Source organism: Canis lupus, chromosome 24 (genome assembly GCF_003254725.2).
Source record: "Canis lupus dingo isolate Sandy chromosome 24, ASM325472v2, whole genome shotgun sequence".
Taxonomy (NCBI): Eukaryota; Metazoa; Chordata; class Mammalia; order Carnivora; family Canidae; genus Canis; species Canis lupus.
The window spans coordinates 46,779,251-46,917,141 of NC_064266.1; the positions used below are offsets into that span (position 1 = coordinate 46,779,251).

At 58.8% G+C, this 137,891-nt stretch overlaps 4 protein-coding genes and 1 long non-coding RNA gene across 14 annotated transcripts; 2 read left to right on the forward strand and 3 right to left on the reverse strand.

Moving 5' to 3' along the window:
• Positions 1-390: 390 nt before the first annotated feature.
• On the reverse strand, positions 391-49,796 carry DIDO1 (death inducer-obliterator 1). 8 transcript variants are annotated; one of them, XM_049100328.1, is made up of 18 exons: positions 49,616-49,795; positions 32,983-33,136; positions 32,575-32,704; positions 32,357-32,473; positions 30,663-31,500; positions 29,666-29,987; positions 27,380-27,592; positions 26,198-26,408; positions 17,422-17,875; positions 17,172-17,331; positions 16,078-16,194; positions 15,852-15,956; positions 15,503-15,638; positions 14,711-15,236; positions 14,155-14,308; positions 13,230-13,319; positions 12,162-12,357; positions 391-4,952 (listed from the first exon to the last, which is right to left on the reverse strand). In XM_049100328.1, the coding sequence occupies exons 4-18, from the start codon at positions 32,397-32,399 to the stop codon at positions 1,879-1,881; spliced, it is 6,639 nt and encodes a 2,212-aa protein (XP_048956285.1). In that variant the 5' UTR covers positions 32,400-32,473; positions 32,575-32,704; positions 32,983-33,136; positions 49,616-49,795; the 3' UTR covers positions 391-1,878. The 8 variants fall into 8 exon arrangements, with proteins under 8 accessions (XP_048956285.1, XP_025326426.1, XP_025326425.1 ...); XM_025470641.3 differs by lacking the exon at positions 32,575-32,704; XM_025470640.3 differs by lacking the exons at positions 32,575-32,704; positions 49,616-49,795 and adding an exon at positions 44,325-44,418.
• Positions 49,797-49,956: 160 nt separating this feature from the next.
• GID8 (GID complex subunit 8 homolog) lies at positions 49,957-60,714 on the forward strand. Of its 2 annotated transcripts, XM_025470654.3 has the most exons (6): positions 49,957-50,090; positions 50,325-50,534; positions 52,656-52,785; positions 53,775-53,971; positions 54,506-54,703; positions 55,372-60,714. In XM_025470654.3, the coding sequence occupies exons 3-6, from the start codon at positions 52,668-52,670 to the stop codon at positions 55,543-55,545; spliced, it is 687 nt and encodes a 228-aa protein (XP_025326439.1). In that variant the 5' UTR covers positions 49,957-50,090; positions 50,325-50,534; positions 52,656-52,667; the 3' UTR covers positions 55,546-60,714. The 2 variants fall into 2 exon arrangements, with proteins under 2 accessions (XP_025326439.1, XP_025326438.1); XM_025470653.3 differs by lacking the exon at positions 49,957-50,090 and having other exon boundaries at positions 50,239-50,480.
• Positions 60,715-61,651: 937 nt separating this feature from the next.
• On the forward strand, positions 61,652-75,107 carry SLC17A9 (solute carrier family 17 member 9). Of its 2 annotated transcripts, XM_025470655.3 has the most exons (13): positions 61,653-61,850; positions 66,604-66,801; positions 67,177-67,316; positions 68,728-68,827; positions 69,979-70,109; positions 70,510-70,606; positions 70,755-70,851; positions 71,416-71,503; positions 72,214-72,248; positions 72,608-72,723; positions 73,387-73,442; positions 73,588-73,617; positions 74,042-75,107. In XM_025470655.3, the coding sequence occupies exons 1-13, from the start codon at positions 61,789-61,791 to the stop codon at positions 74,203-74,205; spliced, it is 1,314 nt and encodes a 437-aa protein (XP_025326440.1). In that variant the 5' UTR covers positions 61,653-61,788; the 3' UTR covers positions 74,206-75,107. The 2 variants fall into 2 exon arrangements, with proteins under 2 accessions (XP_025326441.1, XP_025326440.1); XM_025470656.3 differs by lacking the exon at positions 70,755-70,851 and having other exon boundaries at positions 61,652-61,850; positions 69,979-70,089.
• A 24,287-nt stretch (positions 75,108-99,394) lies between these two features.
• BHLHE23 (basic helix-loop-helix family member e23) lies at positions 99,395-101,313 on the reverse strand. The gene has a single exon (XM_049100598.1). The coding sequence runs from the start codon at positions 101,311-101,313 to the stop codon at positions 100,645-100,647; it is 669 nt and encodes a 222-aa protein (XP_048956555.1). The 3' UTR covers positions 99,395-100,644.
• A 21,475-nt stretch (positions 101,314-122,788) lies between these two features.
• Positions 122,789-125,691, reverse strand: LOC125753548 (uncharacterized). The gene is made up of 3 exons (XR_007405637.1): positions 125,508-125,691; positions 124,493-124,644; positions 122,789-123,319 (listed from the first exon to the last, which is right to left on the reverse strand). It is a non-coding gene; the product is annotated as an uncharacterized LOC125753548 (long non-coding RNA).
• Positions 125,692-137,891: the final 12,200 nt, after the last annotated feature.

Sequence of the window (137,891 nt, forward strand, 5' to 3'; positions counted from 1 at the left end):
CACCGGGGAGTCAGGGATGCACATGCCGAGGAGGTGACGCCCTGGCACAGGGGTCACCAGGTGGAGGTTGCTTATGGGCAGCAGGGATTAGCTGCAGTTCACAGGCAGGGCCCCCGCCACGCGTGTAGGCACCCGAAGGGACCGCGACGGCCGCCGCCCGGCCCAGGCCCCCGCTCTGCTTAGCAGTGCTCCCCGAGCAGCCCGCCACGGCAGCACCGGGCACTGGCTGCGTCTAGCCATGCGGAGCAGAGTGGTCTGGGGGTCGTCAGCATAGAACATCTGCCGAGGGAGGGCGCAGGGGTGCGGGTGGGGGAGCACATCAGCCGCCAGGGCAGCCCGTCCAGCCCCAAAGTCCCAACAGGGAAAAGTGACCGTACATGAGGGACAGAAAACCTTCTGTAGACATTTATTCTACTTCAAGTAACAAAACCTATGGAGTTGCGTGTTTTAATGTACAGTGATATCATACTTTGCAATATAAAATACAATTTACAGAAATTTCTATCAAGTAAACCTAAAGAAACACACTTGATTTTTACATTTGTGTATTTAAATTAGAAAAATTTGTAATACATGTAAAAAACCCTTCACATCATAGTAGATGTTGGAACTTGACACCACGTCAATGCAACTGAACCTACTGACACTTGGTCTGGAACCACTGAGTCATTGAGTTCTCTGTGTCTTTATCATTTGAACATTTGTGCTAGAAAGTGAAAAATCTGTAGTGATGTACAATGGAATAGACTCCAAAGAATGAATGAAATTCTCTAACTTTACACTTGCAAAAGTAAGTTTATGAAAATATAAAAAATTATCAAAGTGTATTTGTACAGTCAAATAAATTAGCAAGGTTTTCTCTATTTCCCGCTTCGGAAGTACTTGAAAATACGCGACAAGGAGCAGGACACTGTTTTGGTCAACAGCCTCCTGGCTTATTGTTCTCGAGCTAGAGCTACTGTCACCGTTTTCCATCTTAAACTTCACACAAATAACTGTTCCATTTTCAACGACAAACTTTAAAATGCATCACCGGACAGTGTAATAGTCTGGTGGAAAAGCTGGTGCTTTCCCTGGGCCACAGGACGGGCTGCTCGGATGGTCAAGTTTCACAAACAAAATGCTCCTAATTATTCAAATCAAAGCCACCCCCCACCCCCCCCTGTTTTAAAGTACACTTAATTGGCTTCTTTTCTCACTCTCTTTAGGCTGGTAAAGGATACACCTTTTTCAATAAATTGCTATTTAAAAAACGCAACAATTTCTACTCAGATGTTGCTTTTAATCCTATTTGAGAAAAAAAATGTAGAAGGTGTTATACAAAAACAGAGCAAAACTAAGAAATGTTTTGTTTCCTGGTCGAAATTTGTAATTCAAATTTCTTTATGACAAAAGAAAAACGCATTTGCGAGCTCTGTCTTTCTCAGCCTCCCAGGGAGGAGCAGAAGGCCCCCTCCCCAGGCCTGCGTGCTCCCGCAGAGCCTGTGACAGCAGCTTTTAGAAACAGAGATACAGATGAGATGTCAGTAACGGTATGGCTCTAAGGTCCACTGAAATTCCCTTAAAATTTACTATAGTCAAGTTATTGGAAAAGATAACTTTATAATCTGAAAAAGCAATATGCTTCCGTACACTTTCCCATTTCAGTAATTTTAAATGGAAATACTGAGTTCTTAGTTTTTTTTTAAAAGCATCAGAATTGTAAAGATGTGAAATTTTATAAGAAACCACTATACACAAAATTACAGTAATTTTTGATGTGCAGAATATTCTATCCTGCATCTCAGTCCATAGCTCTTTGCAAACGGCGTGCTCGCAGCTCCGGCGCCAGCTCCTCCGGAGGGGAGGGCGGCCCCCGGGGCTCGGGCAGCGCGGCCGCTAGGTCGCAGCGGGGGTCGCAGCGCGAGGGGCCTCAGCTTTGGGGTCGCGGGCGCCCTCCTTGCTTTTGCTGCGGTCCTTGCGCTCCCGGCCGTGCTCCCGGGTCCGGTCCCGGCCGCGCTCCCTGCTGCGAGACCGCTCCCGCTCCCGCCTGCGCTCCCGCTCGCGGTTCCTGCTGCGCTCCCGGCTCCGGCCCCACTCGGCCGCCCGCTCCGGCTCCCGCCCGCGGTCCCTGTCTGCGCCGCGCTCCCGGCTCCGGTCCCATTCGCGGCCGGGGTCCTTGTCGCGGTGCCGGCCCCGTTCGTGGCTCCTTTCCCAGTCCCGCTCCCGGCTCCAGCGCCGCCCTCGCTCCCGCCGGCGCTCCTCCAGGGCCCGGCCCGGCCGGCTCTCCGGCAGCGCGGCCTCGGGCTCATCCAGGGGCTTCTCTTTGGGGCCGGCTTCGAACCGCTCCCTCGGCCGCCCCTCGAAGGCCTGGCCCCGGTACTCGTGGCCCTTGCTCTCGCGGAAATCGGCCTCGGGGCCCTGTGTGGGCGCCTCGTCCCAGCGCTCCGGCCTGTGCGGCGGCGGGTGGCCGGGCGGGTGGCTGGGCAGCTCCAGCAGCGGCCTGGGCGCCGGCTTCAGCCCCGGCGCCGGCGGGCCCTGGAAGTGGAAGCGGGGCGGCGTGGGCTCGCTCTTCTCGGGAAAGGGCACAGACCCTCTCGGTCCGCCAAACGGAAGGGGTGCTGGCGCCCGGGGGTTGGCAAATCTCGGGGGTGAGCTTACCCTCTGCTCCTCGAACTGCTGAGGCTGCATCCCCCTGGGTCCTGGCATGAAATTTGGTGCTTGGCCTCTGGGTCCTTCAAACTGACTGGGATGCGGCCCCCTTGGGCCCACGAAGTGGCCAGGGGGGGGGCCTCTCTGACCACCAAACTGAGAAGGTGGGGGACCCCCTCGGGGCCCCTTAAACTGTGACAGCAGAGGCCTTCTCTGGCCTCCGAACTGGAAGGGCGCCGTGCCTCTACTTCCCATGAACTGGGCTTGTTCGGGTCCTTCAAGCTGAGGGGGAGGCCCGGGCAGGTCATCGTACGGGTTGTCCTGGAATTCCCTTTTCTCCCCGTGGGGGTCCTTTCGGTCTTCAAACTGGGGTGGTGCTGCTCCTCTGGGCCCCCCCAGGTGGGAGGGGGAGGGACCCCTGCTGTCCCCGTAGGGGGGTGGCCCGTGTGGCCCTGAGAACAGGGAAGGGATGGGTCCCTTCTGGGCCCCGAATCTAGCCGGCGGAGGCCCTCGGGGCCCATCGCTATTAGAGACGATATTCTCTTCTGGAAACGGAGGGACTGGCCCCCTTGGTCCTTGGAAATTGGGGCCATGAAGCCCCGACGTGCCGAAAGTGCGCGGTGCTGGCTCACGCTGGGCCTGAGACGGGGGCGGAGGGCCCCCTCCTCTCTGTCCAGCGGAGGGGAACGTGGCGGCCCCCTCACCGGGTCTGCACTGCGGCTCTCCGTCAGGTTCAGCTGCCGGGTGGTCACTTTTTTCAGCAAAGTGAGCATTTCTCGGATCCTCGTACTGGGACGAGCCAACCGATTTCTCCTGAGAGGTACACGCCGGACCTGAGAACGGAGAGGCGAAACTCTGCCCGTCGTTCTGCAGAGGGAAGCCGGGCTGGAAGGCGGCGCTGGGGGGCGTGGGCAGCAGCACCTTGCGGGCAGGCCTGGCCGTGCCGCCCGGGCCCGCCGAGGGAGCGCTGTCTGTGGGCGGCGGCGGCAGCGCGGGGCTCGAGGAGCGCTCGGAGCGCTCGGGCCTGGGGCCGTCGGGCTTGGCCGTCGGGGCGGCCTCCGCTCCCTCGTCCCGGGCTGCGGGCGGCCTCGCGCCGGCCTCGCTCTCGCAGTGCTCCGCCAGCCGCCGGGCCTGCCGGGGGTCCCGACTCTGCCGCGGGTCGCAGCCGGGGCCCGCCGCGGGAGGGGCGCCGGGGAGCGCAGCGGGGCGGCCCGCGGTCTGCTGCTCGGGCGGCGGGAACAGCTCGGCCTGGGGCAGGGAGGCCTTCGGGGGCGGCGACATGAGCGCCTCGGCCACGGAGAAGTGCGCCATGGAGGCCCCGACGGCCGCCCTCTGCTGCCGCAGCGCCGCCTCCTGCTCCTCCACCTGCCGCTTCTGCTCCTCAATCTGCTTGTTGAGCTCCTCGATCATCTTCTGCTGCTCCACCAGGGAGGGGGCGGCGGGCTCCCCGGGCCGCTCCGCGGAGCCGCCCTTCCCGTCCGCACACATTCTGTTGGGCAGGTCGTCGATGGCCACTTTGGCTTCCTCTAAAATGGTCTCATCCTCGGGGTCATAGGCCACCTCCTCCCGCTCGGCGGCGTCGGGGGCCTTCTCGGCGTCGGGGCGCCTCCCGCGCTCCAGCTGAGTGTCGAAGGCTCTCTCAGGACCGTACTCTTCTTCGGGGTCGTACGGTCTGTCGTCTTCCTCGTCCTCCAAAGCTCTGTCTTTTGAGAACTGACCAAACTGCTGGACAATTGGATCGAGCAGAGGCGCTGCGGGCAGCCCGCCATCGGCCTTGGCCTTGGCCTCTGGGTGGGAGGCCGGGACAGTCTCCACGGGCTCCCTGGCAGGGGGGTCAAATGACTTCTTCTTCCCGAAGAGCGTCTGCAGGATGTGCTCCAGGGGGGAGGCTGTTTTCGAGGTGGAGGAATTGGCAGAGGGGGCAGCCGCTGGGGCAGGTGCGGCCGCGGGCGGGGGCGGGGGCGGGGGCGGGACGGGGCCCGCGGCTCCCGGTTTGAGTGAGGACAGGATCTTCAACACTGACGATGACGATGACGCAGGCGCACTGGGTGGCTCCGGCAGCGGGGGTGGCGGTGGGGGAGACCCCGGGGGGGTGGTGGTGACAGTCGTGTCCCCGGAGCCCACCTGGGACTTGGGGGGCTTCCTCTCAGACTGCGGGGCCGCAGGCACTTTGGGGTAGGCTGAAACCTCCATTTCTTCCTGGGTCTGAAGTCGGCTCCGCTTCTCCTCTACCTTATCTAATTCTCCGGCATTGGAGGGACGTTTTATTCTCTGACAGATCACTAACCCCAGGATTATGTTGGGACGTGGTGACTCAAGACCTGAAAAACAAAATATGTGTGCACATTTAAAAATCTAACTTCAGTCTTTGTTTTTCAGACGCAAACCCTGTTGAGGGCGGGCGTGGGCGCGGGTGGACAGGGAGACGGATGAAACTCACGGGCAAAGTAAAACCAAGTGTGTGAAGCTGACTGCGAAGGCCCGCGGATGCAGCCACCCGCGCCGGCCCCTGCGTCCCGACCACGGCCCTGACCACGGCCTGGCGCCCAGCTCCGGTGCCAGAGGGCAGCTGTACGCGGCGAAGGCCGCTATGCCAACGTCCGCACCAGGAGGGTTTTTCAGCCGCATCTTAGCTCTGTTCTGATTCGCCTCTTGCTGCACAGCCCTCTGTCCTTAACTTAGGAGCTGCAGTCCATAAATTCAGCTAGAGGTCACTCAGGGGGCAGTTGTACAACGTGGTTGTGATGCTCACCTCCACACACGCCGTTAGCTAAGTTCGCTAGCGGCCGGTGTCCAGGTTACAGTGAATGAAGGGCTGTGCTGACTGAAATGGCTAAAATAGGTGTTCTTTTGGGTTTAGGAGGACATTTAGTTAATTAACATTAACTTAACCAGAGCTAAGTGATGCTCATGGTCTTTGTAAACAGGACACGGCGCCGAAACACAAGTGCCAGGGGCTCAGAAAACTGGCAGCGGACAACACGTGGGGGTTCTGGGCACAGGGTAGTTCTTAAAGAGAGCAATTTCTTAAACAAAAAAAGATCATTCCATTCTAAACCGTATATTTTAGCAGGCATGTTAATATTTCAGTATCAACTGTCCACCTCACACTCATAATAATCCTAACATCAAAAAAGAAACAAACAAAAAAAACCCAAGTCACAGAACAATAATTTTAGGGAGAAATGATACACAAACAAAAAATCATGTCAGTAGTGTAAGATAAAGTCAAATTGTACAGATTCGACTGATCAGTAGCACGTAGATATTTATGCTGAATGTATATACATCCCTTACTTACTGAAAATCAGTACAGTTTTCCCCAGTCTTTTTGGTTATAAAGATGATCACAAGTCACTTCAAATACTGTTTTTGGACACCATTACAGAATTCTAAAATGTCTGTTCATCTCCCCAAATTCCAAGAGAGGGGTTGACAGGCGAGCACAAGAGGGTGGTAGATGGCCCATCCGGCCCCAAGAAGGAAAATCAGGTGTGCCACAGTGAGCTGGGGAGACCGCGTCTCTGGGCACAGCACAGTGCTACCCTCCCTCCCAACCGCGTGGAAAGGCCTCCTGCGTCCTAGGCTCCTGTGCCAGAGCAGAGATGTCCACTGAAGACATCCACTCCTAACACACCAGGACCTCACCACCGCCTTCGTCAGAGACACGGCTTCCAGAATGTTCTCTCCCTGCCCGCCCCCCCCCCCCCCCCAGCAGTGTATCCAGGAGAGGAGGAGGCTGGCAGAGGAGGGAGTGGGGACTGGAAGGTCAGGCAACCCACACGGGGCATCACATCCAAACGTTCCTGCTCAGCAGACCTGGAGGGTAATCCATCAAGTTCGTTTCCTAAGTAACACAACTCGAGGATATTTTAACTTAGAATGGCACCTCTCCCACTGTAACGGCGATTTATCCGACATTCGACTGCTTGCTCCATCCAGTTTGGGGAGGATCCGCTGCTGCAGCGGCTCTCATGGCCACTCCGGACCAGGCGCCTGCTGCCTGCACTCCACAGGGGGCCCCACGGAGCCCCGCTAGCCTGGCTCTCCCTGAAGAACCTGACATCTGAGCCAAAGTGAAGGAATGTGCTCAGCCACGTGGGTGGGCGGGCATGAGCGAGGGCTGGGAGCCTTGGGAGGGAAGTCACCACGACTGTCCTCCACGCAACTACTCAACGCAGAGGGCCGTGGCTTAGGGTCAAGTCTCAGGTCGGCAAGCGTGGCGGGGAAGTCCCTGTGCTGACGCCAGGGAGACCTGGTCTCAGCTTCTGGTGAAGTGTGCCCTTGCAACTCCAACTCCCCGAGGGTTCAACGTGCTGACCCCTAACCTTGGTGGCCCCACTCTGCAGAGTCCAACCTTTCTGCCCTATTCATCACAGGCAAGATGGTGCTTAAATGACTCAGGATTTACGGCTGTTTGGGCTGTTTGGAGAACGCGAGCTCTCTGGACACTGGCAGCAACTCCCAACCACCTCATCTGCACAGACCTGTGATTGGAACCAAGCTCCAGACTTGCATCCGTGTGACTTTTTAATTTTGCCAAGACTTTAAACTGGGTGGTCACAAAAACCCATCCGTCTGCCTGTGTGTTCATGATACGGTTCGTGAATATCTGACGTGTAACTGGCCCCTCAGCAGTTACCTCAGGCCCCTCAGTAGTGCACGTCTGCAGAACAGCAGAACTCGCTCATCTGCCTTGGGCTTTAGGATCCAGCTTCACTGAGGGGAGGGTGTACCCCGGGTTCAACCATGGCCTATGTGGCCACAGGGCAGGTGGCAGGCAGGGGGCCGGTGGGCAGGACCAAACAGGTGCCCACATCTGGGGAGACTCCAGGCCAGGGCCGCGTGCGGGCCTGCCCGCTGCCAGCGCTCCCCTGGAGAGAGGGTGCTCGAGGGTAGAGCAGCGGCGGCCGCGGAGACGGGGGGCTCCAGCCCAGGGCACAGGGCTGCTTCTCTGCTTTGGCCAAGTTCCTCCCTTTGTCCATTGTTAGAAGCAGAGATGCTTCCTACCCACCGCCCATTGAGGACTGCTGTTAGGTTTCTAATTTGTAGAGAGAGAACACGCAGGAGGGTGGGTGGGAGGCTACCCCGGGAGCTGCTGCTGAATGTACCTGCCTCCACTTCCAGGAGCCATCACTGGGAACAAGGGTGTCGGCACCCACCCCGTCTGGAATGCCGGAGCACGCGAGTCTTCGGGGCATGCCGCGTGGGTCAAACCAGCCTGTTCAGCTGTAGGTGGGCATCCCTGAATTTCCTCGGGGGATGGGTGTCTAGCTCTAGGCTCCATGGCTAGAGTCAGACCCGTGCAGAGAAAGTGGACAAACCCAGGGACCCGGGACATCTGCAGAGTCGTGGGCCAACTGACCTTCTGACACAAGATACAGAACTAGGATCTGTATCCCGGCGTGTTAGCCACGGGGGTGCCAGGGAGGGTGAAGGCTGCAGGCGAGGCCCTGGGCCGCCCCCAGCACCTCAGGCCTCACAGCAGGCCAACTCAGTTTTAAACCATCTGAAAGCTGACCCCTTAACCCCGAAACTACCAGAATATGCATTTACCTCTAAATCTATCTGGCACTCTGTTCATTTTTTAAAATGAAAACTCTCATATGGTCTGAATCCATCAAAACAAAATTTTCACTCCTGCCAAACAAACTGTGTGGGAGTTAGCAGGCCAGAGTTCTGAGGGAGGACGTGCCTAGGAGGGGGCGTGGCAAATACAGGGGAGACACTATACCGCCCCCAACCCTCCTCCTCCACCACACTCGCACACACTCACTCGCACACACCTCTCCCTAAGACCCGTACACAGCCACCGGGCTTGGCGCACGTTGCGGGTAAAAGGAGAGGGTGGTCGGTCTTCGTCCGGGCGCCCCCAGAGCAGCACCGGGCCGCACTCCCACAGGGGGCTTGTGTTCTTATAAAAAGCAAAGGCAGAGGCTTTCGTCCTCCATCACAGGACCTGAGACAGGTACCAAGAGCTACCAAATGGTTCAAATTCAAACAAACAGTGACTGGTTTCCATGAAATATTTTTATTGATTTCGAAGGAGAAAGAGCGGTACATGGAATTCAATACCGTGCTTGACTTTGAGGACAATGTGTGCACAGCCACTGATTCACTCACACACACGCAGGAAAACGGAGGAGCGCTTACCTGACAGTACTGCACCTCATAGAAGTTTCCAGCTAGTTTAGAAAGCAGAAGGGAGTACAGAGACGGCACCGCGGGATTTACAGGTTCCAGGAAAACCGCCCTCTGCACTCAGCACGGGGGAGACGGTGCCCCCAGGTGCCCCCGCACTGTGCACCTCCTGGAAGCCCGGCGCCACTTAACGGGCACTTCCGGCGAGAGCCTGCGCCCCACCGAGTCACTTGGGAGTGACGGGGAGCCCCGGCCTGGGTCCGTGCCTGTCAGGGTCACAGGGGGACTATACGAGATGAACGTCCAATGTCAGCTCAGCTTGAGGCCGCTTCCACTAACGCCCCGAGTGGGAAAGACAGTCAGCTGGGCCTGAGACTCGGGCTTCCAGGTGTCTGCTGAAACTGCTGTCAGGTCATTGAGAATGACACTATATGACACAAGACAACCTGGCATTTCTAATGGACAAATGCTACAGATGTGCACAAACACGTCCTCAGAGAAGCTGAGCGTGCTGAGTGTGTTCTGACAAGCTGTGTGGACCCGTGGCGTGTGGGCCAAGGAGGGGCCATGTGTGGACACACGCTCCCTGTGGGTGGTCAGGAGTGCGATGCTGGGAAAATACGCAGCACTGGCCAAGGGGCAGGTGTACACAGAGTCCCTGGGTCAGGACACAGCTTAGGCACCTTCTGTGTCCTGCTTCTCAAGTGTGACTGGCAAGAGTTTGGGGAGAATCCCATGGTGACAACATCTACTGGGCCCCTGAGTCCAGGGCGTGAGGGCACCTGTAGCTTTTCTATGGGTATGAAATGACTTTCCACAAACCAGCTTCAGGTAGAGCCGGTCACACTCTTCCACAACACCCTCCGTACCCCCCGCCTCACCTCCTCTTCACTCTCTCCTCCTGCTTACATAGCGGGTCCCTCCCAGAGCCCCGTGTCCACCGAGGCATGGGTTTTGGACTATGCAGACTGAGCACAACAGGCATGGCCAGCTGCAGACCCTGGCACAACCAATTACTGGGTGTGTGACCTCAGGCAATTGTCAACGGGGCAGTGCAGGTCACTCCCTGGGAGAATGGGACGGATGCTCCCCGCAGCGGGGCTGCGGTGGGAGTCAAGGGTGCCCCGTCAGGCTGTGGACCGCCGTACTTGCCGGATGGCACATACTCAAGTCCGCTGGCTGTTTTGCGGAGGGATGCCCTGCCACCCTCTGACCAGGCCGGTGCTTTCAAGGGACGCCACGCAGAGACGAACCCTGGGAGGACAGGGACCTCTGAGACGGGAGAGTGTCCCCATGCCCAGACTTCCAGATGTGTGCACACACGACACACACACGCAACCAGGACACGCATCCAGCCTTCCAACCACCCACACACACACGACACACAGGAAACCAGGACACACGAACATCTGGGTCTAGAGGGTGCCATGCTATGGATACGTGAAGCAGGCCAGAGAGATCACCTGGCCAGGGCTTGAGGCTGCTTAGCGGGGAGATGTAGAGAATGTACACAGATATTGATGGCAATAACGATTATCAGGGGAATAAAAGAATATATGCTAAAGAGAGTTAGATGGAGAAGCCCCTTATATTAAAAAAAAAAAAAATCTTTTAAAACTGTAGGATCAGTTTCACGGATCACTACGTTTCCGAAACCCTTCCTCTTCCTGTCCCATATTTACTGTGGATGGAAGTCTATGGGTCGTTCGGGTGCCCCTTCAGGTGGGGTCGGAGCTTCAGGGGTGCAGCTGGCCGATCACCGAGCGGGTCTCAGTGGTCAGTGCCCATCGCACTTAGCCGATCAGGCAAGTACCCCCCACCCCACTGCCCTCCATGTCCCTGCGTCACCTCAGAAGCGTCCTGTGCGACCCCTGCCTCTCTACCAGCTGAGCTGCCCCCACTGCGGCTCCTGCCTACGCACCAGGCCCAGCTCCTCGCAGCCTTGCCCAGGTGGGATCTCCACACAGGCCTCCAGCCTACTCCCCTGACAGCTAAGTCTCTGAGAAGCTCACCCCCTGGACCTTGCAGCTGGGGCAGCGGGAGGAGCTTTAGCCTGGCTTAAGGCAAGCGGCGAATCCCACCTGCAGCTCCGTGAAGGCCTACGTCTGTGTTACCAGGGAACCCTACACTCATGCTTAGGCTACATCCTCCACTCGAGCTTCTATACTGGTGACTGACCGGAGGCTCTTCATGGGGCCTGAGAGGCCAGCTTCTTCGTCTTCACCCTCAGGAACTCGGGACAGTCATCCAGGGAGCGGGCCAGCACGCTTCACGTAGCTGCTCGCCTTCCAAGAACCTCCAGCAAGGTTCTTTCTGCCACCATGGGGGGTGGCATCTCTTCACCCCAAGGATACGGAGAGGTCCCCTCAAGTTCTTGGCTTTTAAAATATATTTGGCAATAAGGTAACTTACTGTAGCGTGCCAGCAGGTATCTCCCCCTCACAATTACAGACACCAAGCCGTACCACCGTGGGCCTTAGGTGCTAGGAGCACGCTCGTCAGGACCCAGGACATGCGTGTGGGTGCTGTACTCTGGCCGGAGCAGCCCTGCTGGGCCCAGCTAGGTTTAGATGCGGTTGCGTACAGCACGTGGCTGTGGCAGGAGCACTTGCCGGGACTGGTGACAGGGCCAAGGACAAGTGTAGGTAGCACCAGCAATGGCCCGGCATTCAGCCACTGCTCAAGAGCGTTCACCGTGCGTCAGACATGGCATGTTTTGGGTTTATCCATCCTCTGGGGAGTTCATGGCGAAGGTGACACTTCAACATGAGCATCCTCTGCCAAGTGTGTAACTCAGTCATGTGGACTTCTTCTCAGGGGTTAACAAGAGTTGGACCCTCACAACCATGTCCCCTTGGAATCACCCTCAACCCTGGACAAGTCTGAGCTGTTTAAGACTAATCTGTTAAGTTCTCCTCTAACAGTACCACTTTCTAAGGAATGAACAAACCCAGAATAGCTTTCCTCAATCTCCTAGGAAGGAGCGGAGCCCCCCTGGCATTTCCTCACTCCTGAGCTGTGTGGTAAGCACAGGCATCCCCGCAAGCCCACCTCGAGGATTACCTTCCTCTCTGGCTCTTCTCCGGCCTCCAGTGACCTGAGGCCACGAGAGGCTGGCTGCATGCTGTGGGTTTTCCTCTCTTCACAGCACTTTTCTAAGACAATTCATGCCAAGAGAAAGGGTATTTCTAGTGCCACCTGGTGCCCCAGAAGCCGAGGTCTGCAGCTCACTCGGCTCCGTGTGCACTCCCTTCATTCTGCTGCTAGAAGGCCATGGTCTGGGGGAGGTAGCAGATCTGTCTGACAAGCTCAGCAGGACGTGGGGTTGGCAGGAAAGGGACATGTGGGGTCAGGTGTGTCTAGTCACCACTCAGAAAGTTGGCGCTTACCTGGTCCCTCAAAGGGCAAGAGTTTGGATGGAATGGGGTCCTTAGCACTCAGTGGGATGAGGTACAGGTCCTTGACGTGCCTGCTGTTATTAGCTACAACGCCAAAGCGGCCGCGGCTGCTAAAATAGGAGTAGAGAGAAATATAGGCCACCTCCTCTTCCTCAGTCGCAGGGTGGAAGCGGATCAGACACAGCTCCTGCAGCACAAACAGAGGACGAGAGAGCGTTGGCCTGGGCCGGTCGGAGAAGGCGCCTGTGCTTCTAAACCTCAAAGATCATCTGAAATGAGCCGAGTGCTTCTCTGGCCCGGTCCCCACAGTCCTGCCGCCCAGCACATCAGGATGATGCAGGTGGGGGGCTGCAGGAGCTCCAGTATCCGGCTGCTGGACTCAACCCAGTTTCAGCAGGAATCTCCTAAAGACCACCTGTGCTTCTAGCCCACTGTCTCCAAAGCAGCCCCACTCGTAGTGTCCTCGGACCGATACATCATCCGCTGCAGTGCAGGTTTAGGGCAGCGTGGGCGTGCACTGTGGGGACGGTGGTCCCGATCACCTGGCTGCACGATCTACACCAGAGCCAATGCGGCTCCATCATGGGAAGGTTCCATGAGACCAGAGGTTCTGAGCCCCGTGTGGGCTTGAGGAAAACCGCAGCCCTCCCCACGCATACACACCCAGCTGCGGCCGCAGCTCAGGGGCTCAGAGCCCCCAGGTCCACCCAGGGCCCAGGCCTCCTGGAAGCCAGTCGCCAGGCCTCCTGGAAGCCAGTTGCCTTCCGGCACCTGTGGGTTCCCTCAGTCACAGAAATAATGAGGAGACATTCTGTTTCTCGCTAACCTTGAACTGCACACACATTAACATAAATCATAATAAAACTGCCATCACCGTGTTACCCAAACACACAGTTATCCTGCTATAAATGTAATTTTAAACATTTACCCAGTACTACTTAACTAACTTATAGGCTGACGTTTCAAGTACTAACCCATCAAGATGAAAAGTGAAAGGAAGAGTTGCATTTACACAAACTCCTTCCTCCACAGGCGCAGAGATTAGACTATGGCAGGTACCTTAGACACAGAAGATTTGAGTTTGCCGACATAATCCCAAACTGTTCTGGGTGCGATCCTTCCACCAATGTGAATCGTGTCCGGCAGGTCCTAAACAAAACGTACTTTGAGTAAACGACCAGTATAGCCGCAGCACTTTAGACTGACGTAGTAACTTCAAGGCACCAAACTACCCGAGAGTCAAGAAGAGCACAACTCTTCCACAGAACATGGTTAACACCAGCACTAAACGTTCCTCGGTTAGCATCCAGGATTAGGAGTTACCAAGCATGAGCGTGACATGATGGCCTTCTGCCAAACTGAGAACGTTTCTAGGTTATGTGTCACGAGCACGTCCATACAGTAAGGACTGAGACATGATCCAGAAGTGACTTATTTCTGCTCGCTAAGGTTGCACTAAATATTAGTGCTATTCACACTGACTTTGGAAAAGCAAAGAGCTGCTGCATGTCCACACGTGCTGCCACGCCTCCAGCTGGGAGTGGCTCACACACTGTCTCAACACCCTTGCTAGACAGAGGGAGGAGGAAAACCATCTCGCTTTTTCATAAACGTTGGGACACCCAACTTCTCATTCGACTTTCCACCAGTGTCCAAACTGCTTAACCTGATGGTTTATGAGAGCAGGCTCCACTGGGTCCTATGCATGCTGACCCTCTGCTGGAAGACTGCCATACATGTGACCCCAGCATCAGGTCGGAACAGCTAAGGAAGACACGTGCACACAAGTGCACGCACACTCGCTCTCACTCTCGGTTCTAACCTCACTGAGATAGTCACAGCAGGAAGACACATGTGCACACAAGTGCGCACAGACACACACACTCGCTCTCTCGGTTCTAACGTCACTGAGATAGTCACAGCAGGAAGACACATGCACACAAGTGCACGCACACACACACTTGCTCTCACTCTCGGTTCTAACCTCACTGAGATAGTCACAGCACCCAGAGACAGGATACGCCTTAGTGACAAATTTCGCTACACTCTGCATGTTAATAAATCCTTTCCAAATGGTGCTGAGTCGAGACAAAAAGAGGGTTGTATCTCCTTCTGGAGGGGACCTTGACTCGGAGAGGCTGTAAAACAAAACCAGAGAAAATTAATTTTTCTCTCTGCTCAATTTCCAAAGTATGAAGATTTTATGGAATTACAAAGGCAGAGTAAATTCCTGCAAATTTTAGTAGCTTCTTCAAATTAGCCACTGTAACCATGATGCTCTAGACATCCTGGTCCAGAAAAAATTAACTGAATAGGCAACAAACCCGAATGACCGTAAGGCCACATTTCAGTTTTCAAGATCTGTAGATTTAGAATAACCATGCTAAAGCCAGGCTTCTCACACCTACACAAATTATCAGAGCGAAGTTGTATTCTTGGTGGATCTGAGCTGAACTTAGGGGATCTCTCCCCTTTGTTACTCCTGTTAACCCGCAGGAAATGAAGTCACGGCTTGTTCACACTACACATGCAGAACGCACCTGATGCGTGGTGGTGGTGGCACAGGCAGGAGGTATCTGGGCTCAGGGGATGAGGACGGCTTAGCTAGTATGGACTTGGGCACCGTCACCGAGGTCACTGCAGGTTTCAGGACATCTTGTCGGGGTTCCACTGTGTGAGCACCATCTTGGCGGGCTGCCGCAGGGGCCGTGACTGTGCACGACCCACTTGACGCAGTCCTGGGGTCTCGGCCGGATACCGTGACAGTGGTGAGCACTGTGCCCCCACAGGTGGCTGGGCCGGAGGGGCCTTCCAGGCTGGAGGGTTCTGGGTGGCTGTCTCCTGGTGGCACCGGGAAATACTTTCTCTCCAAGTGCGCATGAGAAGCACTTTCCAGGTCTGGCTCAGAGGCATTTTCAGGCAGAGTTTCTGATATCATTTCATCAGCGGAGCTAAGAACTGGCTCAGAGGGAGAGGCCTCATACTTGGATTTTGGCTCTTCCTTCTTAGAAGCCGACAGCTTTTGTTTTTTTGGAGCCGGCTCATCTTCTGATGATGGAACCTGACCTGAAGAACATGACGAAGGCCTTCCTGAGAAATCCCACATATTCAAGAGCACAGCTTGCCCCCAAGTAGATAATTTCTTGTAATAATAATAATAAAAGCACATTCTAAAGATAGAGTTTAACTCCATTAATTTCAGAAAACCACTCTGGTCTTTCAATTTGCTAGGCTTGGGTTCAGTACAATTGCCACTAGGAGGATCAGTCATTTCAACAAAAGGAAGCTAAGCCTCAGCTCCAAAGTTTCATGCCCCCAATTACAAATCTCACCTGTACAAATTTTACAGTTCAGATCAAAAAGATGTGCCCGGTGCTGACTCGTGGTGTCTTTCAACATGCTGCTGAAGACGTCGAGGAGGGGCGCGGTGCTCTTCTCCGGGACGGCTCGCACCGACTCCTGCTGTTCCTGCAAGGTGAAGAGGGAAGGGCTGAGCGGGTCACACTTCCCTCCATCTGTGTAGTAACAGCACAGCAGCAGCTCTGCTAGGAAGAGCCGCTGCACACCGTGCTTGCTTGTTAGCAGCTCAGGGTCTGGCCCAACAACTCAGAGACCTAAGCCCCCTGGCAACAGATTACTTTTACTCAATTCCTGTTCTCTCTGGAAATCCCTAAGGCTTACATCTGAGTCAGACACAGGTGGAGAATCCTCCATGTCAGGCACGGGTTCCTGCTTAGTGGTGGTCTTTTTATTTTCACTGTGCAGCTTATTTCTAGACTCCATCACCTGAGATGAAAAGAACAGAGAGCCTTAAACCTTCTCATTCAGACGGCTTCACTCCTGCCTCACCCCTGGAGACCTAGAAGGGCCCAGTGGCCAGCGCCCCGGCCCCTCCCTTGGCACTCACAGGCTTTGTCGGCCGCTCCCTCCACGTGGACAGCTCTTTAGACACCAGTTCTTCTGGCTTCATTCTCACAAGCTTTGCCAAAGAGATTTCCTCACGCAGAACACGATGGAAGAGCCCCTAAAAATAAACACCTTTCATTCACTTTTTCAAAAACATTTCAGCATCTAAGATGCTAGATGGAATAGGAGGGAAACAGCAGCATGAGAAGCCTCTGCCGGAGGCCCTGAGGCCCAGGACAAGGCTCGGCAGGGGCCTGATCTCACCCGTATCCCCTACCGCCCGGGGGGGGGGCGGGGGGTGTGGGTAAAGGCCAGGCCACCCCCGCTGCAGAGCCAGCGGGTCCGGACAACACTGGCACGAGGGTCAGTAGTTGCCCTCATAGGCCATGCTGTGCCGACTCCGCTAAAAAGACCTGAGAAAAAAGCAGAGAGCTAGGAATAAAGGTAGGAAGAAATCACTTCTGCCACAAGACTGCTGCAGTGAGACGGGAAGTCAGGGTGTAGGACTCTGCTTCTAAGCATGTCTAAGGGTTCAAAAGGCAAATGGAGAGAAGGCCTGAAGATGGCGCGCCCCGGAAGGGAGGAGGCGGGGGAACCACACCAGGCCAAGTAGCTAATGCTTTCCCAGCTAACTCCCATTTCAACCCCACTGAAAGAGCACTGCCCGACAGCTGCTAGGATTCAGGGTCCCCTCCCCATGCAAGCACAGCACCTGCCCAAATGGTGAGCACTACAGGGCGACATGTTTAAGACCACTTATGGTTGCTCTAGGGAAGCCCGAATCGGTAGGCTCAAATGATGGGGATCCATAACAAGGCAGAAAAGGTTGTCTGAAGCTCAAATATGGAGCTAGCCATAAACTAAGGTTAAGAATTGGAACACTACTCTGGAGCTGCTGTGAGGAACGTAACTTCACAGCCACGTTTAGAAGAGCTGCAGCTGGTGAGACCAGGCCGGACTTGAGAGCGCCCGGGGAAGCGGGGCAGCGGCCCTCTGGCTCGCGCTGCAAGGACAGGAGTGTCCAGATGACCGCGGTGAGGCATGGCCGGAGACCCTGAGAGCTGGCGCACCCTGCTCTGGGCCACCTGCACACACCTGGTTTTTGGGGTCCTTGAGGTTGAACATGATGCTGCGGTATTTGCTCTTGTAGCGGTTGTCCGTGACTTGGAAGAGGTTAAACATCTCCTTCTCAATGTGGAGGGCAATTTTGCCTACTTCACTTTCCGTCATGATCAAGTCGTCACTGTCATTGACTCTAGAAGGAACAAGAATGGACTGCGTGAACTGCTGCAGCCACAGTCTACTCAACCACTTTCACAATAAGAAATCAAGGAGAATAGCCCACCTTTTCCACAATATCTCCTTCAAGGAGCGTCTTATATTTTGCCGAATTTGAGAATTTGGCTGAGACAGGGTGGGGTTCGAGGACCCCAGGCGTCCCGGGGCTGGAGAAGCCAAGGACACAGAGGCGGTTGCAGGCTTCCTGACGGCCCCCACCAACGAGGCTGAGCTGGGTAGCTTTTTGGAAGCAGCCCCAGGTGCCAGCCCTGCCTGCTTGGCAGCAGGAGTGCCTGCCGAGGGGGTGGCCGAGAGCCAGGGCCGCTTGGGTCCAGGGCCCTTGAAGCCCGAGGGTGACTTTTTGATGGCCACTTTGGCTGCTGCTGCGTTTGCAAAGGGCGGAGACTTCTTTGGAAGGAGATTTCTGGGCGAAGGTTGTCTGCCGCTTGCCGATGGGCCTGCAGGAGGCATTTTCTTGGGTGCTGTGGTCCTCTCTTCCGCCCGCCTATCCTCCTTTGTGGCTGCAAAGGAGATGCGCACATGCTTAGTGAGGCTGGGGGCAGTTGCATGGTTGCGTGACTGTGGGACAGCAACTTAAAATAACTATCAAATCGAGGAAAGAAGTGTGACAATTAAGGGCTGCCAGCCATACAGATGAGCACGAGCACATATTGTTTCAGAAAAATATGCTTTGCTGTACTTCGTTACGTTAAGCCTTTTATTTTAAGTAACAAACCCAAGTTGCCATAGGCTTAATTACAATCATTGGCAAAGGTTGAAAACTGAAAGGCAAATTGTGCATTAACAAAAAAAACTGATGTAGAAAAGCACTTTCATGAAGAGGTCAAGTGTAATTTTTTGTAAACACGAATTCAGAAAATCCCAGGACAGGTCAGACAGACATTCTCTTCCAATGGAAATTCCACTCTCCGGGCTTTGGGAGGGTGGCCCACGGGCCTGCAGCTGCATGCAGGTGCTCACCATGGCCTGGACCAAAGTCGAGTGGAAATGACAACGCTGGTACAAGAGGGAAAGTGGCTGTGTGACAATGTCCCCACAGGCAGCCCTCTGCTTGTACCCGTTACTGGGGGAAGAGAATAAATGAGCACTTTTGGTCTAACCAAGGATGCAGTCAAAACTGCTCAACTTGCACAAGACTCTATGATGCCGGTACTTTCTCTTCACAAAGAGAGAATATAAAGGATTGATTATAACCGTACTGTATTGGACCATGAGAATCAAGGTCTCAGGTGAGCAAGGAAGAGGGTTCCGGGCCAGTGCCGTGGCCCCTCGGTCCCACGGCCAGCCGGCCCTCCAAGGACAGTGATGGCTGGTCAGGAAGTGGTGACCCTAGCAAGGCCAGAGGTGCTGCACACAGCGCACAATGATGGGTCTGGAGGAGCCAAATGGTCACAACAGTGGGCCCGGAAAGCGAGCCAGGGCAGCACACTGGAACGCCACCTAGGGCGGTAGTCAAGCCACCGAAGGACCCTCGGATGCATTGTCTCCCCAGGTCCGGGGTCCTCTCGAACCTCGCAGTCAGCCTTCCACATGTGCTCCAGCACCTTTCGGTTTTACCCAGGGATTAAAAACCATCCACTCGGCAGTCAGTGTTCTAACGAACAAGGGTGAAAATTCTCAATCTGAAGGATTGCCCACAGAGAAGCCTGAGCAGGGGATGGCACTCCCAAGACCACTGTGGGTGCCTGGCTGTCTTCGTGGAGGGCCAGGGCAACGCTCCCACAGACCCCCTTCCTCCAGCAGCCGGGAAAGCCCTGGCATCTCAAGGTTTTCCCAGGTTTTAAGATAAACAAGGCTTGACCATTTTATGAAGCTTGTAACAACGGCATTACTGCAAGGACCCAACTTAGGGCAGGGCTTAACCTGCTTCACTACCAGGCAGGAGTTCCGCCCTTCAATCCTGTATGGTTACCTCACACAGCTCTCCAGCCTCATGCCTCCTGTCTGCCCCTGCCCGGGGTGGCCTGTCCACCAGAGCCCGGCGCTTGCCGGTAGCCTCAGGCCTAAGCTGCCTGGCCACCTCCCCTGCCCACTGTCCCAGGGCAGCTGGCTCATGCCACATCCACCCTGCTGTGCCCTGGGGAACTGGATTTCATTTAAAGGAAGCACACTCCACACAGCGAGAATGCCTCCTGAAGCGAGAGGTAACCTCGACCCTCCTCGGAGCACCGCATCACGTCAGGTGCAGAGGCCTCGGGCAGTACCCCACCTCAACATTCAGCTCACATTTGGCTGCAAGGTCCACCTTGCCCAGAGGACTGCTAGTTTGGGGTTAAGTCAAACAGATGGAGGTACTTTTTCTTATGGGAAGCGGGAGTGAGGAAAGGGCAGCACAGCAAGGACACAGGGCCAGATGGCAAGGCCCAGGGCACACGGGCCTTGAGCAGAGGGAGGCATCTGCCCGCCAGCAGCCGTGAAGGAAGCAGCAGCCAGCGTGAAAAGTTGAGGCCCAGAACGGGTCAGTCCCTGCCCTTCAGCAAGACGAAACTCTGTGGAGCAGACTTTAAGAGCATGCTCAAAATAAGCTGGCCTAAGGCACTTCCAGAAACCCCAGGAAGGCTGGTCACGTACAGGACACCCGTGTCTTTGACACTTGATATTTAAGTGGCTGCAGGTGAAAAACTTAACTCTAAGAACACTCACTGCAAGATGTCCCGGTCAGAGCCTAAGATCAGCAGCACCGCCTGTCTAAGCAGGGTTTCCCCACTCATTCAGCAGAACTCCAAAGCAAGGTTATATTTAGGACATTCTCAATACATGTGATTAAAGTGACCTATTATCCAAAAACGGTTTAATGGTAAATAGGCAATCTGTTTCAAAAACTCGGGATGGCTTTTCTTAAAAATCATGCTATTTCATAGAACCAGTTGTTACTCGTTACAGTAACTTTCATTATCCCCTGTGCTTTGGGGAAGCATATGACAGGTATAATCAGAGAAGTAAATTCTTAGTACAATGTTCTGAAACTGATGGTCTCCACCAGCAAGTTGGACATGACCCTCTTTCTTCTACCAGGAAATGTTTAAAATGTGCCAGTATTTTGCAAGTGCCTATCTGGTAAGTGCTGGAGACACAGCTGCAGTTGGTCCCCTTGCAAGCTAGACTTGTGTGAGCTCCTGCCAGAGACAGACCCCATGTAGTGCTGCAATGTCCTCATGGTGACAGGAACACTAGTATTTTTGAGCAGAGCTAAAACTGTTTGAGGATTCATCTGAATTCACGGTGTATCGTGCCGTGTATGAATTTACAGAAGGGCAAAGAATAACCGCGTGACCAACCAGAAAGTGCTGTTCTAGGAGAGCGCTCGAGGTGGTTTCAGGAGCCCGAGGACTCCCCCAAGCACTGCAGGGCCGCGGGCAGCAAGGGCGAGGTGCCCACGCGGGCCAGGACCTGCTCGTGGGGAAGGGCAGGGGCGCCGGGGCACCAGGCCCTGGTGGCTGCGGGAGGAGGCGAGTCTGCGGAGCCCTGCAGAGCCCTGCGGAGCCCCAGCCCTCCCCCGGCCCGGCCGCCCACAGCGGCCGCGCTCCTCGGCCACCTTCCCGCCGGGCGGAGGCTGCGGCGCCGCAGCATCGCCGGCCACTGGGTGGCACTGGCGGGCCTGGGCGGGCGGGCTCGGGCGGAGGCGGCGGCCCAGGTGAGGCTCGGCTCCGGCCCCGGCAGCCCCGGGCGGCCTGAGCCCTCAGAGCGGCGGCGGGGGCTCTACGCCTTTTGTGCTCTTGTCCAGCCCCGACTGGTACCAGTTTTCCTTAAAAATCCCCAGATGGAAGTTACCCTCCTCTCAGGCAGGCCCAGCGCCCGAGCGACTGGCTGGAAAAGCCAAAAAAAGAACAGTGAGCTTCTGGCGGGAGGACCGTTCAGGTAGGGGTGCGTTCCAGGGTGCAGGGGGGGGCCTCAAAGGTCCCGCTGAGACCACACGTGACACCCCCCCCCAGACTGACACCCAGCCCCTGCTTCCCACTGCCGGCGACCTCCGCGTGCCCCCCACTCCTGCCGGGTCCCCAGTGCGTTGGGCGGCAAGCGCAGGGCGCACCCCAGGGCTCTACCACAGGAAGGGCAAGGCCAGGGCCCCGAGGGCCCCTGCAGGCCGCAGTGCCGTGCTCAGCTCAGGGGGACGCGTGCACAACCGGGTTTCCCACTCCAGCTCTGTCTGCCCGTCAAGACTTCTCCTGCTGTGAAAAGTCAAATTAACAGTAGCAAGAGAAAATCATTTTGCTTTTTGTGCCTGTTTGTTTTAAAGTGAAATTTTTTTTGGAAGCACAATAAAGTACCAATTTGCTTTCGTATCAGGAAATATGTATTCCCAAATTAACACTCAAGAAAGCATAAGCTACATCCCTGATGCTCTTCAGCTAGACATCATCTTTGGAATGTCTTTATGTAGATCGCAGCCAAACCATCACGGCGTGGCTCCACAAAGATGTTCTAGGCTTTTTTTTTCTTACTGGTGTCCAATATTTGAGTGACTTACACTGTTACTCTCCACTTGTAAAAGACCAAGTATACACCTGGAAACAAGTTTCACACGTTATATCTTGAAAATAAACCCCAAACCTGATTCAGGTTGAATGGGTGATCTATAAAAAAGAACCGGTCAGATCATCCCTCAATATGAACCAAACAAAATGGGATCAAAGCCTTGTGTGTGGAGGGGGTGGGGGGTGGGGACAGGTGCCTCACTCTTCCTGACTACAGGAATGGAACTGGGTGAGCAGCCCACTGCCAGGGCAGGACGGGATCCTGGACTTGACACTCACTTGGGAGTAGAACTGCTGCTTTCCTGAGATCCCTCAAACTGGTTAACAGGCACAACCAGTTTTAATAGGGTGAGCTTTTAACCAGTATCATTTGTACCTTAATTGTTTACTAGTTCACCCAACACAGGGGGGTGGGGGAACGTTAGGAGAGCCCACTGACCCTCCCGTCAGTCCCTTGTCCCAAAGGGCCCCATTCCGCAGAAAACCCCAAGGCTGCTGGCCCTGTGCAGACCAGAGTTGGGGCTCTGCAGCAGTTACCTTTGCGTGCTTCTAGCTCAACTTCTCCAGGTTCTTGCCACTAGAGGAGGGCCCAGCCTTCACTTCAGCACTTCTTTGGTTTACAGAAGCAAAGAATATAGCTATTTGCACGGGGACGCATCATACACTTAGAATCAGGACTTGATGCAAATGCCCCTGAAACTCCTGTGCCGTATCGGAGGGCTCACAGCGGCATCGTTGAGGGAACCATGGACTCTAGAACACTGATGCCACCAAAGGGACGTCCCTGTAGTTTCCCACTTTAGGCACCAGTCGACCCACAGCTCCCCAAGGTCATACGAAGTTCAACGGAGGGCAGGTGGAGTGAAGCCAATCCTGCTGGAAAGTTCCAGTGGCTGCCGTACAACTAAGGAGGCAGCACTGGGTGCTACTTGTAGCTTTAACTCCAATGTTCAAGTTCATGTACACGTGAAACCTTTCCTTGACCTCATTTTCTCAAGGTAGCTGTTTCTTAAGCTTGTAAATAGTAAAAGTCTGAAATACCAAAAGAATACCACTGAGAACCAAGGGAATTCCAGACATTAGGGATAGCATAGAGTTGTCAAGCTAAATCCCTTATCAGTCCAAGTTTTCGATTTTCCTCTTACTAGGGGGAGAACCTTGGTTCAGATGTACCAGGTATGATTTGTCCCCAACCACATTTTATTGCCAATGACAATCCTGGAATAGATGGATTAAAAATGGCTCACGTAACTGATAAAACTCACGACTACCCACTCTCAAGGATTTACATTTCTATGATATATTCTTGGGCCCTAATATCCCCTGAATATTTATTATAGGAAACTGGTTTCTGCTCAGGGTTTCTGAAGCGTGCCTCTGGAGCCCACACCACTAGTTATCCTCGCGACAATCCGTGTTCTCCTTGCTCCATTTCACAAGCAGGTGGACCATCTGTGTGGTGTGCCCGTGAACTTAATAGGGGAAATGTTTCTATCTGCATCAGGTTGCTTTAACAAATCTGAGTCTCGGTGTACAGAGGTGGTTATGGTTTTCCATTCTATTCTCAAAGCTAGATGAAACTGTAGAAATCACATATCCAGTCAAAATCTGTTCAGAATCCCAGTGTTTTAAGTCCCTTAATAAGCCATTTGGGGGTCCCAGATACCAGGAATTGTGCCTATGAATATTAGAATTCCACATCCAAATGCCAATCAATCAGGGACATTTTAGAAAAGTTTTCAGCCCTCTTCATGCTTTGACAACGGGAGGTTGACCCAATAGTGAAAAAGAACAGAAAAAAATAGTTATCAAAACAGGAATGTCATGATTTAGGGAAGCAGTGAAGCAGCAGTCACTTCTCTATGTGAAAAGGAACCATACAGAAATCCTCAGAAAGTTAAAAACTAGGGAGAATGATACGTGAACCTCATCACCTGGAGAACGCAAAGCATCTCTGCTGATCCTTCCGTGGGGAGAAGCAGAAAGGCTGCCAAATCCCTGCCTGTTTGATGGGAGGTCCCCTCACACCCTGTTCACAGGACAGCTCTCCCTACCCACAACCCAGGGTCAGTAGCAGGAGCCTGGGGGTGGGGGTGGGGAACGGAATGGCCCAAGACACCTCCTGGGCAGTGGCACTCCCACTATGGGCTGAATGGGGATCTCCCCACAGACCTGATATGCACCAAAGTCAAAACGTGGGAACGGTTCCTCCTAACACCTGTCCCAACACCAGCTGTATCCCAAACCTAGCCCAACCCAGAGGAGCATGCGCTGCAGCCAGCCAGAAAGGCAGGAGGGGATCCTTGTGGCACGTAGGGTTCTGCTGCATGTGTGTGTGCTGCCTGACATCCCCACTGTGAGGTGATGGTTCGGGGGAGAGGCAGAGACACAACTGCTACTCACCGAGGCTGAAGTCGGGTATTTTACCAGTGACCGGAAGATGACACTTCTGGGATAACAAAAAAGGATCAGAAGCAACTAGCTTAAAAATATGTCCCTTATGCATGCTATAATTGTGGATATCCATCAGCTTTAATTCTGAGATGTACATGTGCTGAAAAGGGCCATCAGACACACTTCTCTGTCCCACCTGCAGCAGGTCAAGCTAGTGAGCTGATGTGCAGAAAAAGCAGCAGAGGTGAGGAGGAGCAGAAGCAAGCCTCCTTCTGGGCCTCCCTACCCTGAGTGCTCCCCTCGTCTTCCCCCACCCTCACCCTCCGTGTTCACACTGGGAGCACCCTGGGAGCCTCGAAGCAGCTTTCCAAGTCTGGATGGTAGGGATGGGAGCTGTACTGAAGCCAGCCACCCAGGGCTTCTGGGCTTCCTGACCCCGCTTCCTTTTATTGTTATGTGCCTATGACCAACTCAGAGCTCCGGAGCACCATATTCCAAAGCGACTGCTCCCTCAGTGTTCACTGGTCCATGATGCTTACTTCCAGGTATGTGCATGACCTCCGTAAACGTGCTACTTCATTTAAGATTTGAAATATGTTGTTAGCATGGAATTACCTCAAACCACCTAAGGTGTATCAGGGACTTATTTAAATACAGCAATCAATTAACCTGTGATTGAGCAGCTCACCCCTAACCTCCCCCACCCCTACCCACCTAGAACTGCCTTGCAATTTACTTAAGACTCCATTCCACAAGCCTCGGGACACTTACATTCTTAAAGTGAGCAGCTACACACTTTCCCAACCCCATCAGCTGTAGCATGGACCCGTGGGAGCATCCAGCTGCAGGAATAAGCAGCACACACTTATAGTCTGGGAATTTAAAGCTACTTAATTTTTTGGTACTTTCGTAAAAGGTACAAACAACATAAAACACATATAAATTAAAACTGAATGAAAACAAGGATGCCTGGGCGCTGAGGCTCAACGGCTGAGCGTCTGCCTCCAGCTCAGGTCGTGATCCTGCATGGGCTCCCTCCCGGGAGCCTGCTTCTCCCTCTGCCTCTCTCACGAATAAATATTAAAAGAAAAGAAAATCTTAATAATAGACTAAGATGTGCCCTATGGATCAATTTAAATTTTCAAAACTTATTTTAGGAGTGCTTGGCTGAGAAGCCAGAATGGAGAGAAAAGACCAGGGCCTCGTGCAGCTATCGGAACCAGCAGGGGTGGAGGTGGGGATGGTCTGACCCGACAGTACAGGCCTCCAGGAGAGAGAGTCAGGTCCTGGGTGCTGCTGGCACTCTCCCTTCAGTGAGGGCACTGCTCCAAGGGCCAGAAGGTCAAACTCACTTACCTTGGAGCATATGCAGCAGTGGTAAACAGCCTTTGGCACTTGAATATGTGTGTGTGTGTGTGTGTGTGTGCGTGTGTGTAGTATTTGCGTCACACACGAAAAAAATTCCTGTTGGATCAAAAATAATTTAACTCCTGAAAATCACACTTGAGTATCAGGTGCAACAGTACCTGCAGAAGTGGATTCCCACGAGAGGAAGGGGAGCCCTCCCAGTGCAGAGAACAGACAAGGTGGACAGACTCCTAAGCCAGCAGGGCTGAGACAGGCCAGAGTCTGGGTGCCAGGAGCGCACCTACCCAGCACAACCTCGCCGAAGACCAGAGATACTTACCGGAGCCCGACAGTGAAAATTAAAGAGATTAAACACATTAGGTGCCAGGTGAGACATTTAGCAATGAGGTTTGTACAGCGTTTTGAGGTGTGTATGGACAGGTAGGGCCGACAGACTGAGGAGGTTCACAGGGCTCGGGCATCTGCTTCCGTCTTTACAGCTGCAGCACTAACCATGGCTAAAGCTCCTGGTCCTGGACAGGCCCATGTGACAGCTGTCCAGAAAGACCAAGAGGGTTCCAGACACTACCCCTAGGTGATACATACATTTATACAACAGTGGTGGCCAGAGGGCAGCAGTCTGTTCTGGCTTTACTGCATTGTAATTGTGGTCGCTCGCCCAGGACGGCGTGCCTTCACTGGTCGCTTCCTTCGCGAGGACCTCGCTCCTCGTTGGGGCCATCGTCGCCCTCTTCACGGTGTTTTCTTTCTTGTCTGGAGCTGGTCTTTTGTGCAGAGAAGAGATTCTAATGCCTGCCTGGATAACCAGCAAAACCCTAATCATTAACGAGGTCAGAGAGGAGCCTTTGCTCATCGTGTTTTGCAACAAAGGTCATGATATGCTCTACAGTTGGGGTCTTTCGAAGCCCCTCACCACCCTCACCGGGGGCTCTGCATCTGCTGAGCAGCAGGGCTGGGCTACACTAGCACATCTGAGCAATCTGAAGGTCCCCATGGAGGGACAGACACAAACGAGGACCTGGGTGACAGTGTACTGGGTGAACACTGTGGACACTGGGAGACCAGAGGAAAGCGGTGTCCCGCCTCCTCTGCCAGGTGCCTGGCATGGTCACCATGGTACTCTGCACAGCAGCAAGTACTGCTCTGGGGTTCCCCAAACTCACAATCACTGGTCTGAAAAACTATACCACCTAAAGGCCAAACAAGTGTTGAAAAACATTGAGAGAATTCCCCCAAAGGCACTACTTATGCCTTGTTCATCACAGATATAATGGGGGCCACAATACACCATGCTGACCTGAGCCACTCCTGGCGAGGGCTTAGAGGAGGGAATCACTCCTGTGATTCCTAAGCACCCAGGACTCTTCTCGAATCACACACAGCACAGGAGAGAGACAATTCCAAGAGCTAGGTCTTGAAACAAGACACACCCACTTCCCACCTCCAACTGCTGGAGTCTAAATGCCACACAGATTCCAACAAACCCCAGCTCTTCTCCCAAGACTGCCAGGTCCCGGATGGAAGGCTCAGTTCCCTCCTGCACCTGCATCACTGCGGTCAGTGCTAATGACTCCCTCTGCGAGAGGGAGAATATATGCTTGTGTGTAACAGACACGGAAATCGTGAAGGCTGGAGGATGAGTCAGCTGATCCCACTGGCACTCCGCCTGTGCCCGATGTCCCCCAAGCATCACAAACCCATCAACTGTGCCTGCCTGCAACACGCAGACACTTAACCATTTCAAATGGGTGGTCTCGATCAACTTACCTGAACGCTACATTTCGGAAGAATGAGCTTTTCTGGCTTCGTCTTGGTCTTTTCTTTAGGTTTTGGTTTTTGTTCTTTACCTGAACTCAGAAATTTCATAGTAGCCGCAGCATGTTTTAGAATACAGTCATTGCTGCAGTAAACTGAGTCAGGCTGCGCCACGTGAGAGCACCCAGGGCCAATACATTTTGAGGCACCAGGAGCCTCCACAACCTGCAGAACAAAACACGTGGCTTCAAACAACGTACTTACCAATTTTAGCAGTTAGAGCACTTTGTAAAATTTCTATTTGTAGTGCTGAGCTTGCTAATTTTAGGAGACGCTAACAGCATTTTTAATACACAAAGTATTATCTTTGTTTCTTGAAAAGTGCCCGACTCGATCCAACCTAAGGCAGGGCACCCACAGTAACTACACTTCACACCACCCGTGGCAGGCAGAACTGGATGGGGGCCCTAGGACTCTGCCCTGACACACATGCTCTGGGGCCTTTCCAACAAAATGGGGTTTCACACCCATTAATAAGGTTCCATTGAAGGGCAAATTGGAGTTCTGCAGATGTAACTAAGGTTCCAAATGAGACGATTCTGAGCAATCGAAAGGGTCTGGCTTCATCCAGAGAAAATGTCACAAGAGGGGCTGGGCCTTGTAGTAGAGAGAAGACTCCACTGCTGGTTTTGAAGAAGCAAGTGGCTCCTGTGAGGGACCTCCATGAGGGTGAGGCTGCCAGGTGGAATCCAGGAACACCCATTCAATGTGAATCTCAAACAGTGAGTGACTTTTAGCACTGCTGAGCCACAGACATGGCACAGGGCACATTCACACACAAAAGCCACTGGAACCTTTCAGAGGTGGGTCCCTCCCCAACCAAGCCTCTGATGAGACCCCAGCCTACACTGGCAGAGGGGTCCCGTCTCTTAAGACCCCTGCATAGGCCTGGCTAAGCCAAGCCCAGGCTTCTGACCATGGCAGCTGAGCTTAAATAAATGCGTGCTGTGTGAAGCTGCTAAGACTTGGTCACTTGCTATGCAGCCAGAGGAATCTAACAAGACCTAACCCTACTGCTTCTGTTAACAATTGCTAAAGTATTTTTTTTTTTGATGGTCAAGACTAAAAAATAAAAATAAAAAATAAAAAAAAAATAATAAAGTATTTTTTTTTTTGATGGTCAAGACTAAAACACACATGAACGTGTCCCTCAAATGTACTTGAGCCAAATCTTATCTCTTCAATTAGATTTTCTGAGACTATTTTTTTTTTACATAGAATCCAAGCTTGACCAAGAATAGAATCTAAGCTTATCTACCCTCAAACATGAAAAACAAAAATGTGAAATTAAAGTAACTCTTCCCACTAATTTACGTCTCCATGAATCTTTAATAACCAAATGTGACACAGTTAATACCATTACTATATATCATACAGTACGTCCTGACCTCTCCAGGCTGGCTACATTTAGATGGTCCAGACCTCACAGCACATCCACCCTGGGGCTTCCAGAGCCCTCAAGCCTTCTGTATACCCAACACCTGCTGAAGGACAGGCCTCCAATTCAAGGTTATCTAGGGCCTCAGGAAGGGCTAGGGGAACATGCTTACAAGAGCCTGTAGCAGTGTCCCTCAGCATCAGAAGCTAGCGACACACCAGAGATGTGACAAAGAACCACGGCCTCAAAGGGGACTAACACCCAGATGGTGGGAGCACCAGAGTGCCTGAGGCTGTTCCAGAGGGTGACGCCAGCAGCCGCCATGCGAGGTGCCTCGGACACCAGGGATGAAGTGGTCTCAGTGCCAACCCCTCCCACCAGCACAGCTCTTGGTGTCTCACAGTGAGGCAGGTACAAGACTACCAGCCCTCTCAGAGTGGTGAGGTCAGGTGAAACAGGTGCATGTTTACTTCTGGAACTCAAAATAATTTTGTTGATACGTTTATGTGAAAACTGAGATTCCAAAAAGAATATTTAAGGAAAAACTAACTTTAAAAGATGAGTTCGTTTAAGGAAAATATTAGCTTGATACGAATAGTCTATGCGGCTGCTAAGATTTAAATAAAGAAAGGTCCCCTGTGGTGTCCCAAGGAACACAGAACACAGGAGGCCCATGAAACCACATGCAGAGGATCACCTGCACCCAGAGCCCAGCCTGCAGCAAACATAATGCCACTTGCAGCGAAAAACTTAAACAGCTCCAAAAGAAGGAAACTCTTCAAGTCTTGACTTTTCTGTTGATGGGAGTCTGAGACCTACAAGGTCACCCTCTATCAGTGACCTCTCAGACAAGTACTTACAGGCTGGAATATCTTGAGCTTTTTCTTGCCACTTGGGTTTGCAGCCTTCTCAATTCTACCCTTTATTCCTTGGTCTTCGCTAGACTTCTGCTCTACTGTTCCTATACTTGTGCAGTCTGTGCCATCTGTGTCTGCCGGCCCGCACTTGGCCTCCTGCTGCTCTGTGCTTTCTGAGTTCGTCTCGTCCTGCACCTGCAGAATGGTGCAGTTTGGGCAGATGTAATCTTCGCCATTCCTTTCCAGGAGTCTTCCCCGGGCCTCAGAGATGCCCACACAATCGCCGTGAAACCATTCTTCACATCGGTCACAACAAATCATAAACCTAAAATGGTAAAAATACTGGCATTAGGAATGAAAATACGATAAACACTCGATTTTAGGCGTATTAAAAAGCTGTATTGATCTTAACACCCTATTATGAAAAAAAGCAAAACAGAGAAAGAGAACAGATAAGGAATATCCATATGCCCTTCTCTCGACTTTATCAGCAAACAATTATGTGTCGGGTTTTTTTGAGAAGCATTTGGAGTGAGCTGCAGGCTTCACGGCATTCTAGCCTAGAGACCTGCACACCTCTATCCCACTGAACACCCAGGTGGTAGCTCCCCAATACCACCCAGCATCCAGTCAGACAGGCTCTAGTTGCAGTCCAATCACAGCCTGCCCACACGTGCTCCTGTAGGCTTAGAGTGGTGCTGTGCAAGAGACACCCAGGATGACAGGAGAGCCCTAGCCTGTGCTGCCTCCTGTGCCCCCCCCACCCCCCACTGCGGCAGTGGGAAGCCCCGTGTGGCTACAGGAAGTCCCTACCCTTCTGTGACTTTTCTTTAATCAACGCCTCATTCATCCTTTCCAAGTGAACAAGTTACTCATGCAGCCCAGCTCTGGAATGCATTTCCTCAAAATGGACAAAAATCTCCCTCACTGTCCTCATGCCGTGGATATCTCTGGAAGCTGGGGACCATCAGCACCACCCCACCCCCATTCTGTGGCCTACCTGTTGTTATGCGGCTGACGACATATGCAGTACAGAGCATTGGGCTCATAGGCCTCACACTCAGGCTTCTGCCTGCCTACATCCCCGGGGTCTCCGCCTTCAATTCCCTGAGCGGCCTTCCCTTCCAGCTCCCTGTCTCCGCCATCTTTCTCAGCCTGGGACACCGTGCCCTGCTCAGCCTTGGGCTCTTGCTTGCAGGGCAGCACGCTCTCTGTGGCATCACCCGCCTCCACATCCACAGTCTGCGTGGGATCCTGCTCCCGGCGCTTCTTCCTCAGGCGGCTCTGGAGGCTCTTGGGTCTGTCGGCCGCCTCTTGTTCCCGCTGTCTTCGCAGGCGGTTCTGAAGTTCTTTCAAAGTCAACCCATCACTGTCACTGTCCGAGGTGTCATCCTCGTCCTCACCTCCTTTGGCCTTTACAGAGACAGCTGGTTGATCTTTATCACCCGTGGGGCCAGACGTGGGCCCGCCCTTCCCCTCAGAAGTGCTCTCCACACTCCCTTCAGATGCTGTCTCCACATCTGTGACGGGACAAGATGCTGGTTCACTGGAATCCTCAAGGGAGACAGCTGCATTCTTCCTTCCTCTCCGTCGGACTGTTGTAAGAAATTCTTCCACCCGCTCAGTCCGCTTTGGCTGCCTCCCACTGCGTCGCAAGGAGAGACTCTGTTGCTGCTGCTGGGGCTGCTGCTCCAGAGAGTCTAATTCGGCATCCCCAGCGCCCTCTCGCTTGGCAATGGTGGTTCTTCGAAAGCCCCAAGTTTTCCTGAATTCTTTGCTGGTGGGTTTGATGGCCTTGGGTACTTCGTCATTGCTTGGGTCACCTTTTTCATCCATATCTAACGGTGAAACGGAACCAAACCACAAGCAATGTTAATGAGGCGACCTTTTTTTGCCAATATAACAAATTTCTGAGCTCCAAGTACACACAGCTTTCACACAAAGGAGGGAGCACGGACACTGATGAAACAATTTTCTACCTAGATAAAGTGAAGGTATCCATTCAAACAAGTTATCTTGATCAAGGGTCCTAAAAGGTAGTATGGGAGAAGATCTGAGGAGACTCTGGACTGAAGTCTCAACAGTCACACATCTAACGTTCAGTACACAACTGCCGCTAGCAACTCAAACCCATCCCTCCAGCACTAGCTGCTCAGTACAGGGTTCCACCACACAAGCAGCAGGGAAGCCTTCCAACAATGAACAGCACAAGCAGTGCAAGGGAGTGAGCAGAGCTGGTGAGCTCAGCAACCCTTGTGCTCGTTCCCACCACCCTGGGCACAGCAGATGGATGAACTGCCAGGCTGTCTTGAGGCCCAGTGTGCAACAGGACTGGACTCTGGAGCCCTGAGCTGCTATGTAAGTGGTCCAAGCATCCTGCTAGAGAGAAGGGTACCCCGCCCCCCCCAGCCCTGCTGTGAGCCAAGGGCTGAGTAGCCCCCATGGACATCTTGTGGGGATAAGGGCCACCCTGCTAAGCCTTGCCCAGCTAAGCCCTGCCCAGATCCCTGAGCCCCCACTCCGGGGGTAGCTGTTATGCAGTAAGAGGTAAGTTGGCTACTTTTGAAAATAATGACAGGGAGCTGTTAAGTGTACTTATTTTTTCTCACTTTCTGATAGACTATTAAAGGATCATGCTTATGATGAACTCAGCTCCTGTTTCAAATGAGAAAACCTGAAAAAGATCATATATACCTTGAAAATTTTTTCCAAACTTCAATCCAGGCTTCAATCGCATTGAAACGCTAATGCTGACTCAGCCTTTATGCCATTTTCCATCATAGGGGAAGGACTGTGATAGGATATGAAAACCTTCAAGATATAAAATACAAAACCACATGCAAACAGATTTCTTTACTTTCCACGAAGTGCTGTCCCTTCCCACTTTCCTGCTAGCTCTACAGAACCCTCACCCTAGAACATGGCCAGCTTGCTCCTGGGCCACACAGAAGCTTATGGGAGCGGTTGTGGTATCAGCATGTGTGCCACCAAGGACCATACCACATTTCTGGTCACCTGAGGCTTTCTGCAGGAAGAACTCTCCTGAACAAAACACACTTATTACCAAAGGAAGTATACGATGCCGGGTACTTGTACCAATAAAATGCCAACGGAAAAATAAAACAGTGTCCTGAGTCAAATTCTCAGCATGTGGCTGAACATTTGTCTAAACATCTTATGGCTAAAGTTTAGAGTATTTCAAATAAATATGAATGTTACACTGGTTCTTCATATAAAATGCCACTTCAGAAACAGGAACACATTTTTAAATCTATTAAGTGAAAACTGTGCTGGTGATGTTAGCACTGGTGCTGCATTACCTGCCCAAACACCAAAAGCTCGGTTGGGCAACTTTTCCGGAGGTCCAAACACCTGACAGATAAGATCGCTTGGTCCACGAACACAGCTGTTGTCCGTCACTGCTCACAGGTAACAACAAAGATCATCTCAAGACTGTTCCTGTAGAGTAAGCTCCTAAGGAAAAAAAAAAGGGGGGGAAATCATTTATAGATATAACTGTAACTAAAACCACATTAAAAAAAAAACCTCAAACTTTCCAAGTAATTTTTTGAGTATACGTTATCACATGATCCACTCAGGGAGTCAAAAAAAAAAAAGAGAGAGAGAGAGAGAGAGAAGAAAAGGAGAGAACACTGTCCCCTTCCCTAAGGGCTTGTGCAGAAGGCAAGGCACTGGACCGCACTCTACCAGAAGGCAGCTAGGCCTGGCCACTACGCAGCAGCAGGGAGAAAGCTGTTGCTAAGCATGCAGAGGCCTCAGCAGTACCCTGGTTTCCAAACCAGTCACTGGTTATCAGCTGCTTTTCAATTAGGACCCTACTTCTGATAAGGGCCCAGCTTGATAAAACCAAACACAGAGAGAAACACAAATAAAACATGAAAAGACTGAACAAAATCCACAAACAGAAGTATTTAAAAATTCTTAATACTGGAGACACACCATCATTTTAAAGCTCAAGAAAGACTAGACTAATAATTACTTAACGTCGATGTGCTACATCTCCTCTACATGAATTTAAAGAACAGTTCTCCTAGATTATACTCTTGCAGAACGCCATTCCTACTTGAAACACACACCAAACAAGCCTCTGTTCCAGTTTAAGTCCTCAACATGAATCTTTTCACACATTTCACACTCCAGCCCCCAGTGCCCCCTCCCAAGCCAGGCTCTGAACCTCCACTGCCCCACAGCTCACCTGCCTGCCAGGTGGGGACTACTTTGTAGGGTCTCCTTAGCGACCCCAGAACAAATACAAACATTATGATGATTCTCCTCTTAAAGAGACAGCGCCCACTCCACTCTGATTAGCAATCCACCATCATAGCCACCAAATCTCTCACATATGACAAACGCATCTCAAATTGAGGCCTGGACAGTTCAGACACCTTTACTTCTCAAAAGAAACTAGAAATAAACTTTACTTTTAATATTTTGCAACACCGAGCATTTATATAGGCAAAGAAAGTAAAATGTACTTAAGGAATGAAAAATTTAAATACACTTTAATTCTGAAAAAGAAAGATGTTTCTGGATTTGAGCTCTGAATAATCAATTAAAAAAGGAAAATAGGGATCCCTGGGTGGCTCAGTGGTTTAGCAATTGCCTTCAGCCCAGGGTGTGATCCTGGAGTCCCGGGATCGAGTCCCACATCAGGCTCCCTGCATGGGGCCTGCTTCTCCCTCTGTGTCTCTGCCTCTCTCTCTCTCTCTTTCTCTCTCTGTGTCTCTCATGAATAAATAAAATCTTAAAAAATAAAAATAAAAAATAAGAAAGGAAAATATAGTTATTTCTGTGAATGGGATGACATGCAGTATATTCAAAATACAACCAATCATTTTAGATAACGGATTCATTTACCTTGTCTTTTTCTTTGCAAAAATGATGTTTTGATAATTTCAACACAGAAATTCTAATAAAAATTTCGGCACATGAAACAAAAGTGTGTGTATCAAGACAAAGAACAAAAAATCATGTAGAATCCCTAACACCACTTGAATGTAGTATGTGGTTCTATACCACACAGTGCACAGCAGGAAGGATACAGCCAAACCTGCAATCATATCATGTATGTAATAAGCACTTTCCCCAGGAAGGCAGAGGAAGGTGGGCATCCCTGAAACTGGGAAAATGAGAACAATCTACGAGCACTGAATGCACTGAAATAACGTAAAATTTATCTTTCTTCATTTCTAAGTGCAGTATTTCTTTTCAGCCACCAAGTGCTCCATTTCCCACTAACCAGAAGTTGCACGAACGAACGCTGTGGAAGTTCACATGTGAAGATGCACCGCACAAACCAGAGCCTCCCAACTGCTCTGCTCACGGCATGAACAAATGGCCGTGAAGCAATTTAGGAACAGGCAACTAGTTCTTCACTCTGCTCTCGTGGGCCCCTTTACAGTCTTAGAAACAGAGGGCTCCAAAAGGCTTCTGTTTATGTGGAATATATCAATATTTCCAAAATTAAATTTGAGAACATTTTCAGGTAATTGTGGATGCTATTTGACCTCATGATGAAATTTGACAACGACTAGTTTCCTAAGGACAGCTGCACCGTGGAGCCCGAGACCTCTGAAATCATGCTTTCCTACAGGGAAGTCACAGATCTGTCAGGCACACACTCGGAACCCATCACTGTATCCGCGTTATGTTGGTCACGTGGAAAACCCTACTTTACTGACTTATGCAGACTCCACGTGTCAGCACACTTCATCACAATACAGAAGACACACAGTTGTTTTTTTGTTTTTTGTTGACACACAGTTGTTAATGCGACACCCACCTCCTCGAGTATAATTCCTGGTAAGCCATCAAGCTTGTGATTGCAGATACAAGCTCTACAAAATCGTAATTCTTACTTAAAAGCTCAAATTTTATCATTAGCAACAAATACCGTCGGTTGCTTTCCTTGGGACTCACGTGCATTCCTCTCTGAGAAAATGCCTGCCAGATACTGGGTCTGAAAACTGGAACCTTGGGGCACCCGGGTGGCTCAGCGGTTTAGCGCTGCCTTCAGCCCAGGGCGTGATCCTGGAGACCCGGGATGGAGTCTCACATTGGGCTCCCCACAAGGGGAGCCTGCTTCTCCCTCTCCCTGTGTCTCTGCTTCTTTCTGTGTCTCTCATGAATGAATAGATAAAATCTTTAAAAAAAAGAAAGAAAACGGGCCCGTCCATTCTTTACTGCACGGGGGGGGGGGGGGGGGGGGGGGGGGGCATGAAAGGGTGGCCAGTCTGGCACAGGGCTCCTCCTGGCTAGCCACCCTGCTTTGGGGTACAGAAGTGCTTTAGAGGTGCTTGCCATTTCATTACAGGGAATTTAAAGGGATGGGGCGGGACCCTGGAGTGGTGAGGTTCACCTGAGTGAACAGGCTCTGCTGCCTCTTCAAGGACATTCTTAGGGGTGGAGGGTGGAAACAGCACATCTTAGGTGATCTACAGATGCTCAGCAGCAGACTGCACACCGTACTGTGATATGCCACTGTCCAGACTGGTTTCTGTATGCCAGTGCAGATGTCCATTCAGTGAGAAGGCTGACGGTGCCACTGTCACCACCCAGAGCTGTGATACCCCCAGGAATCCAGGAAACACACTGTGAGAACTTCATTACACTATTAGTTAAGTACACCTTGGATATGTGCAAAGCAACAATACTTCTCTGCACTTTGGACTGAGAAGGGGCCAAGTATTCCTTCCACAGAATTCTGAAACCACTAAATTCTCAATTTGGATTCTCCAACTTCAAAATGTTAAGCTGCCAGATGTGGTTTCTTAAAAACAGAACCCAAAATACCCTCCCAAAATGTAATACATTACTTAAAAATCAAAACTCAAAATCAGCAGTCCATATCAGTGATGTAGACCGTTGTAAATCTGAGGGTGCAGCTTCCAGGACACATGCACACGGGAGTGATGGCAAGGTACCCGCTGAAAGACCTCTGCTTCTCTATAAACTTCAGAGCAACTTCTCTAAATGCTAGGCTGTGTGACCACATGAAGCTCCTATTTCCACAGCAAGACAATTAGAACACAGCTAGGGCCCCCAGCAGGGAGCCAAACACTGTTTTTCCAAACCTCATTACCCCTCCCGCCATTTCCAAAAAGAAAAATTTTAATCTTGAAATAATTTTAACCTGCCATCAGAAATTACACACGTTACAACAAAGCCTCATTATTTCTGATGAAATTCGGACAAACCAAAGTTTTCATTTTGTACTTAGGCACAGTTGTGACCCTGTGCCTCACAACTAATCCTTCCTTGTGGATAAAAGGTTGAGAAGATGGGAAATTCTTCAAACGACTAAAAGAGAAAATTTTCCCCTAACTGAAGAATCTTCGGCAATCCAGTCATTACTAGAACCACCCCAACGAGCCCCAGCCCGCAGTTACAGACGATGCAGCAGCCCCCAAAGCACCCAAGCTGTCCAACTGTTAGCAGCGGCCACGGCCCGCATGGAGATGGTGGCTTCGAGAGCAACTCTGCTTCTCCTCACGGACCCCAAAGGTCTGCAGCAGCAAACACCCCCTCCCTCACCCTGTGCTCTGGCCATGGACAGAGAGAGGTTTGGGCCCACAAAGTAAACTAAGAAATCCAATTTTTGTTTATTTGAACATCTACACAGAATCTGACTTGATTAATTCAGTTTTGCTGCTACCAAAAAGCACTATTATTAAAATTCTTCTGATCAAGTGAAGGTGTCCCCAACACAGTTAAGTTTCTCAAGAAATCAACAGAGGGATCCCTGGGTGGCGCAGCGGTTTAGCGCCTGCCTTTGGCCCAGGGCGCGATCCTGGAGACCCGGGATCGAGTCCCATATCGGGCTCCTGGTGCACGGAGCCTGCTTCTCTCTCTGCCTGTGTCTCCGCCTCTCTCTCTCTGTGTGACTATCATAAATAAATAAAAATTAAAAAAAAAAAAAAGAAATCAATAGAAAATCTAAAAACAACCCTGTTTAAAATTTCTTAAATTTTAAGAAAATTGGAAGTTCTGCTTTTACATGTATATGGAGACAAAAAGCATAAGCTGCTACTTGAATGCCTCTTGGGGACTGATGCCCCAGCCAGGCCCTGGTGTCAAGCTGGGCCTCCAGCTCAGCACGGGTGAGCAAGGGGGCACTGATTTCTCTCTACTCAGTTTCTGTTGCAGAACACAGGCATGACCTTGGTGGGCAACTCTACATAAGCGTCAGGAGGCCAAACAGCTGCGTTACATCTACCAAAGTGATGGAGAAGGAAATGAGGCTTTCACTGTTCTGTTTCATGCTGCGGAGGGGCTTTGGCCATGGTCTGCATTTTGTGCCCCCAGCTCCCAAAATTCACGTTGAAACCTAGTCCCACGGTGACATTACTAGGAGATGGGGCCTTTGGGAGGTGCTCAGGTCATAAAGTTGGAGCCCTCATGAATGGAATTTATGCCATTAAAAAAAAAGAGCACCCAGAGAGCTGCCCTGCCCCCTGAAACCCTGAAGACACCTCACCAGGGCCTGACCATACCAGCACCCTGATCGTGCGCTTCCAGAGCTGGAAGAAAGAAATCAGCCCCCCAGTCTGTGATCTTTTGTTAAAGCAGCCCAAACTGCTCCCTTCGTATTTCTGAACAAAAACACAATCTCAAACACTGCAAGGGACTGTAGGAATCCTACATCGTAAGGGACTGGTACTCCCAAGATAAGGCCACCGTTTGGCTCTCAGCGATCCTTTGATTTGTACAGGGTCTTGCACTCATTAAAAGAATCTGCCACATGGGGCAAGCTTGGCTACTCCTAAAAGCCCAAGAATGACCCTGGAATGGGTTCCCAGATGGGAGTCTCCTCCCCTCCTTCCCCAACAGAAAGAGAGGGGAAGAGGGAGAGGTCTACGTATGTTTACAGAGGGGATGAGGGCAGCATAAGTCACTTCCCAGGACAGTGTGACATTTAAGTGCCAGTCATCCCTGCTAAGCACTTTGGGGGCTGTTTCCCCTCGAGGTGGGTGGGTTTCTAGGTCCTGAAGCTATTAAGAACCCTGGACCTTCCAGGGAGGACCCCCCTGCCCAAGTGGCCACCCTATTGCTCTTATATCCACAGTGGTCTGTTTGGGTCCCAATTGTGTATGTGGGTGGCTGGCTGGCACTCCCTTCTGGCACCAAGAGGGGGCATCACTTCAGGACCCTGCACCCTGTTGTGGTTTCCTGGGTTCACAACACAAGACTGGATCATTCCATAGCCAATATAGGCCACTCTCACCCCCATTTTTACTGCAACAGGAATTAAGGATCTAGTGAAAATCCATGCACAATGAAAGGGCATCCTACAATCCATGCAAAGGACCACTTACACACTAAGACTGTAGTCAGGCCCATATGGCCTAAGGCCAAAAGAGGTCGTAGGGTCCTCCCACCCAGCCAGCACCCTGGCCATGCAATGGGCCTCTCGCTTCCTTTCAGGTGGTCTACTTGGAGAGGTGTGCACTGGAACACCAAGTCTTTGCAAAAAGCAAACACATGGCTGAGCCAATAGAAAAAACTCAGAGACATTGTCTATCCTCCTAAGAGTAACCCATTACCCCAGGTGTTAAAGTTTACAGAGTCAACTATCTTGTAAAGTTTTCATTTCTTAACAGCAGAGGCATTTCTAATCATAATTAAAGTAGACGTTCTCAATGTATGGCCCACAGGCCTTTCAGGAGGTCCCCAAGTCAAATTATCTGCACAAACACAAAAGACAGCGTATGCCTCTCTCGCTGGCCACTCATAGTAGTACACTGTAGAGCTTTCCAGAAACTAAGTGACAGTGATGTTACCATAGTCTGCGTGCAGATGTGAGAATTCAGATGTTGTCAGTTAAGCCAGAAGTCAAAAAGATTTATTAAAAATAATAATAAAGCAATGCTACCTCTATCACTGTTTTTGTCTTAGAAGATAGTTTCTACACCATGTTATTCATGTTAACATGCCTGGTTTTATTACTTAAAAATGAACAAATAAATTGAGATACCTCCACTTTCATGCCAAGCACCGTAAACAAGAAGACAGAATGACATCAACAAAAGCTCTGCAATGCTCCCAGTAACCGCAGGTGACCAAGAGGCTCTTGAGTGCCCAGGTAACTTTACAGGATAGGGCAAAAGCAGTGCTGCTCCCCCCCCCCCCCAAGATCAAGCGGCGGCAGTGCTGCTGTAGTACCAGACTCCTCCACACCCTGCCCCTGCCCTTCCTCAACCACAGTTTCAAGCAACTACAGAGAAGATGCTTATTTCCAATTACGAAACGGTAGGCTCACACAGTGACTACCACCTGAACTCAAAGACAACGTGGTCTGGAGAAGATACAGAGGCCCTGTCTCCCAAGCACCTGCTTCATGAGTGGTGCTGTCAGGACCACAAGTCACAGGCTGGCCACGAGACAAGAATCATGACTGGGGACCTAAAGTCAAGAAGTCATTGCATTTTACTCGGGAGTCTTCCCATTGGCAGAGGCCAATGTCTCATCTTGTTTTGGAGGGTAATGGAACAAGGTCCAAGCTTAAAGTTACAGAATAAGAGGATTTTCTGTACCCAGTTTTACAGATCCATGCACAGAACCTGACGGTGAAGCCTGCACATGTGAGGAGGGCGGAGGAAGGCTCTCTTACTACTAAGAACCCCCATGCTGTGGAAAGACTGTATAAACCACAATCTGACAAACCCAGAGTCCACAACCAGTGTCCAATAGCCCTGTTGTCTCCACGGGGTGCTGGGGCATCTGGCTGGGAGTCCCAGTCCTGCCCATGGCAGCCCCCAGTGCCCCTCGCCCCCAGGTATAAGTGGGGTAGTTTGGCTAAGCAGATTGAGGTTGGGAGGCTCAAGGGGGCAGCACAGCAGTTGATGACGAGAACACAGGCTTTCCATCAGGATGTTCCTGGCTTCAACCCCAGCTGCAAACCTAACAGGCAGACAGGCTGAACAAGTGTGCTTCCTCACGGGCTGTGGACAACTGTGAGCTCCCAGCTTCCTAAAAGGCTATGTGAGACTACACCGTGTCAAGTGTCAGCGCTCACACACCGCAAGCATGCAGTAAGCAATCAATGTCATCTGTTAAAAAGACAATGTCCGTGTTGGTGTGCATTTGGGGAAACAGGCCTTCTTAAGAGTAATATCTGGCAAATATTTAACAAGATCCCCTTATGCACTTGGCACGGGGCCAGAGCAGGTGCATTTGTAAGGGTGCTCCCAGCCACACTTTAAAAAACAAAAACAAAGGGGGGTCCCTGGGTGGCTCAGCGGTTTAGCGCCTGCCTTCAGCCCGAGGTGTGATCCTGGAGGCCCGGGATCGAGTCCCCACATCGGGCTCCCTGCATGGAGCCTGCTTCTCCCTCTGTCTGTGTCTTTGCCTCTCTCTCTGTCTTTCATGAATAAATAAAATCTTCAAAAAAAAAAAAAAAAAAACCAAAGGGACACAAACCAATGTCCATCATCCAGACACTGGTTTGAGGAGGTGGAGGGGGAACTAAGGATATCCACAAAATGGAATTCTTTAAGACTGCAATTAAAGGATGAACCACAGAGCCACTGCCACGGAAGTAGTCCTACACATGAGTGAAGAGCACAGGTCACGAGTCAGCCCTGCACAGGGACCACACTCCCTAAATACGTCCTGCCACACACACACACCCACCCATGTTCATGAACAGGGGAGGAGCTGTGACGTGAGCTTCTGAATGGGACCATTTCTGGAGTGTCTGCTTTGTTTTTCTCATATTGTTTCAGTTTTCTGTATACATGTTTGTAACCTAACATAGAATAAAGCTATCTCCACACTGGGGAGAAAAACCTCACAAACTTTCTTATAGAAGTGTATTAAATACCATTTAAAACTCTGTATACCAGCATATGAAAAACAAAACCACAGCATCTGAGTTTGATACCCAGAGAGATACATCTGCTTTACAAATAGCACACCAGATAACCTACCGATTAAGCATATTTTATAGCCATGACTACAAAAACTTTTATTAAAATACACACAATTACCTCTCCAATTTCACATAACAACTTACTCTAAAAATTACTTCTCAAATAATGAGGTCTAAGCAAGTGAAACTCTTTTCCAGTAGTGTGAGCACCTAGACCAAGTGAGCTCAAGTCAGACCATGTTTTGATCCCTCTTCTATCAACTGTAAACCACAGAGCCTTTGTAATGGAATTAGCACTCATCATTCGATACTAACCACAAAGAGAGGAATGTTAAACATCCACTGTTAAGAAACCCCACTGCCCAAGAAAGAAACACAAGGGAGAAACTCCATTTAGGAAAAAAGCCTTCTTACTTAACGCACTTCCTGAGTCTGCCAGGCACAGTAATCAGGCCTCTAGGAGAGACACTGTCCCACTGTAGGGACCCAAGGACAACAGTCATCTGGCCTAACCTGTAAACACGTCCAATCTTTTGGCTCTCTTAAGCCATTTCCATTTCCAAGCTAAATGGAAATCCCCCAGGATCACTAGACAAGTGTGTAAAGGTAAAATCTATCACGTCAACAGAACTAACAACAACCAGAACCCGGAACACTTGCAAGCATAAACCAAACCAGAAAACAAACCAGTCTCTGAGCTGCTCTGGAATGGACTCCTTGTGAGTTAGACACCTGATGGGAGGAGGACTTACAGCGTCAACAGCAGGACCTGAAAATGCCACTCTGCCAACTGAAAATGGGAGCCCAAGTCCCCACTCCAACCGCTCACCCACAGCAAGGCCCACCTGAAGCACTGAGTGGGACCCCCAGGACACATTTCCTCAACAAGCCACTGTGATGCTCACACATGCGCACAGCTATGAGCTTCATTGTTTGACAGAAATCAGTAACTGTGGGTACCAGCGGACAGGAAGGAGCAGGAGGGAGCAGCCAATTACACTTTTTTTGGTGCCCTTTCTCCCTATCAGTACAGTACTTACTTTGCTTGGAACAACCTGAATTTAATCAAATACTAACAAGGGACAGCTCTCGGTGGAAAATGAGAAGATCCACGTTATTCCTAAATTTGTTGTTAAAAGTGTGCAAGAACGCAGTCACACTAGAAACCAGGGTGCCTAGAACATGCATTTGGCAGGAAGTTTCACAACAGAGCCTGGGGCAGGTCTTCCCAGGGGACACTTCTGAGATACCTTTGCTGGATTTAAAACAGAAATACTGTGGAGTAGTCCTAGAGACGTACACGCATCCACACCAATCCCAGGTGAAGGAGCTGGGATGTCCCCACAAGTCCCCACTGCACTTGTCTCTGGGACCAGGAAGGCCTTCCAGATTGCTGTCACAGCCAGGGTGGTTAGCACACAGGAGGCAATAAATATTTGCATGATAAACGGAGGAATTATTCTGAAGGTCACAGATCTTAATTCCTTAAGATGCATGGCTAAAGCACCTTTCTCGGAGGCATATTTCAGCAGAGCCCGTGTGGCTCAGGAGAAGCTGTGGGACATGTGTCTGGGGTGGGCCCGGCAGCCCACTTAGAAATAAGCTCTGAGCTCCTGGGAAAGTTCCCTGCCTATGCTTCAGTTTCCTGGTCGTTACAACCAGCACAAAAAGCCCGAGTACCTCAGGCTCAGGTCTCATTCCTTCAGTGCGCGCACGATACCGGATACCTGTATCTGCGGCCAAGGGATGAATTAAACAGAATCTTCAACTTCGCTCACATGCTGTTGTGACCCATGGCCCCACCTGTGAGCTCATTTATTGAGGTGCCGGATTCAAAGCAAAAAAAACCCCTGGCCCTGAGCAGCTCTGGCCCCACAGGCACAGCGCAGAGGCAAAGGAGCCGTGCAGGTCCCCGGGCCGCCTGAGCGCCGTCGCACCCGCGGGTGAACGTGAGAAGTCGGGTCTCCACTGGCACCAGTCGCTGCAGTGGGCCCTGCACCGAGGCGCCTGGCCGCTCGTCCTCAGGGGTGAGGCGGCTCTGCCCACCGGGCCCTCCAGGACCTGGAGCACAAGGAAGAACTGGGGCGGGCCCGCGGACCGAGACGGGCGGAGGGAGGGTCCCGGGCAAGGAGGCACCGAGGGCACGAGGGGCACCGCGTCTCCGTCGGAAGCTCAAGCGGGCCCTCCTGCTGTCGGGGTGGCCGGCGGGACACAGGTGCGGCCAGCGCACGTCAAAACGGCAAACAAAATACTCAAAGCCCGTGTTTCCCAGGGTTTCCCCGAAAGCCCTCCCTGCTTCCTAAGCAGCGGCTGCAGCGCCCCCGCAGGACCCCGCGGGGCTGGCCGGCCTGCACCTGCCGGCTCAGCGCCACCAGACCGTCTCCAGCACAGCCCCTCGGCGCCTGGACTTCGGGAGGCCGCGCTCCGGCCGCTCGGGCTCCGCGGGGTCACCGCAGGGCGCGCCGCTCCCGGTGCCATCGCACCGCGGCCAGGCCCCGAGCTCACCCCCTCGGGCGGACCCGGCGCCCCGGCGGCCGCGCAGGGCCCTCGGTCGCCCCGAGGTGACCCCCGCGGTGACCCCGCGGCCCCGCTCCGCCCGCGCTCCCGCCAGCCCCGCGGCCGCCGCCATCTTCTCTCCTCGGCGGGAGCGCGGCGAGCACCGGCGCGGACGCCCAGCTCTCGGCCGACCGGGCCCGCGCCCCGCCCCGCCGCCCCCGCCCCCGCGTGCGCCCCGCGGAGCCCGCCCCCCCCCGGCGGCCGGGCGCCACTCACCGCGGGTCGCAGGCCTCCGGGGTCCCGCAGCCATTTCCTCCGAGCTCCGCGGAATGGGCGGGAGGGCGGGGTCGGCGCGGCCACCGAGACGCGGGGCTAGAGCGGCCGGCCGCGCCCCGAGCAGCGCCCCCGCGCGGAGGGAGGAGGCCCCGCGCCCTGCGCCTGCGCCTGCGCCCTCCGTCCGCGCCTGCGCCCTGGGCCCGCGCCCGCGCCCTGAGCCCGAGCCTGCGCCCGCGAGGGCCGAGGAGCCGGCGCCGCCCGGACGCTGTTCGCTCGGGCCCAGCACCCACAGCCCAGGCAGGCTGCGGAGGGCCGCACACCTGCTCCCAGCACGGGGCGCCACGCCGGGGCCTGAGCGCAGGCCCGGGAACCCCGTGGCCCTTGTCAAGCGGCAGAACGCGGCCGGTGTGCAGCAGAGCCAGGGGCCCGCGGCCAGCGTGCTGCTCGGAGGACACCTGCAGGCGCCGCGATCCCGTGGATGCTGGTCCTCCGAGGAGGGCCCCGCGCGGGTCCCCGCCGCTGCGACCCCGCGAAGGGGTGGGCTCGCCGCTCTCCCAGCGCCCAGATGCGGGGAGAGGGGAGGGCCGAGGCCGCACAGGGGCAGGTGCGAGAGGAAAGCTGCTGGAGCCAGCAGTGACCCGGGGCCCCTGTCTGCACACTGGGGCCCGTGTGCTGCGGGAGGGGCAGATCCTAGGAGCCTCCTCCATCAGGAGCCCAACGGGGTAACCAGCGACAAGGCGACGTCTCTGCACCCAGCCGTGTACGGTGGCTGCAGGGATGAAAAGCAGCGGACAGGGACTTGGGACAATCTCTAAATCGATGTACAAATAACTGTCTACGAGACTGGGCGCGGATGGAGAAGTGCCCTGCCCTGCCTCTACCCTCTCCAGAGATCCTCAGACAGAAGTGCGAGTATTTTATGTTCTCTGCTGTGACAAGGCCCTGGCTCTGCTGCCTTCACAGGAGTGCACGGGGTCGTGTTCATGTACGAGGCTCACTACCCCCACCTTGCCCAGTGGTGCCTGTTACTCTGAGGTGTTGCACTGTGAGTTCCGTGAAAAATAAAGTTGACTTCAGGAGAAATCAGTGTTTTAAACACTGTGGGGCATGAGAACTGCATTTCCTTTCTGACTGCTTTCATCTCCTAAGTCTCTAAAGGAATCCACCCAATAAAAAAAAGGCCAAAAAACGCAGTGCCTGTTAGAGATTGACAGAAAAACAGTTTCAGAGAAAATCAGTTGTACCTATGTGCGCCCTAGGCTCATCACCCTCCATGTAACAGCGGGGAAGGGGACCTCCCTGAGATGCAACAGGGTGGGTGGTCATCACCACCAGCAAGTCTCTGGCGGGGGGGGGGCGGGCCTCAGGAGCACAGCTCTGCCTACAAGGGCTACAGGCTATCATTGAAGAGATTTATTTCCAAAATGAAAATACTTAAAAAGTGAAAGATTGCATGAACTCAGGTCTAAAGGTAGCTTTCTGGATTTGCACAGAACAGAAATACTGCATACATTAATTCCTCCTCTTGCCGGCTCACAAAACCACACTGGTGAAGGTGAGCAGGAGCATTTGAAAGAAATCCCAACAGGAGTAACAGAGACTTAAGCCATCCGAGATTTCAAAAGGACACCCAGAAAGTTTTATTCCGAATCTTGACCACATCAATACACATAAATTACCCTTCCAATACCACAACTATTTCTGAGTTCCAAATCAAATCAACCATTGCTAAAATGTAGAGATTCAATGAGAAATAACATCTTCCCAATCTGTCTACAGAGATGGGAGGCCAAGGACGTTGCCTTTTATGGATGTACAGAGAAATGAAAAATCTTAGGAGTCTGTCAGACATACGAAAGTTCCTCTCCTTCCTGCGGGACCCGTTCCAATAGAAAGTAAGCATTTCAAGAACATAAGAGAATTTTAAAGTAAAGAAACACAAAAATTTTACAAGTGTTTTTAAAAAAAAAAAAGAAAGAAAGAAAGAAAGAAAATGTGGATATCAATTGGAAAAATCTCTTCATTCACCACTTCTATCACCCAGGCACCAGATCACGATCACATGACTGGGATTGGGGGGAGGGGCAAGGGAATCCTCAAAGCTTATACAGATATAACTTCCCAGGTTAACTATGCAGATATGTGTTTGTGCATATACATGTGTGCTACCTACATACTTTCACTTTAATTAAAAAAAAAAAAAAAAAGCCAGTACGTGTATATCGACTTCTTCACCAGCCAGGTGTGAAGGGTATACTCAAATTCTGTATGAAATGGTATACGAACAGCACCTTGATGGGGCAAATTAAGTCGGTCACTCAGGCGTGCTGCCTGTGTCTGCTGGTACGCAGTGGCAGGACTGTGTGGTCCCCAGCACCCCACCTGTTTCAGGAAGCACCTTGTTGCACACAGTTCAAAGGATCAGGAAATATGTACTCATAGGTAAAATACTCATGCAAAGAAACCCAGAATCAGTGCTTTCTGATTTGCTAGTACAGTCCCGAAAGAGAAAATACAATCAGGCGAAGAGGGAGGGGAAGGGGCCACCGCAAAAACCTCATAAATATGCTTCACTGGGTCTCAGAATTCAGCTAAGACACCCAGCACCTGAATGGGTGCAGCAGAGCTGAACAATCATAAAATTCTTCCTTACTCTTTCAACACTTTCACCAAGAAACTGAACACACCGTAAAAGGCTAATGCAACGGAAGTTGACCTCTTGGTGCTGACTGCCTCATGTTCCGATGACTCTGAGCAGCAACTGGTCAGTTTACATATTATCCTTGAGAATTAGTTTGTTTTCACCAAATCTCTTTCAAAGCAGGGCATTCAGTGTGTAGGGGCTTGATTTTATGCTTTTGGGTTTTGCAAATAAGATAAAAACATCCGCGGAAATGCTGTCATTCTGTAACACACAGCCCACAGCCTGGTTATTGAGCAATCCAGGATTTGAGTAAAGGCAACACTGTGTATTTTATTCTTCAGATACTCCTCCCTTTTCAAAAACACTTTTAATGCTCTCGTAAGCCTAGTAAGTGTTTAACACTCGTCTGTAAAGAACCGCTAACCTATTACAAGGGAAGTCTCCACCTGGGCTTGGAGGATAGTGGAGGTTCTGGCCACCTGGCTGCTCCCCTTCCACAGACCCTCCTATTTCCTATCAACTGGGCCAATGCTCCAGGCTGTACCAAAGTGGCCCACACCCTCGGTGCTCCCCCACACCCCCAGACACCTAGCAGCACAAGGGGTCTTATGCTGGCGCAGGCTGGCCTGATCTCCCTTCCATAGGCGCACCTACTGTCCACAGGGGAGCTCATGCACTCCTGGCTGTGCTCCACTTTACCCCTGCCCAGACCTGTTCCCCTAACATCTCCACGGGTGCAAAATGAGCTCACGACTCCTGAACCTCTCTCCTCCAACCAGACCCTTCTCTGGTGTCCCTAGTCCACACGCACCAGCCAGAAGCCTGGAGATTCTCCTTCCCCCTCAGCCACCAAATCTTGTTGCTTCAGGGTTTAATGGGATCAACTTCACCTGCTGCTTGCTCTCCACCTCAGAGGCTTCTGCCAGTGTGAAACTGCTCCCCTCACCCTATTCACCTCTCCACTCACTGTCGTCTAACATTTTCCATTCCCGTGTCACTGTGCTCCTTGCTCTGTCCCCAACGCCTGTCAAGTATGCCTGCAGGACGGCCCTGCCGCACTGGACACCGCTCATCTTCTAGAACTCCCCACTTCTGCAGAACCTGCTAAACCCCCTGGTCCCTGTCAAGCCTCTCTGCTGACTTAATGGAAAACCTCTTCTCTGCATAGGGGCCATCTGGTGCCGTCCTTCTGGATTCTAGACTTATCTGCTCCTCCTCTCTACAGTCTTTCTCTAAGTATGTTTGTTAACTGTCACAGGGTGTCACCGTAAAACCTTCACGTCCAGCCCCGGCTGCTCCTTTCAACTTTAGCCTTGTCCCCCAGGCACCTCCAACCCAGCAAGACTGACCCTGGGCTCCCCAGCCCCCCCCGCCCCCTTCTAGCCCACTCGTCTGCCCAGCTGGTGCCACCACCAGGAGCCTCATCAACCAGGCTGCACATCTGAGTGCCATTCACCGCAGGGGCTCAATCGCCAGACTGCAAACATTCCCCCCTCGGCGAAGTCTCCCTGCGTCCACTGTTGCGGAAGCTGCTTTCGATTATCCTCCTTCACTCATTTCCTCCTTCCCGTTCTCAACAGATACCTACGGAACTCCTACGAGGTACTAACGTCTCGGCTCTGGTGCAGCCCAGGTGTGTGTGGCAAATTGCAACGTTATCAGCCATCAGTGGCAGAAACCGGTGGGCTCAGAGCTACGCGGGGAGAGTCAGGGTGCGAGGTGGGCCTACGGGGGCGGTGCGCTCAGCTTGGTCTAGGGAGGGCCTCCCCATCTCCGGCAGTTGGCCTGCAAGTGCTCTGCCCGAGACCCCACTCGAGCACCCGCGAGCACCTGCAGAGAGGTAGGGCGGCTGCAGCAGAGGCAAGGGGGCGGGGGCGGGGGCGGGAGCCCTCCCGGCTGCGCCCACTGGGCACGCGCCATCAGGGAGTGCCGGGAGGGTGTGAGGAGCAGGGCACGGGCGGGGGGGGGGGGGGGCACCGGCCGGGCGCGCGGGAGCCTGGGGGCCGCCCCAGAGCCGAGGGGCCGTCCCCGGGCGGCAAGGCCCACCTCCTCGGGGCACCGCGCTCAAGCTTTCGCTTGCGTCCCTTTGGAAAGAATTTCAAAAATCCGCGCCCCTGCGCACGCGGCGAGGTTGGCATCCGGAGCGGGCACAGGTCAGGGCGTTGCACAGGCTGGCATCACGGGCCCGCACTGCCCCGGCGGCTCTGAGTCGGGAAGCGCGGGCAGCGCCGCCCGGGCCCACCCCGACCCGGCCCGACCCGGCCCGACCCCGGCCGCCCGCTCCCCCCCACGCGGCCCGCGGCGCCGGACCCCGGCCCCGGCCCCGCCCCCCGCGCCCCGGCCCCGCCCCGCCGCCTCGCGCGCGCCCGCACCCCGGCCCGACCCGGCGGACCCCGCGCCCCGCGCTCCCCGAGGGCAGGCCCGTTTCTGTCGACTCATGAGCCGGCGGGCGGCAGCGCGCTCCCCGCCCCGCCGGCGCCCCGCAGCCCGCCTCGGCCCACGCCGCGCAGGGCTCCCCGGGGCGCGCTCGGCCGCCCCCTCCCAGGCCCGCGCTCGGCGGGCGCTCGGCGGGGGGGCCCCTCGGGGCGGCGCGCAGCACCGGCGCCCGCCCTCCCCCTCGCCCGCGGCCCCTGCCCTGCGAGCTCACACAAGCCGCGGAGAGGAAGCGGGGACCTTCGCCTCCGGCTCAGCCTAGATGTCGCCATCGCGGCGCGAAGTTCCCCCACAACGACACCTCGACGGCGGCCATCTTGCCCGGGGTCGGCCGACGCCTTTTGACTCTCGCGCCAACCCGTAGAGCGAGGGCGCCGCGAGCGCCGTTCTGCGCAAGGACGGAAGCCCGAGTCCCGCGCTTCCGGGCGGCCGCCGCGCCCCGCCCCCTCGCGGGGGCCCCTGATTGGCTGCCGGCTCGGGGCCTGCGCTCGCGCGGTCTCGCGGGAGGTGCCTGGAGGGGCGGCCGCCGGTGCGTCTGCCCTCCCGCTCCCCGCCCCCGCCCCCGCCCCCGCCGCCGCCGCGGCTCCCGCCTCCGCCGCGCGTCCCCCGCGCCCCGCCGCCCTCCCGGCTCGGCCCGGCCCCGCGAGCGGCCGTGGAGACCGCGCAGCGCGGGAGGCGGGCTCCGCCAGGTAAGATGGCCGCGGCGGCCCCGGGCGGCCGGGCCGAGCTTCCCCGGGGCGCGCGGCGGGCCGGGGCGGGGCGGGGAGGAGCCCGGGAGGCGCCGGGGAGGCGCGCGGGGACGCGGCCCGGGCGGGGGCGGGCGGGGGCCTCCCGGGCGCGCACGTCCAACTGCCTCCGGGTCGCGGCCGGGTCGGCGGGGCCCCGCGGCGCCGGGCGCTGTAACCGGGCGTTTATTCCTAAAGGGACAGCGCTTCCCGCGAAGGCTCCGACGCGCAGAGCGGCCGGCCGGGGTCGAGGAGCCGCGAGGAGCCGCGAGGAGCCGCGAGCCGCCGCGCCTGTGCCCCGCGGGGAGGACGGCGTTTATGACCACCAGCGGAGCGGGCCCGGAGCCGGAGCCGGTGAGGACGGGCGCCGCCGCCTGCCGCGCGGGGCCGGCTGCCTGTGCGTCCTCGGTTAGTTCCCGTGGACCATCCAGGACCAGGAGCGTGGTCTGAGCAACGCCTGTGCTGGCCTGGAGCCCCGGGGCCCGGCGCCCCGCGTGTGCCCTCTGCGCCCCGTGCGGCACCGTCCCGGCACCCCGGGGCCTCCTCTCCTGGCCTCGCCACCGGCCCGCGCGTCCCTCCCCACGCGCCCCCTGGGCCATCGGTGCCGCATCCTGGCCTTCACGCCCCTGTGCGGCCGCTGTCACTGTTCCCAGCGCTGAGCTGCGGACCTGTGATCCTGGGGCCGGCTCGCCTGCCCAGCGAGGAGTCAGAGTCGGCCCAAACTTGCTCTACTCCTCCAACCTGTTCCTCTGTTCAAGCCTTCCTCTTCGGCCGAGTCTCAAGCGCTCCTGCTTGTTCATCTCTCTGCATTCAGTCCGGAGCAGGACCGTTGACACGTCCGTAGAACCTTCACCCGCCGTGTGTCCGACCTCCCTGCCGCTGCGCCCGTTTGGTGGCTCCTTGCTGGCTTTGCTGCTCAGCGCTTGCCACCCCGTTTCCACCGTCTAGCTTTTTAATTGAGGGGAGCACTCTCGCGTGTACTTAGCTGGCATTAAGTGAGCCCCGCAACTCACAGGTTACGGGGGGGGGGGGGGAAGAATAGGAAGTAGTGGGAGTGGAGGGCTGCCCAGCTGGTACTCCCCGGGCCTGTGCCTGTCCGCTCTGGAGGATCGTGTCTTTACTTAAAGCAACAAAACGCTTTCTCACGTTCCTGTTTGTTGCCGTTGTTTTTTTGTCCTTTATAAAACTGTCTGGCATACCTGGGCCCTGCTGCAACTCACTTTATTCGTTCAACTGGTTTGTAAGAGATCCATGTGGCTGTGTTCCTATTTTAATTGGTTTAGCAAATTCTCTCATGTCGCTGCATGATCGGAGCCCTTTCTCAGCAATCTTAAAATTCAAGGAGCTCTGAAAACTAAAAGTTCTTTTTTTTTTTTTTTTTAACTAATTGATGGCAAAAATCTGACCAGGTGAAAGCTTTTAATAACTTCTGTTGCACTCAGTGTGGGTACTCAGACGTGTCCCCGGAGAGGTAATATTTAATTGTGGGGTGCTGCCCCAGACTGCAGTGAGAATGTCATGTGACATAGATAAGTTGTGCCATTTAGGCTTCATACAGTCTGCAAAATTTTTAATTCTGAAACATACTTCCCCAAGGGTTTGGGGCCTGGGATTGTGGTTCTGTGGGCCACAGTTTGTCCGTGCTGCTGTTGAATGAACATCTGGGTGGGTGGCTTCCGTGTTTTTGCTGTTTTGAGCAGTGCTTCTGAGTGGGTGTGTGCGTGTCAGGTGCTCAGTGGTGAGGTTGAGGGTCTCAGCCTCGTAGAATTGCTGGGCTGTGAGCAGCTTGGGTCAGCTCTGCAGAGAGGGCCAAATATGTTTGCAGTTCCAACTGCTCTGACAGCAGCGTCACAGTTCAGGGGAACAACTGTCTGCGTTGACACTCGGTGGAGTCAGACTTCTTAGCGTTGGGCAGTCTGCTGAATGTCTAGCGGCAGACTTCTTGAGGGCATACGTGAAAGAGCTGGTGCTTCCTTAGTGCATGTCCCTGGTGGCTGCCGCCTGTGCTCAGGAGAGAGTTGATCTAAACTCCTCCCTTGGCCTGTAAGGCCTTACTTGGCATGACACCCCACACTCTTGACCTGGCAGTTTGGAGGCACTCGTCTCTTCCTTGCACACATTCTGTCTCCCAACATCTCGGCCTTCTTTCTGGTCCCTAGGCTGCGCTTGGGCTAGGGGCCCTTTACACCTGCTGTTCTCCAGATTTAAAGTATCTTCTCTCTGTTACTTCATACCGTGTCATTGTATTTTTTTTTCGTGTCATTGTATTTATCTCTGAAATGATCGTAGTCATCGTAGAATCCTTCAAAAAAAAATTTTTTTTTAGCAGTATAGTTGAGACTCAGTGTTAACTTTCTCACGTACAGCATAGTGATTTGACAACTGTCCAGGTTATGCTGTGCACACAAGTGCAGCTGCCCCCTGTCACCTGCACAAGCCTATTGCGTTGCCATTGAGTGTATTCCCAATGCTGAACCTTTCATTCCAGTGACCTTCACTAATTTTTACATCTTTTTTTTTTTCCTGTAGAAATAAATCAGAATGAGTTATGCAGAAAAACCCGATGAAATCACGAAAGATGAGTGGATGGAGAAACTCAATAACTTGCATGTCCAGCGGGCAGACATGAATCGCCTCATCATGAACTACTTGGTCACAGGTAATGGCTCACAGCAAGGATGCCACCTGTCGAACAAAACTGCCTTTTCGTACACACAGTTGGAACTTTATTTCTTGGTAAAGCTAAGTTGTGTTTGGGTATCATAAAAACACAATGCTGATTTAATGAGTTCATAGATTACCATAGTAAAGATACAGTCTTTTGGAAATGGGATGGTGATTCCAGTGTCTGAGCTCCAAGGCCTGTTCCTTGGCCTTTGACATTTTTACACTTAATGAGTATAACTAAGAATGTGCTGAAGCACATTGAGAGTCCTGACTAACTGATCTGGCCAGTCTGGTAAATTATACTGGACTGTTTGTAGAAGGCGCACCTAACTCAAAAGAGAAAGGGGGAGGGGCAGAAACACACAGAAACAAACAAACGCGGTCTGTAACTAACAGTCCTCCTTGGTACTGGGAAGGAAAAGGGTGATTCTGTACATGATCAGAAAACGGAGTTGTTTCAAACAGGTATGAGTCTCCTTCCCGTTGTTCACGGTACCCCCTTCCTGTGAAAGCTGATGAAGGGAATGTCTGCCTATAGCGGGGGTGGGGCACATACCCTGCTTGGATGTTGAAGAGAACTGTGGGCCCACAAAGAGGCAGGAGTGGGAAGGTCCATTCAGCCTGGGAGGGCATAGCCAATGCGTCCCGACGCGCCAGGAGCCCCCTGCAGCTTCTTGGCCTGGAACTGCAGCCCTCTGTAAGGAGCCCGTATGGCACTGGGCTTCTCGGCATTCATTCTCACCCCTGGCGGGTAGGTGAGAGGTTTTTGGGTGGGGTGGGGGGCAGTGGAATACATTCTTTTCATCTTCTGTGTGGAACATAACTAGTAAGCTACAGAGATGTTAATACCAACTCCCTAAGAAGGTGAGGGTCATGTCGAAGATTATTTATTTGATGTGAATGGGCTTTCTAGGGGAGAAAAAACCCTTGCATTAATGTCTTACTAGCTTCCTGAGCACTGAAGATGGTTGTTGTTTTCAGAGGGCTTTAAGGAAGCAGCAGAGAAATTTCGAATGGAATCTGGGATTGAACCTAGTGTGGACCTAGAAACACTTGATGAGCGGATCAAAATCCGGGAGATGATCCTGAAAGGCCAGATCCAGGAGGCTATTGCGTTGATCAACAGTCTCCATCCAGAGCTCCTGGACACAAACCGGTACCTTTACTTCCACCTGCAAGTGAGTTTCAGTTGAGAGATACCTGGTTTGTGGCCACTCCATAAGGCTATATGTGGTGATTTCAGAAGTAACGAAGCTAATTTGCATTTAAATAGAGTATTTCAGTTTATGAGGGGAAGGGGTTTCATTTAGCTGGTGCATTTCATATTTCAGAAGCTGTTTTTTACTTTAAAAATGCTGACTTAAAAAATAAATAAAAAAATAATAAAAATGCTAACTTAGGGGCACCTGGGTGGCTCAGTTAGGCACCTGACTCTGGGTTTTGGCTCAGATCTCAGGGTCATGAGGTCAGGCTCTGCTCCTCGCTTCTCTCTTCCTCTGCCCCTCTCCCCACTTGTGTGTGCCCTCCCTCCTCCCTCCTCCCTTCCTCCCTCTCCTTTCTCTTTCTTTCAAACAAATCTTATTTTAAAATGCTAATTTGATAATTCAGGGATGCTAGGCAATTGTCCTTTGAGTAGAAAGTAGTGCTGCACTGCCGGGCATTGTGTACCTGGGCGTGGGTGTGTAAGTGTGTCTGCCTTTGCCGGTGACCAGCAACAGCACCTCATAGAGCTGATCCGCCAGCGTGAGACTGAGGCAGCGCTGGAGTTCGCACAGACCCAGCTGGCCGAGCAAGGCGAGGAGAGCAGGGAATGCCTGACGGAGATGGAGCGCACTCTGGCCCTGCTGGCCTTTGACAACCCGGAAGAGTCGCCGTTTGGGGACCTGCTTCATATGATGCAGAGGCAGAAGGTAAGACCTGCGAAGGGATCCTCCTTCCATCAGTGAGTGTCCAGAGCCGGACTCAGGAACCACAGTGTGTTGAGTTTGTGGTGACAGAGGCCATCTCTGGCCGTGGGACATGCACTCTTCCTGGCGTGTAATCTTTCACTGCGGGAAGCCAGGAACGGAGCGTTGTGATTATACGATTCTCAGACCTCTTGGTCGGCCTCTCTCCTGTATCTTAATCTTATTCCTGTTCTGTTTGTTTGGAGACTCTTAAAAATAGGTGTCCTCAGCATTTTTACTTCAAATCCCTGTTCCTCTCCTTGCTGGTCTGTTGTGCTGCAGCCTCCGTGATGGCTCGTCACCTCCCCGGAGGGCTTGCCACACCTGTTCCCTCAACGCTGGTTCCGGTGGGACTTGGGTCACGCACACTGCCCTCCACCCCCCAAACCTGGCTGATGGCATTTCACGGCTCTCCAGGCCAGATGTGATCGTTGCTGACCAGACTGTGAGCTCCTTGTGGACGAAAAATGTGTGTTTAACGTCCCCTGGAGCGCCCCCTGGTTACAGGCTACACGTTCATTTAAATAAATAAGCTTGCCACATAAAAATAGCTGAAGTAGAAGATGCACGTGATAAGAGACTCTCTTCCTCTGCACATCTAGTGGTTTTTATTGGATGTGTTTATTTTCTAGGTGTGGAGTGAAGTTAACCAAGCTGTCCTAGATTATGAAAATCGTGAGTCAACACCCAAGCTGGCAAAATTACTGAAACTACTCCTTTGGGCTCAGAATGAGCTGGACCAGAAGAAAGTAAAATATCCCAAAATGACAGACCTCAGCAAAGGTGTGATCGAGGAGCCCAAGTAGAGTCCGTGCTGGTGGCCCTGCGCTTCCCCGGCACGGACTCCTCGGAGCAGCTGTCTGTGACTCAGAGATTTTTACTGCAGTAGAGAACTCTTTTTTCCCCTTTTTCTTTCTTTCTTTCTTTTCTTTTTTTTTTTGACTCGGCATCTTTTTTAAAGGGAAACGTGGCCCTTTTAAGTGCTGGAAACCGTGCAGTGAATGGCACTGTCTCTTTGGCAGTGCAGTGCAGACTCTGTGCGTGCTCTGAAGGCAAGGACGGGCCGCGGGGCGCTCCTGCTGTTTGGCTCCTGAAGGATCACACCCCCGTCGAGTGCTCGGTTAGGAGGGGATATTGTTGAACTGAGGCCTCCCACTCAAACCTACAAAAAGCACTGATCATTATTTTGCTTTGTTAGCTTGTAGGCAGAACATATGTTTTCTCAGCTCTCCCAAGACTCGTCAGGCCTTTGTGGAGAAGTTTTCTCTTACCCCTTGGTTTTTTGTTTTTGTTCTTTCATAGGAAAGACTATATAAATTTGTAAATCCTAATTCAAAGACTTCTTTTGTGTGAGGGCATTGAGTTTGATTTGTTTTCCCTTTTGGTCTGGGTTGTGTGGCTTTTGGGGTGATGTGTGTGTGAGGGGCGGGGCTGTGTGTTTTTTAATTTTTTAAATATATATTTTGGTGCTGGTTGTGGTGAGCGACTTTCCTAGTGGATCAATGAACCTTCTCTTCTAGGCAGTTTTGTTGAAAATAAAGGTTTCTCTTTGATCTCAAGAATGACCAAAATGTCCTCTAAAAAGTTTTAATCATCTCAAACCATTTGTTTTCGGGGCTTCCGTCCTGGTGGTGATGGTGGTGGCATCAGCTAGTTCCTGCAGCCAGAGGGCCGCTTGCCCCGTCTGGTTGGTCTGGTGTGTGTGCTAGGGAGCCGACCCCCGTGGGCGGAGGGGCGCCGGTGCTGACAGGTGTGTGTCGGCTGCAGGCTGCCCTGACCGGGAGCGCAGCAGGTCAGTGTGTGGTCACTGGCTTGTGCTGTGCTGCTTGTGAGTTCACAGGCATCCTGAATCTGTGCTCTGTGCCCTCCCGCATCCCGCCACCAGGGCAGGGGCTGGGACACGGGTGCCCTTGTGACTCGGTGTCTCGGCGTGGGGCAAACACGTGCGCATGGACTCACTGCAGGGTGCCCCGGGCATGGTCCTGTAGGGCGATCCTTACAGAGCTCCTGACGGACCCCGCAGGCCGAGGCTTATGGAGGTGGTGCTGACTGTGCCCCGGGGCGCAGGGCCCGTGTGGCCATGGGTGGCTCCGGCCCATCGTCTGGTGGGAGCTGCCCGCTGCCGCAGTGGCTGGGGCTCAGTTGCCCTGGGCAGATCCTGGTCCCAGGATGGAGTCTGGCAGCAGGGGCTTGGCGGAGGGAGGTGCCCAGAGCCACTGACGTGGGGAGCGTGCTTCCATGACCAGAGAGGTCAGGCAGGCCTGTGGAGACGCCCGTAGGTCAGGTGGTGTGCCGCTGATGGCCGGGGCCATGTCCGCCGTGAGCCCGTGGGCCTGGGCATTGTCGCTAAGTACTGGGACATCAGCTGTTGGCCCACTTCGTGTCTGCCTTCCGCTTGCACGTGTGCTCTGGGCGTAGTGGTTTGGAGCGGCGGACAGGCGCCTGCCCTGGGTGGTGACCGAGGCAGAGGCAGGGCGGTGCGGGCTCTGTGGGCCCTCCCGGCCTCTGACTGCCCTCCTGCTGCCCTTTTGCTTTTGTGAGGATGAAGGTGGGGGTTCTCCTCGGCGCCCGGGAGGGAGCACGTGTCCCCTCCAAATGTGACCTTTCTTTGGGGCCGTTTCCTCTGAGGCTTGAGGGTGACAAGTTGGAGCAGAAGGTTTTAACCCTTAGGTAATTAATAATCGTCGCCTAGAGCAGGAGCTGGAAGAGAAGCACGAGCAGAGAGGTGTCGGTAACGCTACACGTTTGAGACGCACCAGAGAATTCAGCATGCTTCTAGTGAGTTTTTCTTAGTGTATATAAGGCCCTTTATGTGCATAATTAATATACGATCCCCTGACACGCTCTTCACATGAGAGGGTGTGAGATGGGTAGTGACGGGAGGTCCTGTACGCAGGAGTCACCCCTGAACCACCAGGGCCCAGACGGGGCTCGCCTCGCACCGGTTCACCTGTCGGGCCCATGAGTGACGTCACGAGTAGGTGCTGACGCCAGTGCGAGCTGGCTGTGGTGCCACGGGGACCCTCAGCTGTGCCCTGTTGTCCTCGCTTCTGTCGGCGGCTCTGCGCTCCTGCGCCGCCCCTGACTGGGGACCTGCTTCGGCAGGAGTGGCTTTGCCGCCTCCCTGCGGTCTCTGTGTCTTCAGCAAGCACACTAAATTAAGCCATTTTGAGATAATGAACATTAAATATAATTTGATTTTTCTTTCTCTCCTTTGGATCTCGCCATTGTGTTTTCTGCAATGTAATAGTTTACATAGTTTATTCTTTTAATGTTTTCTTGTGGAAAGTGCCTTGAAATAAATAAAATTTGAGAATATTCTGTGCTCCACGTTCCTGATACCACGAAGTTGTGGGAGGGCTCTTTCCGAGGCCTAGGGACTATTGCAAGTCCAGCGAGAGCTGGTATGTTTTGCCATTTGCGTTAAGGTTTGCAGGTTCTAGAAAAGGTATTTGAGATGAGCGTCTCCCGGGCACGGGACTGAAGGCCGTGTGTGGGGCCTCGGGGACGAGGCGGCGGCTCTTCCCCGCAGTTGGGACGAGTCCTGAGGAGGGTGTGTGTCAGGCGGCGGGGGTCTGCTTCCCTCTGTAGGGCTAGTTGTGGGACCAGCCCTTCTGGGTTTCAGAAGGAACCGTGCACAGTGTATGTTGAAGACCGTGGTGTCCTTGGGGCCACGGAGCAGGAGCTGCTTCCGGGAGTTGCCGTGGGGTCCCAGCACGGACAGGAGGCCGAGCCGGGCGCGGGGCCATGAGCTGCAGGCCGCCCCGCCCCGGAGCTGAACAGTGCGGCTCTCCGCCATGTACTCGGATACCTTGTGCTCCATTGCTACAGCGGGTACGTTTCCATTTCAGAAACGTGATGCTTTTTCAGATTTGAGAGTCAGTCGTGACATCCGCACCGGTCATGTGACTGTGGTACCGCTGTGACCCACTGCGAGCGTCCTCGCTCCCCCGGTCTGAGTCCACTGTATTCCCGCCGGCATGGGTGCCCGCCACTGCGTCCTCTGAAGGATGCAGAATAGGTTGCTTTTGCTGCCTGTTCTTAATTTCATGGTAAAACTTTTCCTATTTTTCTCAGAGGGGTCACCACTGGGTCTCCTGTCCTTTCCCCACCAAGAGTCTCCAGTAAGAATAAGTTAGATACGCTGCACGTTCCATTGGCGTCCATCTGTCAGAACTGGTGGAAGGAAAGTTTAGTTTCACGCATCTTTATGCTTTGCTGTCCTGTCGCCCTCTGACCAGCTCCGTCTGGTGTCACTTGTGCGTGCGTGTCAGCGCGTGCTGTGCGTGCGCCGTCTGAAATCTGCCATCCGTTTTCTACAGCCTGTCGCTTTTGTGAAGGAGATAGATTGGGGCCACCACTGCATGATTTTAACCTGAAAACTTATTTTTTAAAAAACTTAGAAATATTTGCAGACATTCAAAGTAGAGGGGCTGCTGCAGTGAGCCCTGGGGCCCTTCTCCCCGTGCGTCTCATGCCACGTCTGGCCGGGGCGTGCATCCCACGCTGTTGGCTCCCATAGCACTTAGTGCAAAGGCAGTTGCGGGACCCCCGACGGAGACTTGGAGTGACAGCTCCCCAGTGCCTTCTCGTGAGTGCAGAAGAGAGCATGCCCTGGGCTGGAGCATGGCATCCTGAGCTGTAGCCCTCATGGTGTTTGGACTTTGGAGAGGGGAAAGGAAGCCTCCCTGTCACTCCTCCCCAGGTGGCCGTGGCATCTCAGCCCTTCTTCATGCCAGCAGGAGGCAGTGCAGTGGATCCTGGTGATGTATGCGCGCAGAGCGCTGGGCGCTTGGGTTTGCACTCAAGACCCCCTGAGGCGTTTGGCAGGAGCCACAGCCCCTGGCGCGGGAGGCCTGCGGTCTTGGATGTTGTGCCTTAATTCTGAGATACCATCCAGGCACTTGTCCCATCCTTGTGATTTACTTCTGTGGATGTAAACGCAGTGTTTGAATGGGCCTTGGGCCTCTGTGGCTGTGTGGACTCTGCAGGGGGCAGGTGTCCTGAGCCGCTCTGCCTCCGCAGGATGCCAGGCCCCAGCTCCAGCCGCCTGAGGTCCTTGATGGGGGCAGGGAAGGGTGGTCTGGGTGAACTGGTCATCCTGTCCCTGCACCTGCGGGCCAGAGGTGTTTCTCGTTGCAGGGAGCATGTGGTGGGGCCGAGACTGATCTGCAGTGTGGGAAGTCTCCCAGCTGGACGGCCAGGTTGATGGGTCCATTCTGAACATGGCACAGAAGAAGGTCTATCGGACTCCTCTATACTCAGCTCCAACCGAAATCATTGGCAGAAGCAGTGAGAACCGGGGACAGTGGGTTTATCCTCGTGTTCCTTTCCAACTGGCTGCACTTCGAAGCAAGTCACGCTGCAGCCCCCTGCCCCTGTGGACGGAGCCCAGGCAGGCGTGCTCTGTGCTGTGGGACTCTGCCTCCCTCTGGAGCCTGGGGATGAGGAGGTGCTGTCCACTGCTGCGGGGACTGCTGGACTCGGGTGCCAGAGCACTGGCTGACTGGGACTTCTCCCCCTGGACATGTCCAACGGATGCTCGTGCGAGCAGAGTCTCCTCTGCCACAGACCCTCGCCCCGCAGCATCACGCAGCCGGGTTCTCCCACCTGGCTTCTGAAAGTGAAGCAAGCCTGAGGATCATGGAGGACTCCCGGGCCGGGCGGCAGGGGTGTGGGGGGCGGGGGCAGGCAGCGGAAGCACACAGACCCGGGCGGGGGCGGTGGGGGGGGGGGGGGTTGCTGCTAGTCCCTGCAGGGCTCCAGACTCACAGGCCCAGCGAGTCCTTCATGTCTAGGCGTCCAGGCATATGTTTACTGTGAAACAGATGTTGAACAGCAGTGTTTCCAAGACTCAAATAGTGAACTCACCAGCACTTTGAAAGGAATGCACTGTTCCAGAACCTTCAAGAATTCCACATGTAGAACCTATATCGGATTAAATTCATTTATTATCATAAAGTTAATCTTTCTGATTTCCAGTGCAATCATAGTTCTTTGTCCTTGTTTCCCTCTACCATTAAGTCACTAATTCTGCTCAGAAGATGGATTCATGTGTCCCTTGGTTCCTGCACACCTGGGGGAGGGGGCAGGCACAGAGGGGAGAGGGGGCCACTTCCCCGTGGCAGGGCTGCTCTGCAGGGTGGGGAAGGCAGGCCCTGTGGTGCGGGTCATCCCAGGTTTCTGTAAGGGCAGCGAGGAGCCCTGGGGAGGTTGGGGGTGGGACGTGACCCAGTTGGCTTTTGGCCAGGCTGCTTGCTGTGTGGGTGGTGGACTGAGGCAGGGTGAAGGGTGCGAGGAGGCAGCAGCCTGGGGAAGCACGGTGTGGCCAGAAGTCCGCGGTTGCCCTGGGGTCCCGGTGTGCCCCCCTCTGTGCTGCTCTGTCCTTCACGTGGATGTGTGAAGCCCCTGAGAGTGAGGGCCCGGGGGCCGGCGTGGGGCCTGGCCATGGCTGCATGCTCACTATGTCTTCGTGGGGAGCTCTGGCCCCTTCCGCTGCCACCTGCTGCGTGGACGCTGCCCACTGGGCCGCCCAGCGCGGGCTGGCTCGGGGTGACGGGCCTGGAGTGCACCTCTGAAGATCTGTCTTCAAAACTGGCTGCCCTGGACCCTAAGTGCCCTTGCACTCCGGAGACCAGAGACCGTCCCCTGTGCTCACAGCCCTGTGACGGGAGGACCACCACCATCCCCGATACACGAGGCCAAAGCCCAGACACCCCGGGCTGGGACCACCGGATGCGACCCCTCCAACAGCCCGGTCCATCCAGCCTGCGGAGGGTGACCCCGCACCCTCCCCGCCTGCCCCCTCCCATCGGGGAGCCGGGGGGGTGGGCCCTGACTGCCGCCTGCCGGGCACGGGGCGGGGACCAGTGGTGTGCCCCGCCCGCCAGCCCGCCCTCTGCGGTGGCCGTCCGGGGGCGACACGTCCTAGGAGCGCCAGACGGAAGCGCCGCTGGGACTGACACGTGGCCTTGGGCGGCGCTGCCCTTGTGGGTCGGCCGGGCAGGAGCGCGACCTGGACGCGCTGTGCCCGTGGGCAGCCGTCCCCGATGCAGCCGTTGCCACCGGAGGAGGCCCGCCGGGACGGGGCCGAGGACGCCCAGTGGTCCAGGTGGGGCCGCGGTGCTGGGGGCGGTGGCTTGGGGAGGGGGCGAGGCCACCGTTCCTCCACCAGGGGTCGCGCACTTCCCTGGCGGTCCCCACACCGTACCCAGCCCCAGCCCGGGACCTTCCATCCAGTCCCAGGGCCGGGAGTGCCCCCTGAGCCGCCTCCAGGCAGGAGTATCCCGGGAGGCCTTCCCGGGGGCAGCGGCCGTCATCCTGAACGGTGTAGAGGGAGCCTCCAGGCGCAGCTTCGAGTCCTAGAACTGACCCTGCCAGGCAGGACGGCGCGCGTGTCCAGGCCTGAGAGCCAGGAGCAGCGCGGTCACCCGACAGGGCAGGCGACAGGGCAGGCGGGCTCCGGTGCTGGAGTCTGCAGCCCCGTGGCTGAGGCCTGGGCCCGCCTGCCAGCTGTGTGCTGCGGACCGCGCTCCATGGGGGGACCGTGGGGGCCCAGGCAGATCCTTATATTCCGTGTCCACGTCCACTGCCAACATGCCCAAGTTCCCAGGGCAGGAGCTCTGCTCACACTCGTGACACACGCGGCAACCAACACCCAGGGGGGACCGTGGGGAGTCCCCAGACCACCTGCCTCGGCCCTTGCTCTGTTCTGTGGACCAAGCCACGCAGGCCAGCCGCTGGACCCCAGGCCCAAAGTCGGGCCCTGGGATGACAAGGCCAGTCCACCCGCAGCTCAGGGCCCAGGAGCTGGTGTCGGGGGCTCGGCCACTGCTCCCGCAGGGTGACGGCTCCTTCCTGACGGCACAGGGTTGCAGGAGGCCCCTGGGGCAGAACCCCTGAGACGGGGCACGATGGAGACAGGCTGACGTTCAGAGGTAGCGCTCCAAGCTGGGAGCCTCCCGTGGGACGGGGTGTGGAGAGTGGGGTGCAGGCCCCGTCCCCAGGCCGGGCCCCACCGGAGCAGGGCACTGCAGCCGACTCAGCGGGTCCAGGAGCGCTCCGCCGCCTGCCCGGCTCTCGTCCTCCCTCCCCGCCTTCCCTTCCCTGCCTCGCTGTCATCTCTGTCATCTCGCCCTGGTTAAGGAGGGGCCGACCCAGGGGGCGGGCCGGCTCTGCGGCCACCTGGGCAGAGGGTTGTGGCCCAGGGCTGTAGAATGTTCTGTTTCAGTGGCTCCGGCAGGCCCTGCCTTAAGGACTTCCCTCTGCACTTGGCTCAGGAAGGAGCACCTGCAGCTCCCCGGGACCCTGGCAGGGAAGACAGCCAGAAGTTCCGGAGGGGTCTGTGGGGTCCTGGGTGCAGCTGGGCTCAGCTGGGACGGGCCAGTCCCACCCGAGTGGACAGTCGTACTCAGCCGCAGCGAGTGCGGCTGCTCACTGCTGCCAACGCGGCGTGCCCTCTGCGCCGACCGCCACGCGACTCTCTCCTGAGCCCCGGGGGCAGGGCCGCCACTCTCCAGCAGCATCCCTGGGGGCGGCGGCCAGTGGCCTCGGGCCTGTGTGTTCTCTCCGGCTTGCTGCCCTCCTGGCCTGCAGCGGCGGCACATTTCCCTTTTCCGAGTCGAGGGGCCACGTGACCATGCGTTTACTCAGCCATGGATGCTTCTTATGCCCATGGGGGCGTTGGGAGGATGCAGAAGGTTCTAGAAGGTTCACAGGAAGCGTTCTGATGAGCTGGGGACACGGACCTGAGGCTCAGGACCGGTCAAAGCAGGATGAAGCCCCGCTGGCCAGTGGTGCCGTCGACGGTTCCCCAACGGTCATCCGCAGGGTCGAGGTGTCTGGGTGCGGCGTCCTAACCCGCCCTTGGGCAGCTGTCGGGTCTGGGTTGCCGCCTCCAGCCAGACTTCCTTGTTCTGTGTCCCCAGCAGCTACAGAGAGGAAGTCCTGCTGCCTGCCTAGCAGCTCTGCCCGGGGGGCCTCTGGGACCGTGCCCCACGCGCACTCCGAGCGTCGGTTGCCCGCACGCCGATGGGCTTTTCCTGGCTTCCCCGGGTCATGAGGGGGCCAAGGGGCAGCACCATGTCCTAGGCCCCCCAGCCAGCCCCTCCGGGGTTTCTAGCTGGACCTCCCACCCAGAGAGCAAATACAGCCAGGCTCTCGGGGTCACCAGTGACACGCGCCTGAGGGCAGGTGGGCAAGCAGGGGCACGGGCCAGTCTGGGTGCAGGTGACCGTCCACTGCTTTGACCACAGAAAGGAATGAAGCTCCTTTTCGGAGGCACCTCTGGACCGCGGCTGTCCGTGGGATGTTGAAAGTGTCGCTCCCACGCCCTGCCATTGTCCCAGGGCACTCGGGCAGGACCACACACGCTCAGAGAGCTCCAGCACCGGGCGCGGCGTGGGCCCCCCAGGATGCGGGGCATGGGGCCACGGCAGGGCAGGTGTGCCCCCGGCGCTCCTCCTCGGGCTGCAGCCAGCTGGGCAGTTTGGACTGTGTAGCTCTGTGCCTCCCTAGTGAGGCCAGCGGGCACGTTTGCTCAGGAGCAGCGACCCCGACAGGCCTGCTGCCCCGGGATGGACGCCCGGGTGAGGCGCTCCCGGGGCGGGTTTAGTCAAGTCCCAGGGATGAGCACCCGGGAGACGTTGGGAGTGTCATGTCCAGGAGGAGATGCAGGCCTGAGCCCACGAGGGGTCCCAGGTCCATGTCAGGTGGGCCCTGAATGCCACCTGGGGGCTCACCTGCCTGGCAGGTGCCCGTCCCCTGCCCCCACCGCTGCGTAGACTTTGGTTCCAGAAAGAAAACTAGCGGCTGGGCCCTGAAGCCCAGAGGGAGAGTCGGCGAGCTGCCCTGCGGGTCCACCCGTCCACGTTGGCGTGTCAAGCAGGGGAGGCCGTGGGGACGGGTCGGGTCTGCCCCTGCGCTGCAGTTCCCATTGTCTTGGCTTCTCAATCATTCCAGTAACATTTTAAGAACCAGGACGTGTGGTGGGGGCATGATGACGAGGAGCACGGGGAGTCTGGGTGGAGCACCTCCCAGCCTCGGCGAAGCAGGGTCTGGTGTCCGGCTCCCGGGATTACAGAACTGGGGATGTTTTTAGCTCAGGACCCTATTTCCCGCTGGCCTCATGACGTTCCATCGTGTAGGAGCAGGGAGCAGCAGGGGGGGACCCGGAGCCCTGCACCCCACACCCCTCTGACACCCAGAGACCCAGCTTGAGGTCCACGCTCCCACCGCTTCACGGTGCGCGTGGAGGAGCGCCAGCCCCGCAAGGCGGCGGCACCCACGCCTCTCCCCCTGGAGAGTTCTCTAAGGGGCCACACCACACCCCCAGCCCCAAGCAGGCCTCAGATGCGGGGCGGCTTGTGGACAGGAAGCCAGGCTGTTGGAACTTGGACTCGTTCGCCCCAAAAGCCCCGAGTGACAGTGCCCCACAGATGGGGGTGTCTGCAGCCTCTGAGGACATGGCTCCCTGGCTGTGGGGGTGGCAGGGAGGGAGGGACGGCCCCAGGGCGCACGCGGTCGGCCCCTCCGCACACCTGACGCCCAGGGAGTACCTCCTTCTCTGCAACTGTGGCTCTCCAGGGGGATGGACCCCACAGGGACATGCCGGCCTGAGGTCATGGACTCGGCTGCCGCGCCTCCCTCCCGGGTCATGACGGCCCCTTGGTGGACATCGGGAACTTGCTGGTCGCTCTGCTGTTTACCGACCCGTGCAGGGGGCAGAGGTCAGGGGCAGGAGCCCTTCTTCATGGGGGAAACTTGTTCCATGTCCACGGCCCCGCCCAGAGCCAGGCCCGCCTGTGGGGTCCCAGGCACAGCTGACCCGCCCGCCCATCAGGTTCCTGGCGTGGGCACCGCCCGCAGCCACGTGGGGGTCCTCAGGCCTGGGAGGCCGTTCCTCCCTGGGGAGAACCGCGCCCGCACCTGTGTCCCACGGGGGCCGTCAGGTGCGGGTGGGAACCCTGAGCTCCCCGCCAGTCTGCTTCAGGCCCCCCCACGGTCCTGACCACCCCCCATGGTGCCACCTGCACGAGATGGCCAGCCGCCCACCCCCACCCGCACGAACGCTGCCCACAGCTCCCTCCCTCTCCCGTGGCTGCAAAGTAAACTTTGTCTCTGGGGACAGTTCTTGGTTTCTGGAGTCCCTCCGAAGGGTCACCTCCTGTCACATCTTCCGTCAGCGAACATCCGCACAGCAGGGGCAGCCAAGCTCACAGTTTGTTCAGATTTCTGCCACTTATTCTGCTGCCCAGGACACATGGGGTTGCGGCTGGGACAGTTTCTGACGTCCCCGGGTCTCAGCGACAGTCACAGAGCAGTGACCAGGAGTTTCAAGGACCATCATCCCCCTAGGGACACCTGACTAGTGACCTCCCCGGGCATCCAGAGCTGCTTCACCTCGCCCAGGTTCTCCAAGGGCCGACTGCCCCGGCGGCACCGTGTCCCCTTGCTGGCCATCCAGCCCTTGGTCCTGCCCCTTGGTCCTCTGTGGGGAGGCACCGTTTTCCCGGGGACTCTTTGGGGACCCACTGTCCTGCTCCCTCCCCATGGGTGGCCCTCCCTCAGCAGGGCCCCCGGTTACTGAGCTGTCAGCTGCTGCCCGGCGCCCTCCTGGGCCCCCCGGTCGGTGGGACGTGGGTGCTTGGATCCTGGCCGCCAGTCCAGGGAGCACGTCCCTCCTGCCGCGGTTTGTTCACCTGCCTTCTGGCTGCCCGGCTGTCCCCAGGCTCTGCTGCTGTGGGCGGCTCATGCCTAGTACCTGCCCTGCGGTCGGAGGGGGCCCCACGCGCAGGGGGACCTAGGTGTTGGAAGGTGGCCACGCTGCCCCTCCTCAGCCTGACGCGGCGCCTTCTCTCCTGCAGGCCCGAGTGCCAGGTGTGGACAGGGACGCTGCTGCTGGGCACATGCCTCCTGTACTGTGCCCGCGTCAGCATGCCCGTGTGCACCGTGTCCATGAGCCAGGACTTCGGCTGGAACAAGAAGGAGGCCGGCATCGTGCTCAGCAGCTTCTTCTGGGGCTACTGCCTGACCCAGGTGGTGGGCGGCCACCTGGGGGACCGGTAACGGCCGCCGCTCCCCACGCAGGGCTGGGGCTGCTCCTGGGGGGGCGGCTCCCACGGAACAGATGAGGGGAGAGGCCCCGGCCAGGACAAGACCATGGCGGGGGGCGCCGGGGTCCTCAGGGGAGGTGGTCGGGGCCGGTGCACGGCTCCCCTTGGGCTACGTGGCCAGAGCACCAGCTGCCCGGCGGGGTGCTCGTTGGCACCGACCGACAGCGGGACCCGGCCCCCAGCGCCCGCCTCTCCTGCAGAGGAGGATAAGGCCCAGCGGCCCGGCCGGGGCTGCGCTGAGCGAGGCGTGCAGCACACCGGGGCTCTGAGCCCTGCGCCGCGCAGCTCGCGTCACCGTCCTCCTGTCCTCCTGTACTCCTCCAGGATCGGGGGAGAGAAGGTCATCCTGCTGTCCGCCTCCGCCTGGGGCTTCATCACTGCCGCCACCCCGCTGCTCGCCCACCTCAGCAGCGCCCACCTGGTCTTCATGACCTTCTCTCGCATCCTCACAGGCTTGCTCCAAGGTAGGGCTGCCTCGCTCGGGAGCCTCCACCCGCGGTCTCAGCCGCGGTAGAGCAAGGCGGGTGTGCGCGTGTCGTCCACATGTGTGTGCGCGCGTGGACGTGCTCATGCAGGTGGGTGCATGTGTGTGCACATCCCTGCACTCCCGTGTGCTCCCGCGCGTGCTCAGGTCAGCGGCGGGGGATCCGGGTGGCCCCTGATCCCGGTCCTGGGAGCCTCCAGCCTGCCGGGCAGCAGCTGTCCTCGTGGGCAGTCCGGCCCCGGGCAGGGGTGGACAGACCCCGCTGCCCCCGGCGGGCTGCTTGGTACCACGACGTCCAGGTGGGGAAGCGCTGTGCGTTCTCTAGAAACACCTCAAAGTCTGGCACGTTCTCATGTCAGATGCCCTCCTCTGCCAAACGGCCTACTGCGCAGACACGGGTGGCAGCCCGGTGGGCACGCGGTCACTGTCAGCGCCACTGGCCCTGGCGCAGCGGGGACTTGCAGAGTTTCCACATGCTGCTGGGCAGAGGCTGCCCCTGGCCCAAGCCCCCCAGGACCGCATGGGCCCCTATTTCCTGACCAGCCCCACTGGTCTGGCTCACGGGCCGTCGGCTCCTGTCCACCCCACGTGCTCTCCGGTGGCCAGTGGCCGGTGGCTGGTGCCGCGTCTGGGCTATAGGACACTGACTGGGGTTTCTAGGCTGGAGCTGGCTCTCGGAGCAGCCGGCCAAATGGCCCTCAGCCCTGGCCATGTCCCCATCTTCCCAGGAGGCCCGTCTGTGGCCCATTATGGGGTCTCGAGGAGCAGCTGTCACTCTGGGTGACTGGCGCTCGGCGTGGGCCTAGGCACAGGGCCCCAATGGGAGGCCCAAGCCCTGTCTTCCCCCCTGGCCTCTTAGCTTTTCCTCGTGCTTTAGAGAAAAGCACAGAAAACATCAGATTTTGAAATCATTGTAGATTCACAGGAGGTTGTAAGGAAACATACAGGGAGGTCCAAGCTCCCTCCCCCCTTCCCATGTGACATCCACAGCAGCAGGGCCCTCGTGCTCCCCGGGCGGCTCGGGCCTCACTGGCTTCACCCGTGCCGTGGGTGCCCGTGTGTGTGTCGGTGCCAGGGCCCTGGAGCTGGTGCGGCCCCGGGGCCAGGGGCGGGTGGGAGGAGTGCCAGCTTGGAGCCCCCCTTCCCCACAGCCTCGTTGGCCGCGTGACCGCGGGCAGCCACCAGCAGCCCCACGCTGAGAGTCTCAGCAGAGAGGGGCTGAAACCTAGTCTGGCTGGTCCCCTGGGCGTGAGGTGAGCAAGGACACCCCAAGCTTGAGTGACCCTCAATGGGCCCCAGGGGCAGCCTCCCAGCCTGGCTCGTAGCCCTGGCCGGACCCGCCCGCTGGACCCAGGTGACTGCCTGGGGACACAGCTTTCTGCTCGTTTCAGGGGTGTACTTCCCGGCGCTGACCAGCCTCCTGTCCCAGAAGGTGCGAGAGAGCGAGCGCGCCTTCACCTACAGCGCCGTGGGGGCTGGCTCCCAGTGCGGGTAGGTCCCGGCCCAGCGAGCCCAGGGGGACAGAGGGTGCCCGGTGGGTCCGGGCAGAGACAGGCCACGTGGGCATGTTGTGGCTCAGGGTGACGTGGGTGGGCTGGTCCTGTGCCACAGGAGACCTCGTCCCCGTGCAAAGTGCTTCTCTCACACATCTTCTGTACCTGGTGCCAGGGCAGGTGACCTGGCTGTGAGTCTCGGCAGGTGGGCTGGGGCAGCAGCCGAGCCATCGAGGCCCCTTCCACCTGTGCCAGGGGAGCCAGATGGGACGCCGCCCCGCTGGGGGAGGTGATCCATGCTCCCTGGAGGGCACCCGGCCCAGTCTGGACATGAGAACCCTGTCCCCGTACTCCCGCACGACACCTTGCTTGGGGAGAAGAGCCACGTTGCTGTGCTGATGGGGCTTCGCTCCGCTGGGCTCAGGCCCCTGAAGTCCCCACTGCCACGATGTAGGCAAGAAATCGGCGGGTCGGGGATGCCTGTGGGTGCACCAGGGGCAGCCCAGATAAAAACCCAGGGTGCCAGGGAGCAGAATTTCTGGAGAAGCTGCGTGGGCATGCTTGCACGAGAAGGATGGGCCATATTTCTGAAATCCTGCCTCACGTGCAAGTCCTGGGCCTGTGTCTTGGGCTATGAGGTGCAGGGAGAGGCGCTGGCCCCGGAGGCCCCCAGGCTGCTGGCCCCACTCCCCTCTAACCTTCCTGGCCGGAGCTCGGCAGACAGCCGGGCGTCGTGCTCAGTTCTGTTGCTTCTGCATTTAGAAATCTTAGCATTTCAGCCTCCCTGAGTCGTCGTGAAGACGCACAGGCCGGAGGGCTAACTTGAGGTCCCAACGCCACCCCCTCTTCTTCGCCGCCTTGTGTAGTGTAGAAGGAGCCGCAGCTCAACGGGAAGCCGGCCTGAGGGCCTGGAGGCAAGAAACCAGGACAGTGCAGGGCCCCCGGGCCGTGTCGTAGCCGCGTGGCCGTGCCCACGTCCCCCAGGTCCCAAGGCATCCGGAAGGCTCCCGGGTGCTGGAAACGCGCCGCGAAGCACGCTCAGACCGGGGCCTCCGAGCAGCTGCTTCCCTGGTGACGAGCTCCCGGGGGGTGGGGATTCTCGGAGGCGTCTCCGGGGTCACGGGGTCACGGGGTGCCTCTGTCGTCCAGGACGCTGGTGACGGGGGCTGTGGGCTCCCTGCTCCTGGACTGGTACGGCTGGCCGAGCGTCTTCTACTTCTCCGGCGGGCTCACCCTGCTGTGGGTGTGTTACGTCTACAGGTACCTGCTCACTGGAAAAGGTAACCGTGGCCGGGGAGGTGCGAGGTGCCACCCAGCCCGGGCACCGGAGCGAGCGCCTGCCGGCGGGGCCCCGAACTAGAGGCTGAGGGCCGTGCCAGCTCTCGGGCCGGCTCCGGGCAGAGGCAGGCACAGGCCGCTTGCGGGGCGGCTGGTGCAGGGATGGTAGGAAGGGGGCTTGGGGGTCCCAGGGCAGGGGAAGGGTCGAGAAAGCTTCTTCAGACTCAGCACAAGCGTTGACCCTCAAAGGAACATGCTGAGAGCCCAGGCGCCAGCCGGGAGGATGGGGGGCGCGCACGGCCAGGGGGCCGCGGGGCTGGGGGCGCGTGGCCGGTCGGCTGCGGGCGACGCTGTGCCCCGACTCTGAGTGGCCTTCACGCGGAAACCCCTTGCTCCCCTCAGAGCTCATCCTGGCCTTGGGCGTTCTGGCGCAAGGCCTGCCGGTGTCCAGGCACACCAAGGTTCCCTGGAGACAGCTCTTCCGGAAGCCTTCCGTCTGGTGAGCGGCGCCTCGGGACCACGCGCTGAGCCCGGCAGGCCTTGGGTCGCCCCCAGAGCCCACGCGGGCGTGGTCCACCCTGGCGGGGGGCGGTGCCCCGGGGCCCCGTGTGCGGGCCGGGGCACTGAGCCGGGCACCTTCTCCCCAGGGCAGCCATCTCCTCCCAGCTGTCATCCGCGTGCTCCTTCTTCATCCTCCTCTCCTGGCTGCCCACCTTCTTTCAGGAGACATTCCCCAGCTCCAAGGTGGGTGGGCCGCCTGGCGCTCGCGGGCCGAGGGAGGACCCCGCAGCCAGTGCCCGGCACGCACGTGGGCCCTTGGTTCCGCCTGGACTCTGTGGGCTCTGGCACCGCGGGGGCTCACGGCCCCGAGACGACCCTCAAGGTTGGCGCCTCTGGCCTGGTGCACGCTGGGAAGGACAGGGCAGCACCCCCCCGCCGCGGCATCCCCCTCCCCCCGAGGGACCACTTGTGGCCGCCCTGGTGCTATCTGTGGATGGTCACTTCTGAGGATGGGGCAGGCGGGGGTCCTGACCCGGGCAGGGGCGTCACCTGCTGGGGCAGCTTGGCCCACGCCACCCAGGCCATCCGGCCGCCCCCCCGTCTGGTGACCAGGACCCAGGGTGGGCCTGCACCCCCAGCTCAGCCCTGTCTCGGTGCAGGGAGCCATGAGGGACTCGGCCTGCAGGAGACAGTGCTCGTGGACCTCGGCCTGGTGGGGACAGTCAGGGTCACTGTGGGCGTCGCTGGGCGTGTGCAGCCAGCTGGCCCCTGCAAGCTGTCCCCTCTGACGCCCCCTCCTCCCTGCAGGGCTGGGTCTTCAACGTGGTGCCCTGGCTGGTGGCCATCCCCGCCAGTCTGTTCAGCGGGTTCCTCTCTGACCATCTAATCAATCAGGGTGAGCCTGGGTCAGGGGCCACGGGGAACCCACTAGCTTTGCCACACTGTGGGGGTAGGGAGGCGCCCCTCCTGGGGGGTCTACAGTGATGGGAAGGGGCCCCCCAGGACCTCGCGGGCCACGTGGGACTCCGGGTGGCCTCCCCCAGCCTCAGTTTCTCCGAGGGCCTTGGGGTGCAGGAGAGGATGCTGTGACGGTGGCGTCCCCCCTCCCCGGGAGGCTGGGTGCGGCCCCGACCCCATTCAGAGGAGGAAAGGCCCCTTGGTGAGGTCAGAGGTCATAGGTCCGGGCATGTGTGTGAGCCCAGGACAGACACACGCTCCGCTGCTCTGCACGCGTGCGCTCACTCCTAGATGTGAGTCCTTCCTAGTTACAGAAGTGCTTCACACTCATTGTGGAAAAAGGAGAGGACTTGTAGGAACTCGAGGAAAGCGCACTGGTAACCCTCCAGCCGCTTCCTCTGGGCACGCGCTGGACCGTGGCCTGCAGAACCCTTTGGACACACGCAGCACAGGGTACATGTGCACACACACGTGCACACGCCTCCCGCACGACACGGGACTCCCCACCCTGAGCCCGGGGCCCGTCCCTCCCCAACCTGCTCCCTCGCTGTAGCCGTGCCGGCTGGGGCCCCACGCAGGTGCCAGGTGCCCGCAGGGGCTCAGCACTAACGGCCGATGGGAACGCGTCCCCGTCTCCCCTCTGCCCAGGTTACAGGACCATTGCTGTGCGGAAGTTCATGCAGGTAGGGAGGGGGCCGAATGGCTTTCTCTTGACGTCCCTGTTTTGTTCCTGGGACCGAGGGTTGTGACGTCCAGTCACCGGACCCAGAAAGCATTTGGAGGGTGCCCTGGGTCAGTGCTGGGGCCGCTTCTCCCAGCTGTGCTGTGGGCTCCCTGCCCCTGGGCCCCGGCACACATTCCCGGCCTCGGTTGCTCCCCTTCCCCTCTAGGTCCAACAGGTGGGACGGGCTCATCGTGGGGCCTCCCCGGGGCCGGCCTGGGAGGGGCTCCCCCCGACCGTGTTCAGTGCACCCCAGGTGGCCCCAGGGAGGGCCCCGTTGGCCACCACAGCCCCTGGCCTGCCACCACCCCCCTCCCGCAGGTGATGGGCCTCGGGCTGTCCAGCGTTTTTGCCCTGTGCTTGGGCCACACCTCGAGCTTCTGTAAGTCCGTGGTCTTCGCGTCGGCGTCCATTGGCCTGCAGACCTTCAACCACAGGTAAGGGCCGGGCACCCCACCCACCGCAGCTGCCCCCTGCTGCCCGCGGGCGTCCCCACCGCCCTGCACCCTGGATGCATGGGAGAGGCCACCGGGCTCGGGGCGTGTGCAGGTGGCATGTGTCAGAGCCCCAGACGAGCCACCAGGACTAAAGGTTCTCTGGGTCCCAAGCAGGCGTGGACCTGGGACCTTAGGAAAAACAAACTTTGAGCCTGGGAGGGGCTGGGGACGGGGTGCTGGGTCCCATGAGGAGGGTGCTCCGGCCTCAGCTGCTCTGCAGCACCAGCGTTTGACGATGAAAACTGTACTGGAAGTTGTTTTAGGGATCGGCCACTTAATGTCGCTTTTCAAATTAGTAAGCAGCAAACGAGTGTGCATTTGTTTTGTTTTTTAGGGATTTATTTATTTATTTGAGAGAGAGAGTGCGTGTGTGCAAGTCGGGGGGACAGAGGGAGAGGGAGAGAGAATCTCTGGCCTCGAGCTGGTGCGGTGAGCGCCCCGGCAAGGCCTCGGGCCCTGGACTGATGGGCACCCTCGTGCCCTGGCTGGGCTGGCTTCTGAGTGTGCCCTGGGTAGTTCCCAGGATGCAGGCGCTCAGAGGACCCGCCCCGGGCCTGGTGGGGTGGCAGCCGCCCCGGGGTCACCCCTCTTTCTTTCCCACAGTGGCATTTCGGTCAACATTCAGGACCTGGCTCCATCCTGTGCCGGCTTCCTGTTCGGTGAGAGCCGCGCCCCGCTTGAACGACACGTGGCTAGTTCCCCGCCCAGGCATTGGTCACCCCAGCCTTGCCCCTCGCCTGGGCCCCCAGGGGCTGCCCCCAGCAGGGTGGGCCTCCTGTGACCATTCCTCCGTCCTGTTCACAGGTGTGGCCAATACCGCCGGGGCCTTGGCAGGTGAGAGACGGGCTGGGGTGCCTCCCAGCCACCCCGCCCCTGAGTCCCCCCACTCCCTCCCGCATTCCAGCCCTTTGGGGGGGCCCTGAAGGTGCCCCAGGGTCAGACCTGTGGGGCGGGGAGGGTGCCTGGCGGAGCAGCCACGTGCCACAGCGCATACCCCAGTCCCCTGGCCTGAAGGTGTGCGGATTCCGGGGGTAGACGTGGGGCTCATTCCCACGGGGGTGCAGACCTATCCCGGGCAGTTCCCTGGACACCCCAAGAGGTCCCGGCCCTCCCTTGCCCTGGCAGCCTGGACCCCTGAGTTGGGCTTCCGGCCCCCGGACCCCCGGCCTCCCCTCCCGGAGCCCCACCCCCAGACCCCCTGGGCACTGCCCTCAGGACTGCCCGGGAGCGCTCGGCCTGCCCGCCCCTGTCTGTGCAGGTGTCGTGGGCGTGTGCCTGGGCGGCTACCTCATCGAGACCACGGGCTCCTGGACTTCCATGTTCAACCTGGTGGCTGCCATCAGCGGCCTGGGGCTGTGCACCTTCCTGCTGTTCGGAGAGGCCCAGCGGGTGGACCTGAGCCCCACCCACGAGGACCTCTAGCCGCCCCAGCCTGACCGCTGCCCGAGGACCCAGTGCCGTCTGCCTGCGGGTGACGGGCTCACTTTCAGGGCCTCCCACTCGTGACCCCAGATATGTGAGCAGAAAGAGGACTAGCCCTGGCTGAGCCAGGCAGCCCTGGGTGGGCCTCAGTTTCTCCACCTGCCAGCGAGGTGATCATGCCCTCCTTTCAGGGTTCATGGACTGTCGGGGGCGATGGAGTGAGTGTTTTTAGTAGCAGCAGCGTCATTACAGACCTAGTCCGTTCCATGTAGATCCACGCGCCCGTGCAGTCACCCCTGTGGGAGCATCGCCCTTCCTCGCAGGGGTGGGGCGCTGCCAGACTGGATGGCTCTAGGGCCCTCCCGTGAGCAGACCTGCCCTGCTTGGCTTCCTGGCACACGAGGGGGGCTGTCCTGTGTACTGCGGCCGTATCCCTGGCACCCACCTGCTAGGTGACCACCCCAGTGGGTGGTCATGATCACCAACATTGGCTCCTGGCCACCACCACGTGTTCCCAAGAGGACTGCCCCCCCGTGGCATTTCTGCTTCTCCAAGCAGCCAGGCGGAGACCCCTACGTCAGTGGGTGGGCTGTGGGCTAGATGCCCTCGCCTGTCTTTGGGGACTCCCTCCCCCCGCATCCCCCGTGAGTCCCTTGGCACTAGTGATGAGCCTGCGGGTGCCAGCGGTGAGGGGACTGTGGGTCCCTCTCCTGCCCGGGGTGCTCCAGGGACCGGGGAGCCCTCCCACATCGTCCTCTTGTAGCAGAGGCGCTGGTCATCTTGGGAATTAATAATAGATCTTGCAAGATGTATATGTAGAAAAAAGAAACTAAGAATGTGAAAAAATCACCCCAGACTTATTTAAAAAGGATGGCTATTAAACTGGAAAAGGGAGACTGTTACTTTATTAATCTTTCTTATTTTTAAAAAGATTTTATTTATTTGAGACAGTGACACAGAGAGAGAGAGAGAGTGAGAGAACGTGTGCGTGCATGGGGAGGGGCAGAGGGGGAGGGAGAAGCAGGCCCGACGCAGGGATTTGATCCCAGGACCCCGGGATCCTGACCTGAGCTGAAGGCAGATGCTTCACAGAGGGAGCCCCCCAGGTGCCCGTAACCTTTTTTTTTTTTTTTTTAAATTTTTATTTATTTATGATTGGCACACAGTGAGAGAGAGAGAGGCAGAGACACAGGCAGAGGGAGAAGCAGGCTCCATGCACCGGGAGCCTGACGTGGGATTTGATCCTGGGTCTCCAGGATTGCGCCCTGGGCCAAAGGCAGGCGCTAAACCGCTGCGCCACCCAGGGATCCCCCGTAACCTTTTTTTTAAAAAAGAATAAACAGGTATGAAAGATTTGTCGAACTCACTGCCGAGGAGGCAGCCGAGATTGCAGGCAGGTGGAGGCCAGCGGGCAGGTGCGGGGCAGGCGGTGGCCCTGCCGCCCGGACCCAGCCACTGGCCTTGCGGTGGGCTGCCCGCCACTGGCACCGCGGGATCGGGCCTCAGGGCGCAGGTGCACGCCGCAGCACGCAGGGCAGCTTCTGGGGGAGCATGTGTTCCTCCCCACGGGGTCCCCACTTTGGGTCAGAAAGAACTGGAAAGAAAGACTCTTGGTTACCGACTGGGAGTCTGGCCTGCGTGGATTTGGCCTGACTGTTCCCACGGGGCGCGAGGAATTTACCACCAAGGCCCAGGCGTGTGTGCTGCAGGAGGTTTTCCTGAGCAACCCTGGATGCGAAGGAGCCCAGCCCCGGAGACTCCCCACGGCAGGCGGCGGGGGCACCAAACACCGGCAAGTCCTTGGACCCGCGCTGAGCTCTGCCCTCGCAGCCGTGACCCGGCAGGCGTGCCGCGCAGCCGTCCCCACCAACCGTTCCCACAATCTTTCTCCTTCCCAAACTGAAACTGTCCCCGTGAGACATATTCCCTGCCCATGGCTGCGGGTGCCCGCCATCCTCTCCGGCCCCCTGAATGTGATGGCTCTAGGGCCCTCCCGTGAGCAGACTCGGGCAGGATTTGTCCTCCAGGGACTGGCCTGTCCTGACGTGCTAGCAGGTGTCAGGATTGCCCTCCCTTTCAGGCTCAGGGATACCCCACTGTGTGCACGGCCCCGTCCTGTTCATCCTTTCGCCTGTGGACGGACCCTGGGGTTGTTTCCACCTCTTGGCGGTTGGGAACGATGCAGCTGTGAACATGGGGGTGTCTCTAACCCACAGCAAGCCGAGAGCCGAGAGACAAGCGAGGAGCTGGCCCTGTCGCACCCGGAGCCCCTGAAGGAACGTGGGACCCAGGAGGGGCGGGGGGAGCTAGGACACACGTGCTAAACCGAGGCCACGTCGGGTCCCCTTGGGTCACTTCCTCGACGTCAGAGGAGGGAGGCCGGCCTGCGGGATTCGGGGGCACAGTGGTGCGCAGCAGGGGTCCCAGCTGCCGTCCTGGTGGGGACTGCCACCCTGGAGTTGGGTGCGGGCTCCCTAACCCTTCCCAAGGCCGCTGTTGGATCCTGGCCGGGGCTCCCCGAGTCTGGGGGCGATGGTTGCTGGCGGGGAGGCGCTGGTGGCGAGGAGGGTGCTCAGGCAGGGTGGGGGCCGCCCCGGGCGCCGGGTTGGCTGCTGCACGCAGGCTCCGACAGTCCCGACCCGGTCAGCAGCTCTGGCAGGGCCCACCTGCGCACCCGTGCCCCCTCCCCGCACCTGGGCGCCTCTGCAGGCCCAGGCCCGCCGCCCGCCGCTGGCCGACAGAGGGCGCCGTCTGACCGGCCCGGAGCCGCGGCCCCCGCCGCCTCTGCCGCCCCGCGGGAGGCGCCCCGGCTCTGGCCGCGCGGTCCCCTCCGCTCGGCTCCGCTGGAGGGACTGTAGACGGATGTCCCGGGGCAGGGGCGCGGGCGGCGTGGGCGCGTGGGCGGGGCCGCGGCAGCAGGGGCGGGGCCGGGGCGGGGCCGGGATCAGGGGGCGGGGCCGGGGCGGGGCTGGAGGGCGCATCCTCAGGGGCGCGGGCGGGCGGGTGGGCGGGGTCGGGGCAGCAGGGGGGGGGCGGGGGCGGGGCCGGCAGCAGGGGGCGGGGCCGGGGCAGCAGGGGCGGGGCGGGGGCGGGGCCGGCAGCAGGGGGCGGGGCCGGGGCAGCAGGGGTGGGGCGGGGGCGGGGCCGGCAGCAGGGGGCGGGGCCGGGGCAGCAGGGGCGGGGCCGGGGCGGGGCCGGGATCAGGGGGCGGGGCCGGGGCGGGGCTGGAGGGCGCATCCTCAGGGGCGCGGGCGGGCGGGTGGGCGGGGCCGGGGCAGCAGGGGTGGGGCGGGGGCGGGGCCGGCAGCAGGGGGCGGGGCCGGGGCAGCAGGGGCGGGGCGGGGGCGGGGCCGGCAGCAGGGGCGGGGCTGCAGGTGGGCGTCCTCAGGGGCGGGGCTGGTTGGCGGATGGGCGGGGCCGCGGCAGCAGGGGGCGGGGCCTGCATCAGGGGCGGGGCCGGGGCGGGGCTGGGGGCGGCACCCTCAGGGGCCGCTTGGCGTGGGCGCGGGGCTGCCCTCCCACCTGAGCAGGTGGGCAGCCTGGGGGAGTTTAGACTCCGGGACTAGTGGCCTCCACCCGGTCCCCCCGTGCTGGCCCAGGCTTCCCTGAGGGCCTGTGCTCGACCCCGCTGCCCACGCAGGTCTCCCCGCCCCGCCATCCCCCGAGCACGCGCAGGACCGTCCCTTTCTGGTCCCCGTGACACTTCCCCCTCATTTCTTTCTGTCTCTTCCTCTTCTTCTTTCTCCTTTAGTTTTCTTAATTTATTATTTTTAAAGATTTTATTTATTAATTTATTCATGAGAAACACAGAGAGCGAGGCAGAGACACAGGGAGAGGGAGAAGCAGGCCCCCTGCGGGACCCCGACGCGGGACTCGATCCCAGGACCCCGGGGTCACGGCCTGGGCTGAAAGCAGGTGCTAAACCGCTGAGCCCCCTCCCCCCAGGGATCCCCATAAAACAGGATCTTTAAAGGCCACTTAAGATTCGTGCCTAACATGTTAACAGCCCCCCACCTCTGGGGGCTGCCCCCCACCCCCGCTTCTGGCTCTGTCCTTCAGCTGTAGGACTGCAGCACCCCGGGGGTCCCCACTTGCCCCCTGGGGGACGCCTGCACACCCATCCTCCCGGGCGGGTCCTGCCTCATAACCGGTGGGTCACGCCCTGACCAGCTGCACTGGGCCATCCGGTCCCCCTCCTCTGGCGCCCGAGGAAGCCGAGATGAGCTACATGTTGGGATGCACTTTGACTGGGATTTATTTTATTATGTTTAATTGAAAAGCACTGAGGTCGTGGCATGAATATTCAGCACAGCGGCTGCGGGCGCGGGAGCTGGTGTCTGATTCTAGGATGTGCCCCAGCACGGGGCCTGTCAAAGGGGGGAGTGAGGTGGGGAAGCTATTAATTGAAATAGCTTCATTAATTAGTAATTAACAGCAGGGAAATGACTGTGTCACACGTCCTATTTCAGTGGATGCCCTTCATGTGTTATGGCGCCTTTAATTAAAGGACGTGCATTTTAATTAAAGGCAAGCGTGGCCCTTTGGCCTTTGGAATACAAAAGACACTCCCGACTTTCCAGAAGCTGGCGGGGAGACTGGTGCAGGCGGAGCCGAGCCGCATCCTCCCGTGTGGGACCCCTTCCCCTTCCGACCAGTCCCGGGCAGTGGCCCCAGTTGGTCTTCCCTGGAGTCCAGCAGGTGCCCTCCCTGAGCTGAGGTGGTGGCCCTGGGCAGCTATGTGAGGTCACAGGCCAGAGCTGCTGGCCCTGAGCAAGCGGCCCCGCTGCCCCGTCATCCCGTGAGGAGGGGTGGAAGTGGAGTGAAGATGCCCCGGGGCCATGCTGCCCCCACGCCCTGCACCTGCCCTGGGCTCCGCATCTCTGCCTGTCCGGGCGGGCGGGCTGCCGGAAGGCCCAGCGCTGCACCTGGCAGGGGATGGCCCCTCACACCCTGCCGGTCAGGTGTGGCCTTGCCTCCTCGCAGGGAGGCAGCCACCAGCCACCAGCCGCCTGCAGACACCTCACAGTCCCCTCCTGCCAGCCTCCTCCCACCAACAAAGATGCCAACACCCCGCACCCCTGTCCTGCTCTCTCTGCCTCTGCCCCTCACCCTGACCACCTACTGGAATGATCTTGCACAAATCACCTGGCCCAGGTGCAGGGCCCTCTGCCCTCCCTCTATTGGACCTGGCAGAAAGACCAGCCCAGGGGGAACGGGGACAGCTGTGGTGGAAATCCCGGGCCCCGCTGCATGACCGGCCACCAGGCAGCTCCGTGCCGCTCATGGCCGCAGACCCATCTGCCCTGAGAAGCCCCAAGCGCCGCAGCTCTAGATGGGCTGAGACCAGAGGTGGCTTCTGGGGTAGGCCAGGAAGGGCTCCCCTGTGACACTGGGTCTTTGGAGCCCACCAGACCTTGGGGGAGACACGAGGGAGGCCCTGGCATGCCTGGGGACAGGGAGAGGCCCCCTAGCTAACCGCGCGAGGAGCCCCCGGCAGGATGGCCCCGCGGAACCCCTGCAAACCCCCCGGGTACAGAGGCTACCAGAGAGAACACAAGGAAGGTAGCCGGGGTTTTGGGTGATCGGTTGGGATTCCCTGGGGAGAAAGGAGGAGGTGAGCCCGTCCACGTGGGGCTGGGGTGTCCAGCTGCACCTGGGCTGGGCCTGCGATGGGCTCGTGGGAGACTGCAGGAGGGCCTGGCGGCGGCGCCCAACTCTGATTAGCAGCCACCTTTGGAGGGTCCCCGTCGCTCTTCGGAGGCCCAGTCTTCGCTCATGATTGTGGCTCGGAGAGAATCTGACGGATGCCCACTTCCTACCCCTCACAGAAGCGGTGCCTGCCTTTGCTCAGGTGGACAGAGGACCCAGGAGCCACTTTAGGAAAGAGCCAGGAAAGCGGCTGTGCCAAGGACAGACCAACGGAGCCGCCACTAAAAATGCCAGGGACGTGCGGCATGAAATACAGCCTGTCCAATTAAATTATTTAACGCATTAGCATTAATTGCCATCCTGCGGACCTGTGCGCCGTTTGCGTTTTCCTCCTCCTTTGGCTTGGAGAGCCTCTGGCCAGCGCTCAGCCTGGGAGTGACGTTTCCTCTTTCCTCCTGAATCCCCGAGGAGAGGTGGCCTGGGGTACGACCCGGTGGAGGCTGCCCGCAGGGCACGGCCCCCCAACACCGGTTGTGCCCAGCAGGGACATTGCGGATCCTGTCGGCCCCTCCTCCTGCCTGCAGGCAAGCTTTTCGTGGCCACCTCCACGTGGACCAGCCCAGTGGCATCAGGACGGGTCTGATGCTGGTGTATTCGTGTCCCGGGGCCGTGGGGACTGCAGAGCTCCATTGTCCCACGGCTCTGGAGGCTGGAGGTCTGAGGACAAGGTGTCAGCAGGCTGGTTCCTCCTGAGGCCTCCCTCCCGGGCGCGTGTGTCCAGGCCGTCCTCCTCTGAGTGTGTCCTGATCTCTTACACGCACACGGCACACCGTCAGACTGGAGGAGGGCCCACCCTGCTGACCTCGTTTTGACTTAATCACCTCTGTGAAGACCCTATTTCCAGATGCAGTCACGATTCAGCCCACAACAATGTGGCTTCTCTGTTTCCACCCGCCCGGAATTCAGGGCCTAGAGGCCAGGTGAGGCTGCCCTGGAGGCCACCCAGACCCCACTCGGGATGGGGGCGGGGGCTGCCAGCAGCAGACAGCCAGGCGCTTTTTTTAAAAACATTTTATTTATTCATGAGAGACACAGAGAGAGAGAGAGGCAGAGACCCAGGCAGAGGGAGAAGCAGGCTCCATGCGGGGAGCCCGGTGCAGGACTCGATCCCGGGACCCCGGGGTCACGCCCTGAGCCAAAGGTGGCGCTAAACCGCTGAGGCCCCCCCACCCTGGCGCCCCGTAGCCAGGTGCTTTTCCCAGGGTCCACCCCCACGGTCAGCCTGTTCCCAAGACTTGTCAGCTCGCAGGGCGGGGCCCCACTCCCGGCCTCACCTGGACCACTGAGGCCCGCTGCGGCTCCAGGGCTTCCCGGGGCCTCGCAGAGGCCTCTGCTGTGGCTGCGGTGCACCCCGACATCTCCCCTGCTCCAGCCCTCCCCACAGGGCGGTGCCAACGCCCCCTGTGACCTCCTGCGGCAAATCTAAGGGGAGAAGAGGCCCACGTCCGTCTGCCTGAGACTCTGAAACAGAAATGCCAGAGCAGACTCAGGAGACCACAGTGTAGACAAAACACCACGCCCCAGAGACCGGTGTCCAGAAAAAATGATCGGCTCAGTCCTCCCACAAAGAAGCCATGGGACCGTGAACCCTGACACGACATCATCCCTTCCCGACACACAGTCCACGGGGCGAGGCACCGCGCACACCCGCCGGGTGGCTGGAGTCAACAGACAGACACAGAAAGTGCCGGCGAGAACGGGAGACGTGGGCGCCCTCACGGCCCCTGGGAAAGCCGCCTGGCAGCTCCTCCGAAGGTTAAACTCTAAAGTTACCATGGCAACCCCGCAACGCCACCGCTAGGTCTACACCCAAGAGGAATGAAAACGTGTTCAGACAAAAACTTGTGCAGGAATGTGCACGGCAGCCAGAAGGCGGGAAGGAGCCAAGGTCCGTGGGCGGCTGAGCCGGCTCCCCGGGCGCGGCCCATCCACCCCACTGAGTATCACTGGGTCCCCGCCTGGGGTGGGCTCAGGTGCTCCCTCCCTGGCGTGGGTGGGAGCCCTGAAGACGCGGAGCAGAGGGGCCCACACACAAGGACTCTCGTCATTTGATCCCATTATGAGAAAATCCAGAGACAGAGACACAGAAAGTGCAGGGGTGGTTAGCAGGGGTCGGGGTGGGCAGGGAGTGACTGCTGCCCATCACGGGGCCTCCTTTGTGGTGACGGAATGTTCTGGAACCAGAGAGGCGGTGGCTGCACAACCCAGAGAACCTGCTAACTGCTGTTGAGTTGGTCACTGACTCATTTAATGTCCTGTGACTCTCACCCCAGTTAAAAGTGTGGGGGGCACAGGCGAGACCCAGTCAGGTGCTCCGTGGGCAGCCTGGCCCTCTCCCCCGCAGCCAGGCATGTGCGCCTGCCCCCTCAGCCCCCCCCCCCCCCCGCACTCGTTCTCCTTCCACAGTTAGGAGCGGTTCCCTGGATGGGCTTCACCGTGCGGAGGCCACACGGTGGGAACAAGGCCCCGGGGCAGGACGTGAGGGCGCCCCAGGCCCCTGGCTACAGGCCTCTGTGCAGCATGGGTCCCTCTGCATCCCCCCAGGAGACTTAGTCCCCAAGAGCCGGGTGCTCCCCCGTCCCAGCAGTCGGCGTCCCTCCCCAGCTCCCCTATCCCACCCCTACCCCCATGCTCCCCACGGGCTCCCCCATCCCACCCCTACCCCCATGCTCCCCACGGGCTCCCCTATCCCCACCTCTGCCCCCAGATGCTCCCCAACGGGCTCCCCCACCCTCCCCGCCACTTCCCACGGAGTATCTCCAGCTGGCCCCACCCCAACCTTCTGTCCTCCTTCCTCTGTCCCCGCAGAATAGTGGCCTTGTCTTACAGGCTGGGGTTGGAGTGTTGTTCAACAGTATGAGGTCCAAAAGCTTGTCTGGAAGTCATTTGGGAATTTGGGGCTGGGGAGCCCCCTCCCCTGGGCCCCAGCACAAGGCAGAGGCAGGAAGAACCGGCCCTCCACGCTCTCGACGCCCCATGCATCCCCGAACTGGAACTGCCCTCGGGAGGCCCTGAGTCCTCAAGGCGGAGCTGGGGTGGGGAGGTTGGGGACTGGTCTGCTGGGTGGGGCGGGGCCCTCGGAGTTGGGGTGTGCTCCCCTCGGACCCTCCGTATCGCCATCCTGCTGTTCTCTCCCGGACGATGGCTTCTCAGGGCGGGAGAGCTGTTCCGCCGCTCTGATTTCTCGGCCCTTCCCCCGGTGCCTTCTCCCTGAACAGACGGACCCAAAGGTGCCACCCGAGAGGACACCGGAGCCACAGACTCCAAGCTCCTCGGCCCAGGACGGCTTCCACCTCATGACGGGCTTTCCTGCAGAACGTTGTCGCGGAGTCCCCTGGCCGAGCCAGCTCCAATCCTTGCCGTCACTCCACGTGGCCGCGCACCATCACCAACACTTCCGCGTCTCTTCTGCTGAAGTGACTTTCACCAGGTCCGTTCATTTTGGTGAAAAATGTACAACAAGCTTTAGCTACTCGGTCTGGTGGCACATGGTCAAAGCTGGCCAGCCATGAGGCCTGGTCTCTCTTGGGGTCCCTATATCCACCTTGTCCCACCGGCCTGAGCCAAGCCCAACGGCGCCATGCCGGCCCCGGGCAAAGCTGGGCCAAGAACCTGCACGGGAGCAACTTTGTTGGGGCCCAAACAGCTGGGCCACAGGCCTCGGTGCCAGCTGGCCACTCGCATCAGCGGCTGTGCCTGCGCTAAGTGTGATACCCGGGCCTGGTTCTGTCCCTCCGTGACCCCGGCCGCCCCCGTCTCCCCCGTCTCCACCTGGAACGGGGCTTCCCACCCCTCTCCCCAAAGCAAACCTCTCGCTCGCCTTCAGTATTTGACCCACGCTGGGTAGCAAACGTGGGCAGCAAGGGCCCCGGGCCAGTCCCCGTCCCAGGGACCATCTGTTGTTCACGAGCAGTGGGACTTGGGAGGCAGGCAGGTGTCTCGACCTCCCTGTGTGGAGACCCTCTCGGAGCTGGCCTGGCCCGGCCCCATGAGCGCCGCGACCCGGTCCTGGGCGTGGGCCCACGAGCTCCCGTCAGGAGCCGTCCCAGAACCGGCCCTCCCTCGTGGCTCCGGGGAGCTCGCGGAGGCGATAGCGAGGACCCTGCGCCCGCCTAGTGTGCGGAGAGCCCGCCTCATCCACAGCCAGCACGGAGCCAGGACCCTGCCTGGGGACTGTCACGGCGGCGGCTGTCGGGCGGGGTGCCCCGCAGAGGGAGCGCAGGGCCCGCCACGGTGCAGTCCCGTCCGCCCGCTGGGCCCGGGGACCTCATCGGGGACCCGACGGGCAGGTTGCCTCCCTCTGTCACTGAGGCTGGGGGAGTCCCCTTCCTATTTACGAACTTGTGTCTCCGTCCTGGGCAGAAACAGCCCGGGCTTGGGCTCACCAGCGAGATTCAAGGGGGTTTGAAGAATAAATGTTTTCCTAAGTTTTAGCTGACATTCAATTTTAATGACTTTTTAAACAAAGTAACTATTAAACGTGTGCTGTTTTATGGTCTCCTGATGTCTGACAGGTGTTTTTGCCCATGTGGGAAGCAGATGCTAATAGCATTCTCCCTAATAGCTCATAAATAACAAGCCCTTGGCATTTCCCTTTGTATGTGGCACTGCCAATGGCCAATTTGTTCTTCAGAAGTGGCCACGTTGGCCTGTCAATCAGCTCTTGCCGGAGGCGATTTTTGGTGATTAGAAGCCCCTTAGAGAGCGAGAACTCCAAATTAGTTTTAAATAAAAAATAAGAATATTCATGCTGCTGAACATCTAAAGGTAAGAAGAGGAGCAGAACCCAAACCAGCCGGCTGGGGTCCTGGCGCGGCTGGCGGAGGGGGCTGTGGGGCCCGGGCCCGAGAGATGCGGCCGGAGCTGGGGGGTGGGCAGCGGGGCGGGGGGGGGGGCGGCGCAGGTGACCCAGCGTCAGCCCAAGACACTCAGCCACATGAGGGTGGGCTCGGCGGGCACATTTCATGCCTACTGGAGTCTTTGTGGGGACATGAAAGCTCATCCCAAGGAGGGGGGCATCTCCTTGAGAGAACAAATGTCCCCTTTGAAGAAATTGGCAGAGGACGCAGAGTCTCGAGTGGGCTGCAGCGTGGGCGTGCGGGCTGCGGCGCCCCCTCCCCTCGGCACTCGGGCAGGTGCAGCCCCGCCGCCCTCCTCCGCAGGGATGCCCGTCCGGCTGCCTGCCCTCCTCTGCTGGGGTGGAAAAGAGGACCCCTCGGCCCTCGCGGGGTGCTTGCCGGCGCCCCCAGGCCCGGCCCTGCCCGAGGTGCTGATGCCAGGCGACCACCCTGGGTCCTGCCCAGCTTTGCCCGCGGGACGGGGCTGCGGGAGGCCTGGGCTGGGAAGTCCGAGCGGGTTCCCTCAGTGGTGACACTGACTCGGGGCTCTGAGATCAGGGCGCAGAGGCCGGGAGGGTGCAGGGGCTGCGGGCCAACACTCTCTGGCCGGTTTCAGGAACTGGTCCCCGACGGGTGGTTGGCATGTGGGCGGCGTGGAAGCCTCTGGAATCCTCAGTCCTCCAGCTCCCAGAAAGTCCTGGCTCTGGGCTGGGGGATGGATCCAGGGATGCAGAGGTGCCTTGGCCAACCTGCTGTGGGGTCAGGTGAGTCCATCTCTGTCCTCCCACCTAGAGCCTGTAGACAGTGGGGCCGGGCAGGAGGTGGGGGAGTGGGGGGCGGGCACAGCGGGAGGGATGGGCCCAGAGCGGGGCAGTGGGACTGAAGAGAGCAGGTGGGCCCGTCTGAGGCCAGCTGGGGGGCGTGGGTGCAGGAACCCTGCTCACTGACTGCCAGCCTCTCTGGGGATGGCACTGTGACCCATGGTGGCCCAGACGGTCTCCTCCAGCCTCTCTCTGCCTCTTCCCAGGAGCGCCCTCCCTGAGGCTGGAAGACAGCCATGCTGGAGAGGACTGGCCTGTCCCTCTACGCCATGTCCTTAGTGGCGTCTCTGTCCGCCTGGCCCTGGGGTGGACCTCCGGGGCTGTGGGCAGACACAGATGGCACCACCCTCTGCTCTGAGCCATCCCCCAACTCGGGGATTCGGGCCCGGGGTCCTCGGACTGCGTGCGGCCTGGGGGGGCGGTGCTGGAGAGCACGAGGCGGTCGGAGGCAGCAGCACGCACAGGTGCACAGGTCGTTTGGTGGCTCCTGCAAGGCAGTGGGGCTCTGGTGTACCTGCCGGTGGCTTCATAAGGTGGTCCGGGGGAGGGTGTGAGATGGAGATGCGTCCTCCCAAGACCGAGAACTTGGGGTGACCCTGGGGCCAGGCTGCAGCACCACAGGCTTCAGGCCAGCTTCTTGGGATCTCTCAGGAGCCTTTATCCCAGTGAGGGCGGCACTTGGTGGGGGGGTCACTGCAGCTGGACAGGAGCTCCAGACCCAGACCCCGGCTGGAGGCCCTGCCTGGAGGGCACCTGGGGCTCACAGCGACCATCCCTCTGGGCCGCCACATCGTCACTGGTGGAGGGTGGGGGCCATGAGGGGAGAGCCTCACCTGAGCCAGCGTGTGCAAGGAGCTCAGGGAAGGGCCCGTAGGGGCACGCACACTGCCCTCAGATCCACCTTCTTTCCACACAGGGAACCCCCGGTTCCTGGGGCAGGAACAGGGTACCTGGGGCCGCCCTCCCGACCTGGACCCCCGGGTCATCCTTCTGTCATCCCCGAAGACATGCTGCTGCCTCGGGGCCTCTGCACCTGCTGTTCCCCTGCCTGGACCCCCTCATCCTTCCCCTGAGCTCAGCCCAGCATCACCTCCTCCAGGAAGCCTTTCTCCATCTCAGGCTGACTCACCTGGTTGCCGCCAGGGCCGTGCTCATCTGCAGGATCTGCCAGGGCCAAGGCCAAGGCCAGCTGTTCCAGCTTGTGCACGTGGCCTCGGCAGACAAATGCGCTGGGCACTCGGGGGACCCTTGGTCACGAGTGGCCTCTGATGATCAGGGTGGAGGCTGTTACAACCCATGCCAGCATCTTGGCATCTTTGCGACTGTCTTTTACACATTTACCGTGTTCAGCATTTTTATTTTTTTATTATTTTTTTAAAAGATTTTATTTGTTTATTTGAGAGAGAGAGAGAGAATGAGTGCAGGCAGGGAGAGCGACTGAGAGGGAGAAGGAGACTCCCCGCTGAGCAGGGAGTCGAGTGGAGACTTGATCCCAGGACCCTGGGATCATGACTTGAGCTGAAGGCAGATGCTTGGCCAATGGAGACACCCAGGCACCCCCCTTCCCATGTTAAGCTTTTTAATGTTGCACAATCGTCACTATCTAGTTCCAGAACTTTCCCAGAAAAACAGCCCACACCCGCCCCTGTCCCGTCATCCCCAGCTCCTGGCAACCACGCGTCTGCCTTCCTGGTTTGCCTACTGTGCACGCGTGGTGTGAAGGGAGTCACACACTACGTGGTCTTTTGTGACTCTTCACTCAGCGCCAGGTTCTCCGGACCCGTCCACGCTGGAGAATGTCAGAACAGAACGCCATCCCTGTTACAGCCGAGTAAGGGACCACTGTCCAACAGGCCACCTTCTGCTCGTCTGTTCATCGGAGGATGGGCGCAGGGGCTGATCCCACCCTCGGCTACGTTCTGGTACCGAACAGCACCAAACAGGTGGTGACAGTCCTGCCGTGGACGTGCATGTCCAGGATTGGTTTCAGCCGGTTTTCAGTCGTGACTGTCGTCTGACTTCACAGACCCCACTGTTGGGAGGGAGGCCAGACCTGGACGCAGGGAAGTCTCACTCCTCCAGCTGGGAAGAGCCACGCGCACCGGGACGGGGCCTGTGGTTCTTTGCTGGAGCTGCTGGGTGCCCGCATGTGCCACCGTGACCCAAGTCCCCAGTGAAACCCCTGCCACACTATTAAATATTTTAGCAAATAAAAAAATTTTAAACCTGCGGCCAGATGTCCAAGTTGACAAAGTGCTTAAGGCATCTGGCTGATAAAAAGCCCAAGCCCTTGGTAGATGGGATTGAAAACAAGCCCCGAGGCAAGTGTGTGATATTAAAAACATCCTGGGCTCCTTTGTGCGGGGCTTGGGCGCACAGAGGTTTGGAGGCAAGTGTCCATCTGTCGCCACCGCGCATCCTGACACTCAACAAAGCCAGATAGATCTGGGCGCAGCGGCCGCTCTGCAGCAGGCCTGAGTGGGACGCTTGTCACAAAGGCAGAGCCATCAATATTCATGGCTGGGCCTGCTGGTGGCCCTGGGAGCCCCTGAGCTGGGGCTGGGCCTGCTTGGGGCAAGCGCTGCTCTGTGGCCTTGGCTCTTGACTTCAGGGGACAAAGAGCAACTGCTTCCTGGTGAACTTTGCCTCCCCAGTCTGTGGAAGCATCCAAGGGACAGACGGGGACCCACAGAGGATCACAGTCCTCTCCTGGGTGGAGGGAAGGACTGGGCCAGGCCTCACGTGAGGGTAGACTTCTCCCCATAAGGAGGAAGAGAGGACAGGCCCTGGGGGGAAAGGAGGCTGGGAGTGGGGGATGGGAGGCTGGGGTGGGGGCTGGGGGGATGGGAGGAGGGGATAGAAGAAGAATGAGAAGCTGAAATGGGGGCTGAGAGGGGGATGGGAAGGGGCTGGGAGGCTGGGAAGGCGATGAGAAGGTGCAATGGGAAGCTAGGGTGGGGCTGGGTGGGGATGGAATGAGGGCTGAGAGTCTGGGTGGGGGATGGGAGCCTGGGTGAGGAGGGGAGGATGGGATGGGGGTCTGGGGTAGAGGCTGGGTGGGGATGGAAGGATGGGATGGGAGGCTGGAGTGGGGAACAGGTGGGAGATGAGAAGGGGATAGAAGAGGGAAGAGAGCCTGAGGTGGGGACCGAGAGGGGGATGGGAATGGGCTGGGAAGCTGGGAAGGTGATGAGAAGGTGGGATGGGAGCCTGGGTGGGGGATGGGAAAGGGCTGGGAGGCCAAGAAGGTGATGGGAGGATGGGTGGGGGATGGGAGGGAGTTGGGAGGCTGGGGTGAGGATGGATGGTGGATGAGAAAGGGATGGAAGAGGGATGAGAGGCTAGGGTGGGAGCTGAGAGGAGGATGGGAAGGGACTGGGAGGCTGGGAAGGTAATGAGGGTGGGAAGCTGGGGTGGGGAATGGGTGGGGAGTGGGTGGGGGGCTGGGTGGGGGCTGGGAGACCCAGGGAGAGCTGCACAGCTGACCACCACTAGCCAGAACCAGTCAGAAACACCAGTGGTTCTGATGCTACCCCCAGTGGTGTGTGTGTGTCTGGAAGCCCTGGTGGTGACCGTCCTGGGACAGCTGGCTCTGCTGACACAGGTACCTGTCTGTGCCTCTAACTCGCTAGGGTGCGTTTGCAGGATGGTGGGAGCTGTATCCCCCATCTGGCCCCCCCCACCCCTGCAGTGTTGCCCCGTAGACCTCCAGGTCAGGAGCACCTCCCCCTACAGAGGCCCCAGGCTGCATGCGGGATGGGCTCTGGTTTAGGGCCTGGCCTGGAGGGGGGGAGTCCTCGTTCTTGCTTCCTCCCTCTTAACCTTGGCTGCTCTTGTCCCTGCAGCTGAGAAACGTGGCTGCCCACGCTTCGTCCCGCTGGCTGAGGGGGTCACGGGCACGGTTAGCTGGGCGCTGGTCCGGAATGAATCCGGGAGCTCATCCACACGGGAGAGAAAATGTGTCAACTGCATGCGTTGGTTTCTGGGGGCCCCGTCCCCCAGGTGCTGCCCAGGGACCCCAAGCAGGTCATTTGTAAAAGGGCACCAGGCCCGGGTGCCCGAGGGAGACACATGCACTTGCCCCCCGGCCTGGACAGTCTTCAGTCTTCACTGGGCCTCTGGCCCATCGGGGGTACCAGCGTCCCCACTTCCAGCCCGGCCACCGCCGACCGACCCCAGGGCCACCCCCCCCCCCCCGCCCCCGTCCCCACACCCTATTTCCCAAGTGCAGCATGGGTGTGAGGCTCCAGCAGCTCCTTGAGAATGTTCTAGCACGACCTGTGCTTCATTTCAGAACAATGGAAACTTAATGAAAATGCCTCAGAGGAAATTTTATCATTGAGGGTTTTATGTAAGACCCAGAAGGGCCACTCCTGTGGGACAGTCATTACTGCCGTTAGGCCCATTCCGTTAATTAGCCCCGGCATTTATTACTGCCAATAAAAGATAACATCGGGGGATTGATAGAGGCAGTGTGTCTGCAGGTCTCTTCCCAGCCCGCGGTCACTGGGGCAGGGCCTTGGGGGACAGAGGGACTCGGTGGAGACGGCTGGGGGACACAGTGGGGTCAGGGGAGCCCAGCTGGATCTGCTTACCTGCACCTTACATCCAGGCGTGACCCAGGCCCTGAAGATGGGGCCACGGGGCCACGGGTCACTGTCTGCAAGGACGGTCAGCAAAGACCCCAGGACAGAGGACAGAGATGTTCCTTCCTTCCTTTCTTTTTTTTTTTAAGAATTTATTTATTTATTCATGAGAGACCCAGAGAGAGAGGCAGAGACACAGGCAGAGGGAGAAACAGGCTCCCCGCAGGGAGTCCGATGCAGGACTCGATCCCAGGACCCCGGGGTCTCGCCCTGAGCCAGAGGCAGATGCTCAGCCACTGAGCCCCCAGGTGCCCTGAAAATTTCCTTCCTTTGAAACGAGAACCACGGCCTGCGGCAAACCGCGCTTCTGGTCACGCGTTTACTTGGTAGACTTGGAAAGCGTCCGTGTCCGTGAGTGTGACTGCCCTTGCTTCCCGGCGGTGGCCACACGGGGCTCGGTTCCTCGGGGTCCGGGTTGTATTTAATATGTGTAATGTGCAGAGAAGCAGGTCAGGGCTTCAGATTAGTGCCCGTCGCAGAACGAGGCCAGCAGCGTCCATCTGGAACGGGCTCGCGTGTCCAGCCCGCGCTCGGCCCACAGCCCCGGCCCGCCCGCGTCTGCTGGTCTCCATTTAATGAGTGACTTTGGATTAAAATGGGAGCCGACCACAGGGCCCGGATCTACATTAAATCTCCACAAAATGAAAATTGCAAAGATTGACTTAGGGCCCTACGTGAGGACGTGTAATCACAGGCTCATCCGTGACGCTCCCTCGGGACAGATGACCGAGCTGCCACGCAGGATTACGGATGCCCCCTGTGCTCCCCACTGACGTCAGGCCCCGCCCCGACCACAGGCCTCAGCTCACATCCTCCAGTTAAACATCCTCCGCGTTTTACTGCATCAAAAAGGTGCAGCAGGAGCAGGCGGGTAGCGGCGGCCCGAGGAGGACGCAGGCTCGTGGGGCCCGAGTGGCCGTGGCTGCCGCCGCCGAGGTCGTGGCTGTAGCGGCTCCCTTGCTGCAAGCGTGTCCTGCGTCCCGACCAGGTTCTCGTTCTATGCTGTCCGCCCCGGGAGGGTCTGGAGGTCCCCGGGCTAACGCCAGCTGACAAGTGGCTTGGCGGGAGCCCAGGGTGCGGGGCTTCCAGAAAGTGGTATCATGTGGCCGTCCCCGCCTGGCGCTGCCTGGGGCCCTCCGTGGCCACGGCTGTCACTTCCCGTGTAATCAGTGCCTACAGGGTGCTCACCGCACCCCGTCCCAGGCCCTCACCGGGAACCACCCCGGGGAGCTCTGACCCGGCCGATCAGACCTGCCCGTAAAGACGAGGGCGGGGGAGCTCATCTCACCCCGAAAAAGTCCCGTTCACATCGCAGAGTGGCGCTGAGATTTAGGGAAACACCTGGCACGGCCTCTCAAAACCTCATGTGTCGAGGTTGGCACCCCATTTACAGATGGTAAGACGGAGGGACCCCGGTGAGGCTCACGTGCCCGCTGGGAAGGGCCGCACACGGGCACTCCTCCCCCGCCCCCAGGTGCTTTGGGAAAGGCAAGACTCCAGGCCCAGAACGCCCATGGGGGGGGGGGGGGAGGCTTCTGGGGAGGGCAGATTCTCCATCTCGACCGCGGTGGCGGCTGCGGGTCCCCACATTCGCAGCGACGTGCGGCACAGCCGGCACATGGCACTGCGTGTAAATACACCCTGATGAGCGTGACTTGAAACAAATCCCGTTACAGGTGACGATGGAGTCTGGAAGCAGGCGGCGCAGGCTGGGGACGTACCTCACGCCGCCCAACTGTGTTCCTCAACCCAGTTAAACGTCGGGCAGATGCAAAGTCTGTCGTCGCACAACACGAAGAGGAAAGCGCCCAGTGTAGGGCTGAGCCTGTACAAGGGCCCCGCACCCCTCCCCCGGAGGCTCTGCAGGCTCCTGGGGGCACCGGGGGCCTCGGGCGAGGTGTCCCCGCGTGTGCTGTCCGAGGCCCGGCCGGTGCAGCCCGCCGACCGCGTGCGGCCAGAGCAGCTGACGAGGAAGCCCGACCAGGGCCTGGGGGAGCACACGGCCCCACCCGGTCCCCAGTGCCTGTGGCTTCGTCACTGTCCCTCCACAGAGGAGGGGCCGCCGCCCTCTGTGGGGCGCACCCCCTGCCCCCGGAACACCTGCTGGAGCCTCGGGCGGCCTCTGACCTTGTTTGTTCGTTTGTAATTATTTTGGAAACATTCTTCCTTCGCCGCCGCCGCAGACGTGGTGGGCGGAGAGCAGGGGGGGCAGTTGAAAGCCGAGGCTTCCCTTTAAAATGACATATTTAGCGGCTCTGCAGCTGTAATGAGGCCGCCTAATGAAGTCAGTATCCTTGAAAGTCCACCCATGTCCCTCATCTGTCAGCAACGCCACCTTCCAACGCGATATTAATTAACCACCGCGTCCCCTGCGGTGCCAGAGAGACGCTCGTCCCCGTAACGGGCAGGTTAGGGGAGGCACGGCTCCTCAAAATTAGGTTATAAACCAGCCTTATTAAGCAAATATTAGAGCAAATTGCCCCGACAACATGCTCATTAGGAGACGCTGATTTCCTGCCCGCACCCCTGTCCCGGCTTCACCCCTCCTAAAATCCGATGGGCGCTGGGCCGGGCGGGGGGCGGCACCCAGGAGAGGCGCGTTCTGGGAGCCCGGCTCGGGCCTCCCCTCAGCCGCACAGCGACGCATTCGGCGGCCCCCGCTCCCCGTAGCTCTTGCGGCGAGGATGTCCCCGACCCAACAGAAGGCACTTCTCTCTTGGGTCCTGCCTGTGGTCTGCGTAGAGCAGCCTCGCCCTACTTCTGGGGCAGCTGCGTGGGCGGCAGGGGGACCCCACCTGAGCCAACCCTGGTTTGCTCCGGGCCACGGTCACCGGCGTGGTGTGGCCTTGTGGCCTTGAAGGGTGTCCCTGGGGAGCCCGAGGAGGTGGGGGGTGGAGAGCAGGGACCTGCCCGCCGGTTTTGTTTATGCTGCTTTACCCTCTGTTACGTTTTCAGAAAGGGTTTGAGGCCCTAACCTCAGCCATCTGCCCAGGAACTTTTTAGGTTTTTTTTTTTTTTTAATATTTTATTTATTTATTCATGAGACACACACACAGAGAGAGGCAGAGACACAGGCAGAGGGAGAAGCAGGCTCCATGCAGGGAGCCCGATGCGGGACTCGATCCCAGGACCCCGGGGTCACGCCCTGGGCCGAAGGCAGACGCTCAACCGCTGAGCCCCCCAGGTGCCCCTCCAGGGTTTAAAATGGAAAGCCTGTGTCTTGGGACACCCCCAGTCCCAACAAGCAGGCAAGAGGGCACCCTGCTAATCTCACATTCAAGGCCAGGCGGTCTATGGAAAGGCAGGGAGTTGAGGGTGACGGGGGGCGTCGGGAGAAATGGGCCGTGGGTGGGGGCCCAAGGCCGTGTGGGCGTCTGCGTTCCGGCTGCAACCGGGGACCCGGGGACCTGCATGGGAGATGGGAGTGTCCATAGCGTGACACACGCCTGTGAGCTCAGGAGACAGTCCCCGCAGGGGATAACGGAGGCCCCCGCCTGTCCTCACCCCGGGTGACGGGTGACGGCCCGCCACCTCTAACCCCGCATCCGCCTGCACCCTCCAGCCCCGCGGCCTTTGCCTGAGCCAGATGCGGCCAGCACCGCCCGAGGCTGTGACCCGGGTCCTGAGACAGCGGAATACATTTGGAATATTTTAAGGAACGTGTGTGCTCTAGGGGAACAGGGCCGCCCAGAGGGAGGGAAAGAGTTGTAGGCTCTTTGATTTTCCAAAAGCAGCTGCAGGAGAGAATGAGTGAGAGACACACAGACGGACGGACAGACAGAATGGGCTAGGATGTGTATGCTGCGCAGGGAGCCGGGGGCCTGTTCTGTTCCCCAGACCCAGGCCTTTCTGGAAGCAGCCCGTGGACATCCTGGGGCAAAGCTCTCACCCCGTCTGGTACCCCGATATCATAAGGCCGAGGAGCGGGCCGGAAGCTCTGCAGGAGCTCTTCTTGAATGTCCTTGCTGACCCCACAGCCCGCCGGGAGACCCCAGTGTGGACGGACAGCAGTTATTTGTAGCGAAAAGGCTTCTGGTTTATTCTGGAAACCCAGATTCCCGAATATAAAATAAACATCTTCGCAGTGGTCTGTGGTGTCAGAGATGCAGGTGCCGCCTGCAGAGATCTCTGGGTCACCTGAGGGTGCGAAGGCCACCGGCATCGGGGTGGCCCAGCCTGGTGGGGTTGGCTAGTGATGTGCTCGGAGGGACAAAGCCCTTTCTACCTAAGTCATCTGGCTCAGATGTTTCTCCCGCCAGCAGCCTGGGTGCCGTGGTCCCGCTGGCATCGACTGACTCCCACGTGTGGGGTCTCTGACTCTCCGTCACGCGGCCTTGCAGTTGTATCGGCCCCCGAGGGACGAGCTGCGCCCTCAGCAGCTTGCCTGGGCCGCGGCCAGGCTGCCACACGGAGCTGGCTCCGGGAGCCCCGGGCCCACGCGGCGGGACGGATCCTGGACTCGGCCTCAGCTGTGAAAGGAGCTCTGTCGCCGTGCATGAGACTTAGAGACTCTTCCAGGGATTTTGTGACTTCAGGGCCTCGGTGGTTAAAAAGCAGAGAGGCGCGGGGAGGGCCGTGGACACACAGCTCGAGGCGGGGGGGGGCCAGGCCGCGGAGTGAAATGCGTCCTGTCACATGCCTCGTGGCCATCAGAGAGCGCGCAGGTCCCATCGGGGTCTGGGTTTGTGGCCAATTCCCAGACTGGCTGTGGCCTCATTAGCGCAGCACGCGCGGTCCGCACGGCGCTCGGAGGTGGGGCTCCTGTCAGGCCGAATCAGAGCCCCCGCGAGAGCGGCTGACGGCGGCCTCATGGCTTCAGACAAAGTGGGCTTGGAGGCAAGACCAGGCCGGCCGGGAAGGCTCTCCGCGACTAACGCGCCGGCGAGCCGCTCCTGAGAAACCCCCTAGGATCCTGCTCCTGTCCCAGGTGGCATCGCCGACCCCCATCAGGCTGGCGGTCAGTGGGGCGGGCACCCAGGGGGGTCTGAGCGTCACGGGGGACAAAGGCCACGGGCCCGGCCCATGCACAGCTCTGCTTTGTGTTCCGACGGCTGAGTCTCCTGGGGGTGCAGACGGCAGCCGCCGCTGGGGCCCAGAGATCCTCTGCAGCCTGACTGGCAACAGCCCAGAGACCCCAAGGGGCGCTCGTGGAGCAGAAGCCTCAGTTTACTCAGAGACCCCCTTCCACGCGGGCATCTTCCAAGGGCTACCCCTCCGGGCTACCTCTCCAAATAATCTGGCGTCGTCCTCCTCAGAGGGCCTCACTTAAAAACAGCTTTTATACATTTGTATCAATACATATGCCTCGGGTACTTCAGACTGGGGAAAACCAGCATAAATCATTTTGTAAAACAGGGAAAACAAGGGCACCAAGGAAATTTTGCTAACTCTTTGAGCCCTTTTGCATTTCTGGTAATGTGGGTTTTGCTCCTTCGCAATCAGATTTGCAAATGTGTATTAATTTTCTAATTTTATGGAACTGACTTTTGTTGGGGTATGGAGCATAACGTCCAGGGTTATGATCCAAAAAGGTAATTAATTGTTGGAGAAATGATTTAATACATTGTAAATCCCTCTATTTCCATCCCCTAAAATGGGATGCCAAGAGCGATTATAGACTAAAGACATATCACAGGCGAATTCACATGATAAAATTGCTGTAATCACTCTCTGCTGGATTAACCGGGGCTCCGAAGCCTCCGCCGCTTGGTCGTTCTAATCAGACTTCCCGCAGACGGCCAAGGGCGAGGCAAGGCAAGGACCGTCGGTGCGATTCACACATCCTTTAGGAAAACCGTATTTGTCCCTTATGAGGAGGTGCCTCTTCCTTTCATGTCCCAACCTGCAAGGGAAATAGACACGCATATTTGGCAAAGCAGGTGTCTGCACCGGGGCGCTCAGTAGCTTCGTCCCGAGGATTCTCCTCACGTCCGCACGAAGGAAGAGAAAATCCCAACCCTGGGACGCAACCAACAAAACCAAACAGTCAGGAGCCGGTGCGTCTCGTCCATGAGGGTCTGTGGACGAACTCCTGCGGGCTGGACACCCTGGCACGTCCATGCTCCGGTCCCTGGGGGCAGAGCTAGGTCAGGATGGAGTTCGGGTGCCGCTGCCTATTACTGAAAACCAGGGATGCCGTTTTAGGCGAGTGAATTTCCTAACTGGAGGAAAACAAAGGTCTTCGGGCGTCAGATACCCGGGCACCGTGGTGTCTTACCAAGTCGGTAGACACGTTCCCCTGGAAATACCCAAAGGAGAGAGAGACACATGTCTGTCGTTGGTCACGTTAAAGAAAGGAGGGAAGAGGAGGCTGTGTCTGTCCTGGGATGCTCAATCATTAGCTTAACCTTTTTTTTTTTATTTATGATAGTCACAGAGAGAGAGAGAGAGGCAGGGACACAGGCAGAGGGAGAAGCAGGCTCCATGCACCAGGAGCCCGACGTGGGACTCGATCCCGGGTCTCCAGGATCGCGCCCCAGGCCAAAGGCAGGCACCAAACCGCTGTGCCACCCAGGGATCCCTCATTAGCTTAACCTTAAGGAACGCCCACTTTGGTTTTCCAATCTGTGTGCCTCCTCTTTCGACTTGGCAAGCTGGGGGTGCCATGGGGAGCGCGGGCGTGCCGGGACCTGCACCGGCCACCAATGCACCAATCCATGAACACAGACAGGGTGCAGGACCTCAGCCAGGCAACCTGCCTCTCCAGCCCGCAGCAAGGGACCCCTGGGGAGCCCCTGGGTTCAGGGAAACCTGCTCTAAGCCCCCACGAGCTGGGCTCCCCAGGCTCATAACCTGAGTTTGAGTGAGCCTTGGTCTCAACGAGCAGCGGCCAGCGTGGCTGAGCCCCCAGCTGTGTGGTTAACCGGGGAAGAAGGCAGGGTTGGCTTCAAGCCAAGCCCCCATGGCAGTGTCACCACGCTGCTGGTTCCCCCGGTGTGGGCGTGGGTGGCCAGTGCGGGGCTGGGCGGCATTGGACCTGGTTACTCTGTAGATGTACTACCGCCATTTCATGGTAGAAAATGGACATTGGCTTTTCTGGCCACCTGCCCTGGCCTCAGCTAGACTTGGTGAACCGGGCTCCAAAGAGTAACCAGGATGGGGCATTTCCTGTGTGTCTGGCTCTAGAATTTATTCCTTGAACCAGTGGGCGTTTCCTGTTTATCATGAAGGTGAAGGAAACAAAGGCACCTCACATGCTTTGCGACAGGACAGCCTAGAGCTGCAGTGTCCACCGTGGCGGTCACGGGCCATGTGTGGCCACTGACACTTGAAACAGGGCTGGTCTGAATTGAGAAAGGCTCTGAGTACAAGACACACTGGATTTTGAAGAGTTAGTTCAAAAAAAAGGAATGTGAACTATCCCCCCAGTAATTTAAAAATAATGATTACGTGTTGAAAAGATAATATTTTGCATACATTGGGATAAATAAGAGTCATTAAAATTGATTTCATCTATTTACTCTTTTTACGTAGCCACTAGAAAAGCTACAATTTCATGGGTGGCCCGGTCTGTGTGGGCCAACCAGGGTTTAAAGGGACATTCCCCCAGCCACATCCAGATGTCCCAGCAAGTCATCTTTCCTTACCCTAAGGTGGATCTAAAAAAAACGAGCATCTAGGAAAAAGGCTGTTTCAAAGGCCACTTATAAGCAAGGCTCTTTCCCACCTCCCTCCTCCCCAGGGCTGGAGAAGTGCCGGCTCCGGGGGTGAGATGCACGAGGAGTGCCGCCGGTTAGATGCCCAGAACCCTGTTGTCCGACGTTTCCAGAGAGGGGTGGGCTTGCTAACGGGCAGACTGCGTCTCTGTACTTGTGCTGGGGGTTCTTAGAATGGGGAGGCCAAGTGACTCGTATTTGATAGAACAGATTGCGACCTTAGGCTTGTTGAAAAGTCAGCCTAATTTCAGGTTGAAAAAAGACTCCACTCCACCCCCGTGAAAGGCAGGCTGATGTTTTGGAGAACAGTAGATCATGCAGATACATGGCTGCGCAACTACAGAAAAAAAAAAAAAAAAAAAAAACCATTTAATGTAATTTTTTGGGAGAACTTATGATTAGTTACGTGGTCCTTTTTTAAAAAAATTGTGGTTTTTCGGGGTGCCTGGATGGCTCAGTCTTTTAAGTGTCTGTCTTTGGCTCAGGTCATGATCCCGGAGCCCCAGGATCGAGCCCATGACCGACTCTCTGCTTATCAGGGAGTTCACCGCTCCCTCTCCCTATGCCCCCCACCTCTCTGCTTATGCTTTCTCTCTCTCCCTCATTCTCTCTCTCAAATAAATGAATAAAATCTATAAAAAAAATTACAAAAATTTGTGGTTTTTCATCCAAGAGGGGGCAGAGAGATTTTTTTCCTTTACCTTTTTGTTAGTATCTCATATATTTGCTGAGTGGCTGCATACATATCGGCTGTCTGCACCTCAGAGACTCTAGACCCCATGATTTAGAACCATGTGGTTCAGGGGCGCCTGGGGGGCTCAGTGTTTGGGCGCCTGCCCTTGGCTCAGGTCGTGATGCCGGGGTCCTGGGATAGAGTCCCATATCGGGCTCCCCATGGGGAGCCTGCTTCTGTCTCTGCCTCTCTCTCTCTGTTTCTCATGAGTTAAAAAAAAAAAAGCATGTGGTCCAAGTTAACACAATTATCTGAAAATTGAAACTGAATTCAGTCACAAATGAACATATTTAATTTAATATTAAAATTTAATCCTATTATTTTAAAAAATAACTTGAAATCGTTAACTTCATGCTGAATAGAAACGATGTACTAAACACAGCTGGTTTCAACCAGAATAAGCAACTCTGTTTCAGATTATGACAAGTAATTTATAAAGTTGATTTAGGATCACTTTGAAATGACCCTGGCAGTAAATGAAGTTGGAATTGCCAGTTGTCCTGCCTTCCGTTACCTGAAAGGGATTCGAGGCATAGCTTCTGGCGCTCAGCTTTGTGAATGTGCAAAACTGATAAAGTAGTGCGTTTGGGAGAAAAGGACAGTGAAGAAATAAATATGGAAATTAGCAAAAACCAGTATTAAGCATATGTCTTTATGAATAAGACTTAATCACACACTTCATTTTGCAAATACAAAAGGGCCTTTTGAAATGTATTAATTAAAGTTAAATGCTTTAGACAGGCCGCTTTGTAGGGCGGAGGTCCTCTCCTCATTAGCATAGCGTTAACGACAGCCGAGGAAATTGGGTTAATAAAGCTGGATATTGCAGCAGTGCGGCTGGGGTGCAAATGGGCGCGGACAGCCTGGTCCCCAGGGTGGCCAGCCGGCGGCGCAGAGTGCGGGGACGCCTATGGTGGCAGAGATCTGCGCTGTGCACCCACATCAAAGAGACAGCCCGGGACACCAAGAGACAAACCCATCACCTTTCCGGGGGTCAGGAAGCAGCTCCTCCCACCGGCTACTCACCCGTGGCCTGGCCGTCTCCCCTGGAAACGCGCTGGGGTTGGTGTGGAGGTCACCGGGGTAGATGGGGCCCTTCCGGGACACTGCAGGCCAAGTGGGGCCCTGGGCAGCGAGGACCCTCCTCCAGACAGCAGCCTGGAAGCGGAGGGCGCGAGGAGGGTCTCCTTCCAACTCCACGAGGGCCACACCCCGCAGGGACTTCCCGGCGGGAGAGGTGGTGGCCGGGGAGTCCAGGGATTCTTTAGGGGACAGATTCTGCAGACCCGGAGGCAGCTAGGGCTGGTGTCCACTCACCTCTAGAGGTTCGTTCAGGCCGCTGGGCAGACAACAAAACAACAGAACACACTGACTTCAAAGAGCCCCAAAGCTACTGCCCAGGGTCACCGGTGCCCGCCGCAGTCCAGCTCCTCTGTGCGGGACAGTTGCAGCCCGGGTCGGGGCGCATCGGGTGCTCAGCTGCAGGGGCGCTGAGGTCCTGGCGCCTCGGAGGCCGGGGTCCGGGTCTGGGGTGTGGGGTCCAGGCAGCGGGAAAACAGCCACCAGGAGCGGCCCGCAGTTTGGTGAGAGCGGAGAGCGGAGAGCGAGAGCCGAGAGCGGGCGGAGGACGCGCCCCCCGCGAGGGCCCGGAGCCGCCGAGCCGGGCAAGCCGCTCTGTCCCTGGCCCGGCGACAGCCCCGCGAGGCCACCGCCCGGGTCGCAGCGGACCGGCTCCCGCCCTAGTCCTGGTTCTCTTTTTCAGCGTGAGGGGCGGTGCTCGGACAAGCAGGGCTTGTCAGCCTGTCCCGACCCCGGCTTGACGCGGGACGTGGGGAGGTTGCCCGGGGATGCGCTGCGGGCTCGGCGGCTCCATCCGGTGCCCAGACGTGGTTTGCGCGGCGGGGCGCCCTGAGCCCCAGGTCCGGGGCCTCTCCCGGCGCGCGCGGCGGAGTCGGGGCGGGGCGGCGCGGTCCGGTCCGGTCCGGGGCGGGGGGCAGGTGAAATGCAGGACGCGAGCGGGAGGGGGCGGCCGGGCCCTCAGGGCTTCTCGTTACAGTGTTTGCAAAGCGCGGAGGGCGTCCCGGAGAAGGCGGTGCACTTGTCGGGGCAGGGCAGCGGGGCGCCCGCCGAGAAGGGGTACACGGCGGCCTGGCCGAAGGGCGGCAGGGGCGCAGCGGCCACCGGCGCCGCCAGGCCCTGGCCCTGGTTCAGGTAAGCCACGAGGCGCCGCATCTCGTCCAGGGCCTGCGCCTGCATGAGGATGTAGTTCTTGGCGAGCAGCAGCGTGGCGATCTTGGAGAGCTTGCGCACCGACGGGCTGTGCGCGTAGGGGATGACGGCCCGCAGCCCGTCCAGCGCGTCGTTCAGGTCGTGCATCCGCCGCCGCTCGCGCGCGTTGATGCTCAGCCGCAGCGAGCGCTGCTCCCGGGGCCGCCGCCGCGCCTCCCCCGCGCCCCCCGCGCCGCCCGCGCCCCCCGCGCCCCGCCGCCGCCGCCGCCGCCGCCGCTCGAAGGCGTCGTCGTCGTCGCCGCTCTGCTCGCCGCTGCTCTCGGCCGCGCCCTGGGGCGCCGCGCCCGCTGGGAGCTCGCCGCCCGGGCCGCCCTCGGGCCCCCGCGCCGCCCCGTAGGCCAGGCCGCCCGTCGCCACCGCGTAGCCGCGGCCCAGCGCCAGGTACGCGTCCCCCGACAGCGCCTTGAGCTCGGCCATGGCGCCTCCCGCCCGCGCCCGGCCTGGCCGCCCCTCCGAGCCTCTCCGCGAGGCCCTCCCCGGCGCCTCCGCGCGCCCTCCGCCCCCCGCGCCCCCCGCGCCCCGCGCCCTCCGCGCCCTCCGCCCCCCACCCTCGCTGCGCGTGCAGGGCCGGCCGGGCTCCGGCTCCCACTCGCTCCGCCGCAGTTTTAAGGAGCGGGGGGGCGCCCGCGGGGACTCGGCGGCCATCCAATCAGAAGGGACCTGGTGACGGCCTCTTCTGGAGCCCGGGCCGCGCCGGGGGACAGACCGACGGCCAGGGTGGGGAGGTGGGGAGGCCGTGGGGTGGAGGGCGCTGGCCGTCTGGGTGGCGCCCGCTTCCCCTGCTCCCCCACGCCCCGGGTTGCCACCGCAGAGCGCCCGACCTCACCAGGGCACCTGCCCAGTCCGTCTCGTGTTCGTCCCTCCGTCCCTCCGTCCCTCCGCCAGGAGCCCGCCCCGCACGGGGCTGGAGCAGAGCGCGCAGCACAACCTGAGACACCCGCGTCGCTCCCCGGAGCACTCGCACCTGCCTGGGGCCCCTGCGGGGTGGGGGTCTCCGTGTGCAGCCCCAGGTGGGTGCCCTCTCCTGCCGAAGCCCCACGAGGCTGCCAGCTGCTGGCTCTGGCCACCAGCCCTGTGGCTCCAGGCCTGGAGGCGCCAGCGAGGATCTCTCTGGGCTTCCAGTCCCCACTGCGCTCTCCCAGGAGACCTGCGTCCTGAGGGTGTTTCCAGCTCCCGCAAGTCCTAGTGTGTAAGGCGGGGACTGGAGTGTGGTTCTCTGTTAGAACAAACCTCTGGTTCCAGTGTCCCGGTGTTTCACGTAAGGAGGGAATCTTCTGGTTTTGTCCTCACCAGGGCATGGCCTCCATGGTGGGGTGTGGGAGGATGGCCAGTGAGAGACCAGGGGCAGGGGGGGGTCATTAGTCTGACCTGTGTCCCCCCTCCACACACACGCACCAGGGACATCGCGGTGGCCTCCCCAGGTGGGTGTTAGACCAGCACCTGTGGGGATGGCGGCCGAGGTGCCTGGTGTGGGAATCTGCAGGTCTCCCAGCAGCCTGCAATGGGGCGGGGGCCGTGCCGATCCCTGGGCGCAGCTTCCCCAGTGCGAGGCGGCCTTCCAGTGGGAAGTGTTCCAGGGGCCGAGGGAAGGGGTTGGGGATTAATGCCAGCTGCGTGTGAGGGCTTGAGAGGGGTGGAGTGACCCTGGAGTTTCTGACACGGTTGAAGAACAGGGGAGGGCTTCGTGCTCCCCGCCCAAGTCCCCGTTTGGAGCGTTCACCGAGGGAACGGCCCCGGGAGCGTCACTGGCTAACTGTTCCCCGTGTTCTTGGACTGAACGCTACACAAGCCGTGAGTGCACAGTGGCTTCCAGAGTTTCTCCTGGAGACCCCAGAGGTGCTGCTGGGGTGAAGGCCGGGACCCCAGACCTTCCGCCAGGTGAGGGGCTGCCTGGAGGCCTGGGAGCCACTGAGGATGCTGGCTGGCCACTCGGTCCAGAGACGGGGCTCACCCTGGCCTCCAGCACGAGACCTTGGCGAAGTGGCTTCACATCTGTGCCGTCCGGTTCCTTCAGAGCGAGAGAACAGAGATGGTCCATGTTTTGTTGGGTGCTCAGGGAGGGTGAGCAGGTGCTGTGTGCTTTTGTGGAGCGAATGGCCTAGAGCCATTTGCTCTCTGGAAGGTTCTGGAAATCCAGCAATGCCTAGGATCCTGGCTCTCAGGGGCTCCTATGCTGTGTGCAGGTATTTGAGGCCACATAGAGGTAAGTAGTCACCGAGAACCTCAGAGCCCCCTTGCTCCGGGCCCTGCGAGGAGTGGAGAGGACCTGCATGCGGGCTAACGCCTCTGCCTGCGCCGGGGCCCCGTGTTTGCCCTGGCTGTGCATTCAGGAGGGCAGGGCTCACCCACCAGTGCGTCCGGGCCCAGAACAAACGTGGGTGGCAAGGGTTGGCAAGGAGGAGAAGGGTCTGGGCTGAGGCCAGGCACAGGCAGGCACTGGGGACAGCCTGGTGTGGACAGGAGGCCATGGCATTTATGGTCTGAAGGGTTAGGGGCTGGGCCGGGAGGCATATAGGCCGTCAGAAGGGGCACAGCACGCTGGAGGACAGCCGCAGGGGCCAGCGTGGGGACAGGGACTCCAGGGTCGGGGCACCGGCCATGCCGGGGAGTTTGAACTCAGGTAAAAGGGTAGCACCGGTCACTGAACGTGCTCAGGGCAGCGTGCTCAACAGAACACTGTGGTCTCGGGGCTCGGGGGGCACTTCCCCCTGGGGGCCCCCCAGGCCTAGCAGAGCAGCCAGGGGGTGACAGGGGACGCAGAGAGAGCTGGGCCAACTCCACAGACACCCTGAGGCCATGGGAGCATCGGATGGTGTCCTGCCGGGGGACTCAGGGTGGAGGCTGTGGGATTGGGGGGATGGTGCCCAGCGTGGGGCATGTCGGTAGAACAGGAAACTAAGCACAGGGGGGCGAGGTGGGCTTCCAGAACCTGGCCTGGATGTATGCGTGTGATGGGGAGCCCCTCAGCCCCAAGAGGAGTGAAGTCTTACATCTGCCACCCCGGGGGTGACCTAGGGAGCGTTAGGCTAAGTGAAATAAGTCAGAGAAGGACAAAAGCCATATGATCACCGCCCAGTGGACCTGTAGACACAAGCAAGGAAAGGGGGGAGGCAAACCAAGAAACAGCCGCCTAGCTCTGGGGTGCACTGCTGGCCCGGGGGGGAGGGGGGCAGCAGGCGATGGGGTGAGGCGCGCACCGGGGTGAGCACCGGGTGATTACGACACAAGCTTTAAAAAGTAAAAGATTGAACCCTGAGAACTGAACCCAGCGTCCCAGACACGGTCGCAGGTGGCATCGCCGCGGAGATTAAGGTCGCGCCTGCGTCTGTTGCAGCTGCGGCCGCGGTCGTGGGCCGGGCGGGCGCTGGGGAGGCGGAAAACTCAGGCCAAGGCCCCTCAGCGGCTCCCAGGAGGACTGGAGGCCGGGTGGGCCCACGTGTGGGTGCGGGCGGGAGGCAGCCTTGGGGAGGCCCCTCTGCGGAGGGAACAGCCCCGGATCCCGCAAAGCGCAGACACAGGCCGGTTTTTGGTCAGCGGCCGCCACCTGCTGGCCGCCCGGGAGGCTGCGCTCCGCCTGCTGGTGGGCTGCTGGGGAGCTGGGGCCTGCTGCAAGGGGCGCCCTGGGCCGGCCGCAGGGCTCCCGGTGGGGTGCGGGGCTCCCGGTGGGGCGCCGCAGGCTGGTTCCCTGGCTGCATGGAGTGGAGAGGGCGGTCGTGGCGCTCACCGAATTCGCCGTCCTGGGGCCCGACGCTGCCCCCGGTGTTCAGGGCAGGCGGCCTGCTCTCCGCTGCGGGTCCTTCACCCCAGGGAGCAGGGGCAGGGCAAGCTGAGGCCGCCAGCGCCGACTGCGGGGTGCCAGGGAGCTGCGCAGCCCCTGGGCCTGTGCCCGCCTGGTTGGAGGGGATCGTGTTTGTGCCCCAAGGCCGTTCTGAGCCAGTGGTGCCCCCACCCCCGCTGGCCGTGGGGTCCAGTGCCGGGCCCTGCAGGCGGCGCCCCCATGCAGCAAGCTGTCTGGCCTGGCCAGCCAGATGCCAGCCCTCCAGTGGGTGGGTCTCAGGGTGGGGGCCAGCGGGGCGCAGTCACCTGGGGCGCAGGCCTGGGGGGCCGGGTGGGGGGAGAGGAGGACAGTTCTGCGGTCCACAGAGGTCGCGCCGAGTGGCCTTGGGGGAGCCGTCCTTCCTCGCCGGCAAACCCGAGGGGCGTGGGGACAGGACGAGGAGGACGGACAGGCCACAGGTGCCGCAGGCACACCTGCTCTGGGCGATTCCCAGGCTGGGGTTGAGGACTCCACCCAACGTTCCCGTGTCCTCGCGCGGGGACTCGTTGTCACTCTGTCACCCACTGCGCTTTGTGTCTCGTCAAGCATCGCTGAGGAGCAGCCTGTCGTACGCAAGAAGCTGGAGGCCGCGGAGGCCACGCGGTTTGCACACAGACGCTCCCTGAAAGGTGCCTGACGGGGCTTATTTCAATCCTCTGCATCTTCTGCGTCCCTTCTTGCTTTCGGGCCGTGATTCTTCCCTGTGCTGTTTCCCCGGCGCGGGAGGTGACGGGCTTGCCACGCCTGCTGTTGGCTGGGCGGCTCCTCGGGGCGGGGTCCCCGGGGCACACGGGAGGAGGCCTGGTGGTGCAGGTGGCACTCTGCCCCCTACCCCCGCGTTTGCGGCCGCTGCTGATGCACCGAGTGCCGGTAGCTCATTTTAGGGCGACACTCGTCTCCATGTACCTCTTGCCGAGCGCCTCAGGGCCCCGGGGTCGGTGCTGCAGTGACCGCAGCGAGGCTGGGTGTCTGCCCCCCTCTGCTCAGGGTCCCTGCGCTGTCCTTGGGGAGGGTGGAGGGTCTGGTCCCGATCTGCTCACGGGAAGCTCTTCCTGGTCCGGGTGTTGTGAGAAAACTCACAAAACTACCACTTAGTGTATTTTTACGGCACCAGACAGTTCACAAAGCACCCCCGTCGCCCCCCTCTCGCCGTCCCCGCAGGCGGAGGGTCCGGGCGACCAGGACGCGTCTTGGGGGCAGGTGCGGCTTGCATCGGCTCGAGCCTGTCTCCGCCCAGCCGCCAACCTGGGGGTAAGCAGAGGAGTCGGTGAGGAAGCTGGGGAGGGTCTTGGCCTGAGCCCTTCCTTCTGTCCTCCCTCTTCTCCGTTCCTGGCTTGGCTCATCTCTCTCCACGTAAAATGCCCAGCTGCGCCGCTCACTTGCTGCTCAGGGGCCCTGGGGGCCTTTTGCACCTGCCCACCCCCTGCCACAAGCCTCGACCCAACATCACCCCCCAGCGCCCACGGGGGTTGCTGCACCACGGCTGGGGAGGTGTGACCTGGGATGGGTCTAGTTTCAGTGCTTTGGCTTTAGACATCGGCCCACTTCCAACACCCCTGCCCATCCCATAGGACTGAATGCACCTCCTCCTCCAGGAAGCCTTCCTGACATCCCACCCCCTACCCCCGCTTGGACAAGAAACCCCTCTGTTGTGCTTTATTGGGATCGATGAGCTTGGCCGGAGACTCCTGACATTCAGTCAGGGCTCGTTGTTGTCCCTCTGAGAACACAATCTGCGCCCTTCACGTTTAGATACAGAGCCTCCAAATTTCTTTGAAGCAGTGACTGATTCCTTCCTAGGGAAGCAGTCTTTTTTTTTTAATTTTTAAAAGATTTATTTAAAGATTTTATTTATTCATGAGAATACACAGAGAGGAGAGAGAGGGGCAGAGACACAGGCAGAGGGAGAAGCAGGCTCCATGCAGGGGGGCCGACGCAGGACTCGATCCCAGGTCTCCAGGATCACGCCCTGGGCTGAAGGCGGCGCTAAACCCCTAAGCCACCTGGGCTGCCCGGGAAGCAGTTTTAAATTTTGTGATTTGTTTTTTTTTAAACCTCGGGCGAAATATTCACTTACATGAATGCCTTTTTGGTTTCCCCTTTCTTTCTGATTTCTTATTTTGGCACATTGTGGTCAGCGAAGGCGGCTCACACACACGATGGGAATTTGATTGGACCCAGTTGGAATCGTATATACGTATAGATATATAACCTGTGTTTACCTCAATTCAGTCAAGGGTATGTATTGTGTCATTCAAATCCGTCGTGTTCTTATTTTTTGTGTTTAGTTGCTGCTGAGCTGTGACAGTCTCACTGTGTACCTGGACTAGGTCACACGGTGACAACCACCCGTAAAGCCATTCCGCTGGGGGCTTAGGATTGCTCTGAAAACTTTGCTCCCTAATGACATGAACATGATTACTTATTTTCTTCTCTTTTTTCTTTTTAAAGATTTATTTATTTATTCATGAGACAGAGAGAGAGAGGCAGAGACAGGCAGAGGGAGAAGCAGGCTCCCAGCGGGGAGCCTGATGCGGGACTCCATCCCAGGACCCCCGGGGATCATGACCTGAGCCGAAGGCTGGTGCTAAACCGCTGAGCCACCGAGGAGTCCCCAAATGTCTGATTTTTGCAAAATTTGTAAGGTTTTTTTTTTGTTTTTTTTTTTTTTTTTTTTTTTTTTTTGGTGAAAGCATGATCATTCCTTAGTTGTGGCGTGTGGTGTTTTATATAAGTTAATTTGGTCAGATTCACTGATTGTATCGTTCAAGAGGTCTACATGGCTGCAAGTCTGTCTGTTTCTTCTGTTAGCGGTCGGTAGTTATGAATGAAATTGCCGCAGACCTCGCTGAGCCGATGGCACAGAAATACAAAGGATCGTGAGAGGCTGCTTGAGCAGTTGTACACCAGGTTGCACAGCCTGAAGGAACGGGTAAGTTCCTAGGAACACACAACCTACCAAGACTGAGTCATGAAGACATAGAAAGTCTGACCAGACAAATCACTATAAGGAGGTTGATTCCATTAACTATGAACCTCCCAACAAAGAAAAGCCCAGGACTAGATGGCTTCGCGGGTAGATTCTATCAGATGTTTAAAAAATAACACCGACCCTTCTCAAAATCTTCCAAAAAACAGAAGAGGAAGGAATGCTTCAAAACTAATTTTATGAGTCCAGCACTACCTGCATACCAGGTGAGGACACCACAGGAGAAGAAAATACAGGCCAATATCCCTGATGAAAAATAAATAAAAGTCATTCAAACCAGAAAGGGGTAAGTAAGGGCATCTGGGGGGCTCAGCGGTTGAGCATCTGCCTTGGGCTCAGGACGTGACCCCGGGGTCCTGCAGGTGCCTGCATGGAGCCTGCTTCTCCCTCTGCCTGTGTCTCTGCCTCTCTCTCTCTCTGTGTCTCTCATGAATAAGTAAATAAATCTTTTTTAAAAAAAAGGAAAGGGATAAGTAAAACTGCCTCTAGAAGATGACACGATATTGCCTAGAGACCTTCCGTGACTTATGATGGTGTCACATCCTGATAAATCTGTCGTAAATTGAAAGTATCACGAGGAGAAAAATGCATTCAATACCCTTCACCTACCAAACATCCCATCTTAGCCTGGCTGACCTAAACGTGCTCGGCACACGACGTGAGCCTACGGTTCTGCAGAATCATCCAACTCAAAGCCTATTTTATAATAAAGTGCTGAGTATCTGATTTACTGCATACTGCGTGGAAAGTGAAAAACAGAATAGTTGGCTGAGTGCAGAATGATTGCTGACCTTCCTGGACACGAGGCTGCCTGGGAGCTGCCCACCATCGTAAGGTAGGATCGGACCGCGTAGCGTTAGCTGGGGGAAAGATCAAAAATCAAACTAGGGTTCCTACTGAGTGTGTATTACCCTCACACCATTGCAAAGTCAAATAATCGTACGCCAAACCATCATAAGTAGGGGACTCTCTGTATAGAAAATCCTAAAGACGCCACTGAAAAACTGAAGTAAAATAATTCAGCAAAGTTGCAGGATACGAAATTAATACACAAGAGTCATTTGTGTTTATTTTCTAAAAAGATTTATTTATTTTAGAGAAAGAGAGAGAGAATACACAATTGGGGAGGGGCAGAAGGAGAGAGAGAGAATCTCGAGCAGACTCCCTCCTGAGCACGGAGCTCACCTCGGGGTTTGATCTCACGACCCTGAGATCGTGACTCTAAGATCATGACCTCGGATGAAGCCAAGAATCAGACAGTTAACCAACTGAGCCACCCAGGCACCCTCAAAATCAGTTGTTTTATAGGCTAACAACAAACCATTGGAAAGAGGGATTAAGAAAATAATCCCATTTAGAGTTGCATCAAAAAAAATAAATAAAATTGCATCAAAAAGAATGAAATATGTAGGAATAAATTTAACCAAGGAGCTGACACACCTGTACTCTGAAAACTGTAACATTGATGAAAAGACATGAAAAAGACACAAATAAATGGAAAGATACTCTGTGCTCATAGATTGGACTTTAATATTGTTAAAATGTCCATACTGTCCAAGGTCATCTAAAGATTCAATGCAATTTTCCAATTCAACGCGAGATTCCAATGGCATTTTTTTTACAGAAATAGAAAAAAAAATCCTAAAATCCATATGGAGCCACAAAATATCCTGAAAGGCCAAGGCAGTGTTGAGAAAGCAGAATAAAGCTGAAGGCATCATTCCTCCTCCTTCCAAACTGTGTTTCAAAGCTGTAGTTGTCAAAACAGTGTGGTCCTGGCAGAAAAATAAGACCAGAGGAAAAGAATAGAGATCCCAGAAATAAACCCACACATATATGGCCGATTAATTTATGACAAAGGAGCCAAGACTATTCAGTGAGGAAAGGATGGTCTCTTTAACAGATAGTGTTGATAAATCTGGACAGCCTCGTGCAAAAATTGGGCCTCTTTCTTACACCATCCATAAAAATCACTGCAAAATGGATTAAAGACTTGAACAAAGACGTGAAAACATGGAACTCCTTGAAAAAAAACACAGATAGTAAGCTCCCTGACATTGGTTTTGGTGATGAGTTTTTTGGATTTGACACCGAAAACAAAGGCAAAAAGAAACTACTGGGACTACATCAAACTAAAAAGCTTCTGCCCAGCGAAGGAAACCATCCACAAAATAAAAGGGCGACCTACAGAATGGGAGAAACTGCAAATTCTATGTATGATAAGGAGGTGATATCCAAACTATATAAAGAACTCATACAACTCAATGGCAAAAAACACAATTTGATTAAAAATGGACAGAACCCTGGCCTCGGGCTCCGGAGGAAGTAGGAGTTGGCCGGTGTTCCCCACTGCTGCTGTCAGACCATCTGCTCTGGGGCCCAAGGAAGGCCGTGGGTCCAGCTGTCCTGTCCCTGGCTTTGATCAGCCGCTCTCAGGCTGCCTGGGGTTGGCAGGGAGGGCGGCAGGGAGGGCCGTGAGCACCCGACGGCCGAGCCGCTGTGGGAGTCCTGGCGGCAGAGTCTGGAGTCTGGAAGTGAGATCAGAGGCCGCCCGGCCCCAGGCTTCTCCCCTTGGCGGAGGCGTCTCGGTTGCTGACGTGGGACGATGTGGAAATGCCACTCGGGCTCCCCGACTGCTCCCTGGCTTCACCGGGGGCACAAGGAAGTGGGGTCCTGAGGTTTCTCCCAATTTCTTATCTTTTCTTTGGGGCAGGGTGTGCGCCGGCCCACCCGTGAGGGCCGAGCGGCTCCTGGAGCTGGGGGTGTCCAGGCCAGCTCTGGGGTCCTGGGTCAGCCACGTGGGGGTGCAGACAGACCTTGGCTCTGTCTTCCTGCTGCTCGAGTGGCTGCTTGGAGTCACCCCTTCCTTTGCTCCAGCCACTGGCCTCTGCGCTCCTCCCCTACGTGCGTTGGGGGTCCGCGTCACTTCTGTGGGGGGTGCTTCTGCCTCTGCTGCCTCCCCGCCTCTGGCCTCTGGGCACCTTGTCCTGCAGGGAGGGTCCCATGGAGGGTGCCCGGCGCCTGCCCACGCCGAGGCCCCGGGTGTCGCTGGCCCTTCCTGGAACTCCCGACCCGACCCAGCCCAGGGCACGTGGGGCAGACAAGCCCCTGGACACGACCAGCCATAGCGGGGGTTGTTTTAAGCCGGGTGCGGGGTGGCCTGTCACCCAGCAGCAGGTAACCCAGACGGCCTCCCGCTGCTGTGTGGGGTCCCCACGTTTATTCTCCCCCAGATGATGAGGGGATCCTGGTGAAGCACATCAGGCGAGTCCCCGCCCTGGTCCCCTTCCTCAAAAGAAAACTGTGGCCCCCTGGCCCCCCGAGCTGGGCACAGCAGCAGCCGCAGCCGCCCGGCCCCCTCGCGCCCTTGCCCAGGTGGTCAGCCGTGGACACCTGCAGGCGGCGTTTCCGTGCCAGGCCCCGGCCATTGCCCCCACGCCCGCCCACATCCTACCTGCTCCTCTGTGCCCCCCGCCTGCTCCTACCGTCGGCCTGCCCGGCTGCGCTGGCCTCTCCCACCTGCCGCCTTCCCCACCTGCTCTGCAGGCCCTTGGACATCAGGCAGTGACTGCCCAGCCCTTGCTGAGGTCGCCTGAGGTCGCTGCCTCCTGAGCCGCTGCTGAGCACTTCACGGGGTTGGTGGCAGTGGGAGGCTCTGCATGGGTGGGGGGCTGTGCTGCGGCACCTTTGGTGCTGGTTGGAGGACAGCCTGGGTGTCCAGGGCCGTGGCAGAGAGTAGGACGGCCCCAGTCCCTGCCCCTGCCCCTCTCCCAGGTCCCCCCCACACCTGCTCGCAGGGCTGAGGGGTGACCCATCAGGGGCGGTTCCCCCGCCAGCCTCCGGGGGGCAGCAAGCCCCTGGGTTTGTGTGTCCAGTGGCCACCGGGGAGGATTGGGGGCCGCAGAAGCCTGGAGGCCCCGTGTGTCTTGGCCGCTCTTGAGCCAGACCTCAGGCCCTGGACCCTCCAGAGTAACCAGGACACAGCCGGGAGGGCCCCCCGCCCGCGGCCCCTGGTCCCCCCACCCTGCTCTGGGGCAGCAGCCCCTCCCCTGCCCCCTACAGCCCTGGGTCAGGGGGAGGTCCCGTGTGGGCAGGGAGGGGACACCATGTAGGGGGACAGGGCATTCGCGTGGCGCCTGAGGGGGCCCAGCCTGGTGCCCGAGGACAGCAGGGTCTGGCCGCAGGGGGATCCAGGAGGCTGAGGTGGCCCCAGGCCTAGAAGGAAGTGGTCGGAGCCCAGGTACCCGGGGCCAGGCCGCTGGCAGCACCCCCGGACCCTTCAGCTCTTCTCCACACCTGGAAAGTGGGTAAACCAAGGCCCCACCATGACGCCTGCCTCCCAGGTGCTGCGCTCTCAGGCGAGGACAGGACTGTGTGCCCCGTGCGCCTCCTGCGCTTTGGTGGGTCACCTTCACCGGGACGACCACACGGTGGACCCAGGAGCCCTGCCCCGCCGTCCAGGAAGGCCTCACCGGGCCCGTCAGCCCTGCCACACCTCTTTGGACCCCAGTCTGTGCCCTGCCGCTGTCTGGACGCAGAGACGCAGCGGGGGCAGTGCGCGGGGCCGTTTCCCCCCTTGGCTGCGCACAGCGGGGCGGGCGCTGTCCTGGCATCGGAGTGCCCAGCCCCGGGACAGCAGGCAGGAGCCCGTCCCCCACGGGCGCCCCACGGCCAGCAAGTCGCAGCCCTGGGCCCCAGGCCAGTCTGACCTCCCTCCCAGAGCCGTGCTGGACGACGGGCCTCGTCCCGGCCGAGGGGTCGCCACACCTGCCGCTGCGGGTGCCTGCGGGTGGCTCCTCCTGGCCCGGGCCGTGGCTGGTAGGTCTTCAGGGCACGCCCCTGCCGCACACGCCGCAGCTCCCCCTCTTCGGCTCACGTCCTCCAGTCCTTCCTGTCCTCTTCCCTGGAATCATTCTGCACCGAGTGTTTACGGTGACTCCCTTCTTGCCTTTACTGTTGGCCTGTGGACGAGGCCACTCGGCTGGGCCCGGGTCGGGCGGCCGCTGTCTCAGCGCCTGCTTTGCACGCCGGCCCCGGCCTTGGCAGCCCCGTCGCTGGGCTCGCGGAGAGGGCAGGTGGGTGCATCCACGGCGCATCGTTAATAAATCGGCTTAAGCCTCGATTATCCTCCAAAAATAAACAATAAAACGGTATCTTAACATCACGCACGTGTTTCCGGGCCCAGCCTGCCCTGTTCTCCGGGTGGACGGGTCTGGGGCCGTTCCCGGTGCCTGAAGAACTTTGGTGGGGTTTTTCCCTGAGAGCCTGCGGGTGATAAATTGACTCTTTTTTTGTTTGTTTAAAAAGGTTTTATCCGTGAAGATAATTTTGTGCGATGAAGGGTTTTAGGCGGACGGATCTTCCTCCCCTCTGGGCACTTTAAAGATGCCGCCTCGCTGGGTTCGGCCTGGATCGGCCCCCCGAAGCCCGCCGCCGTCCCGACCCCGACCCGCTGAGTGCGCTGCGCCCGTTTCCCTGACTGCTGGGGCTTCCTCTTTATGGCCGAGTTTCCTCAGTTGTCTGAGGATCGCTGCGCCGCGGCGTCTTGATGTTTATCCTGCTGCAGGCATTGGGGGCGGGGGCGTCGGGCTCCTTCAATCTCTGGATTTTCGACGCATTTGGAAGACTTGATCGTTATTTCGTAGGGCGCTTTCCGTCCCTCCGCCACTTTGGTTTCGGCCTGCGAGTCACGGAGACCCTCGTCTTCCGGCCGTTTCCCCCGTGGGCTTCATCTTGGACACTTGTGCGATTTGCTGTGAATGTTGTCGGTTGCGGTTTTCACTTCAGAGGCTGCACACTTCATGTCTGGAAGGAAGGGTCAGACCTTCCTCCGGCTCCCACCACCTTTCTGCCCCTGAGCTCAGGGGTCACGGGTGGGTGGGTGGAGTCTCTGTCTGAGGCCCCACTGCCTATGCGTCCCCTGCCTGCGTCCCCTGCCTGCATCCCCGGCCTGCGTCCCCCGCCTGTGTCCCCCTCCTGCGTCCCCCACCCACTCAGGTTTCTCCTGCTATGGGTCAGGTTTTCCCCTTCTCGTGTCCTTGGTGATTTTGACTGTTCGCTGATGTCTGGGGTCACGTGCCACTGGGCGCTAGACTGTGTGTGAGGCTTTGGGGAGCCTGGCTCTCGTGCAGCTAACTGCGTGGGGTCAGGCGTGCCCCGCAGCACCCCGAGGCTCATCCATCCCCATGGAGCCCCTCGGGGGCCATGGCTAGCGATGATGACCATTGCCTGCTCCCCCCCGCCCACCGTGAGTCCTGCCACTGTCCCCATCCTGGGGAGTTTCCACTGTGCGTGCAGACCAGCATGTGCCCCAAGCTCGGGGTCCCTATGCCGATCTCTGGGGCTCCTCCAGGCAGCCCTGGGTCCTTGGCCCTGGGGCCGCCCACTGCCTCGCCTCCCGGACTCTGGCCTCTGTCTCCTCTGCTCAGAGAGGCCTCTTCTAGGCCATGACCCTTCCTGAGCCGCAGCGTGGGGACTGTCCCCAGCCGGTGGGCTGGTAGCCGAGGGCCCCGAGATCAGCTTCTCTCCCTCAAGAGCACAGTCCGGGGTGCTCTGAGGTCCGGTGTCCCGGGCGGGAGCTGCTGCGTGGCCTCTGCTCCTCTGGCGGGTGTCCCTGCTGTCCCTCCCCCGCAGGCCAGAGTCTGGCTGCACTTGGGCCGTGTTTCCTTCCACGGGCCCGCGGCCTGGGCTGGGGGCTTCTGAGTCTGTGATATTTACTGAACAAGTGAGACTTAAGCTCTTTGCCAGGCCCCGGGGGCCTCGTTGCCGTCTTCTGCTGAGGGTCAGCTGCCAGCTCTCGTGCCCTCGGGGCACAGCCGGGCCTTGTGCTGCCATCTGTCCGGGTGCAGATGGGGTAAAGGGCAGCCTGAGACTTGGGGCCCAGGGCCGGGGGTCCAGGTCCTGGGCGGGGGGAACTTAACTGTCTTCCCCTGGGCACCTGAGGTCACCTGGCCCCGGCCACTCCCTGCCCCCACCCGTGGCCCGAGTCCCTCTCCCATGAGCCCCCAGCGGGGTGGGGGGTGGGCGGGCAGGCGGAGGGGAGCCCCCAGTGGACACGAGGTCTGCGGGGACCCGGATGGGGGACCTTCTGAAGGCCCGTGGAGGAGACGAGCCGGTCTCACCTCTGCTTCCCCTTGCGCACCTCACAGACGGCCCGGGAGGCTGCCCCGGGCCCTGCCCTGACCTGCGTCCCTGCAGCCCTTCCGGGCGGCCGTGTCCTGGGCGGCCTGCGTGTCTGAGGAGCCGTGAACGCCTGGAGCAGGCGGGGACCCTGGAGACACGGAGAACGGATTGGACGCGTCTGTTACTGATTCTTATTCCCACGGCTCCCACGTTACTGCACAAATGATGTGGCGCTCGAGTGAGATTAAATATTAATACACAGAAAATTAAAAAAGATTCAGGCCCCTAAACAGCTGCTTGAGGCACGGTCCAGAGCAAACGAATGATTCGTTAGAGCTTCAAGCGTGCTGGCCCGAGTGTCGGGCCCCGGGAGGCAGTGCCCCGGGCCGGGTGTGCGGGTGGCCGCTCAGCCCAGCCCTCGTGCTCCTCGAGTGGGTGTTCACTGTTCATCGAGGTGAGATTGCTTGTCGGGGCCCACGAGCACGAGGCACGGCCGCAGAGAGGGAGCAGGCGGGGGCCTGGGGCCCAGAGATCCGTGTGTGGGGCAGTGACTCCGTGGCGGCCTCAGCTCCCTGCTGCCAAATGCACACGGTTGGCTTCTCCTTGGGCTTTGGGCTTCCCCGGAGCGGGGACCTGACCGCCTGCAATGGAAGGAACCTCGACGGATTCGAACTGGTTTCAGAAAGAAAAGGATCTCTGAGTTTGCAGTTACATGAGCCATGATGGCTTCAGGCACGGCTGGATCTAGGTGTAGGGATGACAGCACCAGGGCTCCCCCTGCCCCACCTCTGGGCTGTGCTCCGGGCTGACTGCGCCCTCAGGCAGGGGAGCCCCAGGGGGCCGATGCCGCAGCCTGAGCTCCTCCCAGCTTAGCCGCCCCGGCAGGAAGCCGGTGCTTCATGTCCCTCCAGCGTCTGCTTCTCTCCCTGAGAACTTCTGTCCCGAGTGTCCGCCCTACCCTTGGACCTTGCGGTTAGGTTGGCTGAGCCCCCACCTCCGACTTGAGCGCTGGGCACCCACCTGAGACCCAGCTCGGTCCAGGCCAGTGAGCGCCAGCAGCTGGGCCTGTGCGGGGCCGCCGTGAAGGCTGGCTGTCCCCTGCGGGCCCCTCCGCTGCTTCATGCCCTGCAGGCCCCACCACCCAGGCTGGAAGGTGGCAGCCCTGGCCCAGGCAAGGGCGGGGGGAGGTTGGAGGGGCACTTGGCCGGGCGAGTCCCAGGAAGGCCTCCCGGAGGAGCTTGCACTGGGTGGCGTCCTGTTTGAGCCGAGGGTGGCTGACCTGCTGGGCACTGGTGCTGGAGCCACCCACCTGCCTCCCCGGTCCATCCTGGGGGAGGGGACGGGGTCAACCAGACACAGGGAAGGGCAGCCCGAGGGAGAAGGCGCGCTGTGCCCTGTGCCAGAACCTTCTCGCAGGGAACAGCAGTGGGCGGCACGGAGGGGGTGAGGCCCCTGACCCCGGGCCAGCATGGGCCGTCCCCGCGCCCACCCCGCGTCCAGGCCCCACGGAGACCAGAGCTGCTCCTGCAGGGGCGCCACCTGGTGGGGGCAGACGGCGACGGCCGCCTCCCGAGGTCCAGGTGAAGTGGGCGCCTTACAAACACAAACACGGGGGGCGGGGGGGTGGGGAGTCTCCGGTAGGCGTGCAAATCAGGGGCGCGTTGGTGTGGAAATCAGAGGGGGCAGCTCGGAGCCATTGGGGAGCTGGAACCGCCGCCAGACTGAGAAGCAAGGACCCTAGTCCCAAGTGGGCTCATCCCGAGGGCGGGGGCTCAGGACCTCAACAGGTGGCTTTGGGGGCACAATCTGCTCATGAAGGGGGGCCTGCCCTGCGATGGGGCGGAGACGGGGCCCCTCGCTGCTGGGCTTGCCCTGCGCCCTGCTGCCCAGCTCTCCACGCAGCTTCGCGGCCCAGCATCCCGCATGCACAGCCCCTCCATTCACCCATTCATCCCACATGAGCATTCATTCATTCATTCAGCCCGCACGCGCTGTCTCCATTCATTCATCTATTTATTCATCCCCCCTGCTAGTCCCCATTCATCATTCATCCCGCTTGCGCTGTCCCGCGCGTGCATTCATTCATTCTGCACACATCTCCCTGTTGCTCGTTCATTCATCCTGCACACCCCATTCCCCTTGCCCACTCGGTGCTGGCCCTTGCTGGGTGTTGGGGCTCACATATCTGAGAGCAGTGGGCGGCAGGGCCTGGCTGGCGGGGCTGGACCTGCCCAGTCCCCAGAGCTGCCCCTCCTGGCAGTTGTGCTTTGCTGGAGGCTGGCCTGGCCAGGCCTCAGCTCCAGGCCCACCAACGAGCCGGGGGAGAGGCCGGCCTTTATCTCCCCCCAAGGAGGCAGGGCCAGCTCAGAATTTGCTGGGCCTACTGCGAAATAAAAACGCAGGACCCTTTGTTCAAAAATGACGAAGAACTTCCCGACAGTGACCACAGAGCTGTAAGCCCATCAACCTTCTGAGCACAGGGTGACTGAGCAGAGATCAACTGCCCAGGCCACTGCCCGAGAGGCCAGGGTGGTGGAGCTCGCTGGGAGTCCACGGTGCAAGGAAGGACCCAGCGGCCTGGTCCAAAGGGAATGGAGGAGCCTGACTGGAGCTTGTCGTTGTCACATCTTCACTCCCCTCAGTGTGACCACAAGGCCGTCACCCCGAGCAGAGCTCCGACGATGGAGGGACTGTGCCCATCAGGAGTTTGGGGCGCTCCTCACCCTCACACCTGCCTGCACGGCACGTCTTGCTGTTGTTCACAGTGTTACTGAAATATAACTCCCATACTGGGCACTGCAACCGTTTTATTTTTTTAAAGATAGATTTATTTTTTATTGTTAAAGATTTTATTTATTTATTCGACAGAAAGAAAGGGAGAGAGCACGAGCAGGGGGAGGCGCAGAGGGTGAAACAGGCTTTCTGTGAACAGGGAGCCCAACATGGGGCTCCATCCCAGGACCCCGGAATCACAGCTCGAGCTGGAGGCAGATGCACAACCGACTGAGCCACCCAGGCGCTCCCAAGTCAACCATTTTATTTATTTTTTATTTGTTTAAATATTTTATTTATTTATTCATGAGAGACACATGGAGAGAGAGAGAGAGGCAGAGACACAGACAGAGGGAGAAGCAGGCTCCATGCAGGGAGCCCGATGCGGGACTCGATCCCGGGACCCCAGGATCATGCCCTGGGCCGAAGGCAGGCGCTCAACTGCTGAGCCACCCAGGTGTCCCCCAAGTCAACCATTTTAAAGAGCATAATTTGTTGGCATTTAGTACATTTACGATATTGTGCAGCTTCAGTCTTTGGTTCCAGACATTCCATCACCGCAAAGGAAGCCCCACGCCCTAGCAGCCCCTCCCCGCCCCCCTGCACCTGCTGATCCACTTCCCTCCCCGACCAGCCTGCTTCGGGCCCTTCAGGCAAGTGGAGTCACGCGACACGGGACCCTGCGTGTCACACGGCGTACCTTTTGAGCAGACTCAACATTTGCACCCAACACCAAACGACAGAACTTAGTGGGACCCAGGATGGTGAATTCCGGGGTCCGGCCCCGCCTCCCCAAGACAGCAGCTTATTAATATGGTAATTCGCCCGGCAGCTGCCTGCGAAGCCAACTGACACCATCTCTTATTCTGTGTTTTCCCTTTTAAGGCAGAGGGTCATTTCTGTGGGGGGAAAAGTCATGTTCCCTTGGTGTTCCCGACTCTGGGGTGTGCAGGTGGGTGTGGGGGGGCTCACCCCCTTCCTCTCAAGAGAGACGAACAAAGAGGGGGGCTTGTTTGGTTGCCGGTCTGGCCGCGAGATGCATGGAGTTAATCCAACGCTGTTGAATCGGGTTCACAGTTAGTGAGGGCGCTGGCGGCCTGGGGGAAGCGGCTCGCGCACCCCCTCCACCCCCTCTCCGGGGCGCTGCCTGCCCGATTGCCCTAATGTGGCATGAAATTAAAGCGGGATGCTCCTCAGCAGCAGGATCTGTGTTCTCCCCCTTCCCCTCTCCTCGTGATGAAGTCCTGTGTGGGCAGTGGTGGGGGCCCAGTCTTCCCTCCTCCCTCTTCTCAGTCCCCCCAGGGCTCTGCAGAGCCCGCACAGCCGTCTGTCCGTCTGTCCGGTAGCCTGGTCTGGAGCTTGGGGTGTCGGGATTGGGCGCCCCCACACCTCCTGCCACTTCTCCCCAGGTGCTCTGCTCGGGGGCACCCCCTTCTCCAAGGGCCTTGGGTGCCTGCCAGGTGTGATGGGTGTGGGACAGCCCCAGACCCCCCCCCCCCCCCCCCCCCGGAGAACAAGCGCTTCCCTAACCTGCTGTGTGCAGCTCCAGGGAAGGGGCTGTTTCAGGGACTGGGACGCTCCTTCTGCATTGTTTTAAAATTTTTCTATTTATTCCTTTTAGAGAGAGAGGGAGTGCGTGTGTGTGCGAGAGTGGGGGCGGGAGGGGCAGGGGATGGGAGACAATCTCAAGCTGAGCAGAGATGCGGGGCCCCATCTCACGACCCCGAGACCACGACTTGAGCTGAAACCATGAGTCGAAGGCCTAACCCACTGAGCCACCCAGGAGCCCCTCCCTCGGCATTTTTAAGAAGCTTGATTCTCAGAATAAGGGGGGAAGTGGGTTCAGCAGAAGCCGCCCCTGCTCACAAACACGGGGCGGCACAGAGCAGAGCCCCACGCAGACACGCGGTTGTCTCCTTACTTGTGATGATTTCATTCATTTTGGGTGAAGGCTCCAAACGCTCCCGACCCCCCAGGCCTCGCCTCTGGCGTAGACCCAAGCCCCCGGCCGTGCCTGCACGCTCTGCTACCCGGCCCCCCGTGCATCCCAGGGGCAACGCCGGGCTGGACCAGGGGCTGCCGGACGCAGTTGAATCCCCCCCCGCCCCCGCCCAGGGTCGGGGCCGAGGCGCTGCGCGGGGCTCACGAGCGTCCCGTGACAGTTCCCCTCGCCCGGGGTTCTGCTGGAGCCGCCGGCTTGTGTCTCCGCTCCCTTGTTTGAGGTTATCGACTAACAATTCTCTCTTCGGTCCCACAGGGAGCTGGTCTGAGGCTGTTTGAACGCAGAGGCTCAACGAGGAAACATAAATATTTCATGGTCTGGACCAGTGAGGGAAGAAAATAAATAGCTACATCCTCAATTAAGTGTGGGCTTCCCACCAAAGAGTGTGTCCTGCCTTCGGATGTCTTGTTTTCTGCATCCTTTTAAGCGAAATCGCAAACTGCCAAGCACGCGCTGTGCGGGCGGGGTGGCGGCGGGATGGCACGGAGCGCCAGGCTCGTGCCACAGGCCTCCTGGAGGCGGGTGGAGGGAGCCGGGCCAGGGTCCGGAGGCCGGGTTTTCACCCCTGGTTGCCCTCAGGTCCGGGCCAGCAAGGACCCGGGGCGGACGCGTGGTCTGCGGGCGGCGTTCACTGCAGGCCTGGCTCCCCGGAGCGGCGGGCCGCCTGGCAGCGTCTGGCCTCAGGTTCAGGGGCGGGACCCGCGGTAAGGGACGTACCTGTCGGCACAGGAGACCCCTGGCAGCTGAGCGCCCGCGCCCCGCATCGCTGGAGGCCCTCCTCAGCCTGGCCGAGCTCGCGTGGCATAGCTGCTTGCTGACTGAGGCTCGTGCTCCTGTGTGAGCCTTCTGGAAGCTTCCGGCACCACTATTCTGTCAGGTCATTAAGGCTGCCCGGCATCCAGCGCCCTGCTCACCGGTTCCTCCTCCTTTCAGCAGCAGCACGCTGCCAGTGTGCCCTGTGTCGGACGAAGGCTGGCATCTGGGGTGGGGCAGGGAGGCCGGGGGCTCCCACAGCAGGTGACCCTCGACCTGGACGCGAGGAGTCAGTGAGAGCTACTATGGCTTGAGGCGCTGAGCCTGGGACCCTGCAGCTCTGTGCTCAGTGGGGCAGGTGACAGCCCGGGTGGGGGGGGGGCAAGCACCTTCGAGGCGTCCAGGTTTACTCCAGGGGCAGCTGGTCTGGGCAGAGCGGCCCGGGGCTCCCAGAACCACCCTCATGCACTTGGTCCCAAAGAGGAGGTCCCTGGGCTGCGGCCTCCTGGGGAGGGTGGGGTGTGTGAGTGGGGGCTAGGCCTGTGACAGCTGGGGACGCCCTCGGCAGAGCCAGGACATGGCGGCCCCCTCAGCCCCTCTGGAGGCTCCTGGGGTCACCTGCAGGGAGCGGCAGGGGCCCGCCGGGTGGAGGAGGGTACTGGTGTGGTCGTGGTGGGGGCTTTGGGGCTCCCATGCCTGAGCGGCTCATCCTCATCCAGGGCAAGGAGCCGGGAGCACCCAGCTCGGTGCTGCCCCAGGGGCAAGAACCCAAACCCCATTTCCACCGAAGCTGCCTGTCGGTGTGTGTCTGGCACGCTCACTCGGCAGCACAGGGCTTTCCTGATCAGCCTGTTTCCCTCCCCCCTCCCTGGAAGAGCTCAGATGGATCCTTTGGGATGTAGACTTGGGAGGAGATGGGCAGGGAGAGGACTCAGCAGGCCGGGCAGGAATTTGGGGAGCAGGTGCCCAGTGTCTTCTTAGGGACATTTGAAACTTACAGGATGATCCAGGTGAGGCAGCAGGTAACCCACAGGAAGGAACACTGATGATGGGACTCTGATGCTGCGTTTGTATGCGTGTGCGTGTGCGTGCGCACCTGTGTGCGCACCTGTGTGCGCCTGTGGACCCGTGTGCTTGAGTGTGCACCTGTGTGCGTGCAGGCAAGCGTGTGCACCTGTGTGTACGTGTGCCTGTGGGTGTAGTGGCGCCTCAGTCCTGGGGGCCTCACCTTCCTGCACCGCGGCCTCCGGCGCTGGGTGGGCCCAGGCTCCAGGCCGCGGCTCCCATGACGTGGGGAGCGAGGCCAGCGTCACGGGCTGCAGGCTGCAGGCGTGGGGCCACCCCGAGGGCCTGTGCTTGCTTCAAGGCTCTGCCATAGCAATCTCGAAATTCTTAACGATTTTACCTGAACCCGAGCTTCATAAGTGACGTCTGAGGGGCCGCTGGAGCCAGCGCGTGAGCGGAGGAGAAGCCACGCGTGTCTCTCTTTTCTACGTCATTTCTTGCGTTTGCACGGAGCGCTCAGGAGGCCCCTGGACACACAATTCCGGGACACGTGCGGGGGTCCAGTGAGATCAGAGCGAGGGCGTCCCGTCGGGGAGGCTGGCAGGCGCCACGTGTCCCTTTGAACCAGCACTTGAAGGGGACGCAGGAGGCGGCGATGGGCCGGTGCGAGCGGGGTCCCCGGGGTGACGCCCTGGGCCGAAGGCTGACGCTCCACCGCGGAGCCACCCAGGGATCCTCTTAGGTTTGCTTTTATGCTGATATTGCACAACATGAGGATAAACAGTAAAACTCACGGTAATTACTCAGAATTTTAACTTTGCTTTACTTAGAGCCACATCAAATAGCACGAAAGAGCACCTGGCAGCGGGAGGAGGGAGCGGCTTTGCTCTCGCCCCTCAGGGCGCGCTCCCGCCTGCACCCCAGCCTGCGGCCTGCCCTACCATGGCCTCCGGGTACCAGGGGCCTCATTTCCCAGCCCTCCCCCAGCCCCTTCCCACCTGCCCCTGCGACCGTCCTGGTGTCCAGTCAGTGTCGGGGTTTGCGGCGGGGCTCTCCCTGGGGACAGCAGCACCCCCATCCCACGCGACACAGCCTCACCACCTCCCTGCCAAGCCACGGGATAGGGTGGGGGCAGCAGTCAGACCTCGTGGACTCTGGAGTGTTCTTTGGTGTCCTGAGGGCTGGTGCATCCTGGTGAGACTGAGGAACTGTGCTCGGGTGTGCCCTGGTCCCCTCCTCTCCAAGGAACTGACCCCCCCAGAACCCGCTCTGGATGGGCTGGGGCTGGGGGCGGGGAGGCCGTGGCCTGGCTAGCAACCACAGAGGCGGGAGCCTGGGCTCAGGTCCTGGCTGGACGGTGACCTCGGGCTGGGAAACGGGGCGACAGGTTCAGACCTCGGGGGACAGATGGGCCGAACCAGGCTCTCAGACTCGGGCAGGTGGTGTCGAAGCCGCGTCCGGGGAGGCTGCAGGCTCATGGGAACAACACGGGCCGGGGACACCCCTCACCCCCACCCTGCCCTCCTGGGACTCGGGAGGCTGCTGCTGTGTAGACTTAATTGGGGGCCTTGACTCCTGGTCCCTGGGGGCTGGCAGGGGACCCCGTGAAATTGTCCTGTCCTCAGCAATCCCGGCTGTCCAGTCTCAGGCTGCCAAGATCGGCTTCTTCATCAGATACCCAGTCAGAAAATGTCACATTATTATTTATGACGGGTTTAATAATCTCGGCACAATCATCGCAGGCAGTGGGGTGGAAAGTGCCAATGTAGCTTTTAAATTGTACATTCGAATTTGGTCATTGGCAGGAAAAAAAGGCGGAAAGCTTTCATCGCCACCCCCCGGTTCCCCCAGAGGGAGCAGGGAGGCTGGCCCGGTGACGAGGGTCCTGCAGGGGGGCTCCGGGTGTAGACGGGACTCCATCAGACCCAGGAGGCAGCAGCGCCGTCAGGACAGACGGCCACGCCTGCGTGTGCACCGGCGAACTCAGGTAAACTCAGGGCCGGAAACAAACCTCGGAGAGATAAATCTAAAAAGCAACGTGGGCGAGGTTCGGGGTGAAGTGCTGGATGTTCGGGGAGTCTGCCCGGCGTCATTCGACCCTCTTAGTTTGAGAGTAGAGTCCCGTGGTTAGAGCCAAGACACAAAGCACAGAGACACTGGAAAAGGCCGAGAGCCCCAGCCCCAGAGCAAGACCGTCGTGGGGGACAGACACGGTGCTCTCCAGCGGGACCCGTGTGTGAGGTCGGGGTCGCCACGGGCGGGACGCACACACGCTCCGGGCGGCTCGCTGGACCCGGACCCGCCGAGGTGTCCACCCATCCCGGGCAGGGGAGGAGCAGCTGGGATGCGAGGCTGCGGGGCCGGGGGTGCTTCCCTGCAACCGGTTGCGTTGCTGCAACCGACCGTGGACCGTGGACAAGCGAGGTCTGATCCAGGCCCCATGGCAGTGACCGCCCAGCTGGGTGGCCCCCCTCCTGGGCCTCTGCCCTCACCTCATGACTTCAAAGAGATTCCAACCATAGCGCTTCCCCCGAAGCCCCCCTCAGCTGTGTGGGCTCCCCTTGCTGCCCCCCCCTGTGGTCAGACGAGAGTGGGAGGGCCAGACGCCAGCAGAGGACGAGGGCAGGCGGGGACAGGTCAGGATGGAAGCCTGGGACGCCTGGTGGCTCAGGTCATGATGTCATGATCTCTGTCCCAGATGGAGCCCCATGTTGGGCTTTCTGCTCAGCAGGGAGTCTGCTTCTCCCTCTGTCCCTCTGCCCCTCCCCACTTCCCGTTCTTTCTCTCTCTCAAATAAATAAATAAAATCTAAAAAAAAAAAAATTCCCCAAACCAAGATAGAAGCTATGGTCACCCCTTCCCCCAGCCCACGGCAGCTTCTCCTGAGCCAGCGGATGAGCCCAGACCCGCCCCGAGCAGGAGCTGGGCCCCGAGATCTCCTGGAAGGACGCATGTCCCAGCCCTCAGGGTGGGGTTGGCCTCCTGGGGCTGCTGCCCCCTCCGCGGCCTCTGTTGGGCTTTGCAGCCCTTCCGATTCTGAACTGGTGCCCAGGAAACCCCGAGGCGCGAGCTTTGCTCTCCTTACTGGATCCTGACTGATGCAGGTGTCTCCGCCCACTGGGGCCCCAGTGCTCACCTGCCCACAAGTGGCTTCCTTTTGGGTTGGATTAAGAGGCCTGGGAACCTCTTGGTCATCTGGGCGTTCCCCGGGGAGGCATCTCCTCCTCCTCCTGGGCTTCTCCAGTTCCCCTTCCTCTCTTCGTGGATTTTCCTGGTGGGTTTCCATTTCTAAAAGTTCATGAACAGGAGAGAGAAGGGACCACAGAGGTTTTCTATGCAGGAAGAGGGAGGGAGGGACGGAGAGAGGGAGAGGAGGAGGGAAGAGGGAGAGGGAGGGGGAGGGGAGCTGTCGCAGGTGGAGGGATCACTGAGAAATGGAAGAGGTGATGGTAGTGGCTCCTGCCAGGCCCCGCGTGCCTAATCTGCGCCTGTGTGACCCTGACGTGTGACAGCTCCGGTGCGCTCTGGGCCACTGGCCCCCCTGGGACGGGAGGAGACATGCCTTTGGAGAGCTGGCCTCTGGGGCTGGGCCAGCGGCGGTGCCCGCCAGGGCTCACTCAGCCTTGGGTCCTGATGCCGTCCCGCCGCCCTGTCCATTCTGACGGCCCCGGGGTCGGGGAGGGGACGCTTCCCCGCGTTCAGCGAATGATGGCGCAGCCTGCCCACTCCCAGGGCGGAGGACAGGCCACTGCCAGGACCTGGGGCAGGTCCCGGCTCACAAGGGCTGGCCAGCCTGCTGCGCCTGAGTGACTCGCTGGCCGGACGCTCAGCATGACTCCGTGGTGACGGGGCCTCCCCTTGCCCCCAGCCCAGGGACCCTCTGGCACCAGGAATAAGGGCGGCTCCTCTTGCTTCAGCTCTGGCCCCGGCCTGCGCCTGCGGGTGGGGGGGGGTGGAGGTTTGGGGAGCCCGCCCCGCCCCCGGGCTCGGCGCTGTCCGTGGTGCTGACGGCTCCTGGCGGGTGCACCTGCCACACACCCCCACCCCCACCCCCCACAGGCCAGCTGCCTAGGCCTCCCCCACATGGGGGCGGGACACATCGCAGGTAAGGATGCGCAGGCCCAAGCCAGGGGCCCCGACTGGAAGCAAACCTCAGCTGCAGAGCCCTCCCCCTGGGCCCGCTGGGTCAGCGCCCCCATGGAGCCGGCTCTGCAGAAGTATGTGTCGACACACACGTCTAGAAATGAAAGGAAAAGTGTCATATGCTCAGCGCTGCTCTGCCTTTTCTTGCTGACATCCAACCTGGACAGGGAGTTCACCTGGAGAGAAATGAGGCCACAGATGGTGCACACGCTCTATAAATATTGCTTCCTTGAACACTCAGGTCCTAAATGTTTCTTTGTGCCACGTTACCCTAGAAACGGCGCAGCTCCTCAAACAGCCGCAAACTCCAGAACCATCGTCACGCACATCTGTGACTTGGTGCTCAGAGCCAGTGCAGTTTTGAGGGACAAGAGGATGAAGGGGAGGGACGGGAATCAGAGCTGAGGGGACGGCGTCTCACACCTAAGCTGCTCTTTGACTCTGTGGAGCCCTGAGTCCCCGTGGGGACCCATGCACTCGCTTTGCTGCGTGGACAGATCTGTGGGGGCCTGTCTGCCTCCACACCAGCAGCCCCGCTGCTCCCGGCAGAGAGTCCAGGCCTGCTCTTCCCTGCTGAGCACGTGCAGCAGCCAGGCCCCATCCCAGACAAGAGCCCAGGCTGGTGGGCGATCCCAGGGACACTCGGCCCACAGGGAGGGGCGCAGGCCGGGGCCGGGAACGAGGGGCGCAACCCATCTCGTGGTGCAGGCGTTGCGGGGTGGCTCTCCCTCTGGCATTTCCCAAGCCGGCAATGCTGACTGGGCATGTCAGGGAGGGGGAAGCTGTTTGCTAGCTTGTCATCTTAAAGCTAATTATTTAATTACCCTAATTTAAACTTTTACCAAATTTAGCATCAAAACATAAAAAATCTGTGATTGCGGTGTCAGAAAGTAATAATATAATTAACTTATTTAGGGGTAACATATTAACTCAGTTGATTGCAAGGGGGTCCTGGAGGGAAACCGTGCTCGAGATGTGCAGGCATGTGAGGGGTCCCCGGGGCCTGGCGGTGGGGCAAACGCCCCTGGGAGGGCGGGGAGTGGGGGGTGCTGGGTGGGCTGCCCCCCACTCCCTGGGGCTGCGTGTGGGCAGCCCCCCACCTGGAGGCCCTGGCTGTGACCGTGCTTGGCCGTGAGCGTTCAGCCCGGCAGATGCTGCTCCGAGGCCGTGCATGCACCTTGCTCTCCAGGAGCAGAGCTTAGGACGACGTTTCTCTGAACTGTGAGTTCTCGTCAGAAGAATGGGGTTAGTTCTCAAACCCCATTTCGTCTCCACCCTCTGCTGAGCAAGCAGCTATCTTCCCTTCCTGCCCCCACACCCCACCCCACGCCTCCAGGAGCCCTCCCGCCGAGGAGCTGGGTGGTCAGCGCTGAGTTGCCCCAAGCAGCCCCGTGGGAACAGGCGCGGAGCCTGGGTGTCTAGGCTTCTGTTGGGGCTGGGGCACCGTTAGTATGGACTGTCCAGCACAGGCAACAAGACCCCACCATCACAACAATCTGCAGAGGTGACCCCCTGGGAGCCGGCTCAGGGCCAGCTTCGGCTCCGGGTGGACACCTGGACCATGCCATCCGCACTCACACACGGTCCTGGAGTTGGCGGGACTGGAGGCCTCATCAGCCCGCGTCCCGACCTCAGGGCTGCAGGACGCTCACCCTGGCCTCTGGGGAGGCGGCCCCTCCCTGCCGACCCAGGGGTGTTTGTCCCCGAGAAGTGCGCTGGGACTGGGCACAAGAGCTGGGCTCTGAGCAGGGCTTGCATGCGGGGCTCGTCTGGGAGGAGACCAGGGAGAGGGAGGCAAGAAACAAGAAAAAGTGGAAATGATGGTCAGGGAGGTCATGCTGGGCAAGTGGGGCCCGGTTTTGCCAGGAGCCCTTGAGAAACGCACGATCAGCTTCCAGAATTGTCTGCCCAGGGGTGCTCATCCGCGGGCTCCACTGCCCTTGGCCGAGAGGTCTCCCCCAGAGGCCAGCGCCCAGAAGCTGGAGGGAAGGGACACGCGTGGCGGCACGTGGGGAGGGGGAGACGAAGCCTGCAGGCCCAGCCTCCCACTGGCAGCTGCAGGCGGGGGACATAGGCGCGTGGGGGCAGGGATCAGAGCAGTGCCCGTCCCCCTCGGGAGTCCCGCCCGCACGGGGAGCCCAGGTTCTGGCTCATCTAGGGCAGCACTGAAGCCACAGCCCTTCCCGAGTGGTCTCCGGAGTCCTCCGGGCTCTGGGATGGGCTGACCCGTGGGGGCGGCTCCCACCCGCGCTGGCTGCGAGGTGGGCGGGCGGCCTGTGCTGCTCTCTGCACACCCTCCTGGCCCGGGCGCCTTTCCCAGGCCCAGCGACCAGAGCGTGAGGCCTGCAAGGGCACCAGCGCTGGCAGCCTCACCCCCTCCTGCCCGCCCAACCTCCGGGTCTCTGTGGAGAGCCCGCACTGTGCCGGGCACAGGAATGCCAGCTGGCGTGGGTGAGTCCTCAAGGACACTGCCAGGCCCCGGGGTTGGAGGGGAGGTGCCCGTCGTGAGCCCCTGCCCCTCCGGGGAGTCCATCCAGGGCCGGGGGAGCCGACGCTGACCCTCCGCCCCTGCAGGCGTGCAGGTGCCCGGGATGCGAAGCCTCCCTGCGGGCCCTGGGGGGCTCTCACAGGTCATTGTGCCAAGCGCTGGAGTCCTGCTGCAGCCCCTGCTCCAGGCCCAGGCCTGTCTCTCCGGGGCTCATCAGGGCTGGCAGGGCGTCCGCCTGCACGGGCTCTCCTGGGCCTGGACCCCAGGGCCGGGGAGCAGGGAGGTCCGTTAGGGCATCTCCCCCCAGGACAGGTGGGGCCCCTCCCCCCGCCGGAGCTGCCCGCGCGGCTGCCCCGGGAGGGCCCTGACCGTCTGCTCTCGTGCCCCCACTTCTTTAACATGTCAGCGATATTTAAAGTGACTTTCTCGACCGGGGCCTAATTGATTTAGAGGTTCTGAGAACAGCCGGGGTTTCCGATGGGACTCCTCCTCCACACAGCTGCAGGTCGGCCCCGCAACGAGACGAGGCCAGGGCCAGGTGTGACCGGGAGCCGGAGCAGCGAAGAGACACTCGTGTCCCTTGAGCATTGGGGAAATTAGGACATTTGGTGCCAGACTGCCTGCCTGATTAGATTTCCATCAACTGGGGGACCTGCTGAGGCAGCAGCTAATCTGACGCAGCCTCGGCCGCGCTCTGAGCCTGGGCGTTTTGCAGAGACGGGGCTGCGTGGGGCCGTCCCCGGGTGGGCTCCGGGGCGCTGAGGCCCTGCCGGTCTGTCTGTCCCCCGGCGAGCCATTCCGCCGCCTGCCCCGGCTCTCTCCCGCATCCCCCCGAGGGGCAGAGGGGAGGCAGACGAGCCTCGAGGACGCAGGCTGGGCGATTCTGAGGGACAACTTGCTCTCACAACTCGAGATAATAATATGCTGCTTCAAAAGCTGCTCAGCTGAGGAAATTGGGTGTTATGTCTTCCAAATAAAGGCTTTAATTGCCCCAAATGGATGACTGTGAAGAGGAGTCTGGCAGGAGAAGGCAGTTCCTCTCCACCCTCTGGATCCCTGCAGGTGGCGATGGCCCCACTCCCGCTGGACGCCGCGCCCTGACGGGAGCCCGTGCGGGGCCGCAGCCCCCCGGCCGTCCTCGGCCCCAGACGCAGGCTCACAGGACAGCTCTCCTGTGCTCAGGGGCGTCGGTGTCCCCAGACGGGGCCCACGGTGGGAGGACAGACCCAGGACAGGAGCCCTGGCAAGGAGCGCTGGGGGCTGCACCAGCTTGGTCCTGCCTCGGGGTGGGGGGCATTACACCCCCATTTCAGGCACCCGTTTTTTTGCCTGAAGCTGAAGGGAATCTCTCTGAGTGTCCAGGCAGTTGCCCCATCAGCCAGGGCCATGCTGGCTGCCGGCAGCTCCCCAACCTGGCGGTCCTTGTTCCCCCCACAAGGCCTTCCCCACCTCGGCAAGCACAGACTTACCACCCAGAAATGGGTGCTTTGTCTGGCCCCCCAAAATGTAAGTCCTTTTCTTCTCCAGCCACGGAGGGGAGCCACGCCTCCCACCCCCTGGCTCTAGGCCAGGCCAGAGGGATTTGGGGGTCCTCACCCCACTCCCACCTGCTCCATTTGCTCAGAGGGTCACTTCCAGGACCGGGCTCCCCTGGGCCTTGACTGCCTCGTCCTTGCCCACGTTGCCTAGTCCTGCTCCGCTCCCTACGTGGCAGCAGCCACCACCTCCCCTGGCTTGATGCGGCTTGTCAAGTCTTGCAAAGTTGTACGAAAAATGTTCTTTTGGGGTGCCTGGGTGGCTCAGCGGTTGAGTGTCTGCCTTTGGCTCAGGGCGTGACCCCGGGATTCGGGGATCAAGTCCTGCGTCGGGCTCCCTGCAGGGAGCCTGCTCCTCCCTCTGCCCGTGTCTCTGCCTCTGTGTGTCTCTCATGAATAAATAAATAAAATCTTAAAAAAAAAAAAAGAAAAAAGAAAAATGCTCTTTTAGGAACTAGTCATGCTTTGGATTCTTTTTGTTTGTTTGTTTCATGCTTTGGATTCTTTAGAGAGACCCATGGTTGAAAGGGTCCCTCTGATGCTGGAACCCCCTCCCATCTTTCTGAAAAGAGCAAAAGGAGCCAGTCTTCCTGAGGGGCCGTGGCCACCATAGGTGGCAGGCGGGGGATTTCAGGCGGCCAGAGCTCCGGTGGACAATTTCGACGTTACAAGGGTTTATTTTGAGTGTGTATTTGGAAATATTAAACCAGTATACCAAAGCCGTCATTTTACAGATATTTCTGCTCCAGGCCAAAGGCTAAAAGAAGTATTTAAATCAATTTGCTGGGATCCCTGGGTGGCGCAGCGGTTTGGCGCCTGCCTTTGGCCCAGGGCGCGATCCTGGAGACCCGGGATCGAATCCCACATCGGGCTCCCGGTGCATGGAGCCTGCTTCTCCCTCTGCCTATGTCTCTGCCTCTCTCTCTCTCTCTCTCTCTGTGACTATCATAAATAAATAAAAATTAAAAAATAAATAAATCAATTTGCTTACTCAGCAGAAAAAACTCCGTACCTGTCTTAGCCGGGGCTCCCCCGGAAGTCGACCCCAAAGCGGGGGTGGGAGAGGTGTCAGGGCCCCTTTAACAAAGTGCTTCAAACTGGGTGGTTTGGAACAACAGCGATCTGTGTCTCAGTCCCGGAAACCAGAAGCCAGAAACCCGGTGTGGCCGGCGGTGCCCTCCGGGGCTCTGAGGGCCGGGCTGGGAGCTGCAGGCAGGCGCCTCTGCAGCTCCTGGTCCCGCACTTGCGGCCCCGCCCCCGGGTCTGTCTCCGCTTTGCCCGGCCTGTTCCCCGCGGCCGCGGCTGCATTCCTTGCCTTGCAAGGACAGGCACCTTGGGGCCCGGAGCCTGCCCGAATGCAGGACGGGCTCCTGAGAGCCTTACCTTGAGGTGGACCTACTTTGGGGGCAGCGCTCGGCTCCCGCAGGAGCACGGAGGGGCAGGGAGATGGGGAGGCTGGGGAGCGGCGTGGGCAGACGCTGTGGGCCGTGCCTGGAGGGGTCTCCCCAAAGGGGGCGGGCGGTGGGGCGGCTGGGAGCCGGGGCGGGGTGTGCGGTGGCTGTGACTGTGGCTGGGCCAGCCAGGCTCTCTCACGCCCTCTCCGGGTGCCGGTGGGCTGGCCTGCTGTACGGTAGCCCCCCCCAAGATGCGGGGCTGAAGAAGGGTCTGCGGGGGCTCTCACCTGTGTTGCGGGTCCAGACAGATCTCCGAGGCGAGAGCCGGGGTCTGCAATGCCAGCCAGGATGAGGCTCCCGACCCCAGGACCCCCATGGCTCCCAGTGACCCTGGAGGCCTCTTTTCTTCATGAGAAACACATCTGTCCTTTCTTTCCAGGGGACAGAACCCTCTCCCTGGACTCTGCATGTCTCTGGACTCTTCCCCTGGACCTTCTGTGCCCCAGGGAGCCTCCTCTGCTCCACAGCTTTGCAGGGCCTGGAGCTTCCACCATGTGATTCTGGTGGCACGTCCTCCTGCGAGGGCCAGGGACAGGCTCCAGGACACCCCCCCCCCCCAGCCTGGCTGTGCGGGTCCGTGGCCTTGGGCAGCTCACCAGGTGTGTCTGCTGCACCTGTCCAGGCGGGTGTGGACCGCCGCAGCCCCTCCCTCCAGGCGCCTCCCCCAGGCAGGCCTCCCCAAGAACCACATCCCTGCGAAGTGAAGGGGGATCTATTTTGTTTGTAAAAAGCTGATTATCATAGATAAATGTATCTAATTAGTCTCATTTGCTGACACACAAGCCTTTAATTGCGAGTCGAATAATTAGACATATCTGCATATGCAAATGAATACGGTTATACCCTATGTCAGTCTTTAACATGAATCCTCCAGAGACAAATAACTCTATTTCAGGACAGAATATGATATATTAATTTACACAGACAACTTTATTTAGAACCAGCGACTCTCTTGTTTGTTTACATAAAGTAATAACTGAAGAACCAGGAGCCATCTGGATGCCCACGAGCCTCTCCCCGGGTGGCCCCCCGAGGTCAGGGCTTCCTGGGTCCCCCGGATGCAGGCTCCCAGCTCGGCTGCCCACCCCTCGCTGGGTGCTGGGGTGGGTGTGACCCTGCGGCCTGGCCTGTGCATGCTGGGGCCCCCCCGGGGCTGCCGGGCTGGGGTCCTGGCTTCCAGCAGTGCTGCAGCCAGCTCCTGCCTAGGCTGGGTCAGCGGCTACCCTCCAGGCGGGTGTGTGCGGCAGCGTCAGGTAAAGGCCTATGTGCACGGGGGGCAGGGGGGGGCCTGAGGCCTTGGGGTCCCTGCTGGGGTCAGGCCTACCCAGCCTCTGCTTTTGGCTGAGCTCACTGATTCCCCCATAAGCCAGGCGAGGGAGCCGCAGTGACTGTCCCTGGGTGACCGCCCGGGCATCCTCCGGTCTATCTGGATGGAATGTGGCCCGTGAGGGCGTTAGGGACCCTGCAGCATGGGGGAGCGTCCCTCCTGCTGACGACACCCCAAGCAGAACCTGGCCGTGGGGTGAGGCCCTCCAGGACAGCAGGGCCTAGCTCCATCCCCGGGCCTGGGTGGTCACATGGGTTTGGGAGGGGGAGGCAGAGCGTGAAGAATTTGGCTCCATGGAAGGAGGACACACATTCCCTGCTTTCCAGAAGGACTCAGCCCCTCCACCCCCATCCTCCCGTTGCCACAGCAACCGGCTTGCTGATGCTGACTGGAGCTGACACGGGCCTCCTTCTCCTGTGGTCCCCTCCCTCTGCCCGCCAGGGCCAGGAGTGTGGTGGGCCGGCATGGTCGGCAGAGGGCAGTGGCAGGCTGGCCGCTGTGGGGTGGGGGCAGGGGGTCCTCCCTGGAAGCAGGCCCTGCATTTCGGGGTCTCCATAACACCCCCCACCCACCCACCCACCCACCCCACCCCCCCCCCACCCCCCCCCACCCCCCCGGCGCCAGAGGCCAGCACCCTGCAGAGCGCGGCACGGGAGTGACGCTGTAGGCCCTCCTGGTACCTTTACGGCCCATGCCCTCCGCCCCCTGGGGCATTTCCCAGCGCTGGCAGGGGTGCTGCTCCCCCCAGCTGCTGCTGACACCCGGCCGGGCGTGCACCCCTGGGAGGCCGGCTCACTGTCGAGCTTCTGGCCCGTGGGTCTAGGCCGCACTCAGCCCTGCAGCGGGTCGGGGCGGGTGGTCGGACATCTGACTGCGGCACCACAAACACTTCCCAAGACCTTCTTCCTGCAGGAAGGACGGAGGGAACACAGGTCACGCTCGAGGAAAATGGTCTCTGAGGTGTGAGCGTCTTTGGCGGCCGTGGGGTTTGGGAGGAAGCACTCACCAAGCTTTACTCAGATCCGTAAATCCAGCGGAGGCCAAGGAGGGGAGACAAGGATTCAGGAGACGCCCCCAAACCTGCTCCTGAAAGAGGGGGCTCTGCTGGAGGAGAGCGGTCTGCACCCCAGGGACCGCTACCTGCCCTGTGTGTGCTTGTGTGTGCTCACGTGTGTGGTCATACATGTGCACGGCTGTGTGTGCACACCTATGGGTGCCCGTGATTGTGCGCACGTGGGTGTGTTATCAGGCGCATGCTCCGCATCCGTGGCCGCATGCATGGGCGGCACACCCCCTGCCCCACGCTGACGGCCACGTCCTCGGCACGGGCCCGTCTCTCAGAGCCTGGCAGCTGCACCGTGTCAGCGTGGCCGGCTGGCGGCAGCTCCCGGGCAAGCTGATGGCCGATGTCTCCGTGTCCCCCCCTCCCGGGCCACCCAGGTGCAGCTGCTGCGGCCCTGAGCTGCTCCCCTGGTGGAGCACGTGGGGACGGAGACACGGGGGCTGCTCTGGGTGCCTGGCCTGTTCCACTTCTCCCAGGACGGAGCTGGCCTTCCCACTGAGGAGGCCGGGGAGGGTCGCCCAGGGCAGGAGGGAGGCTGGCAGCAGCTGGCCCAGCGGACGGGTGCCGGGAAGGGCCACACGGGAGGGAGGCGAGCTCGTCCCCTCAGAGGATGAGCCCAACGGCGGCCAGGCGTGGGGATCCCGGGCTCCTCCAGCACGCGGGCGGGCACACGCGTGGGCGACACACGCCCCTGGAGCCGCCCTGCTCCGGGCCTTTCTTCCCTCACCGGGGTCCTCGCTCTGAGCGAGTCCAGGGAGCGTCCACCCCGACCTGGTTCTCAGGGCGATCAGCGGCCGGGCTGCTGTGTGCAGGCTCCGCGGAGCCCCCGAGCGCCCCTGACTTGCTGGCGGCCACGGAGGGCACCCAGGGTGGCGGTGGCCGCGGGCTGAGCTCCTGCTCACCTCCAGCCCCGTCGGGGGAAGGCGCTTGGTCTCGTGCCTCGTCGGCCGGCTCTGGGCAGAGTTTCGGCTCAGCCTTGGTCAGTGTGTCGGACGCGGGAGCGCGCTGGGGCCGGGCCTGGGCGTCCCGGGAAGGCCGGGTGGGGGGCGCGAGCCGCTGTAGTTACCCTGTGGACTCGGCGTCCTGGCCGGCGCCGGACGGCCCCCTCCGCGTCGGAGCAGACGTGGGCTCGGGTCGCCGAGGGAGGGGCCTCAGGCCTCGAGGAGCCGCTGTCCTGCGGGGGATGTGGGTGCCTCACGCCGAAGGGGCCGGTGAACCTGCTTCTGCGGCGCCAGCAGCCCCGCCGAGGCAGGAGGTCACAGCAGCCACATGATGGGTGGGGCCTGGGGCACCCCACCAAGATCGTGGGGAGACGGCGCCTGCCTTTTGGGGGATACTTGCCCCCAGCTGCCCTGTCCGCCTCCCCCAGGCGGCTTCCTACAAGTAGGGACAGAAATCCTGAGCGGCTTTGGCGGGCAGGGGCCGGGCGGGGGGCTCCAGGGCAGGGCCCCCAACACAACCTACGGGCTGTCCTCGTGGAAACCCCTCAGCTGCGCCCTCAGCCTCTGTTTTGGTCTCGTTAACAGCAATTAGGAGAAACGGTCTAAAATACTTCCTTTCACGTGGTTTCCTCCAATGTGGAATGTGGGCGTTTCATCAGAAATCAGTCCAGAAACAGTCTCTGGATCAGATTTGGTTTTTTTAAAAACTGAACCCACAGCCTCCCCACCTACTGCAAGTGTTTGTGGGTCCCCCTGACGCAGCAGGACCGCGGACTCGTCAGTCGCAGGGGAGACACAGAAAGTCATGGGGGCTAAAGCGGCCCCTTAGGAGGAACTTTGGGGGGGGACGGCGCAGCACGCTTAGGGGGGAAATAACCTGTGGGCTGGACCACGGGTCCGCTTGAGCTTGGGCGTCCAGCGTTGGTTCCGGCACCGGTGGCGGGACCCTGGGGCCGGCGGAAGGGGCAGGCAGCTCTGAAGCCTGACCCAGGTTCGGTCCATCTTCCTCGTCCAGGAGGCCTCTTCCCACCACCCGGAGGCGCGGCTGCCGCGTCCTGCTCCAGGTCCCCTCTGGAGGACTGTGGGCCCTGCGGGGCTGGCCGGGCCACCAGGCTGCCACCCACACGTGCTGGCTCAGCCCCTGGCCCGTGGGCACCGCCGGTGTCTCCAGGGAGCGGCCTGATGCTCCCCGCGTCTGGGGCCTGCTGCGGCGACGCTGGCTTAAGATGGGGAAGCCTTCCAGCTTCTGCCAAGGCGTCTTCTTCGACTGTCAGAACGGAAAGAATTTTAGAAGCTATTGTTTATCGTGGGTTCTGGTTTTCATGATTGGTAAAGTCCTAAACGGTCTTTGGAGGAGGAGGAGGAGGAGGAGGAGGAGGAGGAAAGAGGAGGAGGAGGAGAGAGCACCGGCGGGGCTGGGGGACCAGATGGAGCAGGGGGCCGGGCTGAACCCCGTGCACGGCGCCGCCTCTCCCGGCCCAGCAGCCCCTGCAGCCTGGGCCACAGGCTCTGTGCACCGTGTCAGGCTTTGGGCCTGGGCAGGAGTGACACTTGCAAACCCGCTGGGCTCCCGGGAGGCGGGCCGCTGGCCGCTGTCCCAGCCCGTGGGCCGTGCAGGGCTTTCCTCCCCGTGGGCACAGGGACCCAGGCCCCGGCTGCTGCTCGGGTGAGGAGGCCCATTCCCTTGGTCCTCTCGCTGCAGGACGTGTGTGGCTGCTTCCCCTCCCGGCTCCTGGTCCTCCCAGGGCTTCTCTTCCCGGCTGGGGTTTTGTCGGGTGGGGGGGCCTGCACTGTGTGTCCCTGGGTCGGGGGGCTGGGCTCCCCTGGACCTTGGGCCGCCCCGAGGACAGACACCTGCTCCACTGCCGGGCTTCGCTCTCGGCACCCTGTGATGGATCTCCTCTTTCCCTTCGCTCCCTCCTTGGTAACATATTTCGGGGGGATTGCTGTTCACCAGATTAAGGCGGCTTTACTCCCACGGGCTGCTCCCGGGCTGGGGAGAGGCAGAGTCCCAGGGGAACGGGCAGGGGTAGAGCGTCGTAGCCCCCCAGGGACGACTGCACTCCCCGCGCTGCCTCCTGCCATCCCCCGGGGTGGACGCAGCCTCTGGACGCAGCCTGCCTCCGACCTCATGGGCACTCACGCGTCCCTCTGCCCTGGGGACCGGTTTTCCACCATGGTGGGCGGCGTGGTCCTCCGGGGAAGGGTGCCAGACCAGACCCTGCCCGGCCCCAAGGGCCCCCACCCCGAAGCCGAGGCTCCCCGCCTCTCGGTCTTGGCCGTGTGGCCCTGAGCACGCGGGGTGGGGGCCGGGGCAGCCGCTTCACAGGCGGTGGCTCTGTTACCTCAACTGGACTGATGGCTACTCAAGCCTCAAGGACGTCCGTGATGAAATGCCTTTACTCAGGCGGGTGACGCTAAACACCATATGAAAAAGCCTCACACTTGACATGTTCTCTCTCCCTGGGTCACGTAACTGTTTCTTCTGCTCATTTGCCTGGTACCACCCAGGCTGAGGCCTTTCTATTTTGGTACAGACGGAAGCTTTTGGATCCTCAGGGCCCCAGATGTCCACTGGGTACAGGAGGCTTTGACCCACTGGAGCCATGACCTCGTGGACAAAGAAGGACCAAGAACTATAGGATTTAGGGTTTCCTAAGCTTGTTTCAGATGTAAATGAATAGCACGTTGGCTTTCGCTGCCCTGGAAGGACCTGCAGAGCTGGGGGGGGCAACACGTGGGGGGGCAGGGCCCTGTGTCCACGCGCCCTGAGCCCCCCCCCCCCGCCCCCGTCAGACGGTCCTCGAGCAAGCGGCCCCTGCGGTGAAGGATGTGCGGTGCTGGCTCCTCTCTCGGGAGCGTGTGCCCCGTGGGACGCTGGCCAGCACCAGCCTGCTCGTTCGGGGTCCCCCCTGCCCAGTTCACGCACCAGGACTCCCGCGTGGCACCGTCGCACACACAAGGGACAGAGTTGCCCGCCCAGCAGAACCTGAAAGTCTCACCCTGCCCTGCGAGGGTGCGTCGGGCGGAGGACGGTGGGAGGCCCTGCGGCCTGGAGGGGCGGCCAGCTCCACACACTGACTCTCCAGGGCCGGATGCCACCCTCACATCCACCCATTCACTCATTCTCGAACAAACTGGCCCGACCTTTCAGGCGGGTGGAAAGGAGGAGGGGGGCCCCGCCAGCCCTTGGGAAGCATCCACCAGCACCCTTGGCCAACTGGGAGCTAGTTCCTAGGGACCACGTGAGCCGGGGGCTGTGTTTGGAGTCAGGACAGTGGCGCAAACCGGGGCCGGGGCCGGCAGGTTCACCGTCTTTGGTCTACTCGCCACCTGCTTGCGTCTTCACCCTGCCTTGCACCCCAGCCCCACCCCATGCAGCAGCGAAGGTGGCTCCAGCATCCACAGCAGGAGTGGGGGCTGCACACACGCTAGACAAAGACGCAGAACAAGGAGGCGTGCTCCGAGACAGCCCCGCTCCCCTCTTCCCTCCAGCTCTCCTGCCGCGCCCCAGCCTGGTGCTGATGCCTGATGCCCAGGAGGCCCAAGGCAGCGAGTGGTCTGCAGCGGCCAGGACGGGAGGC

Bases quoted from the DNA above. Each gene is read 5' to 3' on its own strand.
- BHLHE23 (XM_049100598.1), bottom strand. From the start codon at position 101,313: ATGGCCGAGCTCAAGGCGCTGTCGGGGGACGCGTACCTGGCGCTGGGC.
- SLC17A9 (XM_025470655.3), top strand. From the start codon at position 61,789: ATGCAGCCGTTGCCACCGGAGGAGGCCCGCCGGGACGGGGCCGAGGAC. The intron at 70,607-70,754 runs GTGAGCGGCGCC...CCTTCTCCCCAG, and splicing joins TTCCGGAAGCCTTCCGTCTG to GGCAGCCATCTCCTCCCAGC. The intron at 71,504-72,213 runs GTGAGCCTGGGT...CCCTCTGCCCAG, and splicing joins TGACCATCTAATCAATCAGG to GTTACAGGACCATTGCTGTG.
- DIDO1 (XM_025470641.3), bottom strand. From the start codon at position 32,399: ATGCGATTGAAGCCTGGATTGAAGTTTGGAAAAAATTTTCAAG. The intron at 29,988-30,662 runs GTAGGCCACAGA...TTACCATTTTAG, and splicing joins CGTCAGCCGCATAACAACAG to GTTTATGATTTGTTGTGACC. The intron at 15,237-15,502 runs GTGAGATTTGTA...CATGTTCTTCAG, and splicing joins GAACTGTAAAATTTGTACAG to GTCAGGTTCCATCATCAGAA.
- GID8 (XM_025470654.3), top strand. From the start codon at position 52,668: ATGAGTTATGCAGAAAAACCCGATGAAATCACGAAAGATGAGTGGATG. The intron at 52,786-53,774 runs GTAATGGCTCAC...TGTTGTTTTCAG, and splicing joins CATGAACTACTTGGTCACAG to AGGGCTTTAAGGAAGCAGCA. The intron at 53,972-54,505 runs GTGAGTTTCAGT...GCCGGTGACCAG, and splicing joins ACCTTTACTTCCACCTGCAA to CAACAGCACCTCATAGAGCT.